Source organism: Oryctolagus cuniculus, chromosome 15, assembly GCF_964237555.1.
Source record: "Oryctolagus cuniculus chromosome 15, mOryCun1.1, whole genome shotgun sequence".
NCBI classification, from domain to species: Eukaryota; Metazoa; Chordata; class Mammalia; order Lagomorpha; family Leporidae; genus Oryctolagus; species Oryctolagus cuniculus.
This window is the reverse complement of record NC_091446.1, coordinates 62,253,884-62,395,777: the sequence shown is the minus strand read 5'-3', so window position 1 is coordinate 62,395,777 and position 141,894 is coordinate 62,253,884. Positions and strand designations below refer to the sequence as shown.

The window sequence follows — 141,894 nt, the reverse complement described above, 5'->3', positions numbered from 1 at the left end:
CAGAGAGGTGAAGTGATTCTCCCGGGCTCACACAGCAAGCTGGTCTCACAGACTGCAGGCGGCGTCTCTGCGGATCCCAGAAGTGCTGCTGAGGCCTGCCCCCTCCAGGAGCCCCTGGGCTCCAGCCCCACAGGGACCTGGCCAGCAACTTGCTTCTGGCTCTTGCTGCCCACCCCCCAGACTCACCCCACCTGATAGGGTAGGGTGGTGGCTGAGGGAGCAGGCACTGGGCTCTGACTGCCCTGAGGAGGACCCCAGCTTCATCCCTTAGGAGTTGATTTTGAGCCAGTGATACCCTCAGTTGTCTCATCTGCAAAATGGCTAGTAAGAACAGCACCACTTCCTGAGGCTCTTACGAGCACCAGTGATCTGGGGCGCGTGGGAAGGGGCACGTGGTGAGCTGCCTTTATGGAAGCTGACTGGCGTCCAAGGTCCCCCTCCTCTCCCCCCCCCAAGCTGGGTTCAACCTCAGCCACACACGGCCCTGCTTAGTGCTGGGTGGGGGTGAGGGTGCCCATGCTGGAGGGGAGGGGAGCTGTGAGCAGGACGCCCCCTTGCCCAGGTCTGACGTGCACACTCCATGTATGCTTGGCTCGTGGTTGGGTGAGGAACTTCTGAGAGCCAAAGCATGGCCAGCCAGGCGCCTCCCCACTGATGCCAGGGTAGAGGCTTGTCCACAACACGCCCAGCCCACACCAGCATCCACTTGCATGCCTGGATGGGGAGCCCCTTCCAGCGTGGATAGCATGGACAGGAAGGAGGGGCCGCTTAACCGGAGTTTCTGTCCATGCCCTAAGCTCCGCCCTTGGAGCCGCCTCCACACAGCCGCTCCTCCCCACATGCACCTTCCTCCAGCTGCGTGGAGAGCCTGGGCTGTGCACCCTGATGCGGTTCCCGCCCCGGCGCGTCCACGGGCCTGGCCTCGGCTGTTAGCCCTTCTCAGAGCCTCAGTTTCACTTTTGGTAAAGTGGATTTTTTTAAAGACTTCATGGTCTCCCAGGCCCGGGGTCCATGATACCAGCTGCCCCTTCCTTGTACATAGACAGGAGTAGGGGAGCAGCCCCCAGTGCCCCAGGCTCCCCCCCACTTTCACAGAGGGCAGGGAGGAGCTGGGGAAAGCTTGGTATCTCGGCTTCCCGGGGCCCAGCAGTGGGTAGGGCAGGAGCCCCCTCCTGGCTCCCCAGCTCCCAAGGGCCTTCCATCCTAGCCAACCAGAGAGCCTTTTGTCCTAAGGGATCGTCAGCAAAGAGGGGGACCCAAGCACACAGAGCATGGCCCTGGGGTGGGACATGGGGCCCACATCCGGCTTGGCCATTTATTTGCACCCTGATGTTAAGCAAGTCACTTAATTCTTGTAAGCTTCAGTCTCTATGTCATCTAGCTCTTCCTATCAACCCAGCATCTACCTATATACCATCTCTCTGTCTATCTACCATCTGTCTATCATCTGTCTGTACCGGCCCACCTCTATGGCTCTCATCTATTCATGTGTCTATTATCTATCTATATATCTAGGTATCACCTGTCAATCACCTGTGTACCAATCATCTGTTTCTATCATCTATCTCTCTGTCTGTCCATCTGATTCAAAACCTTTCTTGGTCCTAAAGGCTTGTTGTGGGCATCAAACAGAAGAGGTGAAACAGGGAAGCCTGTGTTTGAAGCCAGAGTAAGGAGGTCTCCCCCCGTGCCTCTGCGACAGGTGGGGCCCGGGGGGAGACCTTCCCGAGCCTCAGTTTCCCTGCCGGCACAGATGCTCCCTGCGGCTCAGGCAGCTCTGAAACACGCAGGGCTCCGCGGGCAGCCAGACCCTGTGCACAGCAGGCCTGGTGCACCCAGGGGCCGCGGGCTCCCCCCGGCGTGGCTGGTGATTAATACGCACTGAGCAGGCCTCTGACCCCTGTCAGGGCCGTCAAGGTAAGTGCCCGAGCACAGGCGGAGGGCCCCGTCATGAATAAATAACAACAGCAGCGAGGGAACGGGATCCGGGGAGGCCGCTTAGGATAATGGAGTGGCAGACGTGACACGGCAGCCCTGGGGACCTGAGCGGCCGGAAGAGCTGCCAGGATGGCGGCAGGACCCCGGCACGCATCCCGCCCAGCCCGTCTGCACCTGCCGACCGTGGCGCTGACCAAGTCCTGTGCCAAGACGTCCAGGGAGACTACGCAGCCGCATGGTTCTTCCAGGAGCCACAGGCACAAGCTGGGAGCCACTTGGCCCCGCTGGGCCTGGGCTCCCCCGTTTGTACCATGGCGTGCTCAGCACCACCTCGTCGCATGGAAGAAGGCAGGGATTGAGAGCCTGTCGGGCTAGTTTTTGCACTTGAAGAGCATGCGCCCTCTCCAGCTCATGGAATTCTTAGCTCAGAACTGCCCTGGGGAGCATTCGCCAGAGGAGGAAAGCAAGCTCGGGAAGCTGTGCACTCCACCCGACTCCACTTCTTCTACTCCTGTCCAGCCGTGCGCTGGCCCTCGAGGGACAGCACCGAGTCAGCTTGTGTCCCGAGATCTCACAGTCAAGAGAGAGAGAGAGCCAGTGGGGTCCTCAAAACAGGCCCCCACATTAAACCACAGGAAGATATCAAGCACTGGCAGGGCTGGTAGGAACGCTCCCAGTGCCGCGCGCCACGGGCCAGTGCCAGCTGGAGCTCTCACATTTTGCTGGTGACAGTGTAAAGTGACAGCCACCTTGAAAGGGTGTGACGACTTCTTCTAGGTCTAAACATCCAACTGTCCCGGACGCAGCATGGTTGCCATGAGAAGCGTGAGCTGCGTGAGCAGCGGCTTTGTTTATCACGGTCAAAGCCGAGAAGACCCCACCGTGCGTCTGCAGGTGACAGGATCGCTAAATGGGAGCACGCACGGACCGGTGGGAAGCACGGGGCTCATGCAGGACACGGGCCAGTCCCAAGACCAGGCTGCTCCGCGCCGATCCGGACACGGACGGCTACAAAGTCCTCGGAAGGGGAACAGTCGCCGGCACGGAAAGCAGATGGGAGGCTGCTTCCTGGCGTGGTGCGGGGCCAGGGCCGCGGCCTGCGAGGCACAGGGGGACGTGTGGGGGTTACACCAGCACGTACATCCGCCAAAGCCCTGGCACTCTACCTGTGGTGGGTGTGCCTTATTTTTTTTTCCGAAGATTCATTTCATTTATTTGAAAGGCAGAGTGGGGCTAGGGAGGGAGGGAGAGAGAGGGAGAGAAACAGGGATGCGGGGGAGACACAGAGAGAGGTCTTCCACCCACTGGTTTACTCCCCAAACAGTTGCGAAGGCCGGGGTTGGGCCAGGCCAAAGCCAGGAGCCAGGAGCTCTGATCAGACCTCCCACATGGGTGGCAGGGCCCCAAGCAGCTGGGCCGTCTTCAGCGGCCGTCTTCAGCTGCCGGCTGGGCGGGTGGCTGAGTGGAGCAGGATGACCCGATCCAAGCTAAAAGCCCAGTTCCGTGGCTCCTGCGCCCCCTGGGGCAGTGGAGGGCAGGGAGGGAGATTCGGGCCCCACACACCAGGGTCTTTCATCCCTCCCTCTCCCCAACTACGTCAACCCCCAGCCCCCAGCCATGTAGTGGACCTCCTTCTGAGGCTGGTGGGACCTCACTGGGTGGGACTGGGCCCCTCCCCCGTGCCAAGCCCTCCCTCAGGGCTGCAGGAGCTTCCAGCCAGGGCCCTGGACTATAATGAGATAACATGGTGTCCCCGCCTCTTAGTCTGTCCCCATAAAGGGGCGGACAGAGATGAGACAATTAAAAGGCGCGTTCCCAGCCACCATGCAGAGATTCAATGAATATTAACTGACTTCCAGCTGCCGGGCTAAGGCCTGGGGAACAGACAGCTCCACAGAGGCGCGGGCCTGGGGATGACTTGATTTTCAGGAGAACAATGGCTGGGGCGAGGGGCAGCCCTCCTCCTACCACAGTGACCACTGAGTGTCTCCCTGCAGGGCGGGGGTGGGGAGTTCTGCTCTCCCCTGGCTTGGCCTCTGCCCACCAGGCTGGGAGAGGCAGGACAGGGTGCTCAGAGAGCAGGGCCACAGCCAGCCATGCCCGGCCTGCACTGTGCCGCCCCAGGCACCTGTATAAGCCTCTCTGAGCCTCTGTCGCTGCAGCTATGAGACAAGGTGATGACAAGGGGCCCGCAGAGGCCCGGCCAACCCAAGCACAGTGGAGACGCCACAGTGTGGTACCCGCTCAGGCCAGCAGGCCCCTTGGGGCCCGAGTCCTTCCTCCAAGGGCAGCGAGCAGGAGCCAGGTCCCCCCTCCCCTCTGTGCACCTGCAGCCCCAGCAGCAGCCACTCACTCAGCCTCATGTCCAGCCTCCATCCTGCCCAGATAGCTGAGACCCAGGAGCTCACCTGACTCGGCCTCACGGACTGACCACAGAGCGGGGCAGCAGCGCCTCCCCCCTCCAAGGTCCCCTGGCCCCTGGCGGCTGAGTGGCTGAGGGAGGGAGGGCCCTTGGACGTCCAGGCCCAGGCCGCCCTGTGGCTCTCGTTGTTAAGGCTCCCTCGTGCTTCCAGGCTCCGCACACGCCCATCCATCTGGAGCCTTCTGCGGCACCCAGACGACCAAACCCCTCGGTCACTGCCGGAACCCGGGAGCCCCTTGCACTTGCATTTCCCATCCTCCTGCAGCAGTGTGTGCCCGGAGCTGGCGCGTCCACAGGGGCCTTTGAGGGTACCCCCATGCCTGGTGCAGCGCCTGTGCATAGCACAAGTGAACACTCAGCTGAATGACTCTTCACAGCCACCTGCATCTGGGCCTCGTGGCTCCCAGAGGCGTGGGTGGGGCGGCGTCCGCAGTGGGACAGTGGTGGCTCAGGTCAAGTGCAGCCCTAACTGGAGCTCTGGCCCAGCTGCGCTGTCGATCCCCCCTGACTTGTCGGTGTGTGGTGTGTGCGATGGCTCCGGCGGCCGCAAGGTGAAGACGGATGGAGTGCCCGGGTGAGCGATGAGCTAATTAGGGAAGTGAGTAATGGCCCCGGTGCAGGTGTTTACTTAGTGAGCGGAGCCTGGAGGCTGAGCACAGGGCTGCTACTCCGTCCTCGCCCACCCTCCCTGCCCTGGGCTCGGTCTGTCATTCAGGACCAGGATGGGCGGCCTGGGAATGACGCACTTCTCCCGTGAACCCCTCCGGCCTCACCCCACTCCTCATCTCCTGGACCCCCAGGGCTCAGAAACCAGCACCATCCTGGGATTCCTGCATCCTGGACTTCAGAGTTCCTGCGTGGCCTGCAGAACTCGCACAAACTAAATCGCACCCACGCTGTGTGCTTTGCACGTCTGCTCTGCCATCTCTGTCCAGAGGCAGAGGAAACTGAGGCCCCGAAGGAGAGAGACGGAGTGCAAGGGGCTGCGGGAGCCCAGCCGTGCGCCGCCCGAGGCCAGGGCTCTGCCTCGTCTCGTCTCCGCTGCCGTAAGGCCTGCCCCTCTCGGGCTCCACCTCCAGATTGGCACAAACGAGAGTTTCCTGCAGGAGCATTGGCTTCCCTTGCTCTGCCTGCCACGGGACAGCCCAGGGCTGGGGACAAGGGCAAGGTCACAGTCACAGCCACAGCCGTGGACCCCAGACCAGCACTGGGGTGCAGGGAAAGGCATAATAGGAGGACTGTGGGCTGCCCAGCACCCGTCCTGGGCCTGCACACCCCAAGTCAGGTCACATAGGGTAGGTTGGGGAGAGAGCAGCCAAGGACCCACCAGTGGGGAGTGGGAGTGGGGTCTCCATCTGCCTCCTGGCTTGGAGATCATCTCCTTAGGGAGAGAAAGCACAAGAAATACCTGCTCTCTGCTCCTTTCTCAGGGTGGGGACAGCTGAGGGGCTTGGGCAGCAGATGAACGCGGCCAGAGAAGGGACAGGACATTCCCTGCACCTGGCTGGGGACACGGGACGGCCACTTCCCAGGTCTGCATGGAGTCAGCCTGCCCCTGCTGGAGCCCTGACTTGCTCCCACACCCGTGTGCCTGCTGCCTGGAGCCGGCTGGGCCCAGGGTGAACCACAGCGCCCGCTTTTCCGTGCATGGACACAGCTGAGCTCTCAGAGGGGTATAAGAGAGGGCCAGCACTGGGGTCTCCCACCAGGCCGAAGGTCGGATCCCCATCTGAAGTGTGGGGAGGCAGAGAAGGCCCACGTGCAGCCTGGCAGCAGGTGGTGACCTGCCGCTGTCCTATATGAGTGCAGCACAGCTGGACCGGCCCCCAGGACCCAGGGAAGCCAGAACACACGTCTCAGGCAGAGCCGGCTGGAGTCGTTCACCCCGCCTCTCTCTCTGGGCCCCCAGAAGCAGGATGGTGGCAGGACAGGTGCCTCCGGAGCAGCAGCAGCCAGGGTGGGCCTATGTCCCACTCCCCACTCCTGCTTGTAGCCCCTCGGGAACAGAACCACCCCGACCCCACCCCCAGCCAGCTGATACCTGCCAAGGCCGTTCAATTTATGACAACACGCTCGCCTTCCTGTACAGGAACGGTGCCCGGGAGGTACCCTTGGCCTTGCCTGACCCCAATTCTAGCTCTGTCTTTACTATTGACTGGCTCCGCGACCCTGGCAAATCACTTTGTCACTGAGCCTCGGTTTCCCCTTGTGGCTCTAATGAGGTTGAACTGAGTGACCTCTCAATTCCTCTCCAGGATGGAGCCAGCCCCTCCCAGTCCCCCCAGCAGCGCACAGCAGAGGTGTCCCCGCCACAGCATCAGCACCACCAGAAGACAGGGGACCGGGTCCAGCTGGGGCGCCCCAGGCCCTGAGGCCTGGAAGAGGGCCCGGCACACAGAGGAGTGCAGGTGCGCGGCCCAGCAGTCAGATGCTGCAAGGACACCTGTGTCCCACGACAGGGACCCTGGGTTTCCTTCCTGGCTCGCAGATAAACAAACACTAGGAAGTTTTGTATAAAGGCGCAAATCAACCACAGCTACTATTTTCCAAGTGCACCTTAGGGGCCGACTCTGGGCTAAATGCTCTGCCTGTGTGATCTGAAGACAAGCCACGGGCCACGGCAGGGCGAGAGCGTGGACAGGAGGGGGGACAGGTCTGGGATCCCAGAGGGAGGCGGCCAGCCACCCCCTGGAGGCCCGGAAGGCCACCAGATCCGTACCCACACGTCCCAAAACCTGATTACAGCCTCCTCCAGAACCCCAGAGCCGAGTCCCAAGGCAGAGGCATCGCGGCACATCTGCGAGCGAGAGGCCAGTCATCCTCACATACCTGGCACTTTCACAGATTCAAACAGCCGACACACGAAAGGCACTGTGTAAGAAACCATTGACTTCACTAATAACCCAAGACACGCAAATTCAAACGACAGCATGGCGCTGCCTGTCACCTGGCACATCGGCAGGGACTCCCCACAGCCGGTGGCAGTGACGGTGGCGGTGTCGTGGGACGTGGTGGGAGGCAGCAGGGTGGAAGGACCTGGAAGCCTCTCCAGGGTGCACCCCCTTCCACCGGGGCCCCTTTCCTGGGACTGCCCTGGAGGAAGGCCTCGAGGGCACTTATCTAAGTCCAGAGCTGTGAGCAGGCGGATGTGCAGCTGCACAGACCCAGACTTGCGGGGCGGGGGCCCCGTGCAGCAGACACCGCGCACCGTCTTCAGAAACACTCAGGGAGGGGGCGACACAGGCAGGAGCCCAGGGAGGAGGATGAGGGGCGGCAGACAGGGCTGGGAGGGGAATTCAGGTTCCATTCTGCTCCCTTTGGCCCTGCGTGGACTATTCATCACGACCATGTATTAACCATTAGAAAGAAGTTAGTTAATTTTTTAAAAGACAAAAATGATATAGAAACAGATTTTTGTCAGAAAAATAATTGACATAGAGTTCGGGTAGACTCTCATAAAGTGTTAACCCTGGTTGCTGCTGCGGTGGGAACTCCATTTCCCATCCCTCATCCCCCGCCCCCATAAGTGGGGAGGAGCCTGTGATCTAGGGACCACTCTCCCCAGTGGGCAGGGTCCGGGGTGAGCCCTGCTCTGCCCTCCTCCTCCACTCTACCTGTCCCGGGCTGGGCCATGCTCTCCGTCCTGCCCCTCCCGAGCCCCCACGCACACGCGGATGCAGTGGGCAGCACTGTGTCCCACGCAGCACTCAGGCTCTTCGTGGGATTGGGATGGTGGCTCCGGGTCCTAGACTTCCCGGGTACCAGGCTCTGTCTTCTAGCTCAACAGCCTAAAACGCCTCCTGGAACAATTTTCTCTGGGTTATGGGACATCCACGTTTTTCTCATCTACCCTTTATTTTGCAATTTTCACATATTTAAAAAAAAAAGCATCAGGAAAATCCCTTATGGGCCACTCTTAGCCATGGCAGGGTCCTGGCCAGTGGTTTCGTGAGAGCGACACCTGCCCCCACTGCTTAAAACCAGGTCATGGAACCCTCCTGAGAAGTCGTCTGTGGACACCAGGCTGCCCGCGTGCTGGGGGGATTAGGAAAGGCCAGTCTGCACCCCCGGGGATTGGCCTTCCGAAGAAGCAAGTCCTCTGAAGACCAGGGGGCCGGGAGACGGGCAGTGAGTCAACACTGCCAGTGGCTGACATTTGTACAACAGCCTCTCTCCACAGAGGGCATCCGCCCCCGCTGTCCCCTCCCATCTCCACTCTCCCCTCCCAGGGTGCGGTGGCTCCTGATCCCCCAGCAGCGCACAGCAGAGGCGCCCCCCTCCACAGCATCAGCACCACCAGAAGACAGGACTCCGGGTCCGTCTGGGTCACCCTAAGTCCTGAGGCACAGAAGAGGACCCGGCACACAGAGGCAGACCTGCTCCTGGGGACAGGAAGACAGTTATTGGCAGTCCCATTTCCCTCTTGGGGAAACTGAGGCATGCAGTGATTAACCGGCGGAGCCAGGCCATAAATGCATGCAGTGTGGCTCTGCACGTGGCAGGGGGGAACTCACCCTGAGCCTGAGTTTCTCCATCTGCCCTGGGGCTGTTAGGATCCATGGAGTTGGTGACCGCATATGGGAGGTGTTCAATAGGCGATCTCGTACCAAAGGTGGCATCTCCCAGGCTCGCTCTCCCAATCTGCTGCCCACGTGTTTGCTGTGGTCTCTGCACAGGGCCTGGGAGGGGAAGAATTAAACAAGGCAGGGGGACAGCCTGAAAGGGGCTCGCCCTCCAGCAGGGCCGGGAGGCAGCTGCCAAAGCCCCGTCAAGACACTGAGACGGCAGAGAGAGAGGCTTTCTCCTTCCTTAGGGGGGAGGGTTCTGGGAGGGCTTCTTGGAGGAGGTGCCTGGGCACCTGGCTGATGTGATCTTCCAGGACAAGGCCCAGGTCCCTAAACAGGGGTGCGAAGACATGACCCCTGCCTGGCACTCCCACTTCCCTCAGCACCAAGCAGGAAGCAAACCATGGCTTGGCAGGGCTCACTTGCTGGAGCTGCTGCCCCTGTTACAAATCAGGTGGCCCAAACAAGTGTGGGATATGGAGTCTGGGAGTCAGAGAGAGAGGAACAGAAGGGACAAGCAGCCTCTCCCTGCCTACCCCACTCCCACTCCTACCCCCACCCCCACCCCCCCCACAGCCCAGCCAAGCCCTGCAAGCTCTCCAAAGGGAGTTCATTTGTGCGGGTCTGCAATGAAAGCTCCCAACGCAGAGAGAGATGGTGAGGTTGGGGGCCTACCCATGCCCACCACACCCCTGTGCTGCCATCCGCACCACGTGCACACGGAGCCTCACCCTTCAACACTGGCTGTCAGGACAGGCTCCAAGGAGCCAGAGGCCACTGGGGGCAAAGTGCCTGCAATCCATGCGGGCAACTGCAGAGGAGTCGTTAGATCCGGAGGAGCCCATGCCACCTGCCCTGCGAAGCCTGGAGGAGCTCCTGCCCTTCCCGCGGCCACATGAGCCAGAGCAGGTGAGCTGAGCTCCCCTGAGGCTGCCTGGGAAGGTCCTGGTTCCCTCCTGTGGCGCCGCCATCACGAGTGGCGCATGTCAGTCCCGAAAGGGTCTGGTTTGGGCGAGGAGGTGTGTGGTCGCCCGCTCCCACCTGGTCTGCTCCCGTGTGTCCTGGCGGATCCAATGTGCGAGGACTTTGTGCTTTGCCAACAGACGCGTTCCATGATGGAAGGGGTTAAACCCAGGATCACACATTAACAATATCAGTGTCTTCATTTAGTATCTTATGATGGCTTTGGAAATGACTCTCCCCAAGGTGCCCGTGGCTCTCACTCTGCGGGCGTTTTTTTTCTCCAGAAGAATGTTCCACACACTCGGCTCAGCCCTCATGCAAAATTAACCCAAGTGCCTTCAGAGGAGTGAGGGAGGGTGGGTGCACACACCTCAGGACCTGAGAGAACGCCAGGTCGGAATAGCTGTGTGTTTTACCACTGCCTTGCAGACAAATTCCAACCAGAGAGAGCAGCCTGGGGCGCGCTCCGAGTCTGTTTCTCCTCACCAGGACTTCCTGCAGGAGCCAGCTCACAGCTGTGCCAGAGAGCTGTGAAACAGCCGCCATCTGAGGAGCCGCTGACGCTGGGTTGATGGGACGCTGGAGACCAGCTTCAGCGGGACGATTTCCACCTACGAAATCCACACGCGGTACAAAGCAGGGCTTCCGCTCCAGCTCCCGGGGAGCCGGTGGCTAACCATCTAGCAGCACACCACTGCCGAAGACCCACAGAACGGAGCCGTCGAGGTCAGAAGCTGTTTAGGTCCCAGGGCTAATGCGTGCGCTGATTTCCTCACCTCTCCTGCACCTGCACCGGCGAGGCTCAGAAGCTCCGGGTTTTGCTGCGGGTTCAGGAGGGAGGCGGCTGCAGCTGGATGTAAAACACATCTGCCTTCAGGCTGGGAACTTAGCAGAGCTCAGAGGCCTGGATTCATAGGCCGGAGACCTGGGGGCACCCCTCATGGGGTCCTCCATGCTGTCCGAGAGGTGGTCTGCAGGCTCAGCCCCTCGAACAAATGAGCTGGGGGTGGCTGTGTGGGCATTTCCTGCCCTGCAGGCCTCCTGCCCGCTCTGCAAAGCCCAGGGAAGCAGGCAGCAGCAGCCCACAGCCCTCCCTCCGGCCCACCCAGAACCAGGCCCTATGGAGACGGCGGTGCAGAGTGCAGGGCGTGGAGAGCCCGGCTGCAGCCCCACCTCGGCCAGTGCCATGTCACCGCCCCCCGCCCCCCAGCTGCCGCCACCACCACCGGCCTCTGTCTGTCCTGTGGTCAAACGAGGGTAATGAGAAAGAAGCCCTCGACTCTAGCAGCTGCCCTGGGAACTCCTCCCGAGAACAGAACTGCATTTATTTGGAAACATGCGTTGGTCTGCCTCTTGGGCAGAGACGCGAGACCCCAAGGAACAGGCTAACATCACAAGATATGGCTGCTGAGTAACCTTCCCAGTCCTGGGCGCCGGCGTGGGGGTGGGGTGGGGAACTACGTGAGCAGAACCCGAGGGTCGATGGGGGCAGGAGCTCCACGGGAGGACTAGCGTGCTCTGTGCTCTGTGCCATTAGCCGGCGGGAAATGTCAGGTCTTAGGGCAACGCACAGGGCCCAGGGCAAGCTTGGGAAGAGAGAGCCCAGGAGTGGAACATGGGAGGGAAGAGAGATGGAAAACATGGGGTCCCAGGGTTGGGGGTGCTCAGAGGGAGAACACTTAGCCAGCGGGGATTTCCTTCTACACGCTCTCTGACGTAGAACACATCAGGAGAGGGTGCGCCAACCTCCAGCTCGCTCTGGGAGCACCACCGCCCCCCGGGGCTGTGCTGAATGCTGGCCTTCTGGGAGATCAAGCACCGCGGCCGGGCCCCACAGCCCACACACCTGCATGGTGGCAGCGTCTTGTGGGGCTCCTTTACTCCTGGTGCGAGGGTTCAAGGGCAGGATGCAAGGGGCAAGTCTGGAGCAGCTGATTCTGAAGCCTGCACCCAGCTGGGAGATGGCTTTGAGGGTAGGAGGGACGGGCAAGGGACTTTTCTCCAAGCTCCCATCTCCGCCTCCCCTGGGCTCCAAAATTATTAATGGCTTCTCAGTCCCACCTTCCCAGCCCCTGGACACCACCCACCCTCTCCCCACATCTCGGCTCCCCCTGTGATTTATGGGAGCCATCCAAGTTAATTAATATCGTAGTTACAAAGCCATCCCAGTGTAATTACTGTGTAATTGGATTATAACAGGTAATTTCTGACAAAGTGTCCATTGCTTATGCAAGGAAGCCAGAGGTTCTTAGCCAGTGATTGATGGGAGGTGTTGGGGCCAGACAGCGAGGCTGGGGGGCTGTGTGTGGGGTTGGGGGTGCTCACAGCTTGTCCGCCGCCGGGAAGGAAGCAGGTATGCGGGAGGCACCCGAGGCCCAGGTCTTCCCTTCTGCAGCCTCCTTAGGCTGCTGCTTCCACCTCAGGGCTCGCACATAGCGTTAGTCCCACTCCAGACCGCTGCTGCCTCTGCTTCTTCCATCTGTCCATCATGTCCCCAGCCCAGCCCTACCCTGGCTCATTCTGTGATGGGGGTGGGAGGGGGCACATTCAGAATCCATGACTCTGCCCCCCCAGCAGCATGGCCCAGCCATGGCGATCGGCCAGGCAGGCGCAGAGAGGAGCAGACACGGATGCGACCGAGTCACCAGCCTCAAACTTGCTGAAGGGGGCATGTGTCTCGAGGGCCCGCCAGCTGCAGTGACCCCCAAGGCCAGCCTCTCTCGGCCTCACCAGGAGCCGCGGTGGTCGAGAGCTTGGATCGCCCCTGTAGCATCCTGCACACCCGGACTCACGGCGGCCACTGCCTGCCTGGGTGGTTGGACCTTGGGCAGCCCGCAGCTCTTTGGTGCCTTGCTAAAGGGGTTGGGATCTGTGTGCAATAGATCAGCCACGTGGGATCGCCTGGAGGGCAGCAGGGGCCCTTCAGGGCCAGGCTTGGGAACATGGTTCCAAGAAAATCCAAGAAAGAGACCTGTGAACCAGCCCATCAGCCATGGCCTCACAGGAGAGCACCCACCCCCCACCCCGAGGAGCACAGAGCTACTGAGACAGAGGGAAGGGGAGGGTTCTCCGACCGGGCCCTGCGGCCGAGGACACGCTGCTCTCAGGCTTGTGTCCACGCTGCCTTTGCCCCGCAGGCTGGGGACTGCAACTCCCATGTTGGTTCTCCTTAACCCTGCTCATACCCTGATAACTTGTCCTCCTCCGTTCCCTCCAGTAGCCCCTAGGGAGCTGCCACCCTGCTCCCTGCGGGGACCCTGCATCCCTCCGGCTCTGGCCACTGCTGCGTTGACATCACCTCCACCCCCTGTTCCATCCAGCGTGCCACCCTGGGCATCCGCTTAGACCTATGCTCACCTCCTGGGTGTCTGGCAGTGGGCACCTGAGCTGCCCTTCCCCTGGCACTTGACACAGTGAGGAAGGGGTGGCGGCCCCGCAGGGTCCTGGGAAGCAGGACGGGGGTGGAGGACGACAACATGCTCCTGCCCGCTCACTGCAGCTTCGTGCATGGGTAACACGCTTAGCCCCGGGCTGGGCACGTGGTGAGCGATCACAGTACTGGTGGCTGCAGAGACCGGGCTTACTCAGGCGGCACCCCGGCCGCCCTCACCCCTCGGGGAGCCTCTGTCCCCTGCCACCCCGTGGGCCTGCCTGTGCAGAGCGCAGGCTGGTACTCTGAGGGTTCTTTGTGCTATGTGCTGTGGGCCTGGTGCGTGCAAGGCCAGCACGGGGCCTGCCTTAGCCTCGGGGTGGACCTGTCTCAAGGGACTCTTCATGTTCACAGCTTTTAGTGAGCGACTTCCGTACGCCAGACTCCCCCCAGGCACGCAGCTAGAGCAGAGTTCCAGCTTCCACAGCGGCGGACACTGGACACAAGGTCCCAGGACAGGGATCCACAGGGTCGGGCCCATAGGCTGGGACCTGAAAGATGACCAGGAACGCAGGGGACGCCTGATGGCTGATGGCCCAATCGTCCCCCTCCCCCGGCCCATGCACACAAGCGGGTCCCACAAGAGCCGTGACCTCCAGGTGTGTCTGGGTCCAGCTGCTCCCCACTGAACCAGTCAGGGCTGGAGGGGCTCAGAGGTGAAGCACTCCCTGTGGACTTCCCAGAGGAGGCTGAGATTGAATGAGGGGGAGGCATGGGGGCAGAGAGACGCTACTGGGTGCTGTCTGAGCCACCAGCCAGTCCTTGTGACCAGGGCGATCCCCTGCAGTTCTAGGAGCAAAATCTGGGAGAAGCCCTTGGGGTGTGGCCGGGCCCCCTCATTGCCATCCACAGGCCAGAGCGCAGCTGCTGCTGCCCGGATCCCACGCTGCGCGATGTCTGGCGGCGTCCTGTCCGTGTGCAGCACACACCCTCAGACCTGGTCCTCCTCGTGTGTGCCTCCGCTGCCACGCGGATTAGCTCTGGCCAGGCGTGTGCTCGCGGCGGCCGTCTGCCTCCCGCTTTCGGTGTGGTCTTTAGTAGGCTGTCTGGTGTATTCAAGCTATTTTCTCTCTCTAAAAATAATGTCCGTGGAAGCTGCTCTATTTTGGGGCAGAGCCTCCCCGTGTCGTGTCTGCGTGTTATATTTAGATGAGGCATGTCAGGGTTCCCCATCCATCGCGCCCACATGGTCCCTGGAAGCCGAGCCCGAGGCAGGGATTCAGGGCACGGGACTGACAAGCAAGTGCTCCTTCAGGAAACCGAGGGGCTGGAAAGTGGGGGCTGGCGGTGTCTGCCCGGGGCCGGGGCCAGGCTGTCCCCAATCTGTAAGTCACCAGTAGGAGGCCCTGAGGGGCAGGGGGCTGTCCTCTTCCTGGCTCATTGCCAGTGAGCTCTGATACCCCCCCACTCCCACCCAGGAAGCAGGCACACCCTGAGCAGAGGGCCCAGGGCAGGCCCCAGCAGTGCCTTCCACAACCTCTCTGCATCTCTGCACTGCGCTGGGCCCCTCATCAGCCTCGCCCCATACACCCAAAGACATTGGTCCATCCCCCACCGAAGCAAGATTCCAGCCTCTACCTCGCCCTGAGCCAGCATGGAGTGGGAGCACACACATCGAGTGAACGGAGAGACTGAACACCAGACAGGAAACATCAGTGCACCCCAGCTGCACCCTCGCTGTCCCCCAAAACCCTGACTTTCTGACTCAGTTGTCTGGAAGCCCCTCCCTGCAGTGGAGAGCTGGCGGGGAGGCGGGGGGAGAGGCAGGGGAAGAGCCAGGCCTGGGGTCTCGCCCTTAGTCCTCAGTGCAGCGTTCAGGCAGTCACCCCCTCTGGCTGCCTTCCCTCCCTCGCGGAGTGGGTAAGGAGGGGCCTGGGGGTGAAGAGAGGGAGAACTCCGAGGGGAGGCGTGGCTGGCCCAGGCCCCCGCAGCAGGCAGACGGGTGCACCAGTCTGCCACAGCCCCAGGAGTCAGAGCCGGGCACTGAAGGCGGGACTGGGCGCTGGGGCCTGTGGTCTCCCGGTGGGTACGGGGCACGTCCGGTGGGCTTACACCGAGCAACAGCCGCTCCGGGGGAACTGGGAAGGCTCCAGAAAACCCCTACACAATCTGCCCTCTGGCTCGCAAGGAAATATTCTTACCACACTGTCCAGCTGATTTCAAAGGCACTGGTGCCGTCTGCAGCCCCACCAGCCACGGGAGCGGGTTCTAGAGACGGTGCGCTCGGTGGCACCTGGTCGTGTGGTTTCCAGCGTCCGTGTGAGCGCTCCGAGTCCCCTTGCAGCGGCGTGGCACCGCGGTTCTGTGCCGTCCCCACAAGGGACAAGGCGGAGAGTCTTCTACACATGTTTTTGCCAGCCGTGTCTCTCTGGTAGATGTCCAAATACTTTCCCCATTTAAAAGATTGTATCGTTAGATTTTTTTTATGATTGAGCTGTGAAGTATCTGTTTAGGCGTACTCCAGAAAGTCAGGGCAGACGTGTGACAAAGAAACGCGCTGGGGCTTCAAGCTGTGTCGCACCAAGCAGTCCTCGGCTTCAGCTCCTCTCTCTGCGAACTCCAGACGGTCCCCAGGCAGGCCCGCCCCCGCCGACCAGCGCTTCCTGCGGATACGGGCCCATCTTCTCCCGCGTCACTGGCCTTCCCAAGACCAGAAGATTAGGATATTCATGACTTCCAGTTTCTCAGGTTCTCCTTTCACTGTCTCTGCTGTTTGTATTCAATCTAATAAGTCTTGGCCTCATCACGAAGATTCTCTCCCTGCCGTCTTCTAGTAATGTGACAGTTTTACACACGACACTTAGGTCCGGGAGCACCTGAGGATTTTGAGTACGACAGGAGCTAAGAGCCAAAGGCCACTTTTCTAGTCATTGATCCCACACGGCTTATGGAGAAGAGCATTTTTTCCTCTGCTGAGTCACCTGGCTCCTTCCTCAGAAGTGAGCTCACTGCACCTGCCGGGGTCTGTCTCTGCTCTCCGTGTGCTTTCACGGCTCCGTCTGTCTCCATCGTGGGAGCTATCGGGCAGCTCTCAGAAACAGAAGTTACGAGTCCTCCATTTTGTTCTTGTTCAAAAGAATATTTGCTATTCTAAGTTGCATTTCCATATACACGCTAGAGTCAGCTGGTCACTATTCGTAAGCAGGTAATCTGTCAGGACGGCTCTGAGCCTGATGACCACGTGGGGAGGAAACTCCTGGCAGCGCCGAGCCCTCGGGGTCATGCACACGCTGAATCTGTGCATTTAGGTCCTCTGTGGTTCTCTCATCAGCTTTGTACTTTTTAAGCACGTAAATCTTGAATGTATTTTGTTAGAACGACCTGTGAGAGTTCCATGATTGTGTGCGGTTGTACAAATAAATGGATTCTTTATCAATTACAATCCCCAACCGCGCATGGCTAGTGGAGAACGAGACTGAATCTTGTATATTGAACTTTCTTCCGGCAACCTTGCTAAATACGCGTGTGAATTCTAGGAGCTTTTTTTGGTACATTCTTTGGGGATTTTACATGTAAACAGTTATGCCATCTGCAAACAAGGACAGCTGGGTTTTTTCTCTTCCCCGTCTGGGAGCCTAAACTTCTTCCTCTTGCCTTGCGGCGCTGGCTAGGTCTCCAGTGCAGGCTCAGGTAGGAGTGGGCATCCCTGCCCTGCCCTGCTCTTCACTGTAGCAGCCCCCACTCTGGTTGAACAAGTTCTTCTCTGCGTTGCTTCTGGTTTATCCTGGGTGAATGCTGAACTTTGCTCATTGTTTTTTCTGTGTCAAATGACCATATATTATGTTAGTCTGATTCCTTTCTTTTTTAAAAGACTTATTTACTTATTTGAAAATCAGACTTAACAAGGGGAGAGGGAGAGACAGAAAGAGAGAGAGAGAGGCCTTCCATCCACTGGTTCACTCCCCAAGTGCCCACAACAGCCAGGGCTGAGCCAGGCTGAAGCCAGGAGCCAGGAGCTTCATCTGGGTCTCCCAGGTGGGTGCAGAGGCCCAAGCACTTGGGCCATCCTCCGCTGCCTTCCCAGGCCATTAGCAGGGAGCTGGATCAGAAGAGGAGCATCCAGGACAGGAACTGGTGCCCATACGGGATGCCAGCATTGCAGATGGTGGCTTCACCTGCTACGCCACAGCACTGGCCCCTGGTTTGGTCTCTTGGTATGGTGAATTACAGTGCTTGATTTTTAAATGTTAAATCAACATTGCGTTTCTTGCTGAAACGTTATTAAGGATTTTTACATCTATGTTATGAGGGATATTGGTCTCAATTATGCTTGTATTTTACTGCGTTTATCCGTGTAGGTGTTAAGACAACCGTGTTCTCACAAAAGGAGTGGGGAATGTTTCCATGTCCACGCTCAGCACTTCCCTGCCGAGTGCTGGCGTTGTGAGTTTCAGGTTGCAAAGGGCTCCGTCTTGTTTGGTCTTTACAAGGTGCTGGACTTCGTCTGGGTTCCAGAGCAGCTGGATCCTTTACAACCGTGTTCTCAGTCACGTGGGTGAGTTCCAGACGCCCCTGACTCTGAGCCTCCTGGGGACGTCCTGGATAACTCGGGCGCTCTACCACAATATGCACGCTTTGGACTTTGGGGGCAGAATCCGGACGGTCCCTGTGGGCACTTGCAGGCACTCTCGGCCCCTCTTCCCTTTCTCTGGTTCTCGCCCACCCTGCCTCGCCTTGGCCTGCTCCCCTCCACGGTGCACTCTGAATAGCACCTCCAAGCTGGGGTGACCACAGAGGCCATCGTTTGGTGTCCCTTAGATCAGCAGTCACAGCCAAGAGCTGCCTACGAGGACAGCCAGGCTGTGTGCTCTGGGCAGTTCTCTGGGTGTTTCTGGAGGGAGCCAAGCCCAGGCGCAGAGTCTTCAACTTCGACGTTGACCTGGCCGCGGGGGGGGCTCACCCTTTCTTCGCCACAGCCTCTCCGTCACACCTCTGCTGGCAGACGAGAGCTGGGTGTGCCCAGGGACAGGAAGCCTGCAGGACGGGGCAGGGTCCTGGGGCCTCAGCCCCTCCGAGTGCCCCCTCGTCATCCCACCCGCTTCCTCCTGCCCCCCTGGGTTTCCTAGGAGTCCCGAGCCTGGCCTGGTGCTTTCATGGCGAGCACCGAGTGGGGCTCTTGCAGGAAGCTTGCTGCTGGAGTCCTCACAGTACTTCGGGAAGGATTTCAGTGCCATCTGTAATCCCCCTGCGACCAGCTCCATTAGTTCCAGGGCTGCACTCACACCTCGGGCAGACCAAGGGTCACGGCCCCTCCTGCCCCGGACCTCTGGGCCCCAGAGGAAGGCAGTTGTAAGGGTCTGAGAATTGTCACAACTCCCGGCTGAAAATTAGACACAGCCTTTGGAGGAGGTCGGCCCCCAGGGATCCCCATGAAACCCCCAGAGACCAGCACTTGGCCCCAATCACGAGGGACAAGGGGCGCGTTGCCAGCGTGGGGGTAGCCACCCACCCGGCTCACGGTCTGCTCCTGGGCCTGGAACCGACTTCCAAGGAAGGAGTGTTGCCGAGCAACCCCCAAGCTGGTAGGAGGCATTGCTGTGGAACCCCCAAACTGGTGCAGAAAGCCAGTCAAGACATGGGGGAAGGGTGGAAGACAGCAGGTGTTCATTGCGAAGCACAGAGCAAGGAGCCGGGCAGCTGCTGCTTAATGCCCCGGCTTCCCTGGGAGTGCCCAGGTTCCTGGTTTCTAGTGCTCTCGCGTCCTTCCTTCCTCCAATTGGTCCGGGAATTTATCGTGGCCAGGCGGGCTCCAGCTGGTCTGGGGGTTACGTGGAGGTGGTAGCTACAGTCTGCGTGGACTTGGAACTCCACTGCACAAACCACCCCAGGCCAACACTGGCCATCAAGGTTCTTACCGGAGAAGCAAATGGCTCCTAGAACCTTGTGCGGCCAGCTGTGTCACCCTCAAGTCAGTGAATTCCTCATGATAAAGGGCAGGGAGGGGGCGGGCCAGAGGCTGGGCCCTGCCTTTACACTGTACAGGGGTTCGGTTTCAGGATTACTCCTGAGGCAGGAGGCAGGCACCGGGAAGCCAAGGGCCAGCCTCGGGCCCTCCTCCCTCCTCCCTCCTCCTCTCTCGGGCTCATCACCTCCACCTGCAGCCCCCCGGCCCTCCTCTGGGGACAGGGAAACAGGACGCTATGATGCTGCTAAGGGTCACGGCCAGCTTAAGACCCACAAATTCTGTGCTTCCAATCCAGGGCCCTAAGCCCAAATCAGTTGGCAGGCACAGCTATTAAATGAGGAAGATACAGGACGTCCTTCTTTTAGGTAAGGTCTTAATCTTGTCAGTGTGGAAATAATCACAATAGCAGTGGCGACGGCTCGGTGGGCCCTGCCCAAGTACCCGTGCACCAGCACTGCTCGTCCTCACAGCCTATGGGAACCTATGGGAACCAGATGAGAATATCATTTGGCCAAAGAGGAAACTGAGGCACAGGGCAGGCGGGCGACTTGGCCAGGGCAGAACGAAGCTTCCCGGGCCCGCAGCCCAGGCCGGCTCGCATGGGCCACCCACGCTCTCTGCCTTGCACTCAGGCAGGCCGCTATCTGAGCAGCCGCCCCCAGGAGCCCATGGGAGAGGCAGACGTGGGGAAGCGAGGCCCTGGCCCAGTGTTGTCCCCAAGGCAGGGGCAGAAACAAGACCACAACTTGAGCTTCCCCTGTCCCGAGGGGAACCCCAGGGGTGCACGTCACCGCAGAGTTAACAAGGCAGTTTCTGGGAGATATTCAGTATCATCCAACACCAAGTGGTGTAGGATTATTGTACCCATTTTACAGAGCGGGAGCCTGAGGCTCTGTCTGGTGGCCAGTGGCAGCCCTTGGGGGAGGCACAGCAGGTGACCAGATGAGGAACTGTCACGGGCCCTCTTGATCCAAAAGGCTTTAATGAGCTGGGGGAAGGGTAGGGACGAGGGCACAGCTGGGCCCTGGAGGTCAAGGCTGATGCTGGGGCCCCAGGAAGCCACGCCTGAGGCCCCCGCCAGGCTCTCTCCCAGGGCACTAATTGGGGCTGAGCTGGGTGGGAGGAGCCAAGCGTGGAGCCAGGCAGGGGGTGAGCAGCCTTTGTCTCCCCTTTGCCCCCTCACCTCTGACCCAGCGCAGAGGCCTGCCTGAGGTTGCCCCTGGGGACCTGGAATCCGAGCTAATGAGGCCGCTTCCAGACCCAGCCCTCCCCGGCTGGGCTTCGGCAAGGTCCGTAGCAGGGGACAGGTGGCCCAGGACCTCCTCCGGGCTCAGCAGCCTGGGTCCCCTTGAGGGGAACACGTATCCAACAGGTGTCTCCTGAGTGAGGCTGATCAGAACCTGGACCACAGGGATAGGCAGTGAGCACCTCCGAGAGCCAGAGTTGTCCTGCCTGGGCAGCGGCACCGTCAACCCCCATTTAAGAGAGCAGCGAGGAGCAGAGACACTGTGGCTGCCGGGGCACAGCTGGCACAGGCTGGCTGCAGAGCCCCATCCGTGGAACTCCATCCCCCCTGCCGAGGTAGTAATATCTCCCACTGACCACACGCTCACCTCAAGCCGGACGCCATGGGGAGCCTTCCATGTCCATGATGTCATCACTCCCCACATTCAGCCTGCAAACAGGGACGAGGAAATGGGGCACAGAGAGGCTGAGACACTGCCATGGAGTCACACGCATAGGGCTGGAGGACAGTCCAGGAGGCCTGGAATCGGGCGAGCGGAGCAATGTGCCAGTTATGAGAGGGGCGAGAATGGCCGGAACATGGAGAAGTACTGATCCTGGAGGACTTCCTAGAGGAGGAACTGTCTACTGGAGGAGCCCACGGCTGCCTTTCCTCCCATCACTCCCTGGCCTCTAGCAGCTTTGAGAAGGGAGAGTGCGTGCTCCAGGTTTGGCATCCAAACCTAGCGGGTCAAGATCCTGGGTTTCCACGGCAACCGTATCCCTAACAGCATCCAGTAAGGACATTTTGGGGCTGGAGCAAGTGCACGCGAGCTTTTGATTACCCCTGGAGGGACTGGGGGCAGCCCTCCCCCTCCCAAGGGCCCCCTCTCTCTTAGGAATAGCAGAGGCTGCTTCCCCACAAAAGCGGGAAGGCGGAAGGAGGAGAGAGGGAGACGGGGAGAAAACACTGTCCTCGTTACTGGCGTCGCCCGCTCGGTACCTCTCCTCTCTTATAGATTTAGATAACGTCCTCGCCAGGGATATCTTCATTTCCCAGAGCAAAGAAATTAATTACTCACTAATGGTGCAATTCAGAAATTAATTCGCACGACCGTCTCGAATATGTCGTTATTAATCAATGGACAGTGTGGGCCGCCAGGGGGAGGGGCAGTCCGCTGGGGTCTGGGGCGCGCTAGCCGACCTCCGTGCCATGCAGAGTTCCAAGGGTGAGACTGGGACCACTCAGAGGGAGGGGCTGGGGACTGCAGGCCCAAAAGTGGGACCTGGGAGAACTGGGGAGGGGCACTCACAGGCAGGCAGATGACAGCCAGGGGTGACCTGGGCAGGTCCCTCTGCTGGAGGACAGGAGCAGGACTTCCCAAGTGTCCTGTCGCTGCACAGTCCATTTGCTCCTACAGTGTGCAGAGTCCCTGGGTGGCAGACCCCGGCTGGAGCAGGCACGGAGTCCTAGGGCCCCTGTGCTCTGCCCCCCTCCTCGCCTGACTATGGTTCCGGGACACAGGCAGGCAGCCTCAGATCACCTGCGTGAGACTCCCCGGTTCTGTCCTTTGGGGACGTGTCCTGCTTCCTCACCCTCCCCACGCCCTGTTCAGCTCCAGCACGAAGTGTCAGTGCCGGCCAGCAGCTCTCCAGGGCTGGGTCCATCTTGCTCCTCACTGCACCCCTGGCACTGGGAGTGGGGCCTGGAGGAGCAGGCGCTCAAGAGGGGTCCCTCGTGTGGACAACAGCTTGGTTCCAGGCCGTGAGGATGGGGACAGCTGGCTAGGTCGGGGTGGGGTGGGGAGAGGGGGAAAACTGTGTGCATGTGGCCATGATGGAGTGAGGACAGAGGGACGGGACTGGAGGGGCTGAGGATCAGATGGGGTCCTGGCACTGTGGGCCCAGGTCAGCGCGGGGCAGGCACCATGGCAGAGGCCACAGCAGCTGACTGAGCCAGGCCTGCTCCAAGGCGCTCATTCACTAACGGCCCCCGCGGACCCTCCCCACAACCCCTCCAGATCCAGGATGTCACACCCCAGGCCGCCCAGCTGCAAGAGAACAGCTAATTCCAGATCCAAGCACCAAGGGTCTGGCACCCACACCCCCTGCTGCTGGGCTGCACGCGCCTCCAGTCTCCCGGGAGCTCACCCCTCCCCTGGCTGACTCCGGGAAGCTCAGTGGAGGCAGATCAGCATGCAGGTGCAGAGCACGTTGGTGCCCAGGCCATGAGGTCAGTCTGAGAGCACAGGGGCCAGCTCAGCCAAGCCCTGCTCATCACTGCACAGGTGGGGAAACTGAGGCTCAGAGAAGGAAGGGTTGGCCAAGACCACCCTACAAAGGGTAAGACCCTGAGCGAAGGTGGATGTCCCCACCCCCCGCACGACTTCACATCCCTGGCTAGGCAGGGACCCCTCTGCCCTGGGAGACAGGCGGGGAGCTCACTGGAAGCTGGGGAGTTGGGCGACCGGGCTCCCCTCAGTTCCCATGAGGCCTGAGGAGGCTGCGATCCAGGTAGCAGAAGCAGCAGGGGTGCTGGTGGGGGTGGGGAGCAAGCCCAGAGACCGTTTCCCAGGCGACTGTGGGTTTGGAGGGGCAAGGAGGGAGAGCGCAGGGACCCGCCTCGTCTCCCCAGGCTAACGGGAAACAGCCTTGGGCTCTTGTTCTAAACCAGCATTTGCTGAGCGCTTGCCATTGCATCCACCCTGAGGCACCGCCCCATCCCCAGGTGAGGAGACTGAGGCCCAGAGAGGGCAGGGGCTTGCTCCGGGTCACTGAGCCAGGCAAGGGCTGTGCACAGGGGAAGCGAGGAGGTGCTGAGCCCCTGTGGAGGGTGGGGGGAGGAACGGAAGGCTCAGGGTTACCCTGGCAACGCTGACCGCCCACAGCCACTCTCACCCGAGACCAATGATAATTACAGCCTACAATGGCGACTGACATGTGAGGGGCTCTCTGCGCCCAGGGCAGGGGGAGTCTGGCAGGCTTTAGAGCCACAGGGGCTGTATCCTGGGCCCAGCTCCTCCCAGCCACCTCTGGAAGCCCCTGTCCCCTCCACAGTAAATAAGGTGAAATCTTTCAGGTTTGGTCAAAAGACTCAAGCAAGACTCAGGCTAATCCTCCGCCTGCGGCGCAGGCACCCGGGTTCTAGTCCAGGTCGAGGCGCCAGATTCTGTCCTGGTTGCTCCTCTTCCAGGCCAGCTCTCTGCTGTGGCCAGGGAGTGCAGTGGAGGATGGCCCAAGTACTTGTGCCCTGCACCCCATGGGAGACCAGGAGAAGCACCTGGCTCCTGGCTTCGGATCAGCGCAGCGCACTGGTTGCAGCAGCCATTGGAGGGTAAAGGAAGACCTTTCTCTCTGTCTCTCTCTCTCACTGTCCACTCTGCCTGTCAAAAAAAAAAAAAAAAAAGACTCAAGTGAAAGGCTCGGCGAGCCAGAAAGTGCCAAGGCAGTGTCCATGACTGGCCCTGGCCAGCAAGTGGCCTCCTACCCCAGGGAGCTCTAGCAAGCACGTGTTTATTTGCAGTCCTACTGTGTAACAACTCTGTCCCCACCCCAAGGCCCACGGAGGCGGGGCGGTCAGGTCAAGGCAGCCACCCCCGTGGGTAGCTGTCTCTTCCAGGAATCCCGCCCCCCACATGTGTGTGCACATACATGCACGCACATATGTGTGCACCCACATACTCCCTTACCTGCAGAGGGGCGAGGTGGAGGGAAAGGAGCAGTACCTGTGCCCCTCGCCGCCCACTGTCTCAAGTTACGCTCAGGCTGGGAGTGCGTGCGTGCATGTGTGCGTGCCTGTATGTGTGTGTGTGCGCTCACAGCTCAATGCTGAGGATGTGTGGCACTGTCCACATGCTAGCGACAGCACGGTGCAAGCGAGGAGCACGTGGGTGGGCCTTAACTGCCTCGCCCCTTGCTCCTCCCCCTCCCTTGCAGCTTCCTCCCACGGCCTGGCAGAGGTTGGCACCACCCCAGGGCCTCCCCTGCCCCTCACCACCCCTGGCCAGCTGGGAAGGACAGGAAGTGCCCTGTCCACCTAGATCCACACACCCTTCCACGTACTGTACATCATCTCTGTATCACTCACAACACCTAACACAATACAAATGCCATGTTAGTAGTCGTTATACCATGTTGTTGAAGAAATGATGGCAAGAACAAATGGGTGGGGTTTATTTTTCAGATTGGTTCCACCTGTGAACCCGTGGACACAGAAGGTCGGCTGTCCTTTCTATACCTGGACGCCTGCATTGCTCCAGGGAATCTTCATGATATTCCGCAAACAGCCCTGACCACTGCTTTCGCTGTTCTTACCCCCCTCCCTCCCTGGAGCCGACCTTCACATGACTCACCTCTGAGGAGGTGCAACAGGTTAAGCACCACCTGCAGTGCCAGCATCTCACGTGAGCGCCAGTTCAAGTCCTGGTTGCTCAGCTTCTGGCCCAGCTCCCTGCTAATGCACCGGGAAAGGCAGCAGGAGATGGCCCAAGTACTTGGGCCTCTGCCACCCATGTGGGAGACCCAGGTGGAGCTCCAGGCCCCCGGCTTCAGCCCGGCCCAGCCCCAGAGATTGCAGCCCCTTGGGGGAGTGAACCAGCAGAGGGAAGATTTCTCTCTGGGTCTCTCCCTCTGCAACTCTGCCTTTCAAATAAATGAAGAGATCTTTAAAAGAATCCTTTTGTGACACACCCCCTGGGCTCTGTGAGTCAGGAGCTGTTGGAACTCCGAGTCCCACCTCCTTTCCAGCCTCCCTTCATCCCCTGCAGGGCCCTGAAGAGGAGCAGGCAGCTGCAATGATTTGGGGATTTTCCCCCCTCGGAGTCTTCCAGGTGCCCACATTGGTGCAGGTCCTGCGGGAGGGGGCGTCCCTGCGGGCAGCCTGCACGCCTCATAGTTGCTCCAGGAAACACACACACGAGCTCCCCGTGGCTTGGGGCGGGACTGCGTGAGGGGAGAGAAGAAAGGAAGGAGAAGGCACGCGGAGTGACCTGCTGCGCCGCGCACAGCCAGGCAGGAAGGCGGCACCACCAGGTTTGGGGACAGCTCTGCCCAAACACCTAATGCCCAGGGCACACTGGGTGGGGACAGCGGGGCCAGGGACGCTGGCCTTTCCAGGTGCACTAGCAGGAAGCTGGATCAGAAGCTGAGTAACCAGGACTTGAAATGGCGCTCACGTGAGATGCTGGCACTGCAGGTGGTGGCTTAACCTGTTGCACCTCCTCGGAAGTGAGTCCCTGCTGCCTTTCCCCGCAATTCCTCCACCTCCTCCGCCCTGACTCTGGAGGAGGCAGAACCAGGAAGGGCAGAACACGGGAGGGAGGAAAGCCAGCCTCGTTCTCCACACTTGGTCCTCACGGCACTGGTCAGGGGAGCTGAGTGGACGTGGAGGGCGAAGCTCGGAGTGAAACCGGGCTGGCCCTGACAGGGACAAAGCACTTCCTGCAACCACCGGTGACCAGCTGAGGACTGTGCCAAGGTACCTTCAAGAGCCAGGGAAAGCAGACACAGGAGAGAGTTTAAAGGCAGTGGCCGAGCCCCGTGCCCCATAAGGAACCAGGTGCAGTTGCTGGTGCTAGTCAGAACCTTGTTTTTATTTTCTTCCATCTTCTCTCTTTTTAAAGATTTATTTATTTATTTGAAAGGCAGAGTTACAGAGAGAGAGAGAGTCTTCCATCTGCTGGTGCACTCCCCAAAGGGCCACAAAGGCCAGAGTTGGGCCAGGTTGAAACCAGGAGCCAGGGGCTTCTTCCAGGTCTCCAACATGGGTGCAGGGCCCCAGGCACTTGGGCCATCTTCTGCTGCTTTCCCAGGTGCATTAGCAGGGATATGGATCAGAAGTGGAGCAGCCAGGACTTGAACCAGTGCCCATATGGGATGCCAGTGCCACAGGCAGCAGCTTTACCTACTATGCCATAGTGCGGGCCCTGTTATGAGAAATGTTTTTTTGTTTTTTTGTTTTTTTTTTTTTCATCTAGATAAAGAATATCTACCAAAACCAACTTTAATAGTGAAATTGGACAGTTTTCCCTTAAGTTGGGGAAAGGGGGAAGTGTCTTTTTCTCACCACTACTTTTCAATATTATGGTGGAATTACTAGACAGTGCAGTAACACAAAGAAAGGATACAAAATGCATACATATTGGGAAGGAAGACATAAAACTGCTAGCAAATGTCATTATTGCATGTATAGAAAATTCAAAAGTACATCATAAGTACCCCTGGAACAATGTTAGTGTAGCAAAGTGGCGAATTACATGTACAATTTAATTGTTGTTCCATGTATGGGTAAGAGCTAGGATTTGAAATTTAAAAACAAAATTAAGCATCATTTAAAATTGCATCAGGTTAAAAAGCAAATGTTTTAAGAGATTAAAATGCTAACAAACTTGATAGGATCATCACACATTGAAGCCATGTATCAAATTATCATTTGCTCGATAAATACGTACATTTAAAATTATACTAATAAATAAAGGAAATGCTTAGAAAAAAAATAGTCACTTCCCACCTCCACGCCATCAAGTCCAACCCCTCTGTGTGAATCGGAGTAATTCTCACTCAACTAGCTGCTCGGACACACAGCCTGCATCGCGGTGGCTTTGCTCAGAAACATTTCTCTCACTCCAGCACGATCTGAGCTGGGTCGGGGCTTGCCCACCCCCGCTGCCGGGTCTCAGGGACCCTGACTCCCTCACCTGTGGCTCCGCCATCTTGCCACCGCAAAGATGACGCTGGCAGCACCCAGGCAACACATGGGGGAAGAGGCTTATGGGAAAGACCCCCCGAGACGTCGCCCCCTTCTGTTCACATCCCATTGGCTGTGACGAGCCATATGACCAAACCAGATGTAGGGAGGCTGGGCAGTGCTGTGTACAGAAACTGCCAGGTGAGGGTGAGCCGTGACACCCTTGCCAGAACAGCTGCTGGCCAGGCAGCCATGGAGCACGAAGTCCAGTGTGCCGATCCTTATCAGAGTCCATCTATGAGCGAGGTGTGCCGGGCACTGGGAGGCCACAGAGGCAAGCATGTCTCAGGGCCCATCCCCCATGAAGAGAGGGCTGCTGGGATGTGGAAGGGTGAAACGCTATGGGTCACAGGTGAGGAGCAGAGAGCTCAGGTTCAGCGTCAGGAGGGCTTCCTGGAGCTGAAAGACGAAAGTAGTCAGCCCGGGGCAGGGAGAGACCTCCAAGACAGAGAGCCCTAAAGGGCCAGGGCCAGGGAGTGAGGGTGCCCTGGGGAGTGCCGCCGCCCAGCCCTTCTCCTGAACACTCAGGCCCCTTCGTCCCACCAGCTCTGGACCCAGCAGGGCCCTGGCTGTGTCCCCACCTCTCCAGGCAGGGCAGGTTAGGAAAAACAGCACACCTCACTCAGACTGCATGGTCTCGGGCAAGTCCGCAAGCCTCTCTGGGCCGTGGCTTCCAGAACGTTCCAGAAGGTGCTCGCTCCATCCCAACCCCACCAGCAAGGCGGGCTGGGCTGCGGGGGGAGGCGAGGCGGCTGCTCCCCACCTCCCACTAACGAGGCCTGTGTGCAGAGTAATTAGCCGCAATCACGGCCGGCGCATTAGGCAGACATGGCCTCCGTGCCGGGTGGCACTCCCGGGACGTGGGGGCTCAGGGCTTTGAACACTGCATTACGGCGGGGGGATGCGTCCTAATGTCACTTAATTACCCCAGACAGCCTCAGATGTAATGGAGCCTGGATGGGCTGGTGGGGGCATGGGGGCGGCGTCCGGAGGAGGCTGATGCGTTTATAATGATGCCACTTTGCAAGACAAATCTGGCCTTGGCGAGCTGCAGCGAGGAGGACTGAGGAAGACGGAGGGGAGGACGCGGACGGCGCGGGTGGGAGGGAGGGAGGGAGGGAGGAGGTGTCTGGACGGGCACGCCGCCCCTCCCCCAAACCCTAGACCTGGTGTGGGGAGGATAGCGGTCTCCAGGCGGGGCTCGACTTCCCACCCACTCGCCAAGGGTCCTTTGTTCATCCCGTCTCCTAGTGGGGACAGCCAGAACAGTGTGCGGTGAATCCTGGACCCAGGAGGCGGCATCAGCCGGCAGGAACCTGCAGATGAGGCGCTGGGCGGGGTGGACGGACACACACTCCGAAGGGAGCAGAAGCTGGGGTGTCACCAAGATGCTGGGAGTGGTTTGCGAGAGGCCCCAGGGCAGAGAACAGATCCAGACTCTGAGCTTCAAGGGTGGGCTCTCCAGACGGTGCTCCTGCCAGTGTGGCCACGTCGGCCTGGGTCACCTCTGGACCCCTGCACCTGCGCAGTGCCCCCGTCAACAGGTACTGACGGCGACGAGGGAACGGACTCCACTCACCCACAGGCAGTCACTTCCTCCCCCTGCACTCAGTGTCCTCATCGGGGAAGTGGAGCCAAGGACACCCAGCTCCCCTCCGGCCGTGGTGGCCACCTCAAGAGCACTTCAAATGGCCAGGAGGCCCCAGCAGAGGCAAGGGGAGCCCCACATCGCTCCCTTGCCTCCTCATACTCCACGGGCCCCCCTCAGGCTGCACGGATCACCTAGGCCAGTGGGAAGGGAAGATCCAGCGGCCAGGTGGGGGCAACACTGTCCTCGGCTTGGCAGACAGGCCAAGGCCTCCCTGGACATCTCCCCTTCAGTCTCTCCTGGGCTCGGGCCTGGCTGCTCCCCACACACCGGGAAGAGGGGCACCGGGCAATACTTCCAGTAATAATGTCAGGAATGGCTGCCATGGGAGAGAAATCCTTGGGGCTGTTTTCCCTAATAATGGGGGTGGGCACTGGTCATGTGAGGCGGCCCCCGCTCAGGCAGGGACCCTGCAGGGAGTGGGTTCAGAGCACCCAGCAGAACGTGCCGCTGTGGAGGGCAGTTGGGCACCCAGCAGTGGCAGAGGTGTGGAGGGCCACCCGCCCTGGGGGCAGCAGGGAGGCAGGCGGCTCAGGCTGCAAGCAGAGAAGGTGCAGAGAGGTCATCCAGGTCTTACCACCACTCAGGAGGCGGGGACACACACTCCCCCTGAGTGAGGACATTGACCCGGGGACGCATCCTGAGGTCTCCCTCTCCTCCTTCCTGGACCACCCAGGCCCTTCCCAGGGATCTCTGCCGTTGGCATGCTGTGTGACACCAGCTAATCCACCATCCCTCTCTGGACCTGTATTTCTCCACTAGACAGTAAGAAAATGAGACTGTCTGACGGTTGTGGCGCTTGTAACTGTGGTGTTGTGTCAGCCTGTCACACAGAGCGGGAAACGGGATGCCCTGCTCGATCTCCCTGGACTCCTGTCACGGCATCCCCAGAGCCCACACGCTCCCTCTCTGTTGGCCCAGCAGTCACTGTGACCCACAGCGACATTGAGGGACGTGACGCTCTCCATCCTGCCCAATGGGCCATGTGCCAACACCTGCCTTCTCCCCGAGGGCCATCCGTCACTGTCTCGGAGTGGCGGTGGGAAGACGTCTTCATTAGCTCCCCCTGAGCCACCATCCCCTGGCGCGGAGACAATGCAGCCCTCCAAGCCCCTTCAGCCGGGACAGGCCAGCACCCTAAGGGCAGGGCTGCCCTGCCATCTTTGCGCCCCTCCCTACAGTTCCTCGACCTGAGGTCAAAGGCACCCTCTGCCAGGGAGGAGGCCCCAGTGCTCAGGATATGGCCCCGGCAGCTCCCTCACCTCCTGGCACCACATCTGGAAGTCCCTTCCATTTAAGGGGTTGCCCAGGCACGTCAGCCCCCTCCATGCAAAGGCATCTGGGGATGAGCGTGGGACTGGGAGCCGGGAGCCACGGATGCTCCTTCCTCTGATGTGTGAGCTCAGGTTTCCTATCTTCAAATGAAGACCTGGCCTAGAATCAAGAGGGCCCTCAAGTCCCGCGAGCTCTGATACAAGATTCTGCAGGGGAAACTCTGAGACTGAGACTAAGCCAGTGTAGCCGAGGGCAGGGCAGTGCTCCGAGCCCACTGTCCCTCCAGCGCCTGAGCCACGAAGCACAAGCACAGCTCTCCCTCCTGAACCACTTCTTGGAAAAGCATATTCGTTTTGGGACTTCTCGTCACTGGCCATCGCTTCAGGGGCTCTGCCAAGCTGTGGACATGAGCAGCGGGTAGAATGCAGACCAAGCTCTGCCTTGGTGTCTTGGCTGATACCAGACCCGAGAAGGAGAGAGAGGATTCTTCCCCCAGGACTCGTCTAGCCTCCCAGGAAATAGTTCTGCTTCCCCAGCTGAAATGCAGCAGGGGTGCACGGTGCCCAGCTGTGGGCCACCTCGAGCCACCTGCTCGTTCACCCCAACCCATGGAAGCCTCCCAGCATTCAGGGAGCAGGGAAGGGTAACTCGCCTGCATTATAACCGAGCTCCACCGATAAAATCAAGCTGGACCCCTCAAGGCTGAGCTCAGAGAGAGAACTTTTCCATGGAGAGCCTGGGCTCTAGTGGGGTGCGTGAAAAGAAAACCCCCTGAACAGTCCCTAGAGTTGGCCATGCAGAGTGAGGGTGGCAGGTCACCTCCCAAAGCCCCAGGGTGAACAGGGGGTGGAGGCTCGTGTGCATAATCCTGTAAGGTATGGCCCTCGGTGGGGAGGTGAGGCAAGGCTCTGTGTCTACAGGAAGTGGTCTTGCACACTGATGCCTGGAGCAGGCATGGAGGAGGAGCCTCTGTGGGGGTCCATCTCGGGGGAGAGGCGTATGACCCCAGCCCACCTCCCCCTGGAGTGACTCTTCCTTTGCTAACAGTCTTAAAAGAACAACGTCAGTTTCACTAAAAGCTCTATGGGTCAAAATAGCACAAAATAGCGCAAGTACTCGCCCTTCCCCCTACCCTCCACACAGAGCCACAAGACACTCTGATGAGCCACTGCTCCTGACCTGGAGCATGACCCTGGCCCTGGGGAGTCCATGGTCTGGTCTCAAGACTCAGGCCTAAGAGGCTGGACTCACACTGGAGAAGACACACTCAGGGGCCAAAAAGAGGAGGGCATCTGGGGTGAGTGAGAAGTTCACGCAGCTGGACTGAGGGTGGGAGAAGGAAGTGGGGAGTCGGCCTTCAGGGCCTGGCCAAGGAATTTATAACTCGATCCTGTAGGCAGAGACAAGCTCTTAAGGCTTTTGGCAACAGCAAGGGCTTGAGCTTAGAAGAGCCCAGGGAGAACACCTAATCCAACCCTGAGGTCCAGAGAGAGGCAGGGGCGTGCTTAAAATCACCCAGGACTTTCAGAACCATGGCCAAGCACAACGAGTTTAAGCCACTGTCCACTTCACGCCACTCCTGCCCCGGGGCCAGCACACGCTTTCAGGGGCACACAGTCTGTGGATAGCTCCCAAGCGCCCTGCCTTGGGGTCAGAGAGGGGGTGGGGTAGAGAGGCCCATAGTGCCACTGATCGGGACAGCTCCTGCCGTCGGCATCCTACCAAGAGCGGCTGTGGATGCCTTCCCCACCACACAGGTCACGGACAGCTCCCCGGGCACGCAAGTTCCCGGCTAGGGAGCCCGAGGCGGTAAGGGAGCCGTGGAGAGAGGGACTGAAGTGTTGACTTCTATTATCAGGGGGCCCAGATGTAAAATGAATGCCTGTGATATTTATCCCTGTCATCGCTAATAATAAGTGGCCTGATTGTCAAGCGGGGACAGATTCAAAAATGTCAATTAAGAAGAGAAAGAAGCCCAGCGGTACTATATTTATCTGCTGTGCAGATGCCTGGGGGGTGGGGGGGCACAGGGCTCCAGATCTGGGGACCTCCACACCCTACCCCAGCCCACTCCCACCTTCTCCCCACCTGCCCTCCAGGCCTCACCTTCTTCCTGTCCCTCTTTGCCCTCCTGTCTTGTCCCCACATCCTACTACGCTTTGTCTCCCTCCTTCCCCACCTCTCCCAGTCTCTCCCACCTTTGGTCTTGCCCCTCTTGACTCTGTCCTGGCCCAGTGGGCTTCACTCACTGCCTTTCAGTCTTCTTGCCAACACCACACTCTCCCCCCGAGGTCCCCCCTCCAGCTCGCCTCCTCTGTGCCTCTGACGCTATGAACCCCGTCTTCCCAGGGACCTCCGCCCTGACCTCCGCTCACAAAGCGTGTCCTGGATTCAGCTGTAAGTGGATGTGAACCATTGAAGGAAAGCCGGAAAGGTCATAAGTATGAAAGTTTTTACTTAAACCACAGGCCGAGACGATCTTTGGGAGATGTTGCTCTAAAAACTAAGGTAAGATCTTGGGAAATCCGTTTAACCGAGTCCATGAATCTGATTAAAATTGAAAACCAGTGCCTGACCCTATGCATGAGCTTCTTGCTCCTGGCCTGAACTAACCAGCAGGAGACCTGGGGCCCCCACAGCAGGTCCTTCTCTCACGGCTGAGGGGTTCTGAATGGCACTGGAGCCTTCATGCCGTATCTGGGGCCTCGCCAATAAAACACACAGGGAAGTCCCCGGGAAGTCGGCCCAGCCAAGGCCACTGTGCTCGAAGAGGGTCCAGGAAGAACATGGTGAGCTGTCTGTTCTGGGACTCGGTAAGGGGCAAAGCATCTCCCTGGCGTCCACCTGCAGGCACTGCGGGCAGGAGTTGGCCCTTGGAGAGAACACATCCCACCCTGACACCCCAAGCTGGGGTGTGCTCTCCTCCCTGTCTCCCCGCTAGGGTGTGGCTTTCCCTTCCTGGATTCTGGGATCTGGGATCTCAGGCTGCTTGTGTAAGCGGGGACCCCTTTTCCTGACCTGCAGCCTCAGGCCCACAACCTCCCCAGCCCACTCTGGTTCTATTCTACAGACATCAAGACTGACCATCAAGATGGCGGTGTGGCTGAGATCGGGGGCTAGGAGTTCTCTCTGTTTATGGTCAGGGGAGGGAACTCCGTGTGGCCTCTAAGCAACCCCTGGTCTTGCCAACCTGGCCAGAGTTGGCTTCCTGAGTTCTCATGCACTGGGCATGGACAGGAAGCCCTTTAGCCACATCCTACAAGGTGATGGGGGAAGTTGTCCCCAGCAGGTAACAGGCCTCTCAGGAACTACTACCCCCCACCTCCTGATTTCCAAGCTGCTGACCCCTCCATCCTTAGGAGCTCAGTGAGGTCACCCCCACCCACTGACGTCCCCAGGTAAGGACTTCAGGCAGCGCCCCCTCCAAGGCCAGGTTCCCCGGGTACCGTTTCCTCCTCATAGGCGGCCTGCTGCAGGGGCCCAGCCTGAGCCACGCTGTGCTATGGCGTGATGACAGGGTAGGTATGGCTTCTCCAGTGACCACAGTCACTGGGACTCCTTGGAAAAGCCCCAGGGTACAGGAATTGAGTCACCTGGCACTAGTCCTGCTCTCCCATACTCATCACAGCAGTTCCCCATCCACGATTTTATTTCTCATGGTCTTACCTGATCCTCACAATAGCCCTCGTGGCAATGTGGCTTGATTCCCACGTTCCAGGCAAAGAAGCTGATGTTTACTTGAGAGCCATTCAGAATCCAGACTCTGTCTACCGCCCCTTCTTCACGTTTTAGAAAGACTTATGTATGTATGTATATATTTATAAGGCAGGGGAGAGAGAGAGAGAGAGAGAGAGAGAGAGAGAGAGAGAGATGGAGAGAGAGAGGATCCTCCACCTGCTGGTTCACTCCCCAGATGACCACAACAGGAGCCTGGAACTCCACACACCAGCAGGGGGCAGGCCTGGATGCGGAGCAGCCGGGACTTGAACCTACACTGCAATGTGGGGTGCCAGTGTCGAAAGCAGAGGCTTTAACTCGCAGCACCACAGCCTGGGACCCTCGTCTGAGAATTTCAAAGTGAAGACAAGATGGCATCTGAAGCTGGCCTTGGAGCTGTCGGCAAGGCAGAGGTCAGAGACAACGGAGTGACTGTCACAGCCAGAGGCCCCGCGCACGCACACACATGAAGTCACCTGCCACTCCGTGTGAGCTCACCAAGGCCAGCGACACAGAGTGTGTTCTGGAGCCCTCGAGGGCCACGGGGCCCCCAGAAGCTCCTCTGGGCTCCTCAGTCAGCAGCGTTGGCTCGGCGCCTGCACCTGGCTCCTCCCCCTTTTTTGTGCATCGCCGGAATATGTAACTTTAACAGAAGCATCAAATGGACACCATGGGGCACACTGTGCAAGGCTCTGGGCTACACTCCACACGCAGCACTTTGCTTGTCGACTTCAGCGATCCCACAGCACGGGTACAACTCTGTTTTTTCAGAAAAGACTGAAGTTCTTTTCCCAGGTAACTTGCCCAAGGACACAGCTTAACTGGCAGTCAGCACTTACTGCACACCTCTCTCTCCCAAAAGCTGGAGCCGTAGGGCCAAACGCCTCACGCTCCCCTGTGTTGAGCCCCAGGCCCTGGCTGGGTGCTATCCCTCCAAGGTCTGCCTGCCCGGGGCTGGTGACTGGGGGGCTGGTGACTGGGGCTTTGCGAAGCTCGGCCACGCCCTGCCCTCCTTCCTGGAGGTTCTCCCAGCTCAGCCCCTGCCACGGCTCCCCCTTCCACCCCCACCATTTCCCAACTCAGGACACACCAGTCCCGCTGCTGCCTCCCAGCACCTCCCTTCCTTTGCCTGGGGGGTTTGACTGCTGGGACCTCTTTGCCGACAGTGTGGGGATGGCCAGAGATGCCAGAGAGTTGGTGCTTCCTGGGAGTAGCCTTCAACCAGTGACTGATGGGACTTTGAACGCTGAGGTGTGTGTTCCATGCCAGCCCCCAGCGCTGCCCTGCAGGACGAGGCTCCGCTCCCTACGGTGGTGGCTGGCTCCGATGCGGCCCTGCTGCCTGCCTCTCCCTGCCTGCGCTGGCTGCACTTAAATAATTTATCTCAGAGCCGGGTGCTGGGGGAGCCCAAGGCGGGGCCGCTCCTCCCCACTCCCAGCTGTGTCCTCAGGACGCAGAGCAGGACAGCAAGGGCTGATCTGCTCAGCACAAGGACACCCTTTTCCTGCACGGAGCTCCGTGTGCCTCCCAGTGCCCTGGGAAACAGCTCAGGGTCTTTAAGCTGGGGCGAGGTGCCAGTGTGCGCCCACCCTGCCCACCTCTGCTGCAGGTGCCCGTCTCCCACATCTCTCCTTCTACCTGCAGGCCCAGCCCATGGCCCCACCCCCTCCCCAACTGCTCACCTCCCAGGACTCAGAGCCACTTCCCTAAGGGAGGCCCCTCTGCCACTGCCTCAGGGAAAAGGGTCTTCCGAGCCAGGCAGCCTCCAGCTGACCTGTGCTTGACTCTACCTCAACCCCTGTGGAGCTCACTGTTCAGGGGGCTCACCTCCTGGGGGCCAGGAGCCAGTCTGATTCACCCTGAGTTGCTGGGCCAGCTCCCTAGGCCATGTCCCTGGACGGGTGTCTCTGAGATGCCAGGACACATGGCAGGCAGGCGGCCTCAGGGCCTCACGGTGCCTGCTGTGCGAGGGTCTATAGTGGTCTCCAAGCCTGACCCCACAACACTCCCGCAGCCCGACAGCTGGGCCCTCCCCCGAGTCCTGCCTGCACTGGTCCACAGCCAGCCTCGAGCCTGGGGTCTCTCTGTACCCCACCCCCACCCCAGGTAATCTGTGCAGATGGCCTGCTGTTCTGCGAAGAGCCCAGCCGGGTTTAACCCTGGCTGCCTGTGCGCCCTGGGCAGGCGACCTCAGCGTCTGTTGGCCCCTTGAGGCCTCCGTTTCCCCACTGCAACAGGAGGAGAATACAAGCATCTCCCCCGCAGTGCCCTGCTGCCAGGGAAGGGGTCCAGGTGACAGCCACAGCGGGGCCCTGCACACTGCTGTGATGTGCACGGTGCTGTCCACACACAGCCATCCCTGCGGGAACTGTGCGGGAACGTGGGGGAGCCGAACGCCTCAGGCATGAGACGCACTCTTGCCAGTTTTAGCCCCGTCACTGCATCTCCCAGATGGGAAAACTGAGGTGCAGAGAGCGGTTGTCTCTGGGTTACAGAGCCTGCTGGGGACAGCCCCGCAAGTCCCAGCGCCTCCGCTATGCCCTGCGCCTTACACCAAGTGGCTTCTTCGCCGCCATCACTCTTAGCCAAAAGTCGTGTAAGATCTCCTCCTTCGAGGGTCCTTGGACAGAGCTAATTGAAGGGGCTCCATTCACTCTGCCACCCTAGCAAGACTTCCTGCACCTCGCTGTCCACACCTGGCTGCCCCTACCTATGCACATACCCCAACTTCATGAGCAAAGACCTCTGCACCCCTCCACCCACCCCGGGCTGTGACTCTCCAGGGTGCAAGACTGAGGGGAGTGAGAGGGAGGGGCTGAAGGACTGGAGGAGTCGTGGGTCCATCTGCCCGCCCCTCCTACCATCCCCACCCCAGGCCCCAGACCTGGAGACAAGCCAGGGACAGGGTGAGCTGTCACTTGTTATGCAAATGTCTGCTGACCCACACGGCTCCAAGCTCCGCACTGGGCTTCGGGGCCCCACGGCTCAAGCAGCCCCAAGAGTTTCAGGGTTGGGGCTGCGGTGGGGGAGAGTTAGTGAACCAGGAGTGAGCTCCTCATGTGAGAGCCGGGGCTCTTCGAGCCACACCAGGAGCTGCAGGGAGGTGGCCAGCCACAGGACAAGGGTGGACAAGGGTCTGGTGAGACTCCCACCAGCACCCCCAGTCTGCTCACTCTCACCCCCAAAAAACAGCCAGGTAGAGAAGCCCAGATCCTTCAGAGCAATGCCCACCATCGGGTCACTCTGCGGAGGGGAGCCCTCCTATCCCCTCCCCCACCCCTGGAGCCATCCTATTAATAACTTGTGATACCATTAGCTTTTGCTGTCACCAGCACTGACAACTCAGAAGCCCCCGAGAGCTGTCTGCAAAGACACAATAAATGAGAACTCTTAATTAACACCTCCCTTAACTAAATAAATTAATTTTATGCAGTCATGATGTCAGCGATGTGACTTGGCGACGACTGAGGCGACTTGGGCAGACTTGGCAAAGGCTGCAAGGCAGGCTGACTCGTTAAGCTCTGCTAAGTGCCGGTGGGCAGCAGGCCATGGGTGTGAGGGCCGGGCCAGCCTGGGGACCCAGCAGCAGCCTGGCCACCGCACAGTGGTCCCAGAAGGGAAGTCAGGCGATGCAGGGACTTTTCCCAGCTTTACCTCTACCTCCTGAGTGGCCTGGCAAGTTTCCGCTCTGGGCCTCTGTTTTCCCCACCTGTAAAATGGGCATCATCCTGGCACACTCACAGGCATACGGAGCATGGCCGGCGCTGGGTAGGAAGGGGTTTGGTAAACTGGACTGCTGTGTATGCGTGAGAACAGCGATGGCGCCTCCTCAGTGCACGCCGGTCGTTCTCCACGCCGCCCTTCCCAGCACACACGCAGAAGGCAGTGGCCCTGGGCAGCCCTGAGCTTCCCCGGGGACACCTGGGGACAGGAGGACATCACCCTCTGAAAGCCTCCAGGTCTACCCACTCAGCTAATGAGGCCCGGAGAGCAGAGCCGTTCCCAGCCACGCCCAAACTGGCTTTGGCCCAGACCTCCAGGGACCCTGGGAGCCAGCCGCGGGCTGAAGTCCTTAAAGCCAGCCCCAGACCTGACGCAGGCCTTCATTTATGATCCAATGCCTGCACCGCTGCCTGACCTCAACCTCTGGCTAAACCCCCACAACCCATCCTGGCCCCTTCAGTTCCAAAGCCAGTGAGGGTGCATCCCCTCAACACTGCGCAGCTCTTCCCAGGTAGCATGACTCCCAGCGTCCTACTTGTCGGCGATCACAGACTGCCTCACGCCCCACCCAGCTCTCCTGACGTTCTAGAGGCCTCTTCCATCCCCAAACCTGAGGTCATTCCAGGCAGAGACCTGGGAGGCAGCAGGCACAAGCTCTGGCCCCCACTGGGCCTCAGCAGCCGTGTGACCATGGGGCAGCTGCCTGGCCTCACGCACCTGCACCTCCTCTGAGAACCAGGGCCACTAGTGCCCTTCTCACGAGGTGGCGGTGACCCTCCACTGTCACTGTACCTGGCTCAGGCCTGCGGACACAGTGTGTGGCCAGTCACTGGGAGTCCCTCTGTCCTCCGTCTTGCACCTGAGGCAGCCACAGCAGGAAGCACCCAGGGTGTGCCATGCTGCTCACCCGAGGCCCTCCATAGCCGGGTCCTCAGTCTCTGGCTCTTGCCAAGATGTCCTGGGGCAGAGCGCTCAGCCGCCCCGGCAGACATCGCAACCAGCCCTCTTGGGGACGGTTTCCCGCTGAGTTAAACGGTCCTCTCTGGGCCATCCCCACATCCCGAGGACTCCGGACCTGCCTGGCACCCAGTGACTCCTTCCACTTCGGCCATCCCAGGCCTGAGTCCAGCCTCTCCTGGGCTTTCAACAGCTATCGTAGCAGCCCAGGGTGTCACTCTCCCTTCGCCACACCCTGGAATCTGCCAGTGTGCCCCCGCCCCCCAGCCCCCCGCCACACACACACAGACCCTGGCACGGAGCTTTGTGGCTGTCTCAAGACTTCCAGTGGCTAAATGGTCATGGAACTGGAAAGCCCCAGCCTTCAGCAGTATTCCTTCTCCCGGGCCTCCGCATCTTGAGATTTGAACGTAAATCCATGCAGAGGAATGACTTTCTGATGGTGGAATTATGGGCATCAGGGTACCTCAAAAGGGGGGAAATTTGGGGGCGACAGCCTTCTTCACACGTCTCCAGTCCCCCCCCCCCACGGGCTGCCCCACTCCCCTCTGGGAGATTTTCTTCCTATCCAGGGACGATAGATCTGCAAGGGGCCGCTTGCCCCTGCCCAGTCCCAGGCTTCTGAACCCACAACCTGCTCTTGGACAGGACGGCTTAGCCCGAGCAGCCGGGACAGCTGCAGCTTTATGAACAGTTCCTGAGCCCAGAAAAGCGAGCAGCAGGGGGCATTGATTTTGGGGTCTTCCTGGAGCCTGCGATCCAAATCTGGCAATTAAGGGCAAGGTGTAAAATGGCCACTGGGCTTCGGCTCCCCAAACCCCCATGTCCGTCCCCTTTCTTGGAGGAGGGCTCTGCAGCCCCTGTGGTGCCTCCTGCCTGCTTGCGGGAGTGCAGCTGCCAAAGCTTCACCCAGGGCCTCGTCACCTGGGCTGGGCCACAGGACAAGCTGGCCTGGCAGCAGGAAGCCCACCCCGGGCCCATAGGAAGGGACAGGATCAAGGAGCCCTTCCAGCCCTCCTGTCTCTACGCCACATCCTAGGTAGGGGACAGGGCACAGCAGGGGCCTCAGGAGACGCTCAGTGTCGGGGCCAGCACAGTGAGGGCAGACAGCTGTCCATCTGCTTTCGCCACCCCCTGCTGACCCACCCTGGTGAGCCTGGCACTCAGCACCCCTCTGCTGAGCCCCCAAGGAGCCCCTACACAAGTCTGCAAGGACAGTGACTCGTGGGGCCCACCTAACGGGGAGGGGGCTCAGAGAAGCAGGGGCTGTCTGGGGGACTGTGGCCCTGCCCCTGGGTGGCAATGGCTGACTCCCCTCCCCTCTAGGTCCCACCTGCACCATGAGGGTGGGGGTACGAGGCTCTGAGTAGGTGAGCTCAGGGTGGCACTCCTAGAGCCTCGACCATGATGCCAGGGGGAATGGGCGTTCCCAAGCTGAGCTCCCAGAGTCCTCGGAAGAAGCAAGCCTGGTTGCTGGGGTGGAGCAGCTACAGTAGCTCCCAGCTTGGGGAAGACGCACAGGGGGCCTTGCACTCATGGGCTCCGGAGCTCTCCCTTCCCCAGGCCTAGGTGGGGATGGGGGCCGGTTCCTGGAGGGGCTCAGCTCACGCCTGAGCTGGTGCATCCCAGGACCCGGGGCCACAGCAGTGAAGGGCACCCCTTGGGCCTGATGAAGCCACCCAGAGTCTTGGGGGCTCCTGCTCCCCTGGGGGCTTCAGCTGAAGTGCAGGCTGGGGCAACACCCCCACCCACGTGTAGCAGACTAGGAGCCCTGCAGTTCAAGCCCAGGCCCCCTCCCACCTCCTTTGACCCCCCAGCACAGACTCTGACGGCCCCTGCCGATTCTCACCATCAGTTCTCCCTCCTGGCTCTGCTCCCAGAGAGCACGGCTCTGGCAGAGGGCAGTGACAAGGGCAATAGCGCTGCCCTGGGAGGAGGCAGGAAGGGGGCCTTCCTCTTCTTCAGTCTAGATAGGAAGTATCTGATTCCCCCTCCCCTCCCTCCTCTCCCACCCTTCCTTCTCCAGACCTTCCACCCTTCCCATCCCATGAAGGATGGAATTGTTCCAACACAGCTGATTATAGCCTCTGCCAGCTGTCACACAGGTGTAAGAATAGAACAGATCCATTCATCTACACACCCATCTACCCATCAGTCTGTCCAGCCTCCCATCCATTCATCCTCCATCCGTCCATTCACACATACGTACATTCATACATCCATCAGTCTATCCATCCATCCACCCACTCTGTCTCTCTCTGCCTGAGGTGTCCGCCCAAGGGCTGAAGACGGCCAGAAAGAAATCCAAAGGAGCTTCTGCTGCCAGGTATCCCACATCTCGGAGAGAACAGGTATGCACATGGCCAGTGGCTCTGGGGCAGGACAGGGTAGGTAAGGCCCCAAGGCAACTAGACACCCAGGAGGTGACCCAGGCAGCCCCTACACCCCCCACACAAGAGGCCACAGGAGCTGAGCAGAACCCTTGAAAGTCACCCAGGACAAGTCCTACCCCTTTCGCACAAGCAGGCTTCTTGCCCTCCTAAGTATGTGTGTCCCTCTAAGTGCCGAGGGAGTGGGGTGGCCACCCGAGGCTCGGAGTGGGAGACCCAGCACCGACCATGACCGCATCAGAGGTGGCTTCCTGGGGGGTGCGAACTCGGATCCTGGGGCCCCCACAGCAAGGCAGAGAGGGAATGGGGTGGCCGGTGAAGAGAGGCAGGTGGGGACAGAAAGTCCGGGCTAGGGGGCTGGGCCACGGTGTGGGCAGGAGGTGCCACCCCAGTCAGCGTCTCCACATTCCAGAACTCAGCCATTCCCTCCCGCCTTGTGTGGCGGGCGAGAGCCACCATGACCTCTGTCTCCCACAAAGCCCCACTCCAGCCCACGGGTGGCGACCCAGCTTTGGTCACAGGCTCCACTGCATCTCCTCTCCCCGCTGGTCTTGCGAATACCTGCGTCCCTGAGCACAGCCCTTTGCAGCCTCGTTGATTTTGTGCCCCTGCTCATCTGTCCCGAGGGCCTACTTCCTCCTCCGGCTCCGTCCTCCATCACCTTGCGCCCGCTCTGCGGCTGCTTCTCTCGGCCAAGGAACCACAGAGGGCGTCTGTCCACATCCAACCCCCTCCTCAGGCCTGAAACTGGAGTCCCCTTTCCAGTGTCCCCGCCGCCCAAAGTCATCTGGTCTCGGCCCAGTTCCGGCAAGGACGGGCTCTGTTCACCGCCCCGGCTGCCTTAACTGAGACTGGCGGCTTCTTCCAGAAAGGCGGCCCCAGCCCGAGACTCAGAGTGGGTCCCTCGCCACAGTCCCCTGTGTGTTTCGTCCGACTCAGTCTCCCAGACAACACGGCCAGTCTGCAAGAGCTGGGGTCACTCACACTCTTCTTGGGAGGTCACTGGAGCAAACGCTCTTTGGGTACTCTGGGTGTACAAGACACACGACAAAGAGCCAGCCCTCGCTGACACGACAGCCAGTGCCTAGACTCTCACCGCTGCCCATGTGCCGGCATCGGGGGCATCTGGAGGTGTCCTTGGCCTTCAGCACCCCTGGGACTAGCTGTGCCTTTGGGGATCACCTGGAGCAAGTGGGATTCCTTGTTCCTGGACAGGCCCCAGACACTGGAGGACGACCGTGCTGTTCTCCCCACGTCTGAGTGAGTCCTGAGTGCCTTCGTCCTCCTGGCCTTGCCCTGGCTCTGCAGGCTGGCACCACCTCTGCCCTTCAGGACACTCAGCGGCAGGGCGACATCTGCCCAGAAGGTGGTCAGCGCATAGCGCATAGCAGGACAGCTGTCCCTGGGGAATGCAGCACGTGCTCGCCACAACACCGGCTCTGCTGCTTCACGTGAGGTCAGAGACAGTCCCGGAGCAGGTTCTGCGTAAACCTTCCTCGAGGTGGTACCCGGGTGGCCAACTGCCCGTTGCTGCCTGCCCATCCTGTGTCTGCATCTTTCTCCGGTGTCCTGCCTGCAGGAGCTGGGAGCCTGACCTGCACTAGACCTGGAGAAACTGAGGCCCAGAGAAGGGGCCCGGGGCCCCAGGCCTCGCAGCACATCTGCAGCAGGGCCAGGGAGCAGGCTGAGGGTCCTGCACCCTGGGAGCCCCCGGGCACTGTCGGGATGGGTGTGGTATCTCCCGACCCCCAGGCTTCCTGGTCCCGCTCTTACACCCTAACCCAGCCTCCCGCTCCAGCCCTGCATCCCCGGTCTCCTCCATGCTGTAAACCTGTCTTATAAAAGCCGACGGAGGGCCTGGCTGTCAGCCACAAAAGCCTTCTTGAGCCTCCGCTCCGGCCGCCTGAGGCTCCTGGAGAAGGCAGGAGGGAGGCAAGACGCTGGCATTCAGCTGCTCTGTAAATCTATCGGAGATATTTTTATCACTTCCCGACATTCCTCGGTGAAAGCCACTCCGCTGCGTTTACAAATTACAGAATTCATTTGATTGTCAGGGACCTGGCTAATGGCCTGGGTAAATCCAGCCGGAATGCACAGGGGCCCTCCCGGCTCAGCTGCTGTGGGGCTGGCAACCTTTGGCCCCAGAGCCACACTACCACGGCCTCTGCCTCCCCTTCTGTTAAATGGGGGCGCAGGCGGCTGTGAGCGTTTGTGAGATCAGCTGCACTTGTCTGGCTCACGGCCTCGTAGAGGACGGCACCAGCAACATGGCCAGGAGCCCTTCAGGGTCAAGGGATGGGGAAGCGTAGAGGGCACAGAACCCGGGGCCTGGGCTTCCTGCCCCACCCTGCACGCCCTGCCAGGCAGGCCCCTGGGAGAAGATGAGCTGGGGACAAGGTGACGCAGCAGGTTCTCCCGCACCTGTAGAGAGGCAAAAACCAGGTAACTCACGAGCGGCGCTGCAAACGCCACTCACACTCATGTGAGCAGCACCGGGAACTTCAGAGAGCTGTCACGTCTGCCGCCTCGTTCCAGCTCCTGGGAGCCCAGCAGGTGGACCACGGCACGGCCTGTTCCACAAGGAACAAAGAAATCGAGGCGCAGGCAGGTGAGCCGACCTGAGGCCACCCAGCCCCACCTGCCTAATTCCTGGCCAGGCTTGCGGTGCTGTGACCTGCCGGGACTGCGGACTGCCAGGCACATCGCCCCATCCTTATAGCCGGTCGTCCCGGAGAAGGGAGTCGCAGGCTCCCCACCTCTCTCTCGCCATCAGCGTGTGTTTTCCTGCCCTGCTCTGCGCTGGCCTTGTACCAGGGGCTTTCCATGCACCAGTTCAGGACCCTCACAAGAGCCGCCCGAGCAGGAGCCCTCGTTAGCCCCACTGTACAGACAGAGGCTGAGGGCTCAACGCCCAGAGCTCATCCTTTCTTCTCAGCTGTGAGCCTGTGGCCTTCAGCTCTCCTGCCTGCCACATCAGGCCACCGATGCGACTGCGGTGACCGCATGTGGGCCCAGACGCCTGTCTCCTGTCCTCGGAAGCAGGTGATGACGAACGGGCCTCCCTCCCGGGTGGCTGAGTGGAACGGGCTCGTGGCTGGGAAACGGAGGAGCCTGGCACAGGCACAGGCTTATGATTTGGTGCTCACCACACTGTTCCTGCCGTGTTACCATCACCCAAGGCAGAGCAGACCTGAGAGCCGAGCGGGCCATACCCAAGGCAAGGGTGGGGGATGGGTAGGCCCCAGGGAGGCAGGAAGACAACGGACTGCCAAGATCTGATGTTTTCAGACAGGATTTTGAGGGAGTGGAGCCTGTGGGACCAGCCTGGGGCTGCATTGTGACTACCCCAGGGACAGGGGCTTCTGTCTCTGAGCCAAGGTCCAGCCCAGCTGCCCAAGGTCCCAGCTCCCTGCCCTGTGACCCCCTTGAGGTGTTTGTTTATCTGTAAGGTGCATGTACGCGTGCGCGCACACACACACACACACACACACATCTCTCCTATGTACTGGTTTACTCTCCCAAACGCCTGTAACAGCTGGCGCCAGGACAGGCCAAGGCCAGGAGCCTGGAACTCAAGCCAGGTCTCCTGCGATGGCCAGTTGAGTCATCTGTCGCTCATCAGCAGGAAGCTGGGATCAGCTGCAAAGCCGGGACTGAAACCTAAACCCCCTGCCACGGGATGCAACCCCCTCAGCGGAGTCTGAACTGCCGTGCCAGACGTCCACACCCCACCTCAGGGGGGTTTCCAGTCGTCCTCGGGTTTTAAGCAAACTCTGAAGCGTCCAGTGGCGAGCAGCAGCAATGCCGGGAGAGGCGACGCCTGCAGGGCGGCACAGGCAGGTGCGGTCCCAGCCGGCCAGGGCCTCACCAGCCTGCGGCGGCTCCACACACGATCTCAGTGAGCAGACGACTCAGCCAAGGAAGGAATGAAGCGTCCCAGCGTCCCCATCCCCACCTCTGTGAGATGGGGGTGCAGCCGCTACCCCAACAAGGTAAGGCGCAGGAGTCCCCGGGAGTCCAGAGTGCCCAGCAGGTGCCGGAAGGGCCGGGGCTATTAGGACAGGACAAGGAGAGGCCTTCACCCCCATGGGATCACAAACTAACGCTCTCCGTGGTCAGCCCTTGCCCCCAACTTCCGCACGAACCACAGGCCAGCCCTCAGCCCCTGAACCTCAATCACTGTCTAATCAAATCCCCCCGCATGGAGGCTTGGGAGCAGACGTCACCGGCCATCAGGACAGCCTGGGATTCGGGCTCCGTGTGGATTTCTGACTTATGTTCCAGAAATGAGCTCCTTGTAGGTGACACAAATCAATAAAGGTATAGCTGTCACCTACCTGGCCTGCGTGGGTGTGTAAAGGAGGTCACGGGCTCAGCCCTGGTTGCCCCCCCCCCGCCCCCATGCAGTCTCTGATCCCAACCCCACCCCCACAGGGAGCCTAGGAAGCTGGGGAGGGGAGGAGCCGCCCACGTGGCCTCGTGAGAAAGGAGCTGGGGGTGACAGAACCCTGGCTGTTCCCACGGAGCCGTGTGAGACTCAGTGGCCTGGGCCTAGGTGGGATGGGACTGCTTCTGTGCCCCGATCCCGCGGGGCTCCAGGGGCCCGAAGCAGCCCTCATGGACTCCACGTCCCCCGGGTGCCTTCCTCGTGGCCCCCAACCCCTCCCTCACCACCCTGCCCTGCAGGGAGCCTCAGCCTCCCGAGCACCCTGGAGGTGGCTGTGGAGCTGGGAGGGCTCACGGGGCACAGGGGTGACGGGGGGGTGGCGGGAGGCCGCAGGCAGACAGAGAAGCAGCACAGGTAGAGGCCCAGAGGGGCCAAGGACAAGAAGGCATGTCGCATGCTGTGGTGGGGCACAGCGGCCAGGCGCTGCCCCCTGGGCAGGGGTCAGGGTCTCAATCCCATCCCAGGGCCCCAGCTCCCTGGCTGCCCTCACCCCCCCCCCCACTGGCTGCCCACAACCCAGCCTGGAATTTCTTCTTCAGGTGCCCCTTCCCACGCAGTGATACTGACTTGTGCAAGCAGGTGCCTGGGGCTGCCCCGCCTCACTGCCAGCAGGTGCAGCGGGATTCTGAGTCTCCCAGCACTCCCCATGAGAATTCTCCCAGCTGCACCTCTGTACTCCCACCTCGTACACACAGCAGCCACAACGGCAGGATGCTTGCTGGCCCTGCTGGCAACTATGACCAAAGCACCCATGCACAGCTACAGCGGCATATCCAAGGCCACGGACACCTGGTGTGGCTAACAAGTGTGAACTTGGCAGTGGGCATGGAGTCTGCCAAGAGCTGAGCCCTAGGACCTCATCTTTTACCCCAAAAGGAGGCAAAGTAGGGACTCAAGGCCTGGGGTTTAGGATCCACTTCAGCTTCCTCAGGACCCTGAGAAGGGCAAGTCATGCTGCAAGGCCAAGCTCTCTGCAGCCCAGTGGGAGTCCCCACCACCCCTCCTCCAGGCAGCCCCCTTCCTCTCTCCAGCGCCCAGCTTGCTGTCCCCACCAGAGGCTGAACAGGGCGCTTCATTTGTCCTCGAGGGCCTGGGGACCCGGACTGAGCCCACCCGCCCTATAGGGAGCTGGCTCAGGGGACAGTGACAGGGAGCAGTTCCAGAACAGCTCAAAGGCCACTACCTCCTGTGAGCATTGCTACTTCCAATCAGAAAAGAGGGCCTTGCTTGTCTGACTTGAGGGAAACAGAGAGCCGGGGAGAGCAGAGGCCGAGGGCAATGAACGCTGTCTGCCTTGCTCTGCCCAGCACCCAGCAGAGAGGGGCACAGACCAGGGACCAACAGAGGTTTGTTCATAGCAGGAGGGGGTGGGTGCTTGGCCTGGCAGAGAGGCTGTGGCTTAGGACACCCGCGTCCCACGTGAGAGCCCTGGGTTCAGCCCTGCTCTCCGTTCCAGCTTCCTGCTCACAGGCCCCTTGGAAAGCAGCAGGTGACGGCTCAAGTACTTGGGTCCCTGCCACTTTTGTGGGACACCCAGATGGAGTTCCCAGCTCTCGGCTTCGACTTGGCCCAGCCCAAGACATTCTGGGCATCTGGGGAGTGAACCAGCAGATGACAGACCTCTGTGCCTCTCTCCATCTCACTGCCTGTGAAATACACAGATCAATTTTTTTTTTTAAGAAGAAGAACCATGAGGCCAGGAGTTCCTCTCTCCCCAGCTCCCCAGCACCCACAATGGTAGCTGCACCTCTGCCCAGCCAACTGGCCCGGCCCCTGGCCCCGCCCTAAGGGGCCCGGGAAACTCCACGCCGCCCACGCACACAGAAAACAAAGCGGCCACGTGGGCAAGCGTGACTTATGGCTTTAATCTCCCTGATAGAAGGCCTTACAGATGATTTCAGGGATGAAAAAAATAATCCTGGGTAATGAATCATGGCCTTGAGAAGCTGATAAGCCGCAGGGAAGCTGCGGGGCCCGAGTTCCTGATTTAATTAAAGTCTTACGGATACTCCCGAAACAAAATCCATCGCGGCCATCAAGGTGATAAAAAGACTGCAGGTGCCTTAAACTCACCCACCTGCCTCGTGAATCTTGATCCTGGAGAAGAGGGCGGGCGAGGCCGCGGCAGCGGGACCCGGGGCTGTGCCACTGCTCGGGGCTTGCAGGACAGAGGTGCCCCCGAGCCCACAGCCACAGCAGATCAGAGGGTGCAGGCTGTGGGGGAAGTAGTGCAGACAGTGAGTAAGACATGCTGTGGCCTTGGGTCACTCAATCCCCACTCCTAGTGAGGCCAGCCGGTCTCCAGGAAGCCTCCCGCTGCCTGTGGGGTCCCACAGGCCTAGGGCAGTGGCCTCAGCGCCTTCCACGGCTGCTACTGCTGCTGCTTTGTTTTGTTTGAGATTTATTTATTTGAAAGGCAGAGTGATGGCCGGTGCTGCGGCTCACTAGGCTAATCCTCCGCCTAGCGGCGCCGGCACACCAGGTTCTAGTCCCGGTCGAGGCGCCGGATTCTGTCCCGGTTGCCCCTCTTCCAGGCCAGCTCTCTGCTGTGGCCCAGGAAGGCAGTGGAGGATGGCCCAAGTCCTTGGGCCCTGCACCCGCATGGGAGACCAGGAGGAAGCACCTGGCTCCTGGCTTCGGATCAGCGCCGTGCACCGGCCGCAGCGCACCGGCCACAGCAGCCATTGGAGGGTGAACCAACAGAAAAAGAAGACCTTTCTCTCTGTCACTCTCTCCCTCACTGTCCGCTCTGCCTGTCAAATAAAAAAAAAATGAAAGGCAGAGTGACAAAGAGAAGGAGAGAGAGAGAGAGAGAGAGAGAGAATCTTCTGTCTGCTGGTTCTCTCTCCAAATGTTTGCAACAGCCCAGACTGGGCCAGGCCGAAGCCAGGAGCCAGGAACTCTATCCAGGTCTCCCACATGGGCCACCTTCCACTACTTTGCCAGGCACATTAGCAGGGAGCCGGGTTGACAGTGGAGCAGCTGGGACTCGAACTGGTGTCATATGGGATGCTGGCATCACAGGTGCAGCTTAACTCGCTGTTCCACAACACCCCACTCCGATACAAAGCTGTGTTCTCTGTCCTCAGAGCACTGCCCCCGCCTGCCTCTCAGCTCTTGCTTCTCCTTCCCTCCCCTGACGTTCCTGGTCCTGGCCATGCATGCAGCTGCAGGCTCACTGCCCACACTCTCAGGCACACCCAGCCACCCTGGCCTCCGGGCACCCAGTCCAGTGGGGAACTGGTGAGTGAGGTGTGTGGGTCCAGGTGGAATGCAGCCCAGAGGGTATACAAAGGGCAGGGTCCCCAGAGCAAGCAGGAGCCATGGGCCCCCTCCGGCTTCCCCCACCGGGCTCTGAAAAGGCTAAAGAAGGAAGCCAGGTGGGCTGGACCTGGAAGGACAGAAATGGAGCCCATGAGAAGGTGGGACAGTGCCCGGTGGCCTCTGTGTCCACAGAGCCTGGCCCCTCCTTGGGGAGGGAATCAGATGGGTGGGTGGGGGTGGGGAAATGGTCAGGCAGGAAGTGACCATGAGCTGAAGCTACTCCCTCTCCAACAGCAATGATGGCCTGAACAGGTGCTCTGCCCCAGTGCAAGTGTGTGAGTTACCAGCCTTGCCCTGTCCCCGTGAGGCCAGCACCACAAAGGCATGGACCTGGAGTCTGGATTGCAGACTAGTGATGGATAACCGTCAGTACAATTATGTCCTAAGCACTGGCATTACTTGCAAAGGCTAGCAGCCCCAAGCAGGTAGCCCCAGGAGCTGGGCCTAGTAGAGCTACCCTAGAGAGGTAGAATGTGAGTTTCTCGTTCCTGGCTTCCTATCAGAGCCTCCTTGGTGGACAGGAGCTAGTGCAAGGGCAAAGGAATAAGACTCCACCCCAAAAGTATCCTGAAGCTGGTCCCCATACAGCGAAGTCCTCCTGGCCCAGTCCTGGGACTGGAGGTGGGGCTACTGGGATTCTGCTGCCTCCTAGTGGCCAGCATCAGAATGGCAGGCTGTGATGCCGGGTGGAATAGGGCAGGTAGGCACCCCCACAAAACAGCCTCTTGGCAAAGTTCAGACTTCTACCCGACTTGATGGAAAAGAAAGCACCCCACCCAAGCTGAATTAATATCAAGAACCTTGTCTTGGCATGCTGGTCCCCTCCTCCAAGCTTCCCCCCTCCTAGGTGCAGTACGAAGGTGGGCCCCCCAGCTTACCATGTCTGTCTTCTGCTCAGCAACCTTCAATAGCTCCCTTTTTCCGGTCGAATACAGTAACCCTTCTCTTTGCTGATGCTCAGAGCCCTCCACGAGGCAGCCCTGACTTCATTTCCCAGGCTTTCTTCCTGCCTCTCTGCCTTTCTAAGCCCCATGCCCCCCTCTCCTGGACCCTTCCCCAGCCCCCCTCTCCCTCTGACTCTGATGCACCTACTGCTGGGCCCCATCCCCTAGACCTGCCTGCAGGCTCGACTGTCCCTGGAAGCCCTGCTGACTTCAGAGCTGGACATCCCATCCTTGCACCAGCCACGCCGGAGGTACACACCCTTCCTGCCCAAGTCTCCCCCGAGTCCCAGGCTCACGCCAGCTGTCCACCAGACACCTGCACTTGGAGTCCAACAGGCTTACAACAGTCAGGAGTGAGGTCCCGTCCCAGTGGCATCTCCATCTCACCACTGGCTTGAGCAAAACTCCCTTTCTCCTACCTTCTCCACGCCCAACCCACCACGCACTGCCTTCAGTGCACACCTGGCATCCAGCCACCTGTCAGCACCATCACCACCCCTGCTCCAAGGAGGGCCACCCACTCATGCTCACCGCACAGGGCACCTGGGCGTCTGTGCCCGCCCCACCTCCCTGCACCAACACAGCCCGCCTGGCTGGCCTCCCTCTCTTCTCCACTCATTCATTCAGCCGTGCACGCAAACACAGGCAGGGGCCCCGTGGCTGCAGAGCTCCCATAGGGCGAGACACGGCTGCAATGGGCGGATATCAAACAGCCAACCCCACAGTCCAGTCTTCGCTGGAATCCAGATCGCGGCTGCAAAGGAGAAGCGGGGGAGACCCACGAGCAAGAGGCGGTGGAGGCGACGAGGTCTGGGGCTCCGTAAAGGCCCCCCTGGGGAAGGGGTTTCTGATCTCAGCTCTGGAAGATGAGTCTGTGTGATCGGGTGAAGAGAGGATCGGCGGAGGTGGAGAAGATTTGGAGAGAGGGACCTCAGAAAGGGAGCTGCCAGCAGGTGGGGGGTGGTGTGAGCTGAGCCTGGGGGTCAGGCCACAGGTGACAGTCATCCTGAGAGCCACGGGGAGCCCAAGGGCAGGGTGCCCCTCCTCGGGAAGGCCCACCCTTCAGCACGCTGGACACCTCCGTGCAGCCGTGCCCACCCTCCCCAATTCTGGCCCAGCGCAGACAGCAAGGGGTGTGTGACGTTCCCAAAGGAGCTCCAGGTTGATTGGTGGCTTCTGGTGGCTCTCACCTCTCAGAAGGAAAGCTGGGAGCCCCTTTCCCATCATTCAACAGGACCCTCAGGTGAGGCTGGAGATGCCAGTGCAGAGTCATGAAGCCTCTCCACTTAGGGCCCACGGTGTCGCTTCCCCAGGCTTCCAGCCAGCCTAGGAGAAGTGGCCTTGGGGTAGTACTGGCCCCCACTGAGGCTGGGGGTGCGTGAAGTACCTCGCTGTGCTGTGGGCCAGGACTGGGCTGACTCTCTCACAGGCTGGTGTGCTGGAAGCTGCCCGTCTAGAGGAGGGATCTGGCTTCCCTGTGGGAATGAGGGTACCCCTGGGCTTACAGGCAGACCCTTGGGTCCCCGGGGGGCATCAGGGAAGGCTTCCCAGAGGAGGGTCTGGCGAGAGTCGTGCACACAGAGGAAGTAGCCGGAGCAATGTCAGGGTTCAGGAATAGCAGGGTGGAGGAGCGAACTGTTTCTGTCTGGCATGCAAAGACCCCCCTCAGGGGGGCCCAGGAGCTAGGCACTGAAGGGTGAACACAATGAGTGGGGTTTGAGTGGGTAGATGGAGGCTAGGGAGAGGCCAGATAGGACAATGGAGCCAGCTGGGAAGAGGCTGAGGGATGTCCGTAATTCAGTCACGGGCAGGACCTCAGACCGTCAGCAGTGATGCCACCGCCACGGCACCCAGCTCGCCCCATGTGGCCATACACAGTGCATCTACATGGGGACTCTCCCTGGCAGGCCCAGAAGACTCCCAGAAAACCAGGCCCTCAGTGTGGGACGGCAGAGAGCTTGCTGGGGCAGGACGGTGGGGAGTCTAGCAGCTCTTGCCTCCGTGGCTCTGGGAAGGCAGCAGAGAGAGGGCACTGGACAGGGGCTTTGAGCGGGGACACAGGGTCTGGAACTCTGGCCCAGGAGTCGGCCCAGGACTCACTTCCCCTCCCTGAGCCTCAGCTGCCTCACTCCCAGCAAGGTTCTAATCTGCCCTTCCTCCCAGAAGTGGGTGTGTGGTGTGGCCTGGGCAGACACAGAGCCGTGCCGTACCCCAGGCCTCCTGATGGTCGGGGGTGAGGCCAGGTCACGTGTTAGCCCAGGTTAACCCAAAGACAGAACTGAGGGTCCCAGCTTGCTTCTGGAAGAAGAATCAACAAGCAGGGAGCTATTGCCTGGCCTCCTCCTAGCACCCATAATGGTCCCGTTGTGTGTCACCCACCGCCCAGCCTTGCTAACCCAGGCAGGCGTCGGCTGTGTCTTCTCCCTCTCCACGATCCAAGGCTGGTCCTGGACCCACTGAGCCACCCCAGGTACTCGTTCCCAAAGGAGCTCCAGGTTGACTGGTGGCTTCTGGTGGTTCTCACTTCTCAAAAGGAAAGCTGGGAGCCCCTTTCCCATCATTCAAGAACTGAGAGAGCATGTGCGAGCTTTCCTGCCTGTCCTTGTACCCAGGCGGGGAACAGGGAGGTCCTACAGAGTAGCCTGGGACGAGTTATCTCAGAACATGGACGTTAGCCTAGGCTGGGCTAGAACTCACACTTTAATACAGACACACACTAGCCCAGGTTAGCCCAGAGACACAATGCATCCCGGAATGCTTGGGTTAGCCCAGGGTAGCCGAATGCCCAGAGGTCGCCTCCAAGCAGACACACACACTAGCCCAGGTCAGTCCATAGGCGCAGAGCCCCTCTGTATGCCCAGAACTGAAACAAATTATTGTTGTTCAGATTCTTCAAAAAGCAGAAGTCTCCTTCAAATGCAATCTCCTGCAAAACCCAACCCCTGCAAGCAGATAAGGTGGGGCTGTCCTGGCTGACAGGGTCCTGGGGCCCAGGTAGCAGGTGCTGGCAAACACCCAACACCCAGCTGGCAGGGATTGGCCAGGGCCGGTGGCACTGCCCATCCCTAAGGTGTCAGTATTCCCACCGCGGCTGATTCCGCTCATGGAACTCGGAGCTGGGAAGAGACGGCGGAACTGACTCCCGGAGCCAGGGTGAGCCCACTCCAGCACCTGCAGCTGCCCCTCGGCGTCCCCGGCTCTTCTCAGAACTCCCCAGGACCCAGGACCTCAGAGCCTGGGAGCCTGGTCCAGGGCACAGTGGTCCACCCACACCCAGGGATTTCCTGGGCAGCCCCAGGCTCTGAAACCTGCAGGGGACCCAGAAAGAGGAGGACGGGGCAAGCAAGGAGAAACGAGTCACAGGGAGGTCTGGGAGGTCTGGCTGGAGGATTCCCCACGGGGCCCTGAGCAAGGCCTCTCTGCCCTCTGGGCCTCAGTCTCCCCATCTGTACAATGAAGCCCCTGAGGGCTGTGGCTGCTGAACCCCCTTTGTCACCCCCTGACCGTGGCCTGGCCCAGGCTGGGTCCCAGGCATTGTGGCACGCCCCTCCACCCTCGCACACCTGTCTGCAGCCGGCTTCTGTGACGTTCCTTCGCTTGGGGGCGTGTCCTCCCCCCAGACGCTGGGTCCTGCCCAGGTCAGCCCAGCCAACCTGCAGGTGAGCTGTAGCTCCCTGCGGCCCCTGGAACCCTGGGAGGGCCTGATCCACACTTCTTGCTTTAACTTTTTTTAAAATGCAAATGAAATGTGGCTGCTGGCCGAAGGGCAGTAGACAGGCTGAGCAAGGCCTGGGCAGCCATGGACCGCACGGTGACTACACTGCACAGCTGCTGGGAGAGTCCACTCTGACAGTGTCCATCACACCAAAACGGCTGACTGCAGGCGCCGCTGGACGTAACTGGACACACGGCAGTGACCACTGTAGTGTGCACGTACACGGAAAAGTCACATTGCATACCACAAACAAACGCCACGTTTGTTTGTCAATTATTCCTCAATGAAGCAGCAAATGCTACCTGTGAAATATCTGGGCACTTGAATCTAGAAAGGCAACAGAGTGGCCCCGATCCCTCGTGGAGTTTTCCTGATAGGGAAAGACAGAGATGTGGCCCCCACCTGCCCAGGACCACCAGTTAAGTGCAGAGGATGGGATTCTTGTGGGAAAAGAGATACAGACAGAGTAGCCTTCCCCCCATGGAAATGTCCCCGCCACTCTGCCGTGAGCAGCAGCACGGCTCTCCTCAGGGGGCGGGGTGTCACAGCACAACTCCCTGGCGTCTTGCTGTAGCTGAACTTGGTGCAAGTCCTTCTCCTGGGCACAAGGGGCTTGAGGTCAAATAAGAGCCCCAAAGAGGAAGGTCAAGAAAAGCTCCTAGAGTTCTCTCCCCACAGGAGGTCCTGCGGCCCCACGGCTTCCCCCAGCACACACAAGTGTGCACACCCGCGCACAGCCCACAGCCAAGGCCACAGCGGCAGGCTGCCTCTGAGGTGTGCAAGCCAAGGCAGTAGAAGGAGGCAGAGGGCACAGAGGGGACCCGTTTGCCCCAGAGACATGGACACTGGATGATGACGACGACAAGGTCAACACCTCTGCTTCCCCCTCCTCCTCCTCCTGCTCTTCCTCCTCTCCCACTAGCCCTTGAGGCCTGAAACGGAAGTCTAAGAACATGCTGTCCCCTTCAGCAGGGCTCCAGCACTTGGGAGCCACCCTCTGAATGGCCTGGGGTGCAGCTCCAGGGTCCCCATAGCTCAGGCCACAGCCAACAGCCTGCCCCAAGCTGCAGGACTCCAGGGTGGCAAACACAGGGCTCACGAGTGAACAAGTGAACGTGGCCCTTGCCCAGGAAATCCATACCGCAGAGGGGCCTCCCCCAAGCAGTCTTGAGCTCTTGCCCCGTGGAGAGGCCCTGGTCAGGACCCGTGGTCGGTGGACTGCTGCAGGCACCCCCTGCAACCAACCGCACGCGCGCTCCCTCCTCTCTCTCTCCTTCTCTCCGGAACCTGCACTCCGGGCATCCTGGCTTTCCACCTCTCCACATTTCTCTACAGCTGTTTGTCCGTCTTTGGCTCACTCCCTGCTGGTCTCTTAACGTCTCTCCCGGGGTCTCTTGCTGTATCTCTGACCCCTCCCTTTCCGCCTCCGCCCTTCCCTGTCCTCTCCCTCCCCTCTTTCCCTCGGTCCCCTCTCTGCCCCCAGCCGGCAGCTTCTCACTAGGAAGCCAGTGCTGAGTCGGTGTTTCTCAGCTCAGCTGCGAGCTGACGACAGCGACTCACCCCGTCTCCCCAGCAGACACCTCCCTGGCATCACCCAAGCTGTCTCTCCACATTCCACATCTGGATTTCAAATCCCTCCTGGGTGCTGAGCCCCGGGCCAGGCCCTGGGCAGCGCAGGGAGGGGAGAGGCGCTCAGAGCGGCAGGAACCAAAGAGCCCTGTGCTGTTCCTGGCCTATCCGGGCCGTTCTCACATATCCAAGGCGGGTTTTCATTTCCCCGTTTCACATGCAAGGGAACCTAGGTGCAGAGGCACAGAGGGACCACCCCAGCCGGGCTGCAGGCCCCACGCAGGCGCCTAGCTCCGAAGCCCATGCATCTCTTCTCTCCTCGTGAGGGGCTCACAGAGGGGTCCCAAGCTTCAGGGCCCATGGGCTGGTGCTAAGGAAGGGGCGCTCATGAAACAGAGCCACCGGCCACGCCACCATGCCAAGGGGCCCAACACACTGTCAGGGCTGCGTGCCAGGGAGCCCAGGCTCGCTGGGCTGGGCTCTGGGAGCCTCCGTGGAGGCGGACAAAGCCCTGCAGGAGGAATGGGGCAGGGCTGAGGGGTTTCCGAGGTTCCAGCGGGCCTGGGAAGGCCAGGAAGTGCAGGCAAGGGCAGGAGGGGAGCCCCAACAAGGTCAGATGAGCCGGCGACACAGGCACTAAGCCCTCTACTGCCCCACAGAGCTCTAGCCCTCACTGGGTCCTGGGAGGCAAAGCCCTCTGACAGGGTCTGGAGCCGCAGGTGAGAAGAGTGAGGGAGGGTCACCCCACAGCCGTGGTCCAACCTACATCAGACCCACCTAGCTGCTTAGGCAAGTTAGGTGCCTCTCTGCACCTCTCGCCCCATTCACGTGGTAGAGCCCCAGAGCCTCTGCTCTCCTGCCTGACACCAGTCACTCCCACCGAGGGCGGGGCCTCCAGAGGTGGTGATCCAGGTCAGCCACAGTGGAGGGCTCACCGGCAGGGACTTCAGCAGGGCCCAGAAAAGCACACGAGACAACAGGGGCCAGGGGCTGCAGGTGAGGCTGGGCGCAAACGCAGGTCCTGCAAGCCTGGCCCTGGGTGCTCCCGTGGCAGCCCCCCCTGGTTTTAGGCAGCAGCGCCTGCCAGCACTACGGCTCCCAGCAGGATGTCCCTGCTCGGGCTCAGGGCGTCATCCTGGGGTCCTACAGGAAACACTGCGAAGAGAGAGCAGAAGGAGCCAGGGCGTGTGGCCAGCCTGGCCTGGGACGAAGTGGGGAGGAAGAGCCTCTGACCTGGCACAGCTCAAAGCAAGGGCGACATGGCCCACTGGGCAGTCCTGTGTCTACAAGAAGGCTGACCACGGGCACCCAGGGGAGAGGAAAGGTCGGGTGGAGTATCACAGCAGGTTCTGCAGGAGTGGCGGCTGGGTGGTGAGCCCACCTGTCCCTGGGGGTAACTTCTTTACCCAAAACAAGCACATGGGATGGGCTTGCTCCCTCCTTAGCCTCGCCTAAGGCAGCCCCAGCACATGCCCAGTGTCCTTATCTCCTGCCCAGAGGTAGTACTGATGACTGGGGCTGTGACAGCCCCCCTGCCAGCAGGAGGACCCAGCCTCCCAGGCCAGCCTCCCAGGTCTGGTCCAACCAGCTGCCTCGGGCCTCATCAGACTGCCAGGCGGGTTCCAGGCCTCTGGTTACCTGCAGACAGCCCCGGCCTCAGTTTCCTGGGGTGCATCTGCAGAGGGCCCCCCATTCACGGAATAGCCTCCCACGATGAGGGGTGATGGCAGGCAGGGAGGCTCCCCAGCTCCATGCATCTGATGGGGAGCAGACAGATTCCTACTACTGGGAGGCGGTGGATGGGGTGCTTAGCTGGACACAGGCCCCGGACACTGGGATGGGTCAGACACATCTGGCGCCTGGCAGCCAGAGCCGCCCTGATGGCTCGAGCTGTCCCTGCAGGAAACGAACGTAGGGAGTAAGACCCCATGACTGGAGGTATTCAGGGTACACTGGGGGACACGCCTCTGCACCCCTGGCCATCTGTCATGATCCAACAACACTCAGGGAGTGCCTGTCCCAGCCAGGAGCTGAGCACAGCTCCTGGATATGATGGTGAGCACAGACGCAGCCTCAGGCCTGCCACACGTACACACATCTCAGCATGGCCACCTGCCTGCCTGTGCCTGGGCTTCCAGGGAGGACCACCCAGCAGGGCCGGTGCCCCAGCAAAGAGGGGATGGAACAAGAGGCTCAGAAAGACACAGGTGTCTCGAGTTAGGGAAAGTGAGAGAAACAGGACAGACTGAGAGAGCAGCTTTGGAAGCCCGGGCCACGGGATGTGGTCCTCAGTAGATGGCGGAGAGTGGGAACAAGGGGACAGTTGTTCCCAACAGTTGTTCCCAGCTCTCTGGCCTGAGAGGCAAGGAGGCCCAACTCCCGACTAACTCCTGCAGGTCCCTTAGCCGCCAGGGCCTCATCTCTCCGTCTCCAGGTGATGATACTCCCTACTGCCCAGCTCTGAGGTGAGTGTTCCATGAGCCCCTACGTGGGTAAATCAACTAGAACAATACCTGGCACCAAGTAAGCCCTCAACAAACATAGGCAGGGTTTTTTTTTTAATATTTATTTTATTTATTTGAAAGGCAGAGTTATAGAGAGAGGGAGAAACAGAGAGATCGTCCATCCTCTGGTTCACAAATGGCTGCAATGGCCAAGGCTGGACCAGGCCAAAGCCAGGAGCCTGGAACTCCATCCAGGTCTCCCACGTGGGTGGCAGGGCTCCAGGCACTTGACCTATCTTCACTGCTTTCCCAGGCACATTAGCAGGGAGTGGGATTGGAAGTGGAGCAGAGGATGCTGGCACTGCATCCTGGCAGCTACCTCGCCAAGAGTCCTCTAAACCAGCCACAAGCAGAGCGGCCGCAGCCAGAATGAACAAGGCTGACTGGCAGCTGGCACTGGGGGAGCCGCCGGGCAGACGGGGCCGGGGAGCAGACCTTAGGAGGGGCAGCAGAGAGACGAGCAGAGGAGGGACAAGGACAGAGGCGCCCAGAGGCTGAGAGAGGGTGGGGAGAGGAGAGGAGGCTGGGCTCAGCGCTGTGGGGAGCCCAGGGAGGATGGGACGGCCAAGGAAGACCTCGGAGGAGGACAGAGGGAGAGGAGGAGACAAAGGGGAGAATCACCACTCGAGCTCTTCCCCCCACCCCATCCCCAAAGCCGAAAGTTAAAAATAGGCTGTGTGGTGAAAGGGAGACAGAATGAGAGCAGTCGTCTGAAGAGAAGGCGAGCGAGCCGGGACCAGAGAGGCCCGCAGGTCTCCGAGGGGATGAAAAATGACAGCAGCAGAGGCAGCTGCGTCTCTCCCGCCCAGGCCACCCCCTACCCCGGGCCATACAAGGGTCCATCTGCAGGGCTTAGGACTGCCCCACCACCCAGCCCAGGCTCTGCGGGAGGGCGGCAGGTGACAGCTCCCACCCTACTGTGCAGTGGGGCAGTGGGGCTGACAGCCCCATCATGCACACAGGACACGAGGCTGGGGGGTGCCAAAAGGACTCGGCCCCAGAGATGCCGCCCGTGGGCTCCCCCAGGCTCAGGATAGAAGATGCCAGGGGCAGGCTGCTGGGCCTCCTGGGCTTACACATCCAGAGAAATGGAGGAAGACGAGGCTGGGACAGCCGGCAGTGACCTGGGAGCCGCAGATCTGTGGCACAGGGGTAAGAGGCTATTTGCAGTGCTCACATCCCATATAGGAATGTCTGGGTTCGAACCCCAGTTCTGCTCCTCATTCCCACTTCTTGCTAATGAGCACCCTGGGAGGAGGCGTGATGGCTCGAGTACTTGGGCCCCTGGCTGAGATGGAGTTCCCAGCACCTGGTTCCCACTTGGCTCAGTCCCTGTTGTTGTAGCATTTGGGGAGCAAACCAGCAGGGAGAGGATCCCTCTGTCTCTGTCTCTCTCTGTCCTCTGCCTTTCAAATAAAAAAAATGTTTAAAAAGAAGTGATTTGGTGGGGTAAGGCTGGCACTGTGGTACAGCACTAAAGCCTCTGCCTGCAGTGCCAGCACACACATGGGCACGGGTTTGAGTCCCAGTTGCTCCACTTCCAATCCAGCTCTCTGCTGTGGCCTGGGAAAGCATTAGAAGATGGCCCGAGTCCTCGGGCCCCTGCACCCACGTGTGGGGCCTGGAAGAAGCTCCTGGTTCCTGGCTTTGGATCAGCTCAGCCCGGCTGATGCAGCCATTTGGGGAGTGAGCCCTCAGATGGAAGACTTCTCTCTCTGTCTGTCTCTACCTTTGCCTCTCTGTAACTCTGCCTTTCAAATAAATACATTTAAAAAAAGTGATTTGGGGTCACACATCTCATGGCACCTCACCACCTTCCAGCACTGGCAGCTCCACTGGGGGAAACTGAGGCCAGAGAGGGAACCCTATTTGCCCAGGCACTCAGGACAGTGGCAGAAGTGGGCGCTGAGAACAAGGAGAACATTCCATTCCCAGCCCCGCCCTACCCCTAGCCGCTGGGTGGCCAGGCCAGACCCCTCCTTCTCAGAGCTCCAGCTCTCTCATCACGGTGCCCTTCCTGCCTCCCTCCTGGGCACGCCCGTGGAGGAGCTAATTAGTGGTTGGTTTGCAGAGGCAAAGCCCCACACAAACAGACACAGAGGGTGATTAGCCCTTGGAGCAAGAGGAAGAGCAGAGAGGAGCTGCCAGCGGCTTCCCGGCTGCTCTCCCGGCCCGGCTTCAGGGCTGTGTTCCTTTTGTCAGCAGACAGTGTGATCGCTGGGTCTTGTTAATAAGCTCTTGCATTTATAGATGGCCTTTCTCCCAAGGACCTTAAAGCTCTTCTGCATTTAGCTTTCCCTTATTGCCAGGGGGTCGATACCATAGCACAGCCTAGCATTTATCTCCAGGTTTTTATGAGGCCCAGAGAGGTGAGGCCACCAGCCCAGGAACACAGAGCCAGTCACCGACAGAGCCAAAGTAGCACTCGCAGTATCCTGGGGCCGGGAAGAAGCCGTCTCTGGACAGAGGGACCCTTTCGGCCTCCCTCTGGCCATCTCAGGCCGGCCGCACCCTGGTTGTTTTTTTCCAGATTTGACCCCATTTGATCAAGGCAGGGCTGGTGGAATTATGCTACTGCGCAAGCTCAGAGAAGTGAAGGGATTTCTCCAGGACCACACAGCAGTGGGCATGCTGAAGATGTGCCTCCAGCTGCCCCATCCACCCCACGGCGAGCTGGGGAGGCTCCAGGAGGGACCCTGGGGCGGGCCCTGGACCTGAGGGACAAAGAAAGACCTTGTCCTGTTTCATCTGCCTGCAGGGGGAGCAAGGGGCAAAGTCAAGGTCAGCCTGCTGGGGGACACTGCTTCCAGGGGCGGCGGGGGTGGCTCTGAAGGAGGGTGAGGGGACAGGGTGGCCCACGCCAGGAACTCCTCAGGGCTAAGGAGAGAGGGCAGGGGGGCTGACCCCATCTTCCTCCAAAACCACTGCACCCAGAACTCAAGCCCAGAATGGCCAAGCCTTGGGAGGCTCAGGCGGGGAGGGCTGGTGGTGCCCAGCTCTGGGCAGCGCTGCCAGCCCAAGTCCCCAGCTAATGAAGACAGATGGGCTCGCTCGGGATGCTGGGAAGTAGAAGGTGGGCAGGGCTGGAGACGAATGGGAACTGTTAAATGGGCAGGCACTGGAGAGGGAGCAGCGATTAATTACCAAGAGGGATGAGGACAGGAGCCGGTGCAGGACAGATGATCCCAAGGCCCCTCCTGGGAAACCGCCCTGGGGGTGCAGGGCCACAGTGCCAACAGGGGCTGTGCAGGGTGCCAGGGGGAGAGCAGCCCTCACTCTCTGCATCCTGACTTTGGGAGGGAATGAGCATTGGCTAGGTCTTGGTCAAAAGGTCGAGAAGCAGCAGGGGACGAAAGCCGGCCTTCCCCCGCCCCTCCCGGCCCTAGCACAGGCACAGCACCTTCGCGCTTACCGATGACTTTCATAGAAATGATCCCTGGAGCCTGCAATCACTGTGCGGGGCAAGTACTGCCAGCCGACATTACAGATGGCTAAACCGAGGCCAAGAGAGGGCCCAAGATAGGCTCCACATCACCCAGAGGAGCCTGAGCCTTGACCATGGACTTGACGGCTCCTAACCCAGCAGGCTCCCAGCACACCTGGCTCCAGATCTGTAATTTGAGTGAGCAGGGGGTCCGCGTGCCCCCTGCCCCAGCAGCAAAGCCCTCCCCCTCTGCTGTGGTCCCCTGGGGGGTTCTGCTGGGAAGACTCAACTCCTCCCTCCCCAGGAGGCTGGAGCAGCCCACCCAGGGCTTCTCCACCCAGTCCACAACGCCTGAGAGTCAGGGCCAAGCCCCTGTTATGCACTCTGATGACAGATGAGGGGTTTCTTGCTGGGGAGAAGGGGTGGGCAAGTAGGCAGGAAGGGAGGTGGAGCTTGGGGGAAGTCTGATTTTCTCCTAAGGAGGTATCACAATGCCCAAGGATGTGGCTGGGTCAGCCCACTCAGAATTGCACAGCAGGTGGTCTGTGTGCCGAGCAGAGATCTATGAGGGGACACCCATCTTACTCCCTCCTTCCAAGGAGCAAGAAAACAAGTAGGTTCCTATGGAACCCAGACCATATCTTACTGGTTCCTGCAGAGCCTCACAAGGGTGGGGGCTGAGGTGGGGAGCAGGAGAGGGAGGTGACGCCAAGACCAGGCTCCCTGCTATGTTACTGCCTACAGGTTAGGAACGGGGTCCCCTAACACCTCCAGTCCCCCTTGGACACCTAAGGGATCTCCCAGGCAGCAGAGAGGAAAGAGGAGCCGACACCCATGTTCAGTGGGAGCTACCTCCCCACACGGCCCAGCGCGCCCTCCTTGCCATCCTGCAGCCACGGGCTCCTCGAGTGTGGGGCCAGGGCTGGGGGGGAGCAGCAGGGCTCCACCTCCACAGCACTGCCCTCACCAACCTCAAGTCCCCACTGCTTCCCCCAAAACCCTCCTGAAAGTCTCCTGGCGGGTGCCCGCCCTGCCCCTTCCTCCTGCACCTGGCACTCAGCCGGGGTGCTCTCCCTGCACTGCTGCCTCAGCCTGGCCACTCCGGGCCTTGGCCATCTGTCCATCCTGGAGATGGGATGGCATGAAAGATACTGTGTTCTAGGAACAAAGCCCTACACTTTAGAGATGTGTATTTATGCATTAAATGATCTGGGATTTGCCTCAACAGAATCTGAGGCTGCAGAGGGATAGAAGGGAACCAAGCTCGGCGGGGTACTGCTCACTGCTGACCTGGGGTAGGTCTGTGGGCATCGCTATACTCATCTCCCTCCTTCTGCATGTCCAGAATGTTCTATGACAAAAAGCCTTTATTTTTTATTTATTTTTAAAAATTACTTTTTAAGATTTATTGTATTTATTTGAAATGCAGAGTAATGGGGGCAGAGAGAGAGAGAGAGAGGAGAGAGAGGGAGGGAGAGAGAGATCTTCCACTTACTGGTTCACTCCCCCAAATGACTGCAATGGCCCGGTCTGGGCCAGGCTGAAACCAGGAGCCTGGAACTCCATCTGGGTCTCTCGTACAGGTGGCAGGGGCCCAAGTACTTAAGCCATCATCTACTGTTTTCCCTGGTCCTTAGCAGAGAGCTGGATGGGAAGTGGAATAACTGGGACTCAAACTAGCAGTCTGACATAGAACACTGGTGTTGCAGGTGGCAGCTTAACCCACTCCACCACAACGCTGACCCCAACAAAGAGTTCTTAGAATGTGGAGGGAGAAAGGATGAGAAATGACCATTACGAAAGGCCTAAAGCTCAGGAAATGACTGACAAGCCCCACCTAACTCAGGATGTCACCTTGGCTGGCCAGGCCCAAAGGATGGGTATTGTTTCTTGAGGTCACCCTGCCCCCTGTTGCTGAAAAGAAGCATTGCAGGGGTGGCTGGAAGCAGGGACAGAGCAAGTCTGGTCTGATGGGTGAGCAAAGCCCTCCAGAGAGGAATGTGCCCCGCCCTCACAGACCTGCTGGCCAGGGCTCAGGCTGCCTTCCTGCCTGGGGTGCCCATGCCCCTGCACACCCACACCCACTCCCCTGCCCCTGCCTGGCCTGCTCCTGGTGACCCCTCAAGCAGACCTCCCCTCCCAAGCGGCGATGCAGTTCTGTGTCTCTCTCCTGCACAGGCCGCCCTGCAGCAGGGTGTACCCACTTCCTCCCCAGATCAGGAGGCCCCTGAGAGAAGTCCCGGGTTCCCCGCATGGCAAGGCCCCACCCCCAGCCCGGGAACGGATTTGGTGCCCTTGGATTCCACCAGCGTCGCGGATGCTCCCCGTGCCTCGGGAAGGCAGCTGCCTCGTCACAGAGAACAGATGGCAGCTCTTCCTCCCTGAGGAAGCAACTGGGACTTTCTGCTTCCTTCTCTGTTTCAAAATTTTACTTATCTGAAAGGCAGGGAGACAGAGATAGGGAGCCAGAAGTCTTCCACCTGCTGGCTCACTCCTCAAATGCCCACAATAGCCAGAGTTGGGCCAGGCTGAAGCCAGAAGCCTTGGAACTCAATCCGGGTCTCCCACACAACGGACAGGGACCCAGGTACTTGAGCCACCATCACCTGCTGCCTCCCAGGGTGTGTGTCAGCAGAAAGCCGGCCGGGAGGTGGAGCTGGAACTTGAACCAGGTCCTCCATTTCGGTATGTGGTGGCCTGGGCAACATCCCAACTGCTACACCAAACGTCCAGCCTTGGGGCTTCCCACTTCTAATGCCTACACCAGTGCCATCCAATCATGTAGCCACTACTCACACGTGGCCACTGAGCACTGAAAAATGGCCTTGTGACCAGCAAATTCAATTTAATATTTTTCAAGTAGCTAATTTTCATTACTTTTAGTTGACATTTAAACTCTGCTACTCAAACAGCTTGAGAATGTGAATCTACTTTTTCTACCATAAATGTTAGTAAGTGTAAACACACATCAAGTATTTCTGATGAAAACAGGGTGTCCAAATTGAGGAGTGCTTTTGCAGCAGGACACATACTGAATTTCCAACACTCCACAAGAAAAAAAAGAATATAATGTCTCAACTGGATATCGATTACATGTTGAAATGATCACATTTTGGAGATTTTGTGTTAGATCAAAGACACTAAACTAAAAGTAGTTTCATGCTTCTTTCAAAAAAATTTTTTTGAGAGGCAGAGAGACACAGAGAGACAGACAGAACCTGTTATCTGCTAGTTCACTCCCCAAATGCCCAGTAGCCAGGAACTCCATTCCTGACTCCCTTTGTGGGTGGGTGGCAGGGACCCGACTACTTGAGCCACGACCTGCTGCTTCCCAGCGTGCTGGGACTGGATCCCCGGCACACTGACGGGGGTCACAGACATCCCAAGTGGTGTCTTAACTGCTGGCTAATTGCCTACCCTCTTTTCACTTTCTTTAAAACTTCAGCGGTGCGTACTGATGACCTTTGTGGTTCCGCTACTTCCACTGAGCGTCACCGCAGGAGACCTGGTGTTCCGGACCTCAGCACCGCTGCCACTGTCCTTCCTCGGGAGGGTCTGGCCCAGGCACCACCACTGGATGCTCAGTTGTATCCTTGGCTGGTACCCACCAGAAGCAGCTGTAACCTGTCCCCAGCTGTGACGACCAGAACTGTCTCCAAACCTTGCTAAGTGTGCCCTGGTGACAAAATCCCCTGCCACCCTGATTGAGAACCACTGCCGGAGCCCCTTCTGACAGGCACCATGCTCCCCAGGAGAGGCGGATGGAGAGTGACGTCTGCATGAGGACGGGGGAAGGGGAAGGGGAAGGCGAGCAGCGGCCCTGCGGGTTCAGTGGTGGGGGCCTGAGCCGGCCGCCCTTGCCCACGGGCGCTGGGCTGCCTGCCTTGGAGAAGGACCGCACAGAGGGACACTGAGGAGCAGCCAAGGGAAGCAGCCCTGCCCTGTGGCCGCTGGTGGAAGCTGTTTGCTAGCAGACCGCCCACTCTGGGCAGGGGCCTGGGAAGCCTTCCCGGGGGAAGCACCAGCAAAGGCCAGGATGGAGGCAGTGGGGGCTCTCGGCTCGTGGACGGCAGAAGCCGTTGTGTGGGAGGGTGCGCAGCCCTGGGGTGCACAGACCCCCAAAGGAGGTGGGGGAGGAGCCCCCAGGGTGGAAACTGTGCTTCCAGCCAGCAGGCGGCACAGGCACCTCCACAACAAGCGGCTATTTCAAGGAGCACCAGCGTCTCCCCTCCCGGACTTCCCGGCCCTGCATGCGTGGAAACCAGAGTGCAGTCCAGGAGGCCCAGGAGGAGCAGGGCAGCTGTCCTTGCTGACTGTGCAACTGGAGACACAGCACCTGGGCACAGACTCAGGGGCCAGGACTACAGCCGCGCAGAAGCTCAGACTGGCAACAGTCCTCAGGGCCGCCCAGTCCAAAGCCTGGCCCCACGCGGCGTCCCTACAGCGGCACTAAGGAGGGCAGAGAGTCCACGAGGGCGATCCAGGGACCAGGGGGCCCTCTGCTCTTCAGGGAGGCATGGCCAGCTCCAAGTGCTCCCACAGCTCTGACAAATGTTGAAGCAAACAGGGGGCTCGTCTGGACAACTGGAGACAGGACAGCGCATCAAAATTCACACCTCTCCTGCAGACCCAGCGAACGCCAATTAGAAATGTAATGGGAAAGGCATCCCTGGCGCAATGGCTGCCCCAGCCTATAAAACACCTAGGAATAAACTTAACGAGAAATGCCCAAGTCCTCTATGAGGAACACGATAAAACTTTACTGAAGGACATAAAGAAGGCCCAAATAAATGGAGCGATACATCACACTCCGAGACGGGGAGGCTCGATAATATGAAGATGTCAATTCTTCCCAGATTAAATCTATAAATTCAATGCATTCCCAATCAGAACCCTAAAGGGATTTTTATAGAACTTGACAAGCTGATTTGAAAGCTCATCTGAAAGAGTAAACAAGCAAGAATAGGCAAGAACAATTTGAAGAAGAAAAATGAGATGGGACTTGACCTACCGGATATCACAACGAACTATAGAGGCTGAAGAAGTTAGAACAGGGTGGGGGTGATGGATCAAAGGCTCCAGGACGCAAGCCGCGGGGTCATGGGAACCCAGCATGAAAGGGGTAGTGGTATTGTTACATGATGCCCACAAGTCAGTTCCAGAGAGACACAAAGCTCTTTTACCAACTCTTCTCCAACCGTGAGAGTATTAGAAAGCAACAGAGAAACACTTGAGAATCTCGGGGTGAGGAAATCCCCCCTAAGCAAGACACGAGTCCAGAAACCACACAGAAAAAGACTGATCTGGCCCTGTAGCAATTAAACATTTCTCTGTGTTCCTAAGCTCAAAGGCAAATGAGATTTGGAGAAATATTTACAATATAGATACTAAACAAAGGGCTATTAGCCTACAAATCAATAAGATAAGCTCAACTTTCAGGTTTTTTATTTATTTATTTTTTATTTTTTGACAGGCAGAGTGGATAGTGAGAGAGAGAGACAGAGAGAAAGGTCTTCCTTTGCCGTTGGTTCACCCTCCAATGGCCGCCGCGGCCGGCACGCTGCAGCCGGCGCACCACGCTGATCCGACGGCAGGAGCCAGGAGCCAGGTGCTTTTCCTGGTCTCCCATGGGGTGCAGGGCCCAAGCACTTGGGCCATCCTCCACTGCACTCCCTGGCCACAGCAGAGGGCTGGCCTGGAAGAGGGGCAACCGGGACAGAATCCGGCGCCCCGACCGGGACTAGAACCCGGTATGCCGGCGCCGCTAGGCGGAGGATTCGCCTAGTGAGCCGCAGCACAGGCCCAGTTTTTTTTTTTTTTTTTTTTTTTTTTTAATTTTTTTTTAAACCAGATCTACAGCAGGTAGGTTGGTAGGGTGACAGGGCGGGTTACCATGGAATCCTGCTAGGAAGCCCCAGGCACCCCGCCTCCCTTGTGGGAGGGTAGGGGTCTAACTGCTTCGCTTAGCACCCAGACAGGGCACCTTCCATGGCCGGAGAATGTCCCCAGGCGCAGCAGGCAGGAAGTGGGAGTTTTGGCATGACCCTCAGCATGGAGCAGACAGGACTGTGTTGTCAGCGCCAGCTCCTTGGATCTCTGTGCTGGGCCTGCAGGGCACCTGTGACTTGTGCACCTGTGACTGTTACCGCCGTGTCAGGGCTGAGGTACTTGCTCAGGATCCCGGGGGGGGGGGGGGGGGGCAAGCAGGTGGGGCCGCAGACCTCAGGGTGGAGGCTGTGGCGCCCTCCGGGAGGGAGTCCTGAGCAGGAGCAGAGCAGGGCGGTGGTGGGGGACACCTTTCTCTTTACCTCCGACTCTATGAAGCCACAATTTTGTTTGTTTTTTTAACATGAGCACATTTCTTCCATACTTTATTTTTTTTTAAGAAAGCTTCTAGGGCCAGCATTGTGCAGCAGTTAAGCCACTGCTTGTGACTGTCAGCATCCTATGTTGGAGTGCTGCTTTAAGTCTTAGGTGCTCTGCTTCTGATCCAGCTCCCTGCTAAAGTACCTGGGAAAGCAGCAGGAGATGGCCCAAGTGCTTGAGTTCCTGCCACCCATGTGGGAAGCATGGAAGGAGTTCCTGGCTCCTGACTTCAGCCTGGCCTAGACCTGGCTTCTGTGCCATCTGGGGAGCGAAACGGTCAGCTCCTCAGAGTGGTCATTGTTGCAGGGACTGCTGGGACACAGTCTGCACTCACAAATGTGGATTTGGGAGACATCTGTTGGACAGAAGCTAAGTACAGGGCAGAGTGCCAAGCCGAACCGGGGGTCAGAGATGTGCCTCTTCTCTCCCTGCAGGAAAGGCCAAACAAGCTCAGTCTGCACAGGGCAGGCGCCGTGACGAGGGCCCCGGCCAGGAGGGGCTTCCTGGGGAGCGAATGAAGCCTGAGCCTCGGGCAGGACTCGTCCAAGAACCTACGTGCTGTCTTAGGGTTTTGCAAAATCTGCAGCAGACATTTTAAGGGCAGTAGGCTCAGCCCCTGGTCTTTATCCAGCTTTCTCTGTCACCTGTCGGGTTACCAGGGGAGAAGTTGGGCAGGTGTGCGGTTCTGGCTAAGAGCCAGGTGAGTTAGGGACATATTTAATTTGGGTTTAGTAGGACAGCTTCATGTAATCCTCTGCCACAGTCCTGTCTAGGTGAGTGATTCCCAGCCATCCTGGTTATAGGAATGCTGCCAGGAATATTCCCTCTCCAGGTATGTCCACGGTCCTCAACAGAGAAGCGTGCGGCCGACAGAGGAGACACGTGGAGTGCCAGCACGCAATCTCCCCAAACGCCTTCCCGTCACCGGGCCTGCAGGATTTACAAGCAGACGATTTCACTTCCATCCGGACCTGCTCAAACAGATCTGCTCTCCTTTTTTAGGAATATTCCCAGCAATGTAACATAGTCCATTATAAATATCAGTTTTTCTTTTTTTATTGCACAAACAGAACAAATTAGAATTTTACTCTTTGTCAGGCCCGAACAGCAAACTTGTATGTGTGTGTGCATCTGTGACCAGTTTATGCATCCAAACTATGGCTACACTCAGTGTCTTTAAGTGTAGTTACCCAAATTTGTCTTCCTCTTCTTTGTTTAGAAAAGTTTAATGCAAAATCACCATCATATGCAAAGGCCATCAAACATAGTCAAAATGATAGGAAATGAAAACCCTCATTGGTGAATAGAAGGCAGAAATAAAATTACTATTTTTAAAAAAGATTTATTTATTATTTCTTTGAAAGGCAGAGTTACAGAAAGAGATCTTCCATGCACTGGTTCACTCCCCAAGTGGCCAAAAAGGCCAGGACTGAGCAAGGCCAAAGCCAGGAGCTAGGAGCTCGTTGTAGGTCTCCCACATGGGTGCAGGGGCCCAAGGACTTGGGCCATCTTCTGCTGCTTTCCCAGGCCTTAGTAGAGAGCTGGATCAGAAGTGGAGCACCTACATGGGATGCTGGCATCGCAGGCAGCAACTTAATCTGCTATGCCACAAATGCCGGCCCCAAAATTACTACTTTTCTGAACTTTGTGATGTTTGTGGTAAAATTTTTAAATTGGCAATTTGTTGTGACTTCTTTTCTACTTTCAAAGAAATATTGACTTTAATTTGCTTTTGTTATTTGTGCTCTTTTCAAAAATCTTTCATTTATTTGAAAAGTAGAGAGACCGAGACAGAGAACAAGAGAGATTTTTCCAACCATTGATTTACCTCCTAAATGCTTAGAACAGCCAGGGCTGAACCCTTGGAGTCCAGAGCCCAGAACCCCATCAAGGTCTCGCATGTGAATGGCAGGAATCCAAGTACTTGGGCCCTCACCTTCTGCCTCCCCAGGGTGCGCGTTTGCAGGAAGCTGAATTCAGAAGCAGAGTAACCCCGACTTGAGGCAGGCACTCCGACATGCAGTGTGGGTTTCCCAAGTGGCAACCTGAGCTGCTGCACCAAACAGCTCTCCCCACGCAGGGCTGATGCTGCGGCGCAGCGGCTAAGCGCTTATGGGAGTGCTGGTTCCAGTCCTGGCTACTCGGCTTCCAATCCACTTCCCTGCTAACACAGGAAAAGTGGAGCAGCAGACGGCGGTTCAAGTGCTTGGGCCCCTGCCACCCACCCGGGAGGCCCAGGTGGAGTTCTGGGCTTCCGGCTTCAGTGCAGCCCCACCATGGTGGCTCTAGGCCATGTTATCTGCGGAGTGAACAGCGGATGAGGAATCTCCCCCTCCCCCGTCTCCTTATCCCTCTGCCTGTCAAGTAAATGGGGCCTCAGCAACCACATCAGCATCAGCCTATAGAAAATCCTGGTCTGCTCCCTGGAAGAGGTGACAAATGGATCATTTTAAGGGAGAGATGAGATTCAGCGGGGGAGGGGGGTGATGGCAGGAGATGGCCCAAACCCATCCAGATATCAACATCAAGACTCCACAGAGATGGCCAGCGCTGCGGCTCACTAGGCTAATGCTCTGCCCGTGGCGCCGGCACCCCGGGGTTCTAGTCCCGGTGGGGGCGCCGGATTCTGTCCCGGTTGCCCCTCTTCCAGGCCAGCTCTCTGCTGTGGCCAGGGAGTGCAGTGGAGGATGGCCCAAGTGCTTGGGCCCTGCACCCCATGGGAGACCAGGAGAAGCACCTGGCTCCTGCCATCGGATCAGTGCAATGTGCCAGCCACGGCGGCCATTGGAGGGTGAACCAACAGCAAAAGGAAGACCTTTCTCTCTGTCTCTCTCACGGTCCACTCTGCCTGTCAAAAATAAATAAATAAACAAACAAATAAATAAATAAATAAACAAATAAAGACTCCACAGAGGGTGCTCAAAGCAGAACACAGCTGCAGCCTCACCCAGTCCCAGCCGTGTAACCTGGGAATACCCCACAGAAAACCGTGCATAATTCACAGGTGCACGGCTAGACAAGGGGACAGGCCCACACCCCCAACTCGCCCATCAGGACACAGAACAACACAGAACACACCACAGCCCCTCCTCTCTTTGTCACGAATTCCCCACGCTTACCACACTTGAGTTTCCTAAGTCAGGTTTACTGAGGGATAATTTACACCTTCATCCTTTGGACAAAGGAATCTGCCCAGGAGACCACATCGCAGTTGAATTTGATTTCCCCAGAAAGGTCCCTCACGCCCCTTGGTGGCCAGGCCCTGCCCTCCCGCCACTTGCAGCCCCCTGAGTCACCAATCCCGTCCCTCCCTGTGGTTCTGTGGTCTTCAGGACATCATGAAGAATAATGCAGTGTGTGGCCATCTGAGGCAGAATGCTGTCCTTCGCGCAACGCTGAGGGCAGTGAGCCAGCGGCTGGTCGGTGGGTCGGCATTGGTGCCCCAGTGCAGGAGCGGGCTGTGACACGTCTGTCTACTCCCCTGCTGATGGGCGTTGGGATTGTGTCCGGGTATGGCTCCACACACGTGAGCACATGCGGTTCTGTGTCTTCATTTCCCTTGGAGTGGGGTTTCTGATACACAAGGTAAGTGTATGTGTGATCTCATTCAGAAACTGTCCAGGGGCCGGCGCTGTGGCGTAGTGGGTAAAACTGCCACCTGCAGTGCCCGCATCCTATATGGGCACCGGTTCGAGTCCCGGCTGCTCCGCTTCTGATCCAGCTCTCTGCTGTGGCCTGGGAAAGCAGTGGAAGATGGCTCAAGTCCCTGGGGCCCTGTACCCACGTGGGAGACCTGGAAGAAGCTTCTGGTTCCTGGCTTCGGATTGGAGCAGCTCTGGCCATTGTGGCCAATTGGAGAGTGAACCAATGGATGGAAGACCTCTCTCTCTCCCTCTCTCTCTCTCTCTGTCTCTCTCTCTCTCTCTCGCTTCTCCTTCTCTGTGTAACTCTGACCTTCAAATAAATAAATAAATCTTTAAAAAAAAGAAAAAGAAATTGTCCAATAGTTTTCCTAAAGGCCAAACTAGTTGGTGATTCCCCTGAACCATGTGTGAGAGTCCCAGAGACGCCACACCCGCCACACCCTCATCAGCACAGGTGTGGTCATCCAGAGGCATGCGGTGGTCTAACCCTGCGATGTTATTTTTTAAGACTTATTTACTTATGGCCAGCGCCGCGGCTCACTAGGCTAATCCTCCCCCTTGCGGCGCCGGCACACCGGGTTCTAGTCCCGGTCGGGGCACCGGATTCTGTCCCGGTTGCTCCTCTTCCAGGCCAGCTCTCTGCTGTGGCCCGGGAGTGCAGTGGAGGATGGCCCAAGTACTTGGGCCCTGCACCCCATGGGAGACCAGGAGAAGCACCTGGCTCCTGCCATCGGATCAGCACCGCGCCGGCCGCGGCAGCCATTGGAGGGTGAACCAATGGCAAAAGGAAGACCTTTCTCTCTGTCTCTCTCTCTCACTGTCCACTCTGCCTGTCAAAAAAAAAAAAAAAAAAAAAAAAAAAAAAAAAAAAAAAACTTATTTACTTATAAGCCCTCCTGGAGCTCAGGGAAAGTGATGACTTTGCAGGATGTGTTGGAGTGGGGCCCACAGTTCCCAGCTCTCCCCATCCTGGGCAAAGGCAGGAGTCCCTCTTGTTGGCCATTTCTCCTTTGCCTCTCCCCCCCCCCCCCCGACCCACTCCCAGGTTCAATCTACCTGACTCCGGTGTCCTCACGGCAACATCCCACCTCTTAGCACTTTTTGTGCCTGCAAACCAGGGCAGCCTGGCGCAGCTTCAAGCACAAATCGCTACTATGATTCCTCAGGGGAATCCCGGTCGTGCCTGGGGTCTCACATGGGAGTGCAGTCGGGGTCTGCCATCATCTGGAGGTTTGGCAAGTCTGGACACCCAAGAAGGCACGCTCCCATGGTGGCCAGGGGCTAGCAGAGCCCGGGGCTGCTTGGTCTCATCTTGGAAGTTACATGGCGTGGGAGTTGTCCCCTAGGTTCCTGTGCGGGAGGCATGTGGTGGGACCTTTAAGAGATGGGGCTAGCATCCTGCCTAAGGCTACATGCAAACAGGGTTCCTGACTCTTAGGACTTAGGTCGATCTAGCTGTGCACTCAGCAGAAGACGGGGAGAATATTTTTGTAGGTAGGGAGGAGGCGCCGTTGTCAAATAAACCTTCAAATGCACCAAATTACAAGGTTGAGAAAGATCCATCTTATTACACTACCGCGTAAGATTTCTGCTCACAAAGGACATCGTGGATGAAGTTCACGTCCAGATGGCAGAATGGGAGCAGACATTCGCAATACCTCAGCCTGACGAGCCATTAACATCCAGATACACACGCCCACCAAAGCAGCTAAAAAAAGCACCATAAACTCTAAAAATAATCGGCAAGGGATATTAAAAAGCAATTTACAAACAGTGGGCCACAAAGGCTAAGAGGCATTTGAACAGGTAATCAAAATCATCAGTAATGGGAAAAAAACACTAGTGAAGCAGTGAGCTCTCATTTCACAGCGACCAGGAATACAAAGGTAGACAACGCCTGCTGTGAGAAGTCAGCAGACGGACGAGGGGGGGTGAGGGCAGGTGCAGCCGTTCCGGACAGCAGCTGGAGCTACTGTGAGAGACATGCCCACGAGAGGTCGTGCTGGGTTTGCAGGTGTGTACTCGTATTTATGGTGCCTAAGACGCTTCCTGCAGGCCAGGGAACTATCAGAGAAGGTGTTCATTACAGATCATTCCCTGTCATTTTCTCTCTCTCTCTCTCTCTCTCTCTCTCTCTCTCGTGTGTGGGGGGGTGTGTGGGTGTGGGTGTGGGTGTGGGTGTGTGTCGGGAGAACAGTAAGCCATGGTGGATTCTCATCACGGGATGACGAGCAGCAGTTAGAAGCTACAGATTAACTACAATAGTAGCATAGATGGTGCTTCATTTCCCACCAAGTATTCTGTTTTCTAAGAAAAACAATGAGATACAATCTACAACACCATTTATATAAATTCAAAAATACATATAGACAAAGCAACACATGTTTTGCAAGAACATGGACAAATAAAAATACCCATTAGAAAGGTTGCTATCGTGGGGGGGAATAGAAGTGGAGTAATAAATAAAGTTAACAGAAACATATTTTTGCAATGTTAGAGGACACATAGCTCTGAGACTTATTCAAAGCTATAGTTATGGAAACGGTGTGGTATTGGTGTCAAGACAGACAGAGAGATCAATAAAGCAGCAGAGAGCGAGCCAAGAAATAACACTGCCACACATACCTACATCTGCTTCTGCAGGAAATGAAGAACTGATAACTAGATGCAGAAGTGAGCCTGATCCACACTGGAAGCACATACAGAAATACACTCATAACGGATCATGGAACTGAAAGTGAGACCCAAACAATAAAACCTCGGAGAAAACAGAGAAACCTCTGAGGTCTCTGGCTAGACAAAGATTTCTTAGCTACAACAACCAAAATATTAGTCCAGATCAGAAACGTTTTATAAGCTGGACTGCATCAAAATTGGAAATGTCTGCTCTTTCAAAGGCACTGGTCGGGCATGCAAAGAATGCCGACAAATCATATATCTGATGATGTTCTTGTATCCCAAATAAAAACTCTCAAACTCAATATGAAACAAATAACCCAATTTTTTTTTAAAGGCAGGAGAGCAGAAGAGGAAACTCAAGGAAGATTTGCCTCCAGCAAATAAGCATCTCAAAGGACAGTCATCATCGAGTCACCAAGGAAACCCAAAGCCACAGTGAGATGATGGCTGGGTACCCCCACTCTGAAAATCCAAAATCTGAATACTCCCAAATCCGGGACATTCTGAGTGCTGACATGACACCAGACGTAAGTCCCGCACCTGAGCTCCTGCGTGACTGCAGTCAGAACACAAACGCATTAAAAATGCTGCGGATGGGGCAGGTGCTTGGTGCAGTGGTTAAGACGCCATCTGGGACACTCGGCTCCCGAACCTCGGTGCCTGGGTTCAAGGCCTCGCTCCACTCCCACTGCCAGCTTCCTGCTACTGCACACCCTGGGCGGCAGCAGGTAATGGTCCAAGCAGCTGGAATCCTACCAGCCACCCACACGGGAGACCCAGATGGAGTTCCTAGCTCTGCCACTGGCCTGGCCCATGACTGCCGAAGGTATTTAAGGAGCGAACTAGCATATAGAAGATCTCTCTCTCTCTCTCTCTCATAAAAAAAAAAATAAAGATTTTGAAAACAACAATATTGTATAAAATTATCTTCGGGCTGTGTGTGTATAAGGTATATATAAAGCACAAATGTTTAGTCTTCAGTCCCACCCCCAAGATGTATATACAAATATAACATATGAAAATAATATTTAAATACAAAACATGAAGCATTTCTGCTCACATACATTTCACATAAGGGATACTCAACCTGCGCCACCAGTTAGAATGGGTAAAATTAAAATGACTGACTACCTCGAGTGTTGGGGAGAACATACAACTGGAACTCCCACACACTGCTGGTGGGAATGTAAATGGATACAACCGCTTGGGAAAACAGTTTGGTGGCTTCCTAACAAGTTACACATCTCTCCTACAACCCAGACATTCCATCCCTAGGAATTCACCCTAGAAAACATGAAAGCACGTGTCTACACAAAGACTGCAGGAATGTTCACAGCAGCTTTGTCTGTAAGCCAAAACTACCCAAATGTCCGTCAACAGTGAATTGACAAATTGGAGTTCTGCAATATTAACAAGGGCAGACTTCATAAAGTTCATGGAAAGTGGAATTAAAACAAGTTTATTGGGGCCGGTGCTGTGGTGTAGCAGGTTGAGTCGCCACCTGTGACAGGAGCATTCCATGTGGGCGCTGGTTTGAGCCCCGCTCCAGCTCCTGCTAACACGCCTGGGAAAGCCGCAGAGATGGCCAAAGTGCCTGGTCCCCTGCCACCCATGTGGGAGACCTGGATGGAGCTCCAGGTTCCTGGCTTTGACCTGGCAGCTGTTGGAGCCATCTGGGTTGTGAACCAGTGGATCCAAGATCAATCGCTGTCTCTGCCTCTCAGTCTCTGTTACTCTGCCTTTCAAATAAAGATATAAATCTTTTTAAAAATTAAGTTTATTTTGGTGCAAAAGAATACTAACTGCATAACAGTTTCTTATAACGTGCATTTTCCATGAACTTTATGAAGCTCCCTCTAGTGGATGTGTATGGTCTATTCACATGAAAGAAACGCAGGTGTGGGGCCTCGGACAGTCGGGCAGAAGGGAACTGGAGGGCGGGGTGTCCCAGGGCAGCCCTGTGTCAACACTTAGCAAACTGTGTATTTAAAACCTGTGCAGTTTATTGTCTGTCAATCACATCTGACTACAGAGGTTTGTTTTTTCAAGTTGGATGATGCGCGCCCGGGGTCTTAGCATCACCCCAAACCTTGTCACTTGCATGCGGAGTGTCTCTGTGGGCGAGGAAAGTGCTGGAAGGGAGCCCAGCGGAGCCCAGCCCGCTGTTAATCATTACCAGGGGGCGGCCCGAGCGCGGCCCCGCCCCAGGGCGGCCACAGAGCGCCCGACCGCTCGCTAGCTCGCTAGCTGGGCCGCCACCTGCTGCTGCCCGCCCGCCTGCGCCGCGACATGGTGAGCGGAGGGACCGCCGCGACCGCGCGCGGGGACGCGGTGCGGGTAGGGGAGGGTCCCCCAAGCCCCTGGCAGGGCCACAACGGCCGGGCTCGGAAAACTGGGGTCTCCGCCCTAGTCCCGAATGCAGGCGGTGCCCAGGGAGAAGCTGAGGCCAGCAGAGGGGCGGCGACCCGGGCCTACCGCCCATTCCCAGGCCCTGCTCGTCCGCCGGCGACGCGCGCGCGCTGCAGTGGCGCCTGCGCTTTCCACGGGCACAGGCGGCGGCGGAGGCGGGGAGGCTGAATGGGTGAATGGTCTGGCCGCTGTCCCTTCTCGCTCGCCTGCTGTGCGCCTGGCCTGAGGCCTGTGCCCAGCGGCAGGGGGGCGGCGGCGGGCTGGGGTGGAATGGGGTGGGGAACCCGAGGCCGAGCTGTGCGGCGGGGCCGGGGGTGTCTCCCTCCACCCTACGCAGTTTCTCCACAGCTAGACCTGGAAGCTGCACCAAGCAGTGCATTCCTGGCCCAGAGGGCTCGGGGAGGGAACGTGAGTCCCCAGAGATGCAGACCTGGGTGATCAGTAACCCCTCCACACACTCCGCTAAGCCTGCCGGGTGATCGGCAAACAAGGCCGCTACCCGCAACTGCATCCCAGAGTCCCAGGTAGTACCACTTGGAGGGCTCTAGCAGGCTCTAAAGAGGAAGGGGGCTCATGGATGTCCACCCACCCCTTTCAGCACCAAGAAAACGTATCGATGCCTTGGCTGAAGGTTGATGCTGGAAACACGGACCTAGCTGCAGCCACTGGGAATGGGCAGCTGGACAGGAGGCTGCTCTCTGGGTGGGCGATGCAGGCGTGTGCAGCGTCTCTGCTGCCACCTGGAGCCCACGGGAGAGGGACCAAGCCCCACAGGTCTAGAGAGCACAGGTCTTCAGCATAAGAATCCTGCAGCCCTGTGACCACCCCAATGCTGCAAGCCCCCCAACACACACACACACACTGCTTACTTGCCCAAGGAAATATTTTTTAAAGATTTATTACTTGAAAGTCAGAGTTACAGAGACAGAGGAGAGACAGAGGTCTTCCATCTGGTGTTTCACTCCCCATGCAGCAGCAAGGGCCAGGACTGCGCCAGGCAAAAGTTAGGAGCTTCATCTGAGGTCTCCCACGTGGGTGCAGGGGCCCAAGAACCTGGGCCATCTTCCACTGCTTTCCCAGGTACATTAGAAAGGAGCTGGATCAGAAGTGGAGCAGCTGGGACTCATACCAGCATCTATAAGGGACGCCAACATTGCAGGTGGCAGCTCTGCATACTACTCCACAATGCCGGCCTCAGAAAGTATTTTTTTCAAATGCGGGTGGCATTGCCTAACAACAGTGCAGTTTACTGAACTGTATCTCACACCTCTGGAGCCTCCTGTCCCTTTAGTCATGAAGCCAGAAGAGGTGACTGCCATATTGCCACATGGCTGGTAAATGGTGGAACCGGGGCTTGCACCTGCCCCACCCACTCAAGCCAGGTCATCCATTCTGTTGGCTGCCTTCCTTCCATCCACACCTAAGTGCTGGGCTCTCAGTCTAGCCCTCCATCCATTTCTGCCCCTGGCACGACTCTGGGCTCCCTTAAGCTCCCACACCCAGACCCTCCTAGGGCACAAACTGACCCCAAACTGACCCTTGCTCCCTTGTCTTCTCTGAGGTTCCACTCATGGCCTGAACAGTGCCAATGTGGGCCGCCTGGAGGGCACTTTGCACAATAGGTAAATAGGACGGGGCATTGGATTGGCCAGTTGTCCTTGGCCAGGTTACTTCTGCTCTGGGGACTGGGCCCGGGGAGCCGTGTCCCAAGCTTCAAGAGAAAGCACGTAGCAAATCTGAGACCTAGGCCTGGCAGCTTGGGCCCAGAGGCCACATGGTACCGTGGTGCAGTGTGGCTAAGTTCCTGGAAGTTGGGTCCAGCCTCGGACACTGGCACACAGACCACACTTTGACAAGGCTGCCTGTGCCATCACTGGGCTGGGGGTGACGGGAGCAGTGCCCAAGTGATCTCCCCTCTCTAGGCCCCGGTTTCCTCTTTAGCACACCTTAGGGTTCTGGGGAGGGCGTGGGCTACACAGGATGGTACTAGAGGGAGGCAGGCTGGATCGGGGGAGTACTTCCTTCCTGAGCGGTTGTGCTGGGATTCATTTGCATGGGACAGAATTTTGCTTTTCCTTTCTCATTAAAGTGATGACTCTGAGTTTGGGAGGTGGGGGTGGCTGGGATGCAAATTATACTTCCTTTGGGATTTTCTTTCTCTGAGTGTATTAGACCTGAGAACCTATCAGTGAACAAGCCTCACTCTGCCTCCTGGGCAGGTGCCACCTTGGAGACATCCCAGCCTGTGGCCTAGAGCCCAGCTGCCCTTGGGTCATGCACATCCAGGGCAGCCAGTGGAGGCAGGCTAAAGGCCCTCAGAGGGGGGCAGCATTGTGCAGCAGTAGGTTAAGCTGCTGCTTACATCCCATAGCTGAGTGCTGGTTCAAGTCCCTGCTGCTCAGCTTCTGATCCAAGTCCCTGCTAATGCGCCTGGGAAAGTAGCAGGTGATGGCCCAAGTGATGGCCTTGCCACCCACATGGGCGGCTCGGATGGAATTCCAGACTCCTGGCTCCGGCACGGCCCAGCCTCAGCTGCTGCAGCCATCTGGGGAATGAAACAGCGAATGAAGCGCTCTCTTTCCCTCTCTGTCACTCTGCCTTTCAAACAAATAAATAAGTAAATTTTTTTAATTCCATGAAAGATCTCCCCCCCCTTTTTTTTAAACTGGGCTATTTAATAATTTTACAGCTTAATCCTTCTCTTGGGAGCTGACTGCTGGTATGTGAGGCTGCTTGTTGGATTAAGACAAGCACAGTAAGGGTGGCCTTCCCACTTAGTTCGTAGCCTTCAACGGTTAGAGGTTGCTGGCACGGAACTGCAGTCCAACAAGTAGGGCTGCGCTTATGCCTCTGTTGCCAGGACTGCTGGGGCATCCATCCCCCACACAACCTTGCCTCCTTGCTCCCAAGGCCTGCTCACCTCCACCTCAGCGACAGTCCCGTTGCTAGTTACACCCAAAGTTGCACTTACTGGGGGTGACGATTCCTCTTACTCCAAGCACTGGCAGCCCAGAAGGTGGCTTTAGCTCAGCGTGTGTCACGTGGCCTTTGTGCTGAGGGGTTTTCTCATAAAGCCATCTCCAACCAAGCAGGAGCCGTCCTCTCTCAGGCCTCCTCTTTCCCGTTCAGACAACTGTTAGTACTCCCCTTCCTCCCTGGGCACAAACTTGAGGCAGAGGGACTTCCCGTTCTCCCTGCTTTCTGTTTGTTTAATCAGGTTGGAAGGACGTTAGCTGGGGACTGTCCCTCTCTGTCCAGCGGACGGGCAGCTGCTGCTCCCTTGGGGAGTGTTTTGGGCGTTCTGCTTGGTGTTTCTCTTTTCATGCAAATTGAGTCTTTCCTCCGTATTTTCTCAGCCTGGTAACTGCTGTGGTAGAGCTTAGCCTGCAGATCAGTCATTCCTTTGCCTTCCTTCAGGCGCCTCCTGGCTTTGCCGCTTTCTTTTTCTCATTGCAGTACGCATGGCCTTGCCTGTGTAAGTCAATGTATTTGTTTTCTGGCCTGGTGACTGCCTTAGAGCTGCCTGGTGCAGCCTCCTGAGTGCACACAAGATCCCAACTTTTGGGTCTCAGAAACCCAGATGACGACTCCACACATCTGCAGCCTGCACCAGGAAAGCAGGGCCCCGTCTTTGACCTGTAGAAAGAAAGGCCCTGGGCCTGTGTCTTCTCCCTCCTGCAGGCTGGCAAAGCACACAGGCTGAGCGCTGAGGAGCGGGACCAGCTGCTGCCAAACCTGCGGGCCGTGGGGTGGAACGAGCTGGAGGGCCGCGACGCCATCTTCAAGCAGTTCCACTTCAAAGACTTCAACAGGGTACGACACCAACGTGGGTGGGTTTCGGACGGGGCTGATGGGGTCTCACTCCAGACCTGTATCTCCATAAAGTCCTGTTAGCCAAGACTCGCAGACGCTACGCCAAGCTACTGGTTTGCGCACTGTGCCTGGCCAGCTTGGGAAGTGTCACCCCTTGGTACTGAGGATGGGTCTGGGGCTCTCCCTACCTGAGACTTTTCCAGTACCAAACAGATGTACATCCAGGACCTTCTGATAGATGGCCACGATTGGCCAAAGCTAAAAGCCTCCTGTGGTGTGTGTACCTTGTCCGTGAGCCTAGTACCAAGACTTTCATGCAACTGCAGACAGCCTCCGGCTCAAGCCTCAGAACCAGTGGAGGATGCCGAGGGGGACATGATTAGAGCTGGGAGGGTCCCCCTGAAGGAAGCCGGCCCATCCTCCTGCATCTAGGCCTTTCATGGTCAAAAAGTTCCTAGGAGTCCCTTCTCTCAGAACACTAAGCCCTGGTCTCGCTTCACTTTACATAGGCTTTCGGGTTCATGACAAGAGTGGCCCTGCAGGCTGAGAAGCTGGACCACCATCCTGAATGGTTTAACGTGTACAACAAGGTGAGTGACGGCGGCCACTCCGCGGTGCTCGGCCCCGTCCACATTCTGAAGTCCTCTTCCGCGCACTTATCTCTGGGCCCTCCTCACTCACAGGATGGCTGTCTACTCCTGGTCCTTTCCACTTGTGCCTAGAAATCAACAGATAATGCCTCCTGGAAACAAGTCAGATTCGAGAAATGCAAATTAAAGCATCTGTGAGATACCTGTGGTTAAAGTACACATTGAGCCAGTGCCGCGGCTCACTAGGCTAATCCTCCGCCTAGCGGCGCCGGCACACCAGGTTCTGGTCCCGGTCAGGGCGCCGGATTCTGTCCCGGTTGTCCCTCTTCCAGGCCAGCTCTCTGCTGTGGCCCGGGAAGGCAGTGGAGGATGGCCCAAGTGCTTGGGCCCTGCACCCCATGGGAGACCAGGAAAAGCACCTGGCTCCTGCCATCGGATTAGCGCTGTGCGCCGGCTGCAGCGTGCCAGCCGCGGCGGCCATTGGAGGGTGAACCAACAGCAAAGGAAGACCTTTCTCTCTGTCTCTCTCTCTCACTGTCCACTCTGCCTGTCCAAAAAAATAAAAAATAAAAAGTATACTTTGAAAGACAAAACCAAGAAAGGCAAGGCTCTGGGAGTCAGGCATCCCTGTTCATTGTCAAGTCTCTGGAGGTATAGGAGAATCAGGCAAGAATAAACTTGAACTCAGAATAAGCATGCATATAGCAGATCAGACTGTCTTCCTAATGCAGCAGGCATTAAGTGCCTACCATGTGCCAAGAGCTCTGTTGGACTGTTGATAAAAGCATTAAGCATGGAATAGATGGTGTTTACAAGTTACTGCTGGTTTTGTCTTTATCTGTTAGGTTGCTCTTGATATGTGCATGTTAAATTTTTATCCCATAGCCATTATTTTTGAAGAACATCCATGGGGAGACACAGACGACAAGGTGGCACTGTTGTGACGGACGTGCAGGGAGAGCTGGTGGTGCCTGGGTACTACTCTGGAGCTCATGGTGGCCCTAAGCCCAACCACCAGTGACCCTCCTAAGTGACGATGATGGAGTCAGTGACGGGAATCTCTGTTTGTTTCAGGTCCACATCACCCTGAGCACCCATGAGTGTGCGGGCCTCTCAGAGCGGGACATAAACCTGGCCAGTTTCATTGAACAAGTCGCAGTGTCCATGACATAGACCCTGTCCTTCGAATTCCGTGGCAGGGAGGGGACTGAGGAGCCCTGGGCCCCAAGCCCCTGCTGCCTGTGTCGTAGGGGTGAGTCCCTGTGGAAAGGAGATGCCTGCATCTGCGACACCTGGAACTGGGACCTTTCCCCTGTGCCACCCTCTTCGCCTTGGGGCTGTTATGTTACACTAATTTGAATAAGCTCTCCCCTTTCTTTGATAACTTTCCTGTAACAGTAACGATTTCCTAACAGGCTGTCTAGTTTCCTTTCAAACTCATTTCCCAAGAAGCTGTGGTATAAGGTGAAATAAAGTCTTGTCTTAGAACCCAGAACCCCACCGTGAACCTCAGCCTACGCAATGGAAGCACATGGGCTTTAATGCCTCAAATAAAACTACTGTATCACTTGGTCTTGGGCTCTAGAACCTTCTTTTCCACAGGTCAATCCCAGCTGGAGCCAACAGGCATGTAAGTTAAAGCAGCCTGTATGAGGCACCACTCTAGGTATGGGGTGGGGAAAGGAGGGACCACCACCTGCCTTCAGGTTCCTTATCGGCCAGGGGGATCGGGCAGGATGGATCGAGTTAATGCTGCATAGCTGGGTAAAATGTGTGCTTTAAGTGAAGAATGGCTTCCAGGGCAAAGCTGAGTTGAGCCTCCAAGACTCGAGTGGGCTTCCTGAGGCAGAGTGGCTGAGGAGCATGTGAGCACACACGAAGGTGCACGGGGCGTGTGTCTGCTGTGCCTGTGGGACCAACGTCTGCAAAGGCACTCTGGAGCCTTATGTCATCTTCCCAGCTAAGTGTAGTGTCGACGTGACTGGCTGACCGGGTCATGGGCTCCCAGGCCTTTGGGTCTGGGTGTCTGTGAGATGTTTCTGGATGGGATGAACATTTGAATGGGCAGACCCAGTGAAACAGACTGCTCTCCCACCCATTCAGCTGAAGACATAAACAGAAGGGCTGACCATTCACCCAGTACGTGCATTGCCCGCCCGACTGCCTAGAGCTGGGGTCTCACTCTTCCTGGTCTGAGGGCCCAGCAGAAAACATCCAGTCTTCTGGAACCTCTGGCCCCCGCCCTGGGAGGACGGCATCACCTCCCCTGCGACCCCAGCTTCCAGATGCAGACCTTGAGCTTCAGCCTGCGGAATCAGATGAGCAAGTTCCTTATTAAACTCTCCCCTCTTTCTCTGTGTGGATGCTGCTTCTGTTTCTCCAGAGAACACTGACTAACGGGAGATGGCTTCAAACAGTTCATGAAAAATGCAATTAAAAGGTAAGTTTATTTTGATGCAAAAATTTGGTGAAATCTATGCATATGAGGGGTCCTGCAAAAGGAAAACTACAGAAACACTGTGCTTGGGTTGCTATCATTTTTTTGCACCAAAATAAGCATCTCTTAATTCCATTTGCCCTTGTACACTGACCCGTAACATGAGACTTTTTTTTTTAAAGATTTATTTATTTATTTATTTGAAAGAGTTACACAGAGAGAGGAGAGGCAAAGAGAGAGAGAGAGGTCTTCCATTCGATGGTTTACTCCCCAGACGGCCGCCATGGCCGGAGCTGTGCCGATCTGAAGCCAGGAGCCAGGAGCTTCTTCCTGGTCTCCCACGTGGGTGCAGGGGCTCAAGGACTTGGGCCATCTTCTACTGCTTTCCCAGGCCATAGCAGAGAGCTGGATCAGAAGTGGAGCAGCTGGGACTCAAACTGGCGCCCATATGGGATGTCATATGGCTTCAGGCCACAGCGTTAACCCACTGCGCCACAGCGCCGGCCCCCCAAGATGAGACTTCTAACCCTGGTGGTCTCTGTTGTTTCTTAGAACCACAACAAAGGTCTCATGGCTTACCTGCTGCACTCCACAAGTGAGAAGCCAGAGGTAGAGTTGAGGAGTTGACAGGCTGTTGACCATCTGAGCAGCAGAGCTGCTGGTTCGTGCAGGTTCCAGCCAGTGAGCCTGGCACAGGACGTGTGCACTGATGAGCCATGGCTGGCAGGAGGCAGCGCTAAGGGCAGCCAGTGTGCATGTGACATCCCTTCCCCTCATGTCATACGCTCTGATGCAGAGGTGGACTAGCCCTTGTCCCAGCTCTCACCTGTGACTAACCTCAAGCACTGCCTGGGTACCAAGGAGACTCATAAATACCAGGGTCATTTGGAGCAGGCATCTGACAGTGTCACCAACAGTCGGCCGGGAGGAGTCTGTAAACTCCAGCCACGGCCAGGAAGAAGACAGAGGTTGGTGACTGAGAAGCAAGCATATTGTCAGGAAGAGTAAGGATAGCAGGGGGGCTGGCCCCTGCAGCACCAACATCCCATATGGGCACTGGTTTGAGTCCTGGCTGCTCCACTTCCGATCCAGCTCCCTGCTAATGCACCTGGGAAAGCAGCAGAAGATGGGCCAAGTACTTGGGCCCCTGCATCCACATGGGAGACCTGGATGAAGCTCCTAGCTCCTGGCTTTGGCTTGTCCCAGCCCAGGCCATTGCAGCCATTTTGAGAGTGAACCAATGGGTAGAAGATCTCTCTAACTCTGCCTTTCAAATAAATAAAAAATTTTAAAAAAGAAGATAGCAGGACCCCCCCCCTTCCTAGCCCATAATGCTAATAAGATTGTCAACACCTATGTTGATGGCAACACCTCTGCCAAAGTTCAGCATCACCAAGAATTCATACTGGCCTCCCATCTGCTCTGTCCTTACACTTTTCTAAGTGTGCTTTGATCTGACGACTGGGGCCTGGGGGACAGGTACAGAGGTACACTGCACTGTTACACCACCTTCCTGCTTTACTATGGATCGAAGATTGAAAAATGCCAACAGAGGTAGCACCACAGTTGGGTAAAGTACCTTCGTGTGGGACAAAGACCCAGGCAACACATTGAGAAATAAGTTTATCCTAACATTAATCCAAATGATTGAAATTATAGGGGAGGATATTAAGAAAAGAAATATGGCAATGAGGAAAGCGTAAGAGAAAACAAGGCATGGATACTCCAAGAAAAGGCTCTCAACAAGCTGGCTTTGGGGCCAGCGTTGTGGTGCAGTGGGTGTAGGCTCCTCTTGAGATGCCAGCATCCCGTACCAGAGCACCAGTTTGAGCCACAGTTCCCTGCTCATTGTGCCTGGGAAAGCAGGCGAAGATGGGCCCAAACACGTGGTTCCCAGACCCCAAGACAGGGACCTAGTCGGAGTTCTTGGTTCCTGGCTAGGGCACCGTTCAGCCCTGGCTGTTGCAGCCATCTGGGGAGTAAACCAGGAGATGGACTCTCGTTCTCGTTCCCTTTCTCACACACTCTGCCTTTCAAATAAGTAATCTTTTTTAAAAGAGGTTTTTGCCCATCCGAGTGATAGCTGGCTTCCGTTGTGACTTTGGCCACTGCTAGGTCTAGCTGAAAGCTACTCATGGCTACCAAGAACCAGAAAGAAGGTGACGGGGCTCAAGGCTGTAGGGAGTGATGGGCCAGCCTTCCTTGAGCCAGCCTACCCTGCTTGTTTCTCTGGCTTACAGACCCTCAAGGCACCAGACCATCTGGCAGGACCTTAAGCAAAGGCAGCATTCCTAGGCTTAGATCTGGCAAAGTCTGAATGGGAATGTGTTGAATGATGGTCCTTAGACCCAGACTAACTCTTTGGAAAGACTTCTCGTTTCTAATTCATACCAGAACAAGAAGCCCAGCAGTTTTGGGTGTGAAGCTATCTTCAGGGTTCTGTTTGCCCCCAGAGCAAATGCAGGGATCAGAGTCAGTGGCCTTTGATTAAACACAGTCATACTGCCCAGCTGATTAGAGATCACCAAGAATGGCTCAATCCATCAGGAAGTTGCAAACAGAAGTGGACACTGAAAACGGCAGAAAACAGAAGACAGGGCCCAGTCCTGGGGATTTAAGGGCCTCAATTCTAGACCTCCCTAAAACAGGTGTGCCCACCACTCCTGTTCACAAGCTACCTATTAAAATGCATGGCTACGGACTGCTACTCACTGTGTTAGCCTTCCTATCTGTGGCCACACACAACCATCTCACCACCAGGAGGCGCTCTCTCACAGCCCATTCACGTGCCACCACCATCCCATTTGTGATCTCTATGCCCAAATAAACCAACAAATGCAACCATCCACAATGATTTAATTTCAGACATTTAATTATTTAATTGCTTTTAGAGAGATTATTGCTGCAATTAGGAGGGGGGCATGGAGAGAAGAAGGGAAAGGTTAGAGAAGACAGAAGATTTAAAAAAAAGGTAAGTACCATTTTCCAAGTATAAAACTGGCAATATTAAAAGTCACATGGCAGTATATTCACATGACTACTTCTAATGCAGAATCAAAACAGTACAGTTTTTGCAGAAGCCAGAGGGCCATCTGCTAGCAACATGATACCACTGAGACACTCCACTCACCCGTGCCACAGCCTGGGTATGACTGAGTACGTGTGTGTGTGCGCACACACACACACACACACACACACGCACCAAATGGAAAGCCTGCCAAAGCATTAAGACAATCTAAGGCTCTTCATCATAAAGTGGCTACAGTAGGTCCCTTTGAAAAACGTCATCACCCAGGGGCACCAATGCTGTCACCACACAAGGACGGGAGTAGCTCAGGAGTCTGGTCCTGGGGAGACACTGGAAGTGTCCGCACACTTAGGGAACATGCTTCTCCACTCCAGCAGCTGGCAAGCCACGGTGATGTCGTCAGACCTCATCCAGCACGGCGCTCGGGAGACGCGAGACAACCCTTGCCACAGGTCTGACCACAGTCACTCTCAAGCAGGCGCCTGCCAGTTCAGCAACTGTGCAACTCCCACATCCTACGGTTCTCAGCCTCTCCATCTCTCCATCTCTCTCCTTCTCTCTCTCTCTCACACACACACACACACTCACTCACTCCAGCCCTGCAATGACACGCCAGCTAGTCATCGTCCATGGCTAAGAAGTGCAGTGCTAAAGGACAGCCGGACAAACATGCTAAGGAGCTTAAGGAACAGTCTGGTAGTCCAGGCTCTCCCAGCCAACATGCCCGGGGAGGCAGGCAGAGGGTGCCAGCTTGGAGAGGCTGAATGTGCCGGAGTCCCTGAGGAAAGTTTCTCCTCACTAGTCCTAAGTTCTCCCCCATCCCAACAGAAGCCTCGCCCACAGGTCCACTCCCCTGGGGCCTGCTCACTGCTGAGGAGAAAGGCACATGATATGATGTCATTATAGCAGGACAGTGGTTCAACCCAGATCACGGCCCCAGACAGGGAAGAAGAGGGCAGGAAGTGGGTGCAGGGCTGGCACTGCCCCTGCACCACCCTGAGTCTTAGGGAAGGAACTCCAGGCTCTAGGCCACATGGCTACTTGCCATCAGCCTTCCTATTCCAAAATGCATAGCTCTGCCTGCACTGCTCCCTTTTGGTCAGGGCCTAGTGGTCCAGCACCTGAAGTGAAACTGGCGTAGTACCTCTGGAAGCCGAGCAAGGGGAAGGGCAGGACAAGCACACTAATGGAGAGAAAATTCTCCTTGCCACGGGGCTCTCCCACCTCTCCTCACACACCCCTAGGGTAAGTCAAGGCCGCTTGTGGAGGTGCTTTGAGCTGTTCCTCTCAAACTTATCCTCAGGACATGATGGCTTAAAGCAGGGAGGACGGGCAGGCCAACGCCAGCTTTAGTGACCCACATTTGAACCTGCGTGCTCACTCTACTGGGATGTTCAGAAAAGAAGAGAAACTAGTCTGTGTTCTGCCCAGGTGAGGGCTCAGGTGTGCTCCCACCACTGCTAACTCGGAGGCAGCGTCTTGCCAGAAGTCCCAGATCCTCTGGAAACCATGTTCCCATCCTGGTCCATGAAACTAATGGGAGCATCATTTCAGAGTCTCCAATATTGGTGGCAACAAGTATCAAATGGGGCCTGCAAGCCCAGAAGAGGATCAACGGCCCACCACAAACCCTGCCTTGGGAGACTGGGCAGACGGCTGAACCACTCCCGTCCCCAAAGGGAATAAGTGAAAGAAGTCACAAAGTGACGCTGACACACACAGCTAAGCTACCCTCGGGCAGAGCGCCAGAGAAGCCTCCTGCTTAGAGCGCCCATGCTACCTGGGACCCATCTGTGACACGGCTGCTCTGACTGGCCGAAACGTGCATGACCTCACAGAGAAACCCTGCCTCTCTCGCACACTGGAGCCCAGCTTCCCTAGGGAGTCAGGACAGGCCAGAGCCGCCACACAGTGATGAAGTGAAGCTGACAGTCAGAGAAGTTAGAGAAGGCAATGATTACAGTAATTCCTAGGGGAACATCTATAACAAGGGCAAATCCACTAGATGACAGAAACCTCTGGGGCATTTAAATTAGAAACCATAGAAGGATAACAAAACAAGAGACAAGAATCCTGAGGTTCAAGCTGTCTTGCGGTCTATCTGGTTGTGCTCTGGGCCAAGACCAGAGGTCAAAGTTGTACATGGCTATTCCGTACCCCTAGAACCTTCTGAAGGCCAGAAGCCTCTGGGGCTAGAAAGGGTCCAGGCTCAGCGGGGCTTTGGAGAACCATTCATCTGGGGGCCCTGGGCTACTGCTTCTGTGCTGTACAGGCTGTTCAGGAAGACCGACGTCAATTCCACAACCATATTCCTGTCGACGATTGCCTGGGCCATGCCGTAGACGGCACCCTGCAAATCCAACCAAGAATCCATCGTTAGTGACAACACATATACAGCAAGGACAAAGCTGTGGCAATAAGCCCCTTTTCCTCTGGTCCTAGATCTCTAGGCATCATTGTGGCAGAAAACTGGCCGACATAGTCTATTTTTCACAGGTACTTTCCAGTCTCCCTTCCTGCATAAAGTAACTGTTCTACGGGATCTGCTATTGAAAATTCCAGAAAAAATTATTGCCTTTCCTGTGTCACAGCTGTATTTTCAAATGACCACTACCACCATCTGTGTTTACAAAGCAGATTCTAGTTTGCAAGATGTTTATATATCAATTACCTCACTGAGACTCCCAGCGACCCTGGGAATGGGAGGCACAAAGCACCAGCTCCAACTAACAAACGAGACAGGAGGGCAGGGGCAGAATGGCATTCTGGGCCACTCGACTCCTTCAAACCTGCACACCAACCCCTAACTTTGCAAGGAAAAGCAGTCTCCAATGTCCTCACCATTCCTGTGGTCTTTGCTTTAGGATTCTTCATGATTTGTGTGACAGACTCCCGGACGTCCTTCAGGAACTGTGTGGCTACTCGCTTCCGGGTGTGTACTAATGTAATGCAGAAATGAATACTGCGGGAGAACAGAGAGCAAGACAAACCTTGAAAACAGGCAGAAAAGATGTTCCAAAATAAAGCTGCCCCAAATGCAGGAAGTGACTGGCTGCACACTATTTATCACAGTTCCTTCATCTGCACTGCTCCCAACCGTGGGAATCAAGGGGCTCAAACCCTGGGCTTGATCCAGGGCCTCTCAGCGTGATCAAGAGCCACAACCAACTGTTTTGTCTCGCCTCTCCTCTCACCAACTGTCAATTACTGACCACCAATGGGACACTTCCAGCCTACAGCCTCAAGGGAGGAGGGCTACGTGGCTGCAGTCTTGAAGGACTTGAGGAAGGAACTCTAACTCACCCTGGAGTGAGGACTGGGTGTACACAAATTGTGAAGAGGAAGACACAGTCCAGCTGGGACTGGCAATGGCACCAACATGTGCCAGGCTGAGCTGAACACAGAGACACTGAATCCACCCATCCAGGCAACAGAGAAGACAAGGCTGGAGATGTGCCTGAGCTGACGGTAGCAGGCCTAAATGACTGCAAACCTCTGGATTGTTTTCACAAACCATGACCCAGGAAATGAGTTTTTTATAAGAACTGTCTGATTGCAGAGTATACAGAGAGTGGGAGAAAAATCTCAGGACTGACTATTGGTCTCAGGAGGCTATCACCTAATTCTGCCAGAGTTTAAAGTTAGCAGTCTTTTCTTTATAACTAGTAGCTCCAGGTGACAAAACGGAAACCCTACAGATACCAATACCATAGTTGCTACCCACGTGCTGGACTAAAGCAGTCAGACCGCACTTCAGGCTTCCTAGTTAGCCACCCAAGTTCTTCAAGTCACGGAGTAAAGGAAGGCAAAGCGGCTTCTCCAACTTACCTGGGCGGAAACTGTAACTGGTTCAAGTTCCACCCCTTAGCAGTCATCATGTTAGAAAGTCGGAAGATGTCAAATTCTCGGGAGCCCAGAGCAATGACTGACAATTGAGGATTCCCAAAAACAAAGATGCCTTTGATATTCTCCAGTCTTAAACAAATAAAAGGAACAAAAAGGAAATTCAGCCACATACCGTCCTCTGGTTATAGTCTCTTTAATCATCTCTAAAGTCTCCCGTACAGTACAGTGCAACCTTTGGGGGATTTGCTCTTCTCATTGTCTAAAACAAGGAGGCTAGGATGGGACCAGTGGATATTGTGGAGATCAGAATCACAGGCAGAACGTTAAAAATATTCCAAGGCCCACCCCACCCCCATCTAGACCTAACGCGTCCAAACCACTGGCTTCTAATTTGTCTACTCAACTCCCAAGTTAAACTCCCCTAGGGACATCTGAGGAATTAAAGTAACAACAACAGAAAAATCCCAGAAAAATGATTCCTCCATCTCTGTAGTGGTTAAAAAAATTATATATGTAATCCCTAAAGCAAGAGCCTGTACAGTGGTTCACAACAGAGGGCCCTCATGGAACTACATGGGACCTTTTCCACAGGAGACAGCACTACATTCTGAAACAGCGTCTGCTAGTGATGTCCTAACAGACACATCAGACAGAGCTGCAGCCACTTCTAGCTTTGGCCACCCCCCCGGAAGTCAGCGCTCTCCCCTCCCCTTTCCTTCGGTCTCATTTCCAGTCTCTGCCGACCCCAGTGACTCTCCAGGTGGTGATTCCTGGTCTAGTGCCATCAATGTCTCCTGGGATCTCACTAGAAATGGAAACCTTCCAAATCTACTGAATCAGAAATTCTAGGAGTAGGGCTTGAGCCCTCTGGGTGATCAGGACGCACACTCAAGTTTCGCAACCGCTATCTTAACCATTAGACTGTACATTAGCAATAGGAAGAGCTGCCCATTGTTCAGAGGTAGCCGTAGAGACAGGAAGATCTCCAAAAGACACACCCCACCCCGCCGGAAGATCACTTCTAGGCTGTGTCCTATGGCCAAGGGTCATGAGAACATGACCAGGTGTGTGCCTTGAGCCCACCAGCAGGAAAAAAAGACAAGGCAAAATTCGAATCTTGCACACATACTCTGACTTGAGGAAGCGAGCAGTTTTGATGATCTGTTTAGTAGATTCAACGTAGCCGTTCTCCCCGAAGTACATCAAGGCAGCCCAACAGGCTGCACTGATGCCCCCAGGCCGTGAGCCTGCGATGCTTGGGGAGGCATAGATGCCACCCTGCCAATCCGTACTAACGAAGAACTGGTAATTCCTGTACTTCTTGTCACTGTACAGCACCACAGAAGAGCCTTTGGGGGCGTAGCCATACTGAGAAAAAGAAGCAGACAGGTCAAAGTGTGGTTCTGTCTGGCCAGCCTCTCCCAGAGCCCTCTTCACGCAAAGTAATGCCGACTTAGCTGCAGCTGCCCTGTAACGTTTCTCACCCACGTTAAAGACAAACTCGGAATACTAAAGGGGACAAGGAAGTTAAGGGACGGAGTTTAAATTCCCTTTTCAGGAAGGGGGAGCTGAGGCCAGAGAACAGCCCAGTTAATGGGTGACTCAGCCCCACCCACTCCTAACATGCGGTCTCCTTTACTTAAAATGTTTTTCTGGGATAGTATGTCCAAATGGAAACAAGGATAAATTTCCATTGAAAGCAAAGAAAGACTGAACTCAAGTCACTTGGAGCTACTAAAATTACCATTTTGTATAACTGTGTTTCTTTTTAAGACCATAATGGTACTCAGAATCTAAAAGCTACTTAATCCAGCTTTGAAATAATGCGTGTAACCAGTTTCTCCGTAGAAAAGTACCCGCTGAGTAACTCCTACAGAAGCTAACAGGCCGCTCACGTCATTCACAAACCACATAAAATGGATGGCGGAGGGAAATGGGCAGGGGGAGTAAGGCGGAAAGTTGACTGAAAATTTGTTGCACGTCATTTAGAGTGTGAAAAGCAAGTCTCTACTGCAGTCTAGTTGCAAATGCACTCTAGAAATGCAGTCAAAGCAAGGCAGACATAATGCTCCATCCACATGGGGACACACTCTCGCAGGAGCTTCGACTGCCTGGACCGCACCTCAGTGCACCAGGGATGGCAGGCGTGGCGACTTTGAGCATCCTAGGCTGGCCGTTCCTGAGCACACAGGTTCTTCCTTCTGCCCAAAGGACTCTGCACCAGCATGCTCCTGACCACTCCAGCTCAGAAGCCACAACACTAACACCTACCCCTCAGTAGGCCCAGGGTCATCCTCACTTCCTCTTCCTCAAAAAACCCCAAGGCCCCAGGCAACTGTGCCTCAGAAGGGCCACTACACTAGCTTGCCCAGGCTACCCATGATCAGTACACACAGAAAATGTCTTGGCCGGGCCGGCGCCGTGGCTCAATAGGCTAATCCTTTGCCTGCGGCGCCGGCACCCCGGGTTCTAGTCCTGGTTGCCCCTCTTCCAGCCCAGTTGTCTGCTGTGGCCCGGGAGTGCAGTGGAGGATGGCCCAAGTGCTTGGGCCCTGCACCTGCACGGGAGACCAGGAGAAGCACCTGGCTCCTGGCTTCGGATCGGCGCGGTACACCAGCTGCAGCGGCCATTGGGGGGTGAACCAACGGAAAAGGAAGACCTTTCTCTGTCTCTCTCTCTGTCCACTCTGCCTGTCAAAATAAATAAATAAATAAAATTTAAAAAAGAAAATGTCTTGGCCAGTGGGACATAAAGGAAACTTTTCACTGTTACTGGTCACCTCTACCCCTGTACCCTATCACCTAAATTAGCTAACCTGGTAAAAGCGAAGAGCCAGACTTCATTTTGTACTCTGGGGGAAAGCTACGCCTAAAGCAGTTTATCCTGTCGATAACAGTGAAAACAATCAGCTGCTCACATTTGACCTCCTCCTTTGCTCACCTTATGGGTATCAGCTGAAATGCTGGTCACACCTTCCACCCGGAAGTCAAATGGTTGTTCCAGTGGGTACCCTGCTTTCTCCATAAAGACGATGAGGAAGCCCCCCAGACATGCGTCTACATGCAGAGGGATTTTGTATTTGACAGCCAGCTAGTTCCAAAAACAAACAACATAAAAATACTTCATCTCAGACCCCAACACTACAAATTCTTCAGAACACAGGTGGTTAGGGGACTATAAACATCAGGCTATTTTGTCCCAAGTTTCCAGGTTTTAAACAACTGGCTATTTTTAACATTTCTAGCAAGATTTATCCTTGAAATATATTTTGTCTGAAAAATAATCCATCTGCAATGTGCTAACTATTTGATATGCATGACCCCAAACTCCCTGCAAAATCAACTAGGAAACGGGTAGAGCTCTGATGGAGGCTGCCTCTGGAGGGAAAAAAGGCCCTGCTTTAGTCACAGCAGGAGAGGGGAGGCGGGGAGTCGGGTGGAAGGACTGGGGTGGGGTAGGTGAAGGTGCTGCGGAAGCCTGCCCCACGTGGAGCACCACCCTCCTGGGGCATGTTCCTAAATGCAGATTACTTCCTGAACCTGCATCAACAAGTCAGTACTACTCCAGAATACTAGTATTCTTGTTCTTGGCTTGCGAAGGAGGCCATGCAGGCAGTGGCTCCCAACAGAGCTGCAGGGCTTATCCCACTGCTCATGGGAGCTGTTCCCCCGAGGGTAGTCAAACCTAACATCAAAATTGCTTCTATTTGCCAAGCACGGCACCGTTAGTCTATTTTAAAATCTCAATGTGATATGAAAGGAACCCATTTCTCTCCTGTACCTTGGCCACTTCAGAGATGGGATCTATCACGCCATGAGCAAACTGCGGAGCAGAACAGACGAGCATGGCTGTGTTCCTGGAAATGGCTCTTCTCATCGCCTAAGGATTTAAGGTGCAAAGCAAACTGAGAATCTGCTTGATAATCACTCTCCCCTTTGGCTGCCAAGAGCAATCTGGGCAGCAAAGGTTAGAGTACCCACCCCACCAGTGCCCGCTTCTTTACCACTCCAACCTGGCTGAAGCCTGTGCCCCTATCATGGGGCAATACAGAAGCAGGTCCAGAGAGGTGTGTTTGGGGAGAACTGTCTGCAAGCAATACCACCAACATTGAGGAGATGAAATCAATACTGAGCTCAGGGGCAGAAGACTCAGACAGACGCCCAGCCCCACAACCAACCACAACACCTTGTGTGAACTGACGTCAATCGAGCTCCTCATCTGTGAATGGCTCAAGTGTGATCCTGACAAACTAGTAGTTCTTCCACACAAATGTGAGGCATAAAAATAATGACTACCACAATCGCATGGAACCAATTCAAACCAATCAAAATCACAGTGAATCTTGGGCAAGTCAGTCCACATCCACTTTATAAAGAGAGAAAGCAAAGGAAAGTGATGGTGCTGAAAGCAGAACCCATGCCTTTCCAGCCCTGCGTCAGGCACAGATCACTCCGCCAGGATTCATCAGCTACTGAAAAGACGGCAGCCGCAGGGGGTCCCCAGCGCCAGCAGCAACCACAACCCAAGTCAGAGCGGCACCTCCTGGCTCTCGGGCGCCGGGGGACTCACCCGCACGTCCACCTCCATCATCTTGTTCAGCGGAACCCGCACAATCTTCATGCCGAAATAGCTGGCTGCCTTGTCAAATGCGGCGTGAGCACTCTGGGGAGCCACACTAGAGGGTTGGTGAAGGAGAATAATGGAATTCAGACCAAAATGGGATTCAAAGGTGGACACGGTTGGCAGCAAAATTAAATTGCCAGAGTAAACTTCTGATTCATTTCCCCCAAATTATTGTAAGTGTTCGCCTACTGGTTTTCTGTGGAAACCTTTTCCCTACTAGTTAGGAAATCATTTTAGCAATAAAGAGAACTCAGAAAGAAGTATTTTCAGGGGCTGGCAATGTGATACAGAGAGTGAAGCCACCACTTACAACACCCGCATCCCCTAGCAGAGTGCCGGTTCCAGTCCTGGCTCTGGCTCCCTGCTAATATGCCTGGGAAAGCAGCAGAAAGTGGCCCAAATACTCGGGCCCCTGCCACCCACCTGGGAGACCAGGATGGGGTTCCTGGTCCTGGCTTCAGCCTGTCCCAAACCTGGCTGTTGTTGCCATTTGGGGAGTAGACCAGCAAATGGAAGATTTCTCTCTCTATCTCCCCCGCTCTGTCACTCTACATTTCAAGTACATAAATAAGTAAATAATGAATCTTTTTTTTAAAAGGGGAGTATTTCCACACCAGTGGATCCAAAGCAGAAATGAGGGCTGACGGGAGGAAAATTCTAGGACAGAGCACCTGGATGACAGCAGCACAAGGTAAAGGGTCCTAACAGTCGGCTGCTGAGACAGGCACCTCAGTGAGAGGCGAGCGTCCTGACACAACACACGCCAAGGCAGAGGCGCAGGCTGCTGGGCGGGAATGCCACGCGGCAGCCAAGCATCACAGCGGCTGTCCCCTCGGAGAGACCATAGCACCACAGGAACCTCCAGTCCTCACTTCTCCTATACCATTTGGAAGTAGTATTTGAAGAGCAAGCAGAGTTGGGAGGAAATGTGTGCTTCCAGATGTATCTGTTACCCCACTCCTGTCATGAGTCTGTTCCCTTTAGGGGAAAACATCTCATCTCCATTACCACCGAGCAAGCACCAAGACCCAAGATGCAGAGAGACTGGAGACCCGAGTTCCTCTCCTAGGCCAAGTATGAACTGTAGCACGGGACTACGGGCCAAACCCCTCCATCACTGCCACTTGTGGGAAAAGCACTAACCCAAACACACAGTGTGAGCACACTGCACATGAGAGGGTCTGGAGAACATGTCACCAAACACCAAAATATGCCCACGGGTGGCCAAGTGGGTAAACCTCATAAAGACTGTTGAAAGTTCTGCACAGAAAACAGTGTTTAGAATACAACAGGGGTGGCCGGCGCCGCGGCTCACTAGGCTAATCCTCTGCCTAGCGGCGCCGGCACACCGGGTTCTAGTCCCGGTTGGGGCGCCGGATTCTGTCCCGGTTGCCCCTCTTCCAGGCCAGCCCTCTGCTGTGGCCCAGGAGTGCAGTGGAGGATGGCCCAAGTCCTTGGGCCCTGCACCCCATGGGAGACCAGGAGAAGTACCTGGCTCCTGGCTCCTGCCATCGGATCAGCGCAGTGCGCCGGCCGCAGCGCGCCGGCCGCGGCGGCCATTGGAGGGTGAACCAACGGCAAAAGGAAGACCTTTCTCTCTGTCTCTCTCTCTCACTGTCCACTCTGCCTGTCAAAAAAAAAAAAAAAAAAAAAAAAGAATACAACAGGGGCACCTGTAAGCTCCCTGTTGGAGCCTGTACTATGTAAGGAACGCTCATTGAACTGAGACAGGCAGACAGCTTTCCTTAGGCTGCAGACAACTGACAGTAAGTATCATAGGATTCAAAGAGTATTCTTTTTCTTTTTTTTTTTTTTTTTGACAGGCAGAGTGGACAGTGAGAGAGAGAGAGACAGAGAGAAAGGTCTTCCTTTGCCGTTGGTTCACCCCCAATGGCCGCCGCGGCCGGCACGCTGCAGCCGGCGCACCGCGCTAATCCGATGGCAAGAGCCAGGTACTTATCCTGATCTCCCATGGGGTGCAGGGCCCAAGCACTTGGGCCATCCTCCACTGCACTCCCTGGCCACAGCAGAGAGCTGGCCTGGAAGAGGGGCAACCGGGACAGAATCCGGCGCCCCGACCGGGACTAGAACCCGGTGTGCCAGCGCCGCAAGGTGGAGGATTAGCCTAGTGAGCCGCGGTGCCGGCCTCAAAGAGTGTTCTAACTCTGCCACTTTTGGGAAAATGATGTCACTCCAGCTTGGAGTATATGCCAGGGATAAACTTTGTGTAGCTGGGAACAATCTGGCCAATCCATCCAGAACTGTGCTGCACGAGGGTAGAGAGGCCAGGACAGGAGAAGAGAGAACTGGAAAAGGGGGAGAAGGAAAGGGGAGAGAGATGATGAGGCTCAGTTTCACACAGCAGTGCTCCAAAGAGGCAAACCCAGAGTGGGGGAGAAGAGCCAGGCATACATACATCTCTGGAGTTTTGATCCCCTTCTCTAGAGCCAGGTCCCGATAAGCTTTGCAGGCCATCAGTATGCTTTCTGTGCCCCCTGAGGTCACCTATAATGAAGAAGAGATGCCATCTGTAGGGCCAGATAGGGACAGATACAAGCATGCACTTCCCTGCCCTGATCTTGACAAGGCTGGATGCAGAAACAGACGAGGACTTGGGTCATGCTGCAGGGCAGATGTTGCTACTTCTTCCAGGAGGAAAATTTGGCTTTGTTGGCTAAGCCCAATCCTGGCTCAGGAGAAGGACTACTAAGAATGCACAGAAGCTCCGCACTGTCTGCACAAATGCACACCTGCCCAGCTCCACCTGACAGGCCACTTACATCTCCATGATAAATCTTCCATTTTCAGACAGGATAGCACAAGCCACTCAAAAACATCTGTATTACTGATTTTAATCTTAATTTCTTAAAGCTTGTTGAAGAATCATGTGAAACTGTGAAGTTACAATTTTAGTAAATTATGCAATATATTAGAAGATCAAAAAGACTTTCAGACTTCCTGAAGTGAACTTGCAGTTTTGACAAATTTGAATGCCAGAAAAACGGAAGTTCCTACTTAGAAGTCTGTTGTTGCCTTACTTATCTGAAATCAAAACAAAAATCCTACAGTCTTTCAATGAAGTGAAACAATTCCCTAAAGCTAGGCCTTGCCTCTCTGACAGAGAGTCCAAACAAAAGATGCAGAGGTCATTGTGTTCCTCCTGTTCTCCTCACTGACTACAAACTCACCAAGGTGGAGATCTGTTTGTGATATTCCAGACTTGGGCTGGCAGCTGACACATAACAGACCCAGCCTCCATTGACAGTTCTTGATGCCGGACTTGACTCTCAGTAAACTGTGACCAACATAGGCACGTCAGAGCCACCGGCTGTCTTCCCATAATAACCGAGAATGAGTGCTTTCAAAACAAAAAACTGGGGCCGGCGCTGTGGCATATCGGGTAAAGCAGCCTCCTGCAGTGCCGGCATCCCATATGGGCACTGGTTCAAGTCCCGGCTGCTCCACTTCCGATCCAGCTCTCTGAAATGATCTGGGAAAGCAGTAGAAGACAGCCCAAGTCCTTGGGCCCCTGCACCCACATGAGAGATCTGGAAGAAGCTCCTGGCTCCTGGATTCAGATCAGCTCAGCTCCGGCTATTGAGGCAAATTGGAGAGTGAACCAGTGGATGGAAGGCCTCTCTCTCTCTCTACCTCTTCTCTCTCTGTGTAACTCTGACTTTCAAATAAATAAATAAATCTTAAAAAAAAAAAAAAAAAAAAAACTACCCCTGAACCGACAGTTTACCACCTCTGAAGAGTCATACACTCTCAGGTAAGTTTTTCACTTTACAGTTGAGAAAAACGAGTCCTTGAGAGATCAAAGTGATTCACTTGATGATAAACAAAACTTCCTAGGTTTAGTATTATGTAGAACTTACTATGAAATGGAACCAGAGGGGAAAAAAAAAGAAATGGAATCAGAAAGGATTACTGAACCTTCCTAAAAACCATCATTGGACACAAAATCGCAGTCATCAGAAGTTATATGGAAGATCAGCTCAGAAAAGTTAAGTCATCTCTGGACTCCAGGAGCCTTCATGAAACATGTGGCCACCACCCACAAACCACATACAGGACGTGGGCATGGCGCACTCACTGCTGGCCTCTGCTTTCTGTCCTGGAGAAGACAGAATGCTCACAGCTGAGGTCAGCTCTCAAGTCAGCAGTGTGTCCTATGGTTCAGGGTAAAACCTCAGAGATCACATGAGGAGACAAGCCAGCTGTGCAGAAGGCTGGGGCAGCACCAGTGCATCAACCTCCCAGCAAAAATCCCCTAAATCCCAGGTCACCCACTTCGCACATCCCGTTATTAGGTCCAAAACCAGTCAAGCCAAAAGGTGAATTCCAGTGTATTTTCAACCATAAAAGCAAAAATATCTAATTCTACATTCCCAATCCTCTCTTCACCCCATCCCTATGTGCAAAAAAAAAAAAAAAAAAAAAGCAACTTAATGAGGTGAGAAAACAGTGGCTTCGGTAGCTACTTGTTATTTTCAACTTTCTTCAGAGGGTATTAAAACACTAACGTATGTAGTTCAGAAAACAAAAGCAGCACATGACCTACTTGGCAAACTTCCTTTCAGAGGCTGTTGAGACCTGATGGCACATGCCAAGAGGGTTTCCATGGCAACCTGATGTGTTTTAGCATATGAAACCATCATGGTGACTGAGGAAGGAGCTAAAAGAAAAAAGGCTGAAGAACCAAGAGTGAGAGGAGCTTAAATGCTCACTCCGCGGCCAGCGTGAAGACTGCCCAGCTGCTTAGAACTGTCTCCTGGCCTCCCACCTCTGCACACTGAACTCTTATTTCACCAAAGAGGGGCAGGCATACTAAAGAGAGACAGACTCAAATAACAGCAGAGTCGACAAGCAACTATCTGAAATGACTGGGGCTCAGACTCGTCCCTTCTCCCAGTCCTGACATATCCACTAAAGATCACAAGGAGACAGGGTTTAACTGTAGCCATGCAAAACCCCCACAGCGCTGGGCTTCTGGATCACGATGGAAGGCAGAAATTCCTTCATAGATTTCTCTCTCCCTCAGTATCTGAAATACTGAGGGGGAAAAAAGTTGAAACCTGCAATAATGACAATCAAATAAGGAAAGAGAAATAATCTGATACAATAAACAAACACTGGCAAGCAAACAAACAAAGAGAAACATTAACGCACAAGGAGCACAGAGGTACAGCAACACAGAGGTCACCGTCAGCCCGGAGAGTCAACAAATTCCCGAGGATTCGCACTGACACCTGCAAACCCTCAGAGGAGCCAGGGATTCTCTGACACCTGCAAACCCTCAGAGGAGCCAGGGGCCACTCACTCATGTTCTTCCTCTTCTGCTTGGTGAATGGTGACAAGGCCGCTAGGTAGAACAGAACAAAATGGGGAGTGAGAACTGCACTGACATTCAGAATGAAGACCTCAGGGATATAGGATGAATGAAGACATCATCAGTGGTCACAGGGTATTGGTGCTTCAAACTGGCAGTGTGCTCTAATCGTGCTAGGTTCCCACAGATGCTCACCACAGGCCCAGAGATCCTCAGGCAGATGTAGCACTTACACTACGCTGAATCCTGCCCCGAACCACTTACCATGCATCAAAACAAATGGGACGCCTGGAGAGGGCCACCTTGGGATGAGCTAAGATGCAAACATACTGAAGGGGAGGGAGCATTAGGTAATGTGCGAAATTAAAGCCCAACCTGAAGGAAACAAGCGAGGGAACGAAGCAATCCCTCCTAAGTGCTCCCACTCTAGGACAACGTCATAAGAACATGAATTCATAAGAAATCAGAGTTCAAAAGACTGGAGAGTAATTGACAGAATGAGAGTGTTTTAGGTCTGTAGACCTAAAACAACAAAGTAGCATATGTACCAATACAGAACCAGTAAGCACACCAGAAAGAGAAAGAAACAGAATAAACAGTTAAGAAGAAAAATACTTAGAAAAGGTTTGAGATACATTTAGTGAACCCAGATTTAAAAAAGACTGAAAGATCAATCCATTCCCCACTGGGAGAACTGAGTTCGCCTGGCCAACCAGAGACAGCCCCAAGGCATTTGTTACAGAAGGAACGGGATGACTGGAAATTTGTGAACTCAAATGAGCAGCTGAGTAACCAGAAAAGATAGGGGGAGAGATGATTCAGGGCGAAGAGCGTTTTCAAATATACAAAGGTCTTTTGTCGGGAAAAGCAATTACAGAACTTCTATCTCCAGCAGTATAGGTTATATTTCTTGAGCAACTAAAAAGTTTGGTAAAACATTTTTTAAAATAATTTTTTAAAGGACTGGTGCTTGGCAGTTAAGATGCCAGTTGGGGGACCAGCACCGTGGTGCAGTGGGTTAAGCCATGATCTGCAGTGCCGGCAGTTCAAGTGCCAGCTTCTCCATTTCACTTCCAATCCAGCACCTGGGAAAGCAGAAAATGGCCCAAGTCCTCAGGCCCCCGCATCCACATGGGAGACCCAGATGATGCTCCTGACTCCTGGGTTCGGCTTGGCCAGCCCTGGTCATTGCAGCCATTTCGGGAATGAACCAGCGGATGGAAGATCTCTCTCTGTGATCTCCCTTTCTCTCTGTAACTCTGCCTTTAAAATAAATTAATTAATCTTAAAAGATGCCAGTTGGATGTCCATGTCCCAGTTCAAGTTCCTGGTTTGAGTCTCAGCTCTGCTCTCATTTCCAGCTTCCTGTGGTGTGCATCCTAGAGGGTGGCACAGGACGGCTCAAGTAGCTGGTCCCTGCCACCCCCACGGGAGACCCAGACTGAGTTCCCAGGTCCTGGCTTTGGCCTGGGCGAGCCCTGGCCGTTGCAGGTGTTTGAGAAGTGAATTAGAAAATGGAGAGGGCTCTCTCTGCCTCACAAATAAATACTTTAAAAATATTTTTCCATGAACCAAGGAATATACTAAACCCCTAAACAAAGCAATATCTATAATCCTGCAAGATAAGTGATTATCAAAGCTAGCTTTCCCCCTGAGGATGGTGCCAATCCCAGGAGACTTCAAACTCCTATGCTCACAAAGGAACAGAGTAGAGATCAATGATAAATTTAGGGCCTGCCCAAGGTATTAAGTCTAACAGGGAAGAAATCGCTGAAAAAAGCCCACCCTCCTTGGAGTACTAGAAATAAACTTAGCTTGCACAGAAAAGGATAGCAAGAAAAACTGCTGTTCTCAACCCTGACATTCAGGGAAAGAAAAATAAGACTCTCTCAAGGATGTGAAAGACGAGGGCCTTCAGGTGGATTTGTGGTCCGAGTCTACACCACATGGATGTTACAAAATGACAAACTGATTGACACAAACTGGGTCCAAGAGAACTCCAGCAACTGGTAAAAGCCTTCAAAAATCTTCTCTAAAAGAATTTAACTTCAAATGAGGCCTCAAAGAATCCCTCTAAGTTCCCAAGGAAATGTGTGGGTCATACAGTTTAAAACAACAATATGTACCCGTATCTCCATCATTCTGCTTTCCTATTACACACATTTTTCTGCATCAAACTTTTCTGCATCAAAGTAAACTTTTCTTATAGTTCCATTTTCCACAAACCTTTTGAACATTGTGATTTACACAGTTTAAATTGAACTTGGGCTCCATGGACAAACAGCAGACACTGTGTCAGGAGCAGGAACTGAATCTGATGAATCTGGAATATTCTGCCCAAAGAAGGCTTCCAAAGCTGACCTGGGTCACACAGAAGGACCCGGGAGCTCCTGCCTGGTCAAAGGTGGAGAGTGACTGAGTATCAGTCAGGAACAACTACAAAGGGCTGACGCACATACCGGATTCCGTAATTTACCTGCCCTCCTGTGGATAGAAGCCAGAATCATTTCTGGTTTTGAGCTATTACAAATAACACTACATTGTACATTCAGTACTTGTACATACATCTTGCATATAATTTTTCTAGGGTATATTCTGGGTAGCAGAATTTCTGAGTTATAAAATACATGTATCCTCAAGTACACAGGATAAAAGAAGTTCAAGCTCACATGGGGCAGGCATTTAGCCTAGTGGTTGACACCAGCATCCCACACTGGAATCTATACGTTTGATTCCCAGCTCCTACTCCGGACTCCAGCTTCCTATTAAGGCAGACTCGGAGAGGCAGTGATGGCTTAAGTAGTTGGGTCCCTGTCACTCCTGGCTCCTGACTTTAGATTGGCTTAGCTTCAGCTGTTGAGGCCACTTGGGGAGTAAACCAGCGGATGGAAGACCTCTCTCTCTCTGTCTCTGCCTTTCTGTAACTCTGCCTTTCAAATAAATAAATCCTTAAAAAATCTTTAAAAAAATTAATACCACTTTTAACCTATTGAATACTTACATGTTGACTTTCATGGTATGAGCATGTTAGTTAAAAGCACACTGCTTGGGGCCAGCATTGTGGTGTAGTTGGTTAAGCTATCATCTGTGACTCCAGCATCCAGTATGGGACTGGTTCCTGTCCCCACTTCTCCAATTCTGATCCAGCTCCCTGCTAATGTGCTTGGGAAAAGCAGCAGACGATGGTCCAAGTACTTGGGCCACTTGCCACCCATGTAGGAGATCCAGATGAAGCTCCTGGCTCCTGGCTTTGGCCTAGCCCAGCACTGGTCATTGTGGCCATTTGGGGAATGAACCAGCAGATGGGAGACTGATCTCCCCCACCCCATCTCTCCATCTCTTTCTAACTCTGCCTTCCAAATAAATAAATAATGGATTGTAAACATATGTGAGAGAACTAGCACCTCCAGGTCGCCACCACAGCACACTGAGTTAAATACAGTTACCCTATACAAGCTAAAGTTTGGTTTTTTTCCCTAGAGAAGGCAATGTCAGTTTACAGTGACAAACTCAAACAGAAGTTTGTCCACCACAGTTCAGGAAAACAAATAATGATATATTTGAAAAAACAGAAGAAACAAGGAATCCTCCTATGTGTTTGTTTTTGTTTTTTTTGTTTTGTTTTGTTTTTGTTTTTTGGTGTTTTTTTGACAGGCAGAGTGGACAGTGAGAGAGAGAGACAGAGAGAAAGGTCTTCCTTTGCCGTTGGTTCACCCTCCAATGGCTGCCATGGCCGGCGCACCGCGCTGATCCGATGGCAGGAGCCAGGTACTTCTCCTGGTCTCCCATGGGGTGCAGGGCCCAAGCACTTGGGCCATCCTCCACTGCACTCCCTGACCACAGCAGAGAGCTGGCCTGGAAGAGTGGCAACCGGGACAGAATCCGGCACCCCGACCGGGACTAGAACCCAGTGTGCCGGCGCTGCAAGGCGGAGGATTAGCCTAGTGAGTCGCGGCGCCGGCCCCTATGTGTCCTTAAATACAGCGACACTCCCTTTCTCATTCCTGATGCCAACTAAATGATGTCTGGTTCACAGCAAAATAATAAACTTTCAGCTCAAGTATAATAGTTTAGCAAAAAGACTGCTAGGTAATTCAAAAAACTATATACAGATAAGTAGTTGGTAGGTAGTGTGTGGGTAGGCAGGGGAGAAAGGGAAGAAAGCAGAGAGTAGATGAGGTAAAATATTTATATTTGATGAGCCTAGGGTGGTTTTTAAACTATCACAGCAATTTTATGTAGAATAAAAAAAAATTTTAATAAAAAGGTAAAGAGATAAAATATCTAGAAAAACATATACCAAAATGTTGATACTTTATGAATTACAAAATTACAAGTAACATTTTAAAACTGCACTTAATCTGATCTTTCTACAATAATCATAAACTATATACTAAAATATTTTAAATAGACTTCTATTTTAAGCTAAAAAAAGATTATTGCATGTTGCTTGCACATACTTACACACCCACAGGAATCCGGTCCCCCATTGAACAGGGAGCAAGCGATTCTCACAATCTCAGCTTCTATCTTACGTAATCCTGGGAAGATATCTGGATGTAGTGGATTACTCCATGCAAAATCCCCATAAGCCTGCAAAGAAACGCAAGCAGATGTGAAGCCGGACAACTGCACTGGATCAGACACAGAATCCTGCACTGCACCAAAGTATTTAGGTATCAACACAATGCTAGGAACTAGAAAAAAGGTCAGATGTTCCCCAACCAAAAAAAATCAACATACAGAAGAGGAGACAGATACTCAAATAAATAAATTATTTTACAATGTGGCATAGGCAGAAGTACAAATGCACAGGCTATAACACTAAACAGACCAGTTTGAAGTCACAGCTTTGCCTAGGACTTTTAGTTGTGTGGGTCAAATAACTGTCTGGGGTTCAGCTTCCTCATCCACCAAGAGGGGAAATTACGGTCTGCACCTAGTAGGGTCTGAACAATAATTAAATCACACATAATGCATGCAAAGCCCTTACTAGTGTCTGTCCAGCATCAGGCAGCTGCAGTAACTGAGTGCAACAGTAGCTTTACGTGCACAGTGCAAAGGACCTTGAAGAGGGACTAACTCCCTGAGTGCTCTGGAGTATCTGCCGAGTGGAACTTTGAGAGCAGGGGTTCTTCACTTGGGACATGTGGGAGAACAACGTGATCAGAGTATTGAGTAAAGAGGTAAGGCAGGATTAATGTCTACGTGGCAAATAAAAGCAGTGGTTAAAACAAGAAGCGGGAGCTGGCTCCCGAAGGCCTTGTATTCTCTGCTACACAGAGCCTGGCTCATCCCCTGGATAAGGAGGCAACTGGAAGACTCTAAGCACAGACACAAGAGCAGCATACCAAGCTACCGCTGAACAACAACGTGCACTACTTAACAGGGTGTGAGAACGGCTTCATAACAATGATGCTGAAACAAAGACTGCAGAGCTCATCTGTCCAATCTCAACTGTGGGCGATGAAGTAGAGCTTCAAAGAGAAGCCTGATCAGAAATGAAAAAAAACTAAAGATAATTCTAAAGTGGACAAAGAATGGTAATTACCTGACATGTGAGACAACTGCACATCTCAGGTCATGTGACTGGAGGAAATTATAACTACGTGTCCCCACCTTGTCTCTTATCAATCACTAAGTATCCTACCATTAAAATCCTCAAACGACAGGCCACCTTTCCGAGTGACACCTATGAAGCCTGGACACACGCAACATTACTCCTTACAGACCGAAGGTGTCTTTGACAGCATTACACACACTTGCATATGTTTGGGCAAACAAACACTTTCTGTTTCTATGGTTTTGTTAACAATACCTTTTCCATATGTCACTTTTTTAAACTGCAGAAGTGTAGAGGAAGGTCAAGGTCACACAAACCAGCACAGGGCACCTGCGCTGCCCTCCAGCCCCCACCACTCACCTTGACGAGCAGCTCAGTGAGCTTCTCCTCGCCACTGTACACTGCTCCGGAGGCCTTCCCTTCTTGCCAAAAGACATCTGCAGAGAAAGGTGAGGGCACGGGTGAGTAAGCAGAGATCACCAGGAAGGCAGGTACTAGCAAAGCAGAATCAGGAAGACACTCCTCTGGGTGCAAAAGAAAGAAAAAAACATCAGCTGAAACCCAGTGGCATTCTCACAGTAAATCAAGGAACAAAGAATGTCAATCCACAGCTACCACAGTCAGATAAAGAGGAAAGCTCATCCATTAGTATGGACAACTGTGTGAAGATATTAACAGCACCCATAGCAAGATAAGAGACCATCAATTAGTGTCAACAACAATGTGGGAAAGGAATAAACAGCAAGGAGGCCAATAAAGACAGCACTGCCATATCCTCAACTGCCTTCTAACAGCAGGAAAACTGTCCTTTGTCTGCCGCCACTTCCTGTTCTCAGCAGAGCTTCACAGTGGCCTTTTCTGCAATGGCTTCCTCCTCCTCTCCCATCCTAGCCCGACACGGGGAAGTGTGGAAACGGCTACAAGTAGTCAGTAGAAAAGAACAAAACAAACCATGAGCAGGAATGAATCACAGGCACCCTCTTTTCAGGGGCCCCACAAAACAGCTTGCTTCCAGCAGCTTATGTTGTGTCCTGCAAGACTAGAACAGTGAAGTCCCTGACCAGAATACAAAATCAGGTTTTTCACTTCCTGTATGAGGTGCACCCCAGAGACATTCTACACAGCCCAACAACCTGTTGATGCAGGTGTCAGTCTTCTTGCTACAGCATGGCTATGGGTAGTGAGAAAGCAATCACAGAAACACACTAGCTAGAAGCTGCACACACCCATGAGCTCTACAACCAACGATCTGCAGGTCTAACGAGAGCAGAAGGCTGAGTAGTGAGCATTTGGACAAATTCCTCATGCTCACAGCAACCTGCCAAGCTCCGCCAGCTGCCAGTCTGATTTGCACTCTCTTTAGAAGATGCTGATAGGTACCATGCTTGTCTTTGGACCCATGGTGACCAGCCTCTCAAAAATAGTACACAAGGTTTCATTTCCTGTTCTTTGACTGGTGCCGCGGACAGTGATCTAAAAACTGAAGGGAAGGAAATCGGGTGGCAGCAAACAGCAGCCCTCAAAATCACAGAAATATTTAAGACAGATCTCAGGGTACTAATCTCCTTGTTTTATGTATTCTATTGCCTAAACTGTGTCTACTTTTGTGCCATCTAATGGCAAAAAACTCAACACACATCAATTAGAAATTTTACAAGGTATTTGCTAAAATGCAACATGATATCCTCGATTAGATCCTGGATTAGTAAAAATGACATGAGTATAAAAACTGATGAAATGGAAATAGAATTTATAGTTTAGTTGATAATAGTGTGCCAATGTTAATTCTTCAATTTTGACAAATGTACCATGATTATATAGAATATTACTATCAGATGAAGTTGGGTGAGTAGCATATGAGAAATCTCTGTCATCATTTTTCTACTTTTCTTTTTTCTTCTAAAGATTTACTTATTTATTTGAAAGTCAGAATTCCACAATGAAAGGGAGACACAGTCAGAGATCTTCCATCCACAGGTTCACTCCACAAATGGCCACAACAGCCAGGCTAAAGCCAGGAGCCAGGACCTTCACCTAGGTCTCCCACGTGGGTACAGGGGCCCAAGGACTTGGGCCATCCTCTGCTGGTTTCCTAGGCACGTTAGCAGGGAGCTGGATAAGAAGTGGAGCAGCTGGGACTCGACCGTACCCATATGGGATGCCAGCACTGTAGACAGCAGCTTAACCTGCTATGCCACAGCACCGGCCCCTCTGCTTCTCTATACATCTAAAATACTACCAAACTAAAAAGCTTATTTCTAAAAGTATGACTTCAACCTATAATAAATATGCATGTGTTTCTGTTAGTAAGAGCAGCAACAATAGTTAACATTTATTAAGCACTTACAATATGACATGCTCTATCTACCATTTACACTTAAGATCTCATTTAATCTCAACTATCCTTTCAGATAAGTAGACTGTAGACACACAGAAACTGTGGCATACAAAATTTGTGTAACTCCCCCAAGGTCATCCTTTCAGTGGCAAAACCAGGACATAACTCCAGACTGCTTCTACAGGCTACACTCATAACATTAAGCTACCTGGTCAATCTATCCCTCCCACCACGATCACAGACATGTGTACCCACACTCACACACTGTACTCCAACATTCTGAAATGTATATACAGATAGAACTGTCTCTATACCTGTGCATATGGACAGATATAAACCTAACACCTGTGTTTACCTTTTGATTACGGAAATACAGTGACTTTTCCTTTGGTGCCATTATACTGATTTCACAATGGATTCTTTTTAAAACACAAATACACATTTTATTCATGCTTGTAAGAGAAAACAGAACCAAGTTCCACTGTCTAGTATTCACTTGCCTTATAGATAAAAGATTAATCTAACATAATTTTCAAAAATATTAAATTCAGCCTGAGAGAGAGAACAGGCCCTCCTGACCATACGCTGGTAGTAGCAGGGATGAGTTACTAACGTTCAAACAGTAAGTGACCCCTAACTAGCCATTTTACGGAAGCAGACCCTGTGCAGGCTGAGCACATACCCATAGAGCTGTACTCCTTGAGTTTCTCCAGAACTGCAGATGAGCTTAGACCCTGGGAGGGCAAGGCTTTCACGTACTCCTTGTTCACTTTCAGGAAGGACAAGTGCTTGTTAATATCATCCTTGGTCTGGTTCAACTTGGCTTCAATCTCCAAAGGAAAGAAAGACAAGGTTAGCAAAGAGTGCAGTACAAAGAACAGAACAACCAGTTATAATGTCCAGTCAACTGAACTAAGATCGCAGGTTTCTTCTTAAAAACATGTGGTGTGGGGCAGGTGTTGGGTGCAGCAGTTAAGTCTCAGCTGGGACACAGCATCCTACACCAGAGTGCTGACTGCAGTCCCAGTCTTGGCTACTGCACTTCCTATCCATTACTGCTACTGTGTACCCCGGGAAGCAGCAGATGATGGCTTAGGTTCTTGTGTCCCTGCCACCTACAGAAGAACCTGGATGAAGTTCTGGGCTCCTGGCTTTGGTTTGGCCCAGCCCTGGCTGCCGTGGGCATTGGCATACTGAATGGGCACACAGAAGGTCTTTCTCTTCTCTCTTTCAAACAAAATGAGAATACACAAATAAGATTCTTTTCAAAGATCCAATGATATTTCCACTGTTCAGCTGTTTTCTGGCATGTACAACCGTCTCCCAGAAGTTTGGAAGGCTAACCTCCCTAAAGGTCAAAGATGCACTGAATTTCCCCACACCTCTTTTCTCTGCCCTGTTGACATCACCGCTGCTAGATCTGGTTTGCATTTGCTGAGCTCAGCATTTCTCTGAGGGCAGTGTTTGGACCTCGTTCCTGCCTTGGCAGCAGATACAGTATGTTTGTGAGATAGCAAGAAAGGTACAGTCACGAATAGTAGTTAGGAAAACTAGGCAAGATGTAGTAAAAAAGGTTGTGGTCCTGTGTAAGTGATGAGTTCCTTCCACAGAGCATACCAGGAATTTGGACGGCTCACATGACTCTCTGTACACAGGCACAAGGATTAAGAATGGCCAACAAGTCTGCATTCTAGCTCCTTAGGGTGCTATGGACAGCCTGTACTGCCTGACCGTGAAATGCTAGAAGAAACTAAGGTCCTTTCGGTAATGTAATTTATCAGCTGTGGTTACTGCTCTTCCAGGCTCCCAGCCTCAGCTTCTGAGTCATTGTCTTTCACTCCTTCACCCATTCAACCTGCTTAACAAGTATGTGCTGAACAGCTACCGTAGGATAGGTATACAGAGTGAATAAAACAACATGGTGAAAAGAAACCTCTGTTCTCATGAAGATTATTGTTAGCAGGAGATACAGAAAGCAAAATCTATGTAATAAAAAGTACTGGGGGAAAAAAACAGATCAAAGTAGGGAGGCAGAGTGGCAGGGAGCTATTCCTGGGCAGAGACTCTTGGGCAGAGAGACTACATGTCACAATTCATGCCACAGTACTAGTTTCAACAATACAACAGGTCTTCCGAAAGTTCGTGGAAAATACCCATTATGAAAAAACTATGCACAGACTGCCAATTTTCTTTGCATAAAATTAAACTTACGTTTAACTCAAATTTTCTACAAACTTTTTTGAAGTACCCTCTCATATTTGCTAACGTGTGATGCCTAAAATCTCTAATACAGATTTTTCTCAGCTGTAGCCACAGACGAGAGCACAAGAGGATCTTAGATTTGCACACTCCCTGTTCCCAGCCGCCCCCACGAAACCACAGGGAAAGGTACTTCTGCGACATCTGCAAGAGTCAAACAGGCAAGGTGGGCAGGTAATAGGACCACAATCCCAAGTAATGCCGGTGCATGACAATAGCACATGGAGATATTTTTAAAGTTGTAAATAAAAAACTATACAGCATAAATGGCGACCATGCACCAGAAACAAACTGTGAGAGCGGAGCTTCCATGTATAAACAATGCTGTTCTCATAGAAGACCAATAAAGTCACAATGCCGTGTGACTGTGTGAGAAAACACTCCCAATCCTTGCCTCAGAGCCTCAGCTGCACTACTCAATTTTACTTTCTTCACAGCATTCATTCTAAAACGCAATTCTTATGGGCTTGTCTTTCATACTAAAACGTAAGTTCCATGAAAGGAAGGGTTTGGTCTAGCTCGCATCGAGCAAAGCATCTGAGGCTCAGCTGGTACTCAGTGAACACGTGTTGAGTGCAGAGTATGAGTGAGAGGAGGAAACAGGCAGGTGCACCTGCCCACACACACATGAAACAACACCGTCCCTAAGACTCAGAATCTGCTACTGAAAAACGAAGGGTGAGTGGACAGTCACTAAGGGTCTTCCAATTCTGTTCTTTCCTCTAAATTTAAGAACAGGTTCTGGAATCCTAGTATTTTTTTCTCTCAAAATCTAGAAACTGAAGTAGAAAAACAAGAAAGGAAAGGACAGAAGAAACGTAGGCGTGGAAGGAAATCCCACTGTCCCGCGACTCAGTCCATCTGCACCTTCCTGCCCGCTCCATCCCTTACTCTGTGAAGACTACAACTGATGATTCGAAGGTTCAATATGATTTAGGGAGCAAACAGAAGCCTCACTGCCCTCAGCACCCCTGCTACCGCTTCCACAAGAGGAAATGAACCTGCAAACAGAGATTTCTAGGACGGTAAGCACAGTTACCTGACTGGATTCAGGCCAAAGGCTAAAGATACTTGCCATCTTTTCTGGTTTTGTCAGGAAAAATGAAGGGAAATTAGAAGTCAGAAGTGAAAGGAAACTTGAAGGTAGGTAAGGGTGGGAAAGAGCAAAAGAAGGGCTGGTGCTGTGGCTCAGCAGGTAAAGCCACTGCCTGCAGTGCAGCATCCCACATGGGTGCCAGCTTGTGTCCTGGCTGCTCTACTTCTGACCCAGCTCTCTGCAAATCTGCCTAGAAGAGCTTCAGAAGATGGTCCCAGTGCTTGGGCTCCTGTACTCACGTGGGAAACCCAGATGAAGCTCCTGGCTTCAGATTGGCCCAGCTCTGGCTGCTGCAGCCATCTAGGAAGTGAACCAACAAATGGAAGATCTCTCTCTCTCTCTCTAACTCTGCCTTTCAAATAAATAAATAAATCTTTAATTTAAAAAAAAGAGCAAAGGAAAGCTGAGGGGCAAGACAGGGCATTGGGGAAGAGGCAGACACCAAGGCCTCACCTGCCTTCTGCAGAGCTTGCAAGCAGCCTGCCCTGTTTCCCTGTTTATCTTTTTATTTTTTAAGATTTACTTTACTTATTTGAAAGGCAGAGTAAGAGAGGGGGAGAAACAGAGAAAGAGCTCTTCTATTCGCTGATTCCCTCTCCAAATGGCCACAACTGCTGAGGCTAGGCCAGGCTGAAGACAGAAGCCTGGAATTCCACCCAGGTGTCCCACCTGGGTGACAGAGGCCCAGGTACTTGTGCTATCTTCTACTGCTTTCCCAGGTGCATTAGCAGGGAGCTGTATTAGAAGCAGAGCAGTTGGGAGACCAGAACTCCAGTGTGGAATGCCAGAGTCCTAGGCAGCAGCTTAACCCGCCATGCCACAGTCCCAGCCCCTGCCCTGTTTATCTTCACCTGTGATACCACCTGCCCTTGTAGGAAGGGCAGAGGTGGTATCTTCTCAGTATGAGTGAGGGCAGATAAGGTATGGAGAAGGAAACAACTATACTACAAAGAATACAAAGAGCAAGAGGACAGATATGTTATCTCATTACAGTTTTATACCTGGGATCACCTATCACACCAGGGGCCCAAGCAGTCCCAACTGTTTTGTAGGAAAGTTTCACAGGAACACAGCCAGGCTCATTCTTTTTTTTTTTTTTTTTTACAGATAGAGTTAGACAGTGAGAGAGACAGAGAGAAAGGTCTTCCTTCCATTGGTTCACTCCCCAAATGGCCACCACGACCAGAGCTACGCCCATCCGAAGCCAGGAGCCAGGTGCTTCCTCCTGGTCTCCCATGCAGGTGCAGGGGCCTAAGCACTTGGGCCATCCTCCACTGCCTTCCCGGGCCACAGCAGAGAGCTGGACTGGAAGAGGAGCAGCCAGGACTAGAACCCAGCGCCCATGTGGGATGCTGGTGCCACAGGCGGAGGATTAACCAAGTGAGCCACGGCGCCTGCCCCCAGGCTCATTCCTTACCCTACCTTCCTCTTTCCTTTACAGGGGCAGAGTTGAGAAGCTGCCACAGATACAGTAAGAACAGACATCATAGAGCCTCAAATGTTTACTAGCTAGCCCTGGAAAGTTTGTCAACCCTGACCTGAACCATGTAATCACCCAACTCCTAGATAAGTATCTACATTCACCACAGCCAAATAATGTTCTGAAGCACGATAACACTTAAGTCACATGCTCTAATTTTGAATTTTTCTTCCTTAACAGACTTTTCTTCTGTCCTTTGGTCAAACATGTTGGAGAAAGGGTTAAGTTTGGGATTCTCAACTTGCGCCCTTTGGAGTGTGTGTATGTGTTTTCAAGATTTATGTATTCATCTGGAAGGCGGACTGACAGAGAAAGGGAGAGTCAGAGAGATTTCCACCAGCTGGTTCACTCCCCAAATGACCACAACAGCATGGGCTGGGCCAAGATGAAGCCAGGAGCCAGGAACTCCATCTGGGTGAGTGCAGGGGCCAAGGCACTTATGCCATCTTCTACTGCTTTCCCAGGTGCATTAGCAAGGAGTTGGATTTGAAGTGGAGCAGCTGAGACTTGAACTAGCATCCATATGGGATGCGGGCATGGCACACAGAGCCTTAACCCACTCTGCCACAACACAAGCCCTTTCTGTGGTTATCACCCAGATAGCTCTCTGTTACAGGGGCTGCCCTGGGCAGTGTAGGACGGTTGGTACCTCCTTGGCCACTGTCCACCAGATGCCAGTATCACTCTACTCACCTCATCACAACCATGGCCAAATGTCCCCTGGAGCTGGAGGACAGAATTATACTTTGCCTTTGAAAATACTAGGTTAAATAAACACAAAGAGAAGAGATCCAGGTAGATTCTACTTACCTTGCGGCCAATAATAGGCATCTTTCTGGTGAGCTTAAACCATTTTTTTTTAAATCTTGACCACAAGCCTAAAAGAAACAAATGTTGTATTATTCAAGTAATAAGTGGATAAGGCCTACTAGGCCATGTGTCTCCCACAACCTAACCTGCCTTCAGATGGCAAAGGTAGTTTCTTCCAAAATAAAGACTTTTTCAATTTGATTTTTTTAATAAGTAATATATCTAAGTTTTGTATTACAGAAGAAAAGTGAGCACACACAATGATGATTTTCTTTTTCCTGCGCCTAGCCCCAGGGATGCTCACCTCACTGGAGGTGAGCACCACCTCAGCTTCAGTCCAACCTTCTAGAGCTTCCAGAGTTCCCTCATGTGCACACATTCCAGTCTCCATTTTACCCAAAAGGTGCCATACTCTAGTACTAGAATAGACCTTGTTTTTCAACCTTAAAGGTGAGAGCTTCTTCATTCATTTTTATAGCTGGAGTATTCCATTATACAAGTTTACCATAATTCAATTTGCCCCTTTCTAATGGATGTGGGTTGTTTGTAATATTTCTCTGTTATACAAACCATGCCAAATAAAGAACCTTGTAACACACACTACATGGTATACACACATGTCATCTACAAGATGTACCCCAAGAACGCCAAGGTCAAATGATGTATGTATTTCAGAGTATCTGACCCTGCAAGGTGTCCAGAAACCTCACATTTCTCTTCCCTCTGCCCAGCATGTGACCAACCCATATCTGTTTTCGCATCAACACTCTGGTCTCTCATCCAACACCAGTCCTATTAGCACTGACTGGACCTAAGAAGCCTTTCAACACCAAGGACACCAATCAGGGTCCGTTCCGTCAGGCAGCACAAAGGACAAATCCAGAATTCTAACCTGCCAGTTACAGCAATCACAAAGACGGCCGGCATCTAAATAGACTGGCCTGCCTTTCAACACATTCACATGCAACGTGTCTCCTCTGGCGCTGATGATAACTTTAACCACCTATGAGGTTAGCACACGAGGCGTTATCTCCCATACAAAAGGCAGCACTGAAACTTCCCAAGATCTGATGACCAGTGACCGAGCAGGGATTTAATTCAAGCCTTCATAAAGACGTCTTGCACGTTTGCTGGTTGGTTCTGCTTAGGACGCATCCCTGTCTTTCCATCTCCCCCGACAGTGCCTCGCCCTGTAGGCACTACTGTAACTGCCTGGGACAAAAGCAGCTGAGACACAGACTGCACAGTAAGACAAAGGGACTGAAATCACATGCTTGTGGTTACTTTTTTCTCTAACTCTTGAAGCACTTCCTTCCTGTCCTATGTCCTACATATTGTAATATACCACTGAGATATTATTTTATGTAAAGCAACTATATCCTCTTCTCTCATAAAGCATTCTCTATGTTGCAAACTCTTCCCAAATATATTTTAACTGTTATCATAAGCCATCAAATAAGTATACTCTAAATTTGCATAGTTAAACTTCTTGTTAATAAACTATTTCTGACAAAGTTAAACAAACTTATTAATAAGAAGACAAGAAGTCTAAAATTCAGCAAACCAGTCATACGACTAGGAAGAGGACAAAATAATAGAATGAGATTGTGAAACTTGTGAGAAAAAAATGGTACAGGGCAAAAAGAAAAAGACACAGGATCAGAAATGGAGATACTTAAAATGAACAGATCATGTGGTCATGACCTCAAAAGTAGAAGTCGGGGCTGGCGCTGTGGTGTAACAGGTAAAGCCGCCGCCTACAGTGCCAGCATCCTATAAGGGCGCTGGTTCGAGTCCCAGCTGCTCTACTTCCAGTCCAGCTCTCTGCTGTGGCCTGGGAAAGCATTAGAAGATGGCCCAAGTCCTTGGGCTCCTGCCCCCCACCTGGGAGATCCAGCCTGGCTCCTGGCTTTGGACTGGCTCAGCTCTGGCCACTGTGGCCATCTGGGGAGTGAACTAGCAGATGGAATACCTCTCTCTCTCTCTCTCTCTGGGTAACTCTGACTTTCAAGTAAATAAATAAATCTTAAAAAAAAAGAAAAAAAAGTAGAAGTCCTAAGAGGCACAGAAAGAAAAGTAATTACAATTTTCTAGCAGTGGTTACTGGAAGCTGGGCAGGAGGGTGAGGCTTATGGAGGTATTGGCCAAAGGATACAAAATTCCAGTTACATGGCAGGAATCAGCTCAAGAAATCTATTGTACATTATGGTGGACACAGTAAGTAATGACAATTTCCAGATGGGAAAATTGCTAACAGAGCAGGAAAGTGTTTCCACCACAGAAAAATAAGGACATGAGGTAACATATACATTAATCAGCTTGACTTAGCGATGTAAACATATTACAAAATGTCACATTATACAAAGGAATTTTTGTTCATTAAAAAAAAAAAAAAAATAGGAAATGCCATTATAACAACAGTGCATGGCTCTCTACAAGTTCCTTTCATGCACATGACATTCATCCCCCTCCACCTGTGAGTGGGTGAGGCAGGCATTACAATGCCAAGTATTTATCACCTCCTCCCCCCAGGTAAAATTTGATTCTGGTGATAAACTATGGACAATGCCACAGGTCAAATCAGCAACCTGTTTTTGAAAGCTATCAGCTCTGTGCTGATTTTCATAGAGCAGAGGTGAGCAAAAGATAACAGCTCCACCCAAACTCCACTGCCTTTCAGTTCCCCCATCCCAGCTCCCGGTCTTTGCTCCAGAATTATGTGCTCTTCCACCCAGGAGGGAATTCAAAGTTTAAAGATCAGCAAAATTCACCACTATTCCAGATTTAAGGTTCTTCTAATCAATATACTAAGCATAGCTTGATTATTCAGTGATATGTAGCATAATACAACCTGAATAAGGTGGCGGGAGAAAAAATGACAATCTGTCCAAGTTTTCCCTGATCTCTGGAGGGAAGACATTCTTGTATATGTCTAAAATTTATTTTGGAAGTACAACATAAAAATGTGTTGTGTGTCTTTGTGTTAAACTGTATGACTCTGAAAACATTTGATAACTTTTGATCTATAAATGTGCATTTCATACGGTTCAACCTGATCCAGATGTAGACACAGATATACAAAAAGTAGCATCCCTCAGCGGCAAGGGTTTACTTTTGTTCTTCCGGCTTATCCATATTGTTTAAATTTCCTACAGTCAATATGCACTGTTTCTACAATAGGAGGAAATCTGTTATTAAAAATCACTAACTTGGGGTCCGGCACTGTTGTGTAGCAGGGAAAGCCACCAGCAGCGCCAGCATCCCGCACGGGTGCCAGTTTGAGTCCTGGCTGCTCCTCTTCCGATCCAGCCCTCTATTATGGCCTGGGAAAGCAGTAGAAGGTCCAACTCCTTGGGCCCCTGCATCCATATGGGAGACCCAGAAGAAGCTCCTGGCTCCTGCCTTTGGATCAGCCCAGCTCTGGCTATTGTGGCCATTTGGGGAACGAACCAGCAGATGGAAGACCTCTCTCTGCCTTTCAAAGAAATAAATAAATATTAAAAAAAAAAATACTAACTTGGAGTCCATTCAGTTCAGAAAGAGTTAGATGGCGTATCATTAATACACTGCTATTGATGTAGGCAGGCAAACATGCTAAAATTGATTAGGTTAGTAAGCTGGAAGACCACGCCTTCATCACGCCCCTCTTCCCCTAGCTGGCCACGCCTATGAAACCACTGGCCAATCATGTTAATTAACCACTCCCCTTTGAAAGTGGATTAAAAGCCTGGGACACAGTGTGCCCGCCCCTTCCTTGCTTCATACCTAGGTGTGCCCATCCCTTCCTTGCTTTTGCCAGTAGGGGTTTGTGGCCACCCTGGCCTTTGGGCCATCCGCCCCAGATGCTCCTCCACGTGACTGGTTCCTGGTACTCGGTATGAACCCAGATTTACCTCGTTCCTATAGATAAAGCCCTCACTCTCCTATGCATCTTTCTCATTGAATAAAAGCTTAAAAATGTACCATGCTTGGGGCCGGCGCTGTGGCTCACTTGGGTTAATCCTCTGCCTGTGGCACCGGCATCCCATATGGGCACCAGGTTCTAGTCCCGGTTGCTCCTCTTCCAGTCCAGCTCTCTGCTGTGGCCCGGGAGTGCAGTGGAGGATGGCCCAAGTGCTTGGGCCCTGCACCCGCATGAGAGACCAGGGAGAAGCACCTGGCTCCTGGCTTTGGATCAGCGCAGCACTGGCCATAGTGTCCATTTGAGGAGTGAACCAACGGAAGGAAGACCTTTCTCTCTGTCTCTCTCACTGTCTATAGTTGTCAAATTAAATTTAAAAAATGTACCATGCTGCCTCATTCATTTATGCAGGTATTCAGAATTCTCCTCTGGATATTAGGGAAGAACCCACATGGGCTTACTAGTATTGGGAACTTTTTAATAAGCGCACAGCGATATCATAAGGCACCCCAAATTCCAGTTTCACTATGATTATTTGTCTCATGCAATCCTCATAGGCCAGCATATTTCTTTTTGAACACGAAAGGCAGCTAAGTAAATACACCTAAGATGGCTGTGCCTCTACACTCCCAAATAAGCAAAACACAGGCAAGGCACAGTGAGCTATGAAACTGAAAACAGAAATACCTGCCCACAGTTAATGAGAATCGGGTGAGGTAATGCATGTTTCTCAGCTCCACTTACACATCCATGTACACATACAATGTGTTCAAAGCAACATGGCTGGACGTTTAGCCTAATGGTTAAGACACCAGTATTCCACATTGAAGTGCCTGGTTTTGATTTCAGGTTCCTAATCCAGCATTCCTGCTAATGCAAAGCTGGGGAGGCCATGATGATGGCTCAAGGGATTGGGTTTCTGTCACCTGTGGGGAAGATGCAGATTCTGTCCCAAGCTCCCGGCTCTAGCCCAGTCTCAGCCATTGCAGGCACACAGGGAGTAAGCCAGTAGATGTGAGCTCTCTTGACATTCTCTCTCTCTCTCTGCCTACTGCATCCAAATATCTAAACAAAAAAAATTTTAACAGTTCAAATGGTAAATTTTATGTTATATATATATGATATAGAATTATATAAAATATAAAAATATATTAAATTTATAAACTATATTTATATAGTATATGTTATATGTAAATATATAATAAATATATAATCACATTCATTGTGTAAGAAAGAAAAATACATCTACTGCTCTTCTTTAGAGTCCTCTGGACCAGAGCATCCCACTCATCAAAGCAAATGCTTCCTGGGAAAGGAACAGGCCTGGGCAGAACCACGTGGGATGTGTCCTTTCCCAATCCACTGAGCAGATGCAGCACAAGTGCTCGTCAGCCTCATCTGTCAAAGTTTAAGAGAGACTCTGGAAAGGACAGGAGCAGGAATTGAGGACTGAGTTCTCAGACAGGACAGTCTCCTCTCATTTCCACTTTAATTAAAAAGCTCTGGCAGCAGTGGCATATACTTCTTGGGTGTCGTGTTTTACAATGTTTACCACACTGTAACTGTGTAATTGTGCCTACAGCAGCTTGATGGCCATCTGTACGGCAAAGAGGTAAAAAACAGAATCTGGCTTCTAAATCAGATTTTGTTCAGAAAAACAAAGAAAAGCAGAAAAATACAGTTAAAGAGCTGCTTCAAACAGATGTTATCAAAGCAGCAAAGCATTGTGGACATTTCAAACAATGAAAAACGATCAGGAATTCTCTCCAATGTCACTAGCCTCTTATCCTAAGAAAGTACTGCAGACGTACCCCAGCAAGAGGGGGAAAGGGTGCAGTGCACTACATCTACTATTTCTACTCAGGCACAATCAAAACTGCCCAAGCACAGCCAGTGGGGGAGCAGGAAGCAGTAGCCACATGGCCGCAGGCAACCAGGTGTCTGGGGGGAGGACGCCAGTGGGGAGGGAAGGGGCTCGGGAAGGGCGGAGGGTTTACGAGGGCGGCACTAGGAGACTGATCTGCACTCCCTGAGAAGTAGCTTCCTGTTTCTCCCTGTCAACCTGAGTCACTACCAGGAAAGCTCAAAGCACACTGGCCCCTCACATCTGAAGTTCAATTCAGGTCAGCAGCCTTGCATTACCTGTGCAGACATCCCCACTGCAGCACCTGGCACAAAACAAGCAGTCAAGGGACCACCACATGAGTGCTGCTTCAATTTTTACAATGCTTATTGAAAAAGATGGCCCCAAACAAAAGCAGCACATTTCTACTCTAGGAACTCCATTACGATGCAATTATGTTGAGGAAAGAAACTGGCACTGAAGAAGGCCTAAGCCATCCTCCAGGCTTTCTGTGCATCTGGCAATAACTAACTTTCAAAGAGTTTTACTTCAGCTATAGATATTAAAAAAAAAAAAAAAAGAACAGAAACAGTCACACAACAGTTTTATTATAACCTTTCCAATCAGAAGACATTGTACTGATTTCCATTTAAATAGATTTTAAAACCAAAACCCAAACAAAAGGCAAGAAATCAGTTCAATCCTTTAGCTGTGAGTCCCAAGGCTGGCGACGCTCCACTATACCTTTACGGAGACAACAATATACTTACTCTCTGGCTGGAAGACAAACTCATACACCCAGACCAACAGCAGAGTCCAGAGGACACTCCATGCAATCAGCTGCCAGGGTTCGTATTTGGTGCAATGCCCATTAACATAATTCTTGGCTTTCGTGGAGTATGCTTCCAAAATCTCAAAGTATGGCTCAAAGGCCTTCTAGAAATACAAAAAACAAATCAGAAACATTACATTCAGGAAGTGAAGACAGTCTTTTGTTCAACTTATTTTTCAAGAGCAAGGTCACTGAGGCTCTGCCCCACCTCAGCAATAAACTTATCACCCTCAACAGCCCTAGGCTGTACCAGTCACTCCATCTGACACTGCCACTTACGAGCCATGTGGACTTTGACAGGATTTCTGACCTTCTGCCTATTCTGGAAAATGAGGCGGTTGAGCTAGATCATCGCGTCAGGCCTAAAGCTTCTACATGACTGCCACGTGGTGAACATGCCACTCTCCTAACCCAAACCAGTGCTCTCAATATGAACATCATTTCTCTTCTTCTCTACTTTATTTCAATCTTTCTCATTCTCTAACCCAGCAGCCAGCAACAAGAGCCAGACAGCAAATATTTTAGGCCGTGTAAACCAAGCATGCTCTGTTACAAATAAGTTCTGCTATTGTGCAAATGCAGTCACTGTTCATTTGACTACAGCACTGAAACTTCAATTTCACACAATTTTCATGTGTCACAAAATATTCTTTAAAAAAAAAACTTAAAAAACTATAAAAATCATTCTCAGCTCATAGTCCATACAAAAACAGGCAGAGAGCCAGATCTGGCCAACAGGCAACAGTCTGCCAATCCCTACTCTATGGCCCCACCTGACTGCAAAACTCATAAACTCAGGGACCAGATCTTACCATGGAATGCAGCCTCAGATCTGGCACAAGCGAGAGAAAAGGCCTTTCACCTGTGAACTTACCTATCTCATTCATGAGAATTCATCTCTCCCTTTCAGCTCTTCTCAAATATTCATTTGTGATAAGCTCTCTACAGCTCTGTGAGGTTATCACAACCTGCCCAGGTCATCTCTTTCTTATCTCCCTGACTCCTGGTTGTGAGAGCCTTGAGGACAGACCAGTTCTTAATCCTGTTTACAATCCTCCATACTGGCCTGCACAAAATAAGTTCACGCCATTTCAAGGCATGACGCTGGGGAAGCACCCAGGTAAATATCCTCATTCCTGGTCGTGAGTACAATCTACTGGGACAGGTACACATGAACCTGTACACACATACACAGGCACACACACAAATTAACTCTTCAGGGAAAAGCAATAGAAAGAATGCTTAAGTGCTACGAGCGCTGAGGAAGGCCTATCTACCCAGGGGACAATAACAATAACAGAGAATAAAACTTATACTATTTTAAAAGGATTAAAAGGGGGTAGGCATTGGGGTAGAGGTTAAGATGCTACTTGGGAGGCCCATATCCCATATCAGAGTCTTTGGGTTCAAGTTCTGGTCCACTTCTGATTCTGATTCTAGCTTGTACTAATGCACATCCTGGCAGGTAGAAGATGATGGCTCAAGTAGTTGGGGACTTGGATTCAGTTCCTGACTCCTGGCTGTGGCCTGGTCTAGTCCCTGCAACTCCAGGCGTTTGGGGAGTGAACCAGTAAATGGGAGCTCACTCTAGCTCGCTCTCTCTCCTTCTCTTCCTCTCACTCTTTCAAGCAGATGACAAGAAATAAAAGTAAACTTTTTTAAAAAGAAACAAATTACAAAACAATAACAATAAAACAAAGCAAAAGGCATGAATTTTTAACTTAAAAAAAAGATAACTTGGTGAAAGAAGAGAAAGATTGGCAATAAAAATCTTAGTTAAGAGATGCTGAGCCGCCGTCATGGCTCACTAGGCTAATCCTCTGCCTGCAGCGCCGGCACACCGGGTTCTAGTCCCAGTTAGGGCGCTGGATTCTGTCCCGGTTGCCCCTCTTCCAGGCCAGCTCTCTGCTGTGGCCCGGGAGTGCAGTGGAGGATGGCCCAAGTGCTTGGGCCCTGCACCCGCATGGGAGACCAGAAGCACCTGGCTCCTGGTTTCGGATCAGCGCAGTGCGCCAGCCGCAGCGGCCACTGTGGGGGTGAACCAATGGAAAAATAAGACCTTTCTCTCTGTCTCTCACTGTCCACTCTGCCTGTCAAAAAAAAAGAGAGAGAGAGAGAGAGATGCTGAAACAGTCTAGGGGAGAAATAAATGACATTGGAGATGAGACAGTAGTAGGATTTGAAAGAGATTTCTGGAGCTAGAACAAGCAAATAGAACTTGGTAACTTATTCACTGTAGGATGTATGGAGTAGGAAGAGTACAGATAATTCCAAATTTTCAAGCTCAGGGTCAAGACTTGATTAGGTAGTATCACCATTAACCATGGTAAGACTGGAAAAGAGGGGAAGCTGAAGAAGGCATTTTTCTTGTTCATAGACCAGGCAGTTTATGGCACTGTTACAGCAGCCCAAGTGAACTAAGAGGGTACCCTCAGTAATTAGACTGTGGGGTAAAGCAATTCACATTAGGCAAGTGCTGGGTTCCCTAGAGAGATACCCATGGAAACAGCTTATCTACACCTTGCCCCCCAGGGCTCCTTTTGGCCATTCCCGAAAGCCCACTGTTGCTATGAACAACATCAATCCTGCAAAGCAGTGACAGACTAGAGGAAACCTGAGAAAGCCCAGAGGGGGCCATCAGCATTAAAGGTATGTCATGATTTCCATCAATATAAAGAATCTTCTAGTGTTAAGGCTGCAATCAAACCACACAGTGAAACAGTATATATGAACAGTGACAGAAGAACACTCATTCAGATGAGCATTTCTTCTGATGATGCTAATTCCTAATTTACCCAGAAAACAAAGGATACCAATGTCAAAAGAAAACTATAGATATTCTCCACTCTTCACAGCACTGAACAAGAGACTGTAAAGTAACTAGTATTCAGAAGACAGTGAAGAATCAGCAAATGTAAACTAGTTTTTTGAAAGCCTTAAAATGAAGACATGCCTTACTAACATCTATAAAACTATATTCAGCAGAATCTATTTTCTCGGTAAATTGCTTTTGTTCTTAAGAAGATAATGGGGACTCCTTAAATTCCAAGGGGCTACTTTTAAAGGCGCTATCTCTAACTTCTCTAACTATAAGGACAATGGTACTGATGTAGATAAGTCCTGACAAGCTTTCTGAGCAGGCAACAGTTGATCACAGAAATTACATCTTCTGGCATCATTATAAGGTTATTACAAACAAGCTAGGACCAGTCCCCAGTGAAGAAGCACCTCACAGCACTGACAGCTCACTGCATTATTGGGCTCTGTGGGGTAACATAACCGATCTCCTTGGAAGAAAAAAAAAAAAAGGATAGGGCGTTCCTTTGGGCTTCAAATCAGCATAAACCCCAGGTTGGGTCCTGATGCAACACTTCAGCCCTTGGGAAGCACAAAATCTAAGAGCTAAAAGGAACCTCTGAGAAAAAGTCCAACATTTTCACTTCACAGGCAGAGGCCTTAAAGGGAAATGGTGTCCCTCAGCTCTTGGAGATGAGTTTGAGACCCAGTGGAGCCCACACCTCCTCAGTCTTCAGTACTGATTCCCAGTGTTCACAGGCAGAACATCAGTCACCACATTACATCCAGTGTTCTGAGCACAGTCGGCCTTGGGTGCATGTTAACATTCATAACAAACCAAAGCTGCACAGCCAGGCCATGACTATAGATAACCCCGCACATGGAGACTGCACAGAACTTACTGTTATTATAGTTACACTTCCCACTGTCTTTTTCCTTATGGCAATACACTTTCCATCTATTCACACCTTTCATGCATATTTATAATTACAATACTTAGACTTCTATTTATTTCAACTTGATCTATGTATTTTCTCTCAGGAAACACAAGAGCCGTATGTGAGGACCACTAGCTAACTTCAACTTCAGCACGTTACTTCACCAGTTGGTACTTCTGTGTTACCTAGCCAGAAGAAAGGACACAGAGTAAATACACAGCATCTGTTTCCATGTGCAGTCCCAACCGGCAGATATTCTATAAACTATAGATAGTCTCCACTCTTCACAGCACTGAACAAGAGAGTATAATGTAACTAGTATTCTGAAGACAGTGAAGAATCAGGGGTAGGTGTGGCTGTGCACCTCCAGCCCCTGCTCAACAGAACGGTAGTTTTAGTAGTCTTTCCACAAGTAAAGCATGCTTGCTTTCCTTTGTTATAAAACTGGAAATGTACTCCTGGAGGGAGGGTGGGGGAGAATAAACCACTTTCCCAATCAATGTATATAAAAATGATAGTTAAGAATAGTCTCAGTCTTTTAAAAGTATAATAATTAAAAGAAAAGCTATGATAAACCTTAGCATGAAGATTCAAAATATTAACTACTTTAAGAAGCTGTTGTCAGCCAGCGCTGTGATGTAGCAGGTGTAGCAGCACCTGCAGTGCCGGCATCCCATATGGGCGCCAGTTCGAGACCCGGCTGCTCTACTTCCCATCCAGCTCTCTGCTATGGCCTGGGAAAGCAGTAGAGGATGGCCCAGACACTTGGGACCCTGCACCTGTGTGGGAGACCCAGAAGAAGCTCCTGGCTCCTGCCTTTGGATTGGCGCAGCTCCGGGTGTTGCGGCCATTTGGGGAGTGAACTAGCGGATGGAAGATACTTCTTTTTCTCTCTGCTCTCTATAACTTTGCCTTTCAAATAAATAAATCTTTTAAAAAATGCAGCAGCTGTTGGCAAAAATGAGTTATCAGCCTTTCTCTTCTTGTTCATTTTATTTCCAATCAAATGATCAGGTTTCAGCTGATGCCCAAAATGCTCAGCACAGAACATGCTCAGTAAACCTCATCATTAGACAAAAGGCAGCTGCCAGAACGCATGGGCACCTGGTACCCTCCATCCCCAGTGACACTGAACTCCTTGGCCCCCAGTCACATCAAGGGAGCAAGATACGTTCATGAACATAAGATGACAGAGCAGAAGTCTACTCCTATTGTAAACCTGAAGCTGCTGGACCACTGAGTTTCCAACTTTTCTAAACAGCCCACAGAGACACACCTTACAACACAATCTAGTGAACATGGAAACAGATTTTAAAAACCTAAATACTTCCGAAATAGTATCTAACACCACATGACTTGTGAAATACATTTCCATTTCTTCTTTCTTTGTTTTTAATGTCTGACCTGCGACCTTGGTTCTGTGTCCCTCTAAATGAAGCATGACCTGTAGTTTTAGACTCTTGCCTCACAGTGACTTTACCCCTGGTTCCCTTTCATCTGGCAAGCGTATGTAATGCAGTGAAGGGAACTAACGCTTGTGTTAGTTTCCACTCCACACGATCTCAATGCTTTTGTATACTTACGACCTCCTCTCTCCACATTTTGGTGAGGCTGGGATTATGGTTTGAAATGACAGGCCCAGGAGATTCAGCATTCTATCCAGTGGCTAGTACCTATGGGTACTAGCCCACAGCTATCCTAATGATAATAAACTCTCTCAGCCACCAAATCACTTCCCAAAGAACAAAAGATCCGTAAGCAAACTTCCCACTGTGGCATTCTCTGCCTCCTCTCCCCACAAACACACCTTTTTGGAGAACTGATGCAGCTCTGACCAACTGACAATTACTGTTTGTTTTTTGTTGTTTTTTTTTTTTTTCCTGATAAATTTACTCATCAGTAATGTACACATAAAGAAACATCCTGGGGCCAGCGCTGTGTCATAACAGATAAATCCACTACTTGCGGTGCCAGCATCCTATATGGGCACCGGTTCAGTTCAAGTACTGGCTGCTCCACTTCTAATCCAGCTCCTCGCTAATGTGCAGAAAGTGGCCTAAGCGTTTGGGCCACTGCACTCATCTTGGTTTTAGATGGGCCCAGCTCTGGCCGTTGAGGCCATTTGGGGAATGAACCAGAGGAAGGAATACTTCTGGATCTCTCAATCTCTCTCTCTCTCTCTGTAATGCTCTGTAATGCTGCCCTTCAAATAAAATAAACAATTCTGGAAGGAAGGAAGGAAGGAAGGAAGGAAGGAAGGAAGGAAGGAAGGAAGGAAGGAAGGAAAGAAAAGAGACATCCTGTAACTTAACAGGACCAAAACAGGAAAGCTACACAGTAAACGACAGACCCACACCAGATGCTGCTTCTTCCCTTGAAGTGGGTCCAGTCCTTTCTCTAGAATCAGTCTGAGAGGCAAGCACCCACTTGGTGTACCCAGCTCTCAGACACTGGGAAAAGAGACACCAGCAGGCCTTCCTGTGAGTGTTAAAGCCAGATCCCAGCCCCATCTGTCCTCTAGATCAGCTAACTATTCCTGGCTAATATCTATCCCAGGCAAGACACCAATGAAAATCAAAACCTCCACCATGTAATCCTATAGGATTATGGCACCTCTAGGATAATGGCACAATTCAACAGCCATATAGTTTTTCCCGAAAAGCCAGAAATTTGAGCTTTAAAACAGGAATGAGCTGTTGAGGAAAAGAAAAACCTGTATTACTCAGTTTACCCACTGCCTGAAAAGCTTAAAATCAAACAGTACTCTAAGGACTGAGCCTGGGGTTAAGTAGGGCCAAGTTAAGAGTACAGAGGGGTCAGTACACTTATGCTTATTCTACTTCTTCCTTTAAAAACATGAAAAACAAAACTAAATGGTCTGATTCTCTTTCATGTCACATTCTGCAGAACTTCAAAGGGCAAAGTAAAACAGGTGAAAAAAACAGTGCCGTCTGCAGAGCCTGAAAAGGCATTAAGTGTCCCGGCAAAAACATCACAGCCCAAAGGAAAAACTCCCATGGGTCACTAAAGAAGAAGTAAGGATTGAGCAACAAAACCAAACAGCCACTACAAGCAATCAGTAGTAATGGTGATACAGCAACATCTGAAGCGACTGAATCATCATTTCTTGGGAGATAAACAGCAAACCACACTTCCCCTAAAATTCCACTACGTGAGTCAGGGATGCAGGATGAGAAGTGCAACTCCAAGCACTTAAGAGTCCACATGTTCCCAGATATGACCAGCACTATTCCACAGGCACTTTTAATTCTAACGGCTCTCTACCTGGCCCTGGGGCATCCAGGCAAAGTATCTTTCCATCACTGAGATACAAACAATCCTGCCCAAAGAGACAGATATGCAACTTTCCCAACTCATCAGGAAAAATCAAAGGTTCTAAGCTCATAAAAGCTGATGGCCCTAAACACTGCTAAATGATCAAAGCATTTCATCAATTAATTAATTCCTTTTTGTACTCAGGACAACACATCAAGTAAGACAGATGCTGATTCTGTCAAGTAACACTCTGAGCAACTCGCTTCTGAACCACATCAGAAAGGTACATCAGAAAGGGCCTTGAATTAGGAAAGACCAAAATGCATAAAACAAGTTGAATGAGAGAGGGGACAGCAATTATGGGTAAGGCAAGTAGGATGGATGCAGAGAAACAATTCTCTGCAAACCTGCACATGGTCCGTTACTACATTTGCGATGATCTCCCAGCCTCTTGTAATAAAAATGTACGTGAATCAACGTGTAGATGCACAGATGCTATCTTCAGGGCACTAGCACAGGGCACTAAGCTGACGCTCAGAACACCTGCATTCCATACAAGAGTGCTTGGTCCCACACCACGCTCTGCTTCTGATCTAGATTCTTGCTTATGCATATCCCAGGAGGCGGCAAACGACAGTTAAAGTACTTCAGTACCTACCTCTTACATGGGAAACCCAGAAGATGTAACAGGCTCCTGGTTTCAGCCTGACCCAGCCCTGGCTGTTGTGGGCATTTGGGGAGTGAACCAGTATATGGAAGGTCTGTCTGTCTGTCTCAGTCCCTCTCTGTCTCTGTCACTCTGCCTTTCAAATAAATAAAACTAAACTTTAAAAAAAAAAGTAGAAATTTTACTATCCTTTGAACACTAAAAATGAGAATGTCCAGATAAGCAAGCTCTGGTAGAAATAATCCCCTGTTCTTCATTCTGAAAGGAGAAGTCTTGACTTCCTTGAGGTTATCATAGTTGGGAAAGAGGTCAGCTGAGTGTCTTTCTTCCCATACTCATCTTGCTAATAGGATTATCTTTCTTTGTTACAGTAAGACACCGAGACTTTCCAAATTCATAACCATTTGTAGGAACTCCCTGCAATGGCCATGTGGCTCTCATGGATGAGAAATACTGAGAAATGTGACCTAAATAAGCTACAACAGCTCCTTCTCTGGAGACAGCTAACATGAAATCTTGTTCAGAAGTATAAACAGAGATCTCTCCCTGGGCCTCTGACCCTCAACCTAGATAAACACCCTTTGGAAAGACTGCCTTCAAAATCCAGTCACCAAGGAGCTACTTTTAAAAACTGAAAAAAGCAGTTGAGGGTATTTAATTTTAAGTTAACATTCAAAAGTTTCAGATAAACTGTTAAAGGGTGGAGGATGTTTGCTTCAAATGGAAAAGTATGCATTATCTAAGATATCTTTCTGGGTTACCTGATTCTGACTGGAGAAATCTGAAAGTTATAGGTGACTGAAAGCAATGCAAATTAAATGTTCATCCATAAACAAACAAATTCTACCAGGTCCAGCAAAGGTTCAGATGACTTCCCTCCTCACTAGGGAAGCACTTACTTCTCCTCCACTTGTAAACTCAACATTCCTGATATATAAATGTATCGTTCTTTGGACTTCTCCTTTGAACTGCTTAACATCAACCTGGTTTCTTCTCATGAGTAAAATAAAATCTTTAATGTGTTTTTCATTTCATTTCTGTATGCAGGTTGTAATTTTTTTTTTTTTTTTTTTTTTTTTTGGACAGGCAGAGTGGACAGTGAGAGAGAGAGAGAGAGAAAGGTCCTCCTTTGCTGTTGGTTCACCCTTCAATGGCCGCCACAGCCGGCACGCTGCAGCCGGAGCACTACAGCTGGCGCACTGCGCTGATCCGATGGCAGAAGCCAGGTGCTTCTCCTGGTCTCCCATGGGGTGCAGGGCCCAAGCACTTGGGCCATCCTCCACTGCACTCCCGGGCCACAGCAGAGAGCTGGCCTGGAAGAGGGGCAACCGGGACAGAATCCGGTGCCCCAACCGGGCCAACCACAAGGCGCCGGCCACAAGTTGTAATTTTTTAGAATACTTTTAAAGATTTATTCATTTGAAAGGCAAAGTGACAGAGAGAGAGAAAGAGATCTTCCATCTGCTGGTTCACACCCCACTTGGCTGCAATGGCTGCTGAGCCTGGTGGTAGCCAGGAACTCCAGGTCTCCCAGGTGGACAGCAGGAGCGCAAGCACTTGGGCTCATCTTCCACTGCTTTCCCGAGCTTTGCACAAGCAGCAAGTTGGATCACAAATATAGCAACTGGGACTCAAACCATACTCTAGTATGGGATACCAGTGTTGCAAGCAGCTGCTTAACCTGCTGTGCCACAACACTGGCCCCATTATTTTGTTTTTGAAAATTATCTCTTGGCTGGCGCGGCGGATCACTTGGCTAATCCTCCGCCTGTTGGCGCCAGCACCCCGGGTTCTAGTCCCGGTTGGGGTGCCAGATTCTGTCCCAGTTGCTCCTCTTCCAGTCCAGCTCTCTGCTGTGGCCTGGGAAGGCAGTGGAGGATGGCCCAAGTGCTTGGGCCCTGCACCTGCATGGGAGACCTGGAAGAAGCCGTGGCGGCCATCTGGGGGATGAACCAACGGAAAAGGAAGACATTTCTCTCTATCTCTCTCTCTGTGTCTAACTCTGCTGGTCAAATAAATAAATAAATAAATAAAAATTTAAAAAAGAAAAAAAATTATCTCTTAACAAAATCTAGAGAGCTTCAGAGGCCTGAAAATTTCCTTTCAAAAAATCCTTGTGGTTATAAAATCCTGCAAAATATTTACAAAGAGTTCAGGACATCCTGAAGGCCAATCATTGAGGTCTATAGTCCCCAATTAATAATTCCAGCTCTAAAATTAATCTCAGAAGTAGCCTTAGTATTACAAAAGGTCCTATTATTTGTAAAATAAGTCCAAGATCTCTATATATCCTACAAGTGAGAACAAAACAGAAACTTTATTAGACCAATCCATTACCTAAAATTTTCAAGGTAAGCCCAATAACTGCAATTAAAAAAAAAAAAAAAAAAAAAAGCACAGTTCTGGTTCATGCCACAACATGGTAGACCTTGAAAACATTATAAGAAGTGAAAAAGTCAATCATGAAAGACACACATTGTATGAGATTATATGAAGCTTTCACATGGAATGTCCTGAATAAACAAATCTACAGACAGAAAGCAGACTCAGGGGAAATAAGGAAGTGACTGGTGAGTACTGAATCCCTTTGGAAAAATGTTCTCAAACTGATTGTGGGGCTGGGCATTTGGCACAGTAATTAAGATGCTGCTTGGGATGCCCACATCCCCTATCAGAATGCCCAAGTTCAAGTGCTGGCTCCCTCTTGTGATTCCAGCTTCCCACTACTGCACGCCCTGGGAGGCAGCAGAAGGTTCAAGTAATTGGGTCCCTGCCACCCATGTGGGAGACCTGGACTGAGTTCTAGGCTTCCAGCCCCAACTGTTGCAGGAATTAGGGAAGTGAATCAACAGATGGAAGATCTCTCTCTCCCTCCCCTCTGGCTCTCTTTCTCTGTGCCTTTCAAATAAATAAATAATTTTTTAGAAATGTGTTGTGGTGACTGCACAACTCCGTCAACACACACACACACACACAGAATTGTACACTTAAAAAAGAACCATGACCAAATAATTCCATTTGTGTTCACCAAATGTACTCTCAGCTAAGACAAATGACCTAAGATTCTTTGGATTCCCAGGTTTCCTTTAAAAAAAAAAAAAAGAAAGAAAGAGAAAGCCTACTGAAAAAGTTTCCAAAAGGGACAAAGCAGAAGCGGCAATTCCAGAGAGAGAAACGCTCTGGACTCCAAGTAAAAGCAACCATGAGTAGTAACTTTAAAATCTATAGGGCATTATGTACAAACCGGACAAAGAAGGCCATTATTGTCTACAAATGTATCCCTTAGGATTCATAAACATTCATCACTAACTGCTAAAATGAGAAAAGCTTAAAGCTGATTTTTATCTTTGGTAGTTCCTAAGCACATCCTAAACAGCAACTGCCCAAGATAGGTGAGAAGGGCAGTTACCGGTGAGTACTCTCCCTGAAGGACACTTCATCACTCCTCCCAGGGACCCTCCGAGAGCCACGTAGTGTGTGCCACAAAAAGGCAGCACTGATATTCAGTCTCACTGAGAAGCAGTGTGACCTCTGCCACGTGACTGAACCTCTGCAACTGGAGTCTCCTCACCTGCAGAATGCCACTGCCACAACTCAACAAAAGACTGACAAGAAAAAGAAACCAGTCATAGGTCTGCTGTGAACACTAGATGTGATAAAAGAGTAAGGAAACAACCGCAGAGAACAAACTTACCAAATATTTGATGGATCTTAATTCTCTGATGACAGCTAGGAAAGCAACTTCTACAAAGCCCTAAGAGAATCCCAAAGGCGTGGGAGAGGCTTAGATAGTTTGCCTGCCATGCCTACATTGTATTTCCTATAGACAGTTGTGATAAAACACATATTAGTAATGCGGTGCTCCTCAGATACCTGTAAGAAACATGAGAAGTCTACTCTTAACCTTCGACAATCTACTAAATAAATCAGAAGACTACAATGCCCTCTTACCCACCAACAAAACAGGATAAAATCAGTCACCTACTCTGTGTACACATCATAAACCTGTACGCATTCAGCCATCCAAACAGCCCACTGCTGACTACAAAGGGCAGCATCGGACACGCTTCCACAAAGAGCTGGGGGATGTGAACTCTGAGGCTTTCTTCTCCCCGGCCACACCAGCCAGATAAGGAGCGAGTCCACCAGGGCATTCTCCTATTTGCCCTAGATTCCATTCTGTGAGAAACGGAAAACAGAATTTTCTATTTGCCTCAAGTGTCTCAAAGGCTAGGTGCCATTAGGACTGGCACCACCACAGCACTGGTCAGGACTGGCACCACCACAGCACTGGTCTGTTCCTTTTCAGAGCCATCTCCACAGAGCGTGCTTCCCCCAGCTCTGAGAGCAAGCGTTAACAAGAGCCACTTCCATACTAGCACAAATGTTACTCTGCAACACTAAATCCTTCCCTTATCACTGCCCTCTTAATACTCAAAAATAATCAAGCTTGCTTCATCCCAAACGGTTATTATTTATAGACTAGATGAACAAAAATGCAGCAGGCTTCATTCTCTGGGGAAATTACAGAAAATTAAGCGCATTTCACATTTAAAAAGGTCCTATGCTACTTTGAGAAAGTGTGCTCAGTGCTCTAAGTCCAGGATGCAGACAGCAGAAATGTAACAAGTGTTATCCAAAGGTAAACCCAAAAATATTATTAAAGAAGACTCTAAAAGAGTATAAACTGGCACAATCACTTTGGAAAGCTGTTTGGTAGTATACATTACTCTAGCAATTCTATTTATGATTACTGAAAGACACATTCAGGAAGCTAACAGTGTCATTCACAACAGTCAAAATTACTGAAAACAGTTGTTCATCAACTGCAGAAGGAATAAATCAGTTGCAACATATTTATACACAGTAATCCGACACAGCAGTAAGAAAAAAAGTAGTGGAACACAAGAGCACCCCTGACTCACAAAGGTTGAGCAAAAGGGCGGTGCTGTGGCATGGCGGGTGAAGCCCCTGCCTGCAACTCCAGCATTCCACATCGGCACCAATTCAAGACCCAGCTGCTCCACTTCTGATCCAGCTCCCTGCTAATGTGCCTGGGAAAGCAGCAGATCCAAGTGCTTGGGCCCCTGCACCCATGTGGGAGACCAGGAGGAAGCACCTGGCTCCTGGCTTCAGCCTGGCCCAGCCCCAGCCTTTGCGGGCATTTGGAAAATGAACCAGTGGGATGAAAGATCTCTCTCTCTCTCTCTCTTTAACCCTGCCTTTCAAATAAATAAATCTTTAAAAAAAATAAAGTTCATAATGGAAAAGTTCAAAAAAGCCCCCACTTGGAAACAATTCAAATGTCCACTATTAATCAAGTAGATAAATAAATTGTATTGTAGTCAAATAATTAAAATACTGAACGGCATGAAAACAAATGAACTACGTGCAGTAATACTGGATGAATCTCACAAATACTGAACATAGAAAAATCTCAAAAAATACATATAAATCCATTTATATCAAGTTAAAAAACAAAACTAAACTATGCATATGTAGGTGGTAATACTAATTTAAAAACAGCAGCAAGGGAGTAATTATTCTAAAGGTCGGGATCGTGGTTACATCTTGATGGAGGGAAGACGGGAGGTATGTGACAAGGTAGGGCATATGGCATTGGGGTAAATGTTCTATTTCTTAACGTGGGCGGCAAATACAGGGTTGTTTTCTGTAACATTCTTTAAAATGTAGATATGTGCTTTAAACACACTTTTGCCTGTTTCATAAATTTCACACAAAAGCATCTTTAATTAAAAAGAAAGGTAAGTCCTTCTCCCCTTTCCTCTTCCTACTGAACAAAACATGACCTTGACAGGCGGAACCCACAGCTACCCTGCACCAGGAGAGGATGCACTCCTGGTGGGGATGCCACAGCCTGGAATCTCAAACACCTGAGAATGACCACGTGGGCCACATTTCTCTGCCTTCAAAGAAATATAACTTTTTTTTAAAATATCTCTATTGCGTTTGCTTTTTCTGTTACATACTCATCCAGCCCAATCTATCCTAACTGACTCATTTGGTGATTTGGACAGATGAAAACCTTTCCAACGGGTAAGCTTCCAACCGCAGAAAGGACTTCCTGAGAAAGTACTCGGCACTCACGCAGGACAGAGCACTGTGCGAGGGACTCCTACACAGCAAGAAGGCTGGACCACAGGACTTCTAAAGACCCTCTCAGCAAGTCTGACTCCATGGCTACTGACCACTGGCACAAAGCAGTTCTGGGCTTGCCAAAGCCAGTGACACTTCGGCTCTGAATCTATCTTCCTCCTGTTACTATCAGCAAGAACACTGCTCTTCCATAACAATTTATATCCTATCCATTTTCAGGACTGAGCCCGAGTCCTATCTTCCTGCTTTGCTTTTTAAAACTAACTTGACCTCAGCTTCGGCATGCTGGGCGTTCCTCTTCTCTCCTCCAGATGCTCCACGGAAACTTCTCCAGCTGTGCTGTGGCCCCCCAGGCGCTCGGTCCTCTGTCTGCCAGCTGGGTTGGCCAATGGAAATCAGGGTAGGGAAGAGCTGGAGGTATTTACTCCCCTGGACTCCCTCTCTGCCGGGGCACTGGCAGGCAGTGGCTACTCTCATACAGGTGACTTTCCCCTCCAGCTACACTCTCCAGATTCCAGAAACTACCCTCTCCTTTGTCCCCTCAGGTCTGAGAGTGATGGTATCTCCGGCTGCTGCCCTGGGCTGTTTCACCAGGCCCTGCTGGTTTTCCCTCACCTGCCCAGCCTTTGTGAATATCCCTGACCTCCTGGGCCACACTGCAAGAGGGCGCCAGATGACTGACACAGTCCATCAGCTGCCTTCAGCCTTCACTGTTCCATGCCCGCAGATGGCCCCGACCTCCCCTCACCCCACGGCATAGCTGGTCTCTCGGTAAATGGGCTATGTTTACACATACAGGCTGATTCCCTACAAATCAGCTCCCTACGGAAAATTCTTAACGCCAGGCCAATTCTCAATTATGCCACCTATGTGTACAGACTGTATGCAATACTAGATTGGGCAAAGCCTAATTAGGAAGGTAAATGTTACTAAAAATTCCTGACACGCAGACTGCAAAGCTAAGCAAACACTGGGATCTGGAGTTTATTTATAACTCCCCCTGCCCCGAGAACAAAGGCTGCAGAAATTACTACTATCCCACTTCATTTATAAGACTGGACCAGTGCCAAACATAGTGCTCATCCTACATGGCCAATCATCAACAGAATTTTAAATGTCCTATCTACCAGTCCCAGTGAACTTTTGCTTTCTCCTACCTAATTCTATAAACTTCAAATAACAGAAATGAGCTTTTGATGTCAATCTTTCAGCTTTATACTAAAATCCCACTTCAGATCAGAAAGAAAGTTTCCCTGAAAAACAATCAAAGGTCAAAGATAATGCTCAAAGAACTGGAAAGATTCCATTTTTAAACCAAAAAAACAAACAAAAAACCATAACCAAGAGAGGCTTGCTGTTATCAAATCGCGAGTGCTGCAGAAACGCTGAGAAGGCAAACCTTTCCTAAGAAGGGTGCTTTGCTGAGGAGATGGTGCGGGACACTTTCCAACAGCACTGGGCCTATGGGCAAACATGCCCAAGCAGCACTGTAGCATTCCCATCAGGCCCCAAGACAAGACTCAGTCCCCACCCACACCATAGCACAGACCACCCAGACACCTGGTCATCTCCTGCCCACAGCAGGGTTTCTCAGCCTCAGTAGTATGAGGTTCTAAGCCCCATCATAGGGGACGAGGCACATCATGCAATACCAGCTGCATGCCTGACTTCTAGCCACTAAATGCCCGTAGCACCAGTCAGCTGTGACAATCAAAGACGTCTCCAGACATTGCCAGATGTCCCTGGGGGGCAAAACTGTCCCTGGCTGAAAACCCCTACCCTCTATAGACACTGGTCACTCAAACCCCACCCAGATCTCCCAGGGTGCACTTGCTAATAACCCTGATGCACCTATGAACACCAACTAATTTACTCATCATCTTTGGAAGGGAAAAAAGAAAAGTCACCAAAGGAATAGATTTGGCTTTATAATGCACCTTTTCCTTAAAAATCCTAAGGGTTTCATAACTTGCAAAGTGACGCCACCCTCCACAGAGCAGAGTAATACAGACAAGAAGAATGGCTGGCAACACAGAGAAAGGCTGCTACAAAATCACCAGACTGGAATTCTCGCTGAAAGCACCACCGCTCTCAGAGAACACGACTACTCGGTATTCCGAGATGTCGGTAGACAGTGTTACGGTCCACACGTCACAAAAGAGCAAATGGAAAAGGCAGGCAAATGAATGAAGACCAAAGTGGCAGCAGGAACACACTGAGGCTGACAGCCCAAGCCCCCGGGTCTGGATTCGAGTTCTGCTATAAATGTACTCCAGGTGATCTCCACGTTTTACTCCGAACACAGTGATTTTACTCCTTATCAGACCCAACTTCCTTTTGTTATTAAAAAAAAAAAAAGTATTTTGTGAGGCCAGCAGGTTAAGCTGCCACTCTGGCAACAGCAACAGTATCCCATGAGTACTGGTTTGAGTACCAGCTCCCTGCCAATGCACCTGAGAAAGCAGAGGAAGATGGCCCAACACTTGGGCCCCTGTGGAAGACGGGGATGGAGTTCCAGGTTCCCAGCTCCAGCCTGGCCCAGCCCTGGCTGTCACTGCCATCTGGGGAATGGACCAGCAGATGAAGATCTCTCAATCCTGCTATATCTCTGTAATCTTTAAAATTTTTTTTCACTTTGTAATACCCTCTACTCTTCTGAAATGAAATTCAAAGACTACACCATCATATTCACAGATATTAACTTTAAGATTCTCAAGATAATTGCCCTCTCTGCAGTGTAAAAAAAAAAAAAAAAAAAAAAAACACAACGAGATTTTATAATGAAACATGTATGCCAGAAGACAAGACAAGGACTCCTCTTGCCTCCCCACATTCACAAAGTGCCCCCTGGAGGGCAGAGCTAGGCCACCCTGTCTGCTCTGCACCAGTTCTCTCCCACAAGACTCAACCACCAGCAACTTCTGACCCCTACCATGAAAACTGTCACCAACAAGTAGTGAAAGGAGGGACCTGAAGTCAGGTCACCTGAGCAAAACTAGGAAGACGTCAGTGCACTTTTCAAACGCTTTTGTTAAAATGAAGTTTGTAGAGTATCTACTTCTGCGCCTGGCATGTAACATAAGCTCAAAGAATTTAAACCACAGGAGTTATTTTATTACTCCTGTATCTACCCTGTACTGTTTCCTAGCTTTTGCTAGTTTATTCCATTAGCAGAAAGGACAGGTGGCTGACAGCCATTAGAGACATTCCAAACCACTAATACAGAAGAGGCTGCTCTGTCTAACCCCTACGACTGTCTCTAATTCTGATATGTTGGGATGCTGCTCTGCACGCAAGCTACCACGTAGGTCCTTTCTTCCACGGTGGAGGACCAAGAACGTATCACATAAAGTAGCTGGAGAAACACCACGCGCTCTGCCCGGGGTGGGTTGGTGTGCTGCTGAAGACCCAGCCCTAGTCATCAGTTCTTTGCAGTTCGGCTCCAAACAGCACATTCAAGTCAAGGAAGGGATGAGCGCTTCAGTAAAAGCCCTTCACACAACGAGAATGTCGGCTTCTGAAAGTGGTGGCTGTTCAGGGCCACTCCTCCATGGATTAGCTCCTAAAGCAACAAAGCAAACCCCTAAATATCTGAGATTATCCAGTGAGGAAGGGAAAGGTATGGCAACAGATAGAGAAAAACTTCAGAACCGGTTCCAAGGTTAACATGAATACAAGCAACCACTGCTCACTGAAAGTCAACTCAGAGGCCCAAGAAGTAACCAGCGCATCTCCGCACACAGAGAAAGATCCTACTCACAGGTGGCAATCTCCCACACACAGACACCCTGCGCTCTGAGAAGAGAAACAGACACAAGTCATACTGCTTAACCCTCCAAGACGCTGGCGGCATTTACCCCTGGGTGAGGAAACTACTGCAATGGGGGTGAAGGTGGACAGGATGGAGGGCACTGGGGGGAAGGGGCTGCTTCCTTCTGCAATTTGGTTGCCAATGTTTCTAACATAATGCTCTTGGAATGAAAATTTAAAACTGCATGTCTATTAATGAGCTATTAAAAATTCAGGTAACTTGGGGCAAGCAGCTATTTTAGGGGAACTTTTCATGGGGATCTGTGTCTCCCAAACACAACCTAAGGCCATCCTCATTCCCACCTCAAACTCAATCTCCCTCTTCTCTATCCCTCCTGCAGGAGGTCAGCTCGGGTACAACAACCCTCACTAGTCGTGTTTCCCAATTTCCCAGTGCCAACCGACCTGCTGGTCGGTGAGATAAAGAAAATAATTACATGTAAATCACCGATTTTACACAAGCAGCTATCAAACTTATTCAACCAGAACTAAACCCAGATACTTTTCCTGTATCTCTATGTGAAAGCTACGGGCTCCCCACAAATCTGACACCAAAGAGCTTCCGTGGAATCATCAATGTCCCAAGAATAAAATGTCATTATGGTAAACGCTCTTCTGGCAATGCTTTTTTCGCCCAGCACAGAAAGCTCTCGGAGGGAGGGAACAGCCTCCACCAAAGCGGGCACACTTCTGGGCCACTGAAGAACTCGAGTTCCACGGCGTGTGCTAAGCCCTGGCTGTGTTCACAGCACCACAGTAAGTGCTTATTCATCTTCGAACAATTCAGGCATGGGATCTGTTTCCCGGGATTCTAACTCCAGTCTGGAAGACAAAGACTTACAAAGACACGGCAGACCCCGACCAAACTTAGTAATGGTTGGGTTTTTTTTTTGTTTTTTTTTTTTTAAACTGTCCGGCTAGCCAGGGAGAGGCTGAACCCAAGAAAATGAGAGTGGTTAAGTTCTCCCAAACTGAAGAGGTCATGTATTCACCCTGACCACGGAGCCCCAAGTAAAACGTGGCAGAAATAACCGCTCAGCTACCGAAGGCCAGCGTCGAGGACGACCCTCTGCACGGCGCTCCAGGCCGGCCGGGCGGGACTCACCAGCGCCAGCAGGTCCGAGCCGGGCATCGCCTCGCCCACGTCCTCTCGGCGTCTGTCAAAGGGAAACACGTCTGTTCACGCGCGAGGCTCTGCCCGGCGGCCCACGCAGGGTCCCCTGCGCGGGCTCGGACCGCACCCCACCCTGCCCGGCGAACCGCGCTCCTGCAGCGACTCGCCCCTCGCCCACGGGCAGGCGCGCGCACAGAGCCGGCGGTCCACGGCGCAGTCCACGCAGGTGGACGCCGCCGGGGGACACGCCCAGCCCGTCCCGGCCGGGGTCCCGCGCGCCGAGCGCCGCCCCTCACCCCACCAGGGCCGGACTCCGGCCACCGCAACCCGGCCCCGCTCTCGCCTTCACCCGCCCTCCCCACGGCCAGTCCCTGGGGCTGAGGTCCGCAAACCCGGCCGCCGAGCCCTCCGCAGCGCGCCGGGGCGCGGGCCCGGACCCGGCTCCATCCTCTCCCTCAGCGCCACTCACGCGCCGGCCCCGGGCCTCGGCCGCCCGCCCCCCGCCCGGCCCGCGCCCTCCCCGGCCCCTCCGACCCTCCCCTCCCCAGCGCGCACGCCCCCTCCCCCGGAGCCCGCGGCGGCCCGTCCACCTCCTCAGGCCGGAACCAGCGTCCCCGCTCCTTTCCTCCGGCACTGTCCCTCGCCGGTCGGCTCCACCTCCCGCCTCTCTTCCTCAGCTCGCGACCGACTAGCACGCCGCGGGGCTCGGGCTCCCCCTGCCGCCGCCGCCGCCGCCGCCGAGATTGGAGGTGCGGCCGCCGGCGGCCCCGCCCCTCCCGGAAATAGCTCCCCCGGCGCCGACCCGCCTCGCCGGGCCCCGACGTGCGCGGCCCCTCGCCGAAGGCGGCGCGCACGCCCGCTCCCGCGGAGCCCCAGTGCGCGTGCACGCCACCTGCTGGCCAGGCAGGGAGCGGCTCCAGGTCCTCCGGGGCTGGTCTCTCCCAGGCTAGCCTGGGGCGTGCTTGGTCGCCAGCCAGATGGTCACCAACCTCTGTTTCAGGCGGACTTTCTGAAAACCATCTTTCTGGTCACAGTTGCCCCTTGGAGCCCCGGAGAGAGCCGATCTGATCCAGAGCGACGCCCAGAGATGGGTCTCTAAGCAGGGATTGGAGATTTTAATAAAGACTTTGGTTTTTCCACTTAAGCAACAGGAAACTCATTTAGTGCAAACACCATGTCCTTCTCCCATCCTCTCCCTCAATAAATGGAGAGCGGAGACTACAGGTGTTGGGCAAAAAAGCTCTCTCCTCTGCAATGTAGGGAATCACCTAACATTCCCGGCCCACCCAGATCCACCTTTCACCTTCAGACGAAAAAATTAAAAGTCAAATAAGTGTCCCATGACTCGCACTTGTAGTCATGACACCAAGTTAGTGCAAGTGGAAGGCAGCATAATTATGTATAACTAATTGGGCCAGCGCCGCGGCTCACTAAGCTAATCCTCCGCCTTGCGGCACCGGCACACCGGGTTCTAGTCCCGGTTGGGGCGCTGGATTCTGTCCCGGTTGCCCCTCTTCCAGGACAGCTCTCTGCTGTGGCCAGGGAGTGCAGTGGAGGATGGCCCAAGTCCTTGGGCCCTGCACCCCATGGGAGACCAGGATAAGTCCCTGGCTCCTGCCATCGGATCAGCACGGTGCGCCGGCCGGGGCGGCCATTGGAGGGTGAACCAACGGCAAAGGAAGACCTTTCTCTCTATCTCTCTCTCTCACTGTCCACTCTGCCTGTCAAAAAAAAAAAGAAAAAAAAAAAAACCTAACTGATCAGCAACCTGCCCACCACTTTTTTTTTTTTTAATAGTTTTAGGGCCTGGCATTGTGGTGTAACACGTCAAGCCACTGCCTGCAACACCGGCATCTCTCACGGGTGCCAATTCGTGTCCCAGCTGCTGCAGTTCGGTCCAGTTCTCGGTTGATGGCCTGGGAAAAGCAGTGGAAGATGGACCAAGTACTTGGATCCCTGCCACCTACGTTGGAGACTCAGATGAAGTCCTGGCTCCTGGCTTCAGCCTGGCTCAGCCCTAGCAGGTGCAGCCACTAAGGGAGTCAGTCAGAGGATGGAAACTCTCTCTCTCTCTCTCTTAGACTTCCCTCTCTGTAACTTTGACTTTCAAATAAATAAATAAGTCTTAAAAAGAAAAGTGAACCTTGGAAGATTTCAACAGAAACAATACAACAAGGAACCCCTTGCAGAGTTGTCATGAGGGTGAAATTAGGGTGTCAGGATCCTCGCCTTCTGCTTTTGGGGTGAGGTTTTTTGTTATCACAGCTGCCCTCCTCTGCACAGCCCATCAGCCTGTCCCAGTTCCTCTGCCCTTCCTCACCCCCACCCCCAGTCCCAGCCATCTCTATCATCCAGAGCCTCAGAGTCAGGTACTGACACCCCTGGACCCTTCCCCCTCTTAATGCTGTCCCCAGGCAGACGAGCAACCTCCGTTTGTAGGAACAGAGTGTTCATTAGGACACTACTCATCAGAAGTTGCCCTGGGCTCCCCTCGCCCCACGCCCCACCTCTGCCTTGTATCTTCTTCGGATCCCAAATCTGTTTAGCTGCCACTTCCTGTCTCTCAGTGTGGAGCTGTGCACCCCCCGATGCTTGGAGGGTGGGTCATGTCTGATTCCTGCCCATGTGCACCCCGTACATGGACGGCATGCCATCTGTTCTCTCTTCCTAGATGCACAACCCTTTTCAACCCTACAGAGAACTGTAATAGGCATCTTTACACACAAGGCCCTATTTGCGTCTTGACTTGCAAAGATCAGGTGACTCACATCAGCCCCAACCTGTCAACAGGGGCCCCAAGGCCAGAGAAGGCGGTGTTCCTGCCAAAGACACCCAAGTGGGATGGGGTGGGGCTCCGTGTTGAAGCCAGGGCTTCATAGGGAGAGGCTCAGACGAGCTTGTTGATGAATTAGAATCAAAGGTAGACCCAGAGGGGCCTTCAGCTATTTTCCAAGTCGGCCCCAGAAAAGGAGGCTCACAGTAGGGCAAGACTCCTGGCAACACCCGGACTGTTGAGTGGGCCTGGGCTTGCAACTCCGTGAGTCCATGAGGCTGGCCGGGGAGACAGACAGACAGGCAGATGGGCAGACACTGACCCTGGACCGCACTGCCCCCGTGCCCACATTCCCTCGGACTGCAGAGTAACACCAGGAAGGACCGAGCCGGCTGGTGGGAGGCGGAGGTGGGGTGGCCTGGAGCCTCGATACCTCTGTGTTTTCCCAAGAGCAGCTTGGCATCTCCTGGGAGCCTGCCAGAAAAGCAGGTTCTCGGAGCCTCACAGCGGAGCTCCTGCGCCGGGATGTGCACGCGAACAAGCCCCCGGGGCGGGGTATGTGCAGGAGGGGGTTTGCAGGTCCTTCCTTCAATGCGCTTCTCTGCCTGCCCGGAAAGCACAACGTGCTATTAGATTGTGTGTGTTTGTCCGAGACGGTTTAAGGAAGCCGCTGAAGAAACTGTGG

At 53.5% G+C, this 141,894-nt stretch overlaps 2 protein-coding genes across 2 annotated transcripts; one reads left to right on the top strand and one right to left on the bottom strand.

The window, feature by feature from the left end:
* Positions 1-75,675: 75,675 nt before the first annotated feature.
* PCBD1 (pterin-4 alpha-carbinolamine dehydratase 1) lies at positions 75,676-81,902 on the top strand. The gene is made up of 4 exons (XM_008269998.4): positions 75,676-75,810; positions 79,609-79,740; positions 80,250-80,330; positions 81,405-81,902. The coding sequence occupies exons 1-4, from the start codon at positions 75,808-75,810 to the stop codon at positions 81,501-81,503; spliced, it is 315 nt and encodes a 104-aa protein (XP_008268220.1). The 5' UTR covers positions 75,676-75,807; the 3' UTR covers positions 81,504-81,902.
* Positions 81,903-85,621: 3,719 nt separating this feature from the next.
* SGPL1 (sphingosine-1-phosphate lyase 1) lies at positions 85,622-139,218 on the bottom strand. The gene is made up of 15 exons (XM_051823813.2): positions 139,027-139,218; positions 138,428-138,479; positions 119,657-119,822; positions 113,143-113,210; positions 108,180-108,327; positions 105,520-105,596; positions 104,061-104,189; positions 96,681-96,769; positions 94,211-94,316; positions 93,422-93,520; positions 92,582-92,731; positions 90,771-91,009; positions 89,624-89,770; positions 88,637-88,757; positions 85,622-88,145 (listed from the first exon to the last, which is right to left on the bottom strand). The coding sequence occupies exons 2-15, from the start codon at positions 138,452-138,454 to the stop codon at positions 88,005-88,007; spliced, it is 1,707 nt and encodes a 568-aa protein (XP_051679773.1). The 5' UTR covers positions 138,455-138,479; positions 139,027-139,218; the 3' UTR covers positions 85,622-88,004.
* Between the last annotated feature and the right edge of the window lie 2,676 nt (positions 139,219-141,894).

Excerpts from the sequence above, each read along its gene's own strand:
- PCBD1 (XM_008269998.4), top strand. Across the intron at positions 79,741-80,249 it reads ACTTCAAAGACTTCAACAGG|GCTTTCGGGTTCATGACAAG; the intron begins GTACGACACCAA and ends CACTTTACATAG. Across the intron at positions 80,331-81,404 it reads GGTTTAACGTGTACAACAAG|GTCCACATCACCCTGAGCAC; the intron begins GTGAGTGACGGC and ends TGTTTGTTTCAG.
- SGPL1 (XM_051823813.2), bottom strand. The coding sequence starts at position 138,454 with ATGCCCGGCTCGGACCTGCTGGCGCTG. Across the intron at positions 96,770-104,060 it reads GACCGGATTCCTGTGGGTGT|GTGACCTCAGGGGGCACAGA; the intron begins GTAAGTATGTGC and ends TCTTCATTATAG. Across the intron at positions 93,521-94,210 it reads TGATGGAGGTGGACGTGCGG|GCGATGAGAAGAGCCATTTC; the intron begins GTGAGTCCCCCG and ends TTAAATCCTTAG.